Source organism: Macrobrachium rosenbergii, chromosome 8, assembly GCF_040412425.1.
Source record: "Macrobrachium rosenbergii isolate ZJJX-2024 chromosome 8, ASM4041242v1, whole genome shotgun sequence".
Classification (NCBI taxonomy): Eukaryota; Metazoa; Arthropoda; class Malacostraca; order Decapoda; family Palaemonidae; genus Macrobrachium; species Macrobrachium rosenbergii.
Genome location: NC_089748.1, coordinates 32,242,346 through 32,359,845, shown reverse-complemented (window position 1 = coordinate 32,359,845; position 117,500 = coordinate 32,242,346). Strand labels below are relative to the sequence as shown.

The 117,500-nt window shown below is 38.4% G+C and overlaps 3 protein-coding genes and 1 long non-coding RNA gene across 4 annotated transcripts in view; 2 read left to right on the top strand and 2 right to left on the bottom strand.

Moving 5' to 3' along the window:
* Positions 1-26,655: 26,655 nt before the first annotated feature.
* On the bottom strand, positions 26,656-28,249 carry LOC136840668 (uncharacterized). The gene is made up of 2 exons (XR_010853703.1): positions 28,133-28,249; positions 26,656-26,867 (listed from the first exon to the last, which is right to left on the bottom strand). It is a non-coding gene; the product is annotated as an uncharacterized lncRNA (long non-coding RNA).
* Positions 28,250-33,153: 4,904 nt separating this feature from the next.
* LOC136840667 (uncharacterized protein CG1161) lies at positions 33,154-45,248 on the top strand. The gene is given in 5 exon segments (XM_067107377.1): positions 33,154-33,293; positions 35,750-35,859; positions 38,218-38,246; positions 38,249-38,331; positions 41,527-45,248. Coding segments are annotated over 5 exon segments (570 nt in total). The 5' UTR covers positions 33,154-33,233; the 3' UTR covers positions 41,815-45,248.
* Positions 45,249-51,250: 6,002 nt separating this feature from the next.
* LOC136840666 (FAD synthase-like) lies at positions 51,251-96,963 on the bottom strand. Its single transcript, XM_067107376.1, has 12 exons — positions 96,672-96,963; positions 92,562-92,656; positions 91,579-91,702; positions 90,686-90,798; positions 86,418-86,561; positions 85,560-85,705; positions 77,651-77,739; positions 73,918-74,056; positions 68,348-68,521; positions 64,325-64,446; positions 54,656-54,797; positions 51,251-54,494 (listed from the first exon to the last, which is right to left on the bottom strand). The coding sequence occupies exons 1-12, from the start codon at positions 96,883-96,885 to the stop codon at positions 54,347-54,349; spliced, it is 1,650 nt and encodes a 549-aa protein (XP_066963477.1). The 5' UTR covers positions 96,886-96,963; the 3' UTR covers positions 51,251-54,346.
* A 5,965-nt stretch (positions 96,964-102,928) lies between these two features.
* LOC136840665 (carbohydrate sulfotransferase 11-like) overlaps positions 102,929-117,500 on the top strand; it is a 29,524-nt gene continuing 14,952 nt past the window's right edge. The window contains exon 1 of the mRNA XM_067107375.1: positions 102,929-103,673. Coding sequence (XP_066963476.1) covers positions 103,654-103,673 — 20 coding nt within the window. The 5' untranslated portion in view covers positions 102,929-103,653. The remainder of the gene's footprint in view (positions 103,674-117,500) is intronic.

Genomic DNA, 117,500 nt, shown 5'->3' with positions numbered 1-117,500 from the left:
GTTATTTTAATGACGTTCGTTGATTCATTTTTACTCGATTCTTGTCAGTTTCTATAGCAATGGATAGAAATATCAGATAGCAATGAATCCTCTTATTTGAACGATTAAATAAATACAAATAGTTTAGGAAAACAAGTAAGGTTCCTGAGGATTGAATGTAGGTCTAATGTTTGACATGACAAACTGGTGTTTCAATTTGCCTCTTTTTTTCGCATACTGCGTCTGCGCATTGTCATTCATCATACGACAACACTACACATCCAAATGAAGAGCACTACTTGTTTTTATTCCTATAAAATTCCTTTTGACAATATTACAATAATGAAGGCCAGGAGTCATAAATATTAAAGCAGGCTATAGTGTAATATGTTCTCTCTCTCTCTCTCTCTCTCTCTCTCTCTCTCTCTCTCTCTCTCTTTTGACAATCTTTTTTAAACTCAGACTTTCACTAAAATTTGAATCTCTCCCTTTCACTTTGCAGTTAAACTCAAACTTTCCTTTGACAATTTCACTAAAATTTGAATTTATAGCTCAGACTTTCACTGACAATTGCATTTAAAGCTCAGACTTTCACAGACAACTGCAATGAAAGCTCAGACTTTCACAGACAACTGCACTTGAAAGCTCAGACTTTCACACACAACCGCATTGAAATCTCAGACTTTCACTGACAATCGCATTTAAAGCTCAGACTTTCACTGACAATCGTATTTAAAGCTCAGACTTTCACTGACAATCACATTTAGAGCTCAGACTTTCACTGACAATCGCATTTAAAGCTGAGACTTTCACGGACAATTGCATTTAAAGCTCAGACTTTCACGGACAATTGCATTTAAGGTTCAGACTTTCACTGACAATCGCATTTAAAGCTCAAATTGTTCGTGACAATTGCATTTAAGGCTCATATTTTCACTGAGATTTCCATTTAAAGCTCACACTTTCACGGACAATTGCATTTAAGGTTCAGACTTTCACTGACAATCGCATTTAAAGCTCAAATTGTTCGTGACAATTGCATTCAAGGCTCATATTTTCACTGAGATTTCCATTTAAAGCTCAGACTTTCACTGACAATTGCATTTAAAGCTCAGACGCTCACTGTCAATTCCGTTTAAAGCTCAGTCTTTCACTGACAATTGCATTTAAAGCCCAGACTTTCACGGAAAATTGCATTTGGAGTTCAGATTTTCACTGACAGTTTGACCTTTATTGTCAACCTGATTTCTCAATATCTTTATTACCACCTGCATTTTTTATTTATTTTTATTTCGTTAATTTTCCGACATTCCCATTTTTAAATGGGTTTATTATCCTGTGCGGAAATTTCAAGTATTTATCGACTGATTTTTTTTTTTTTTGTTTCTCCGTATTAATTTTATACAGAAAAAGTTAATGCCTTTGAATTCACATCCAAGACGCAAGTTTGCATACAAACACAATATTGGAAAAGGATGCCAGATGTGTGTGTGTATATATATATATATATATATATATATATATATATATATATATATATATATATATATATATATATATATATATATATATATATATATATATATATAGCCGAGCTGAAATTAAAATTAAATTTACACACGTGCACAAAATGACAAACAACCAAACGAGAGTGCGAGCTTATGCGCATCGCCGTAACAAATGCTAATTGCAAACAGCCATCAGAATGCAAAGTCCACTTTTTTGCATAAAGAACGTATTTAGCGAGGAGCGCGAAAACGTCCTCCTCCCCCGGGCGCCGGCGAGTGCATGTTCCAGCTTATAGGAGCGCCTCGGGGGACCATGCGAAGACCATACTCCCTAAATTGCTTACGAGCGGGGCCAAGTGTAGACCCTGCGGAACCCCCTTGTTTACAAACTGGTCACCGGTGACCTGCGTCGTCGCCTGTATGACCGCAGGAATCTGACGAAGGAGGAGGAGGAGGAGGAGGAGGAATGTTCCACCTTTATATATGCTAAGTAGTACGGCACAACACGCCCCGTCATCAGCATTAATAAGCCGTTAAGAACGAAATGGACACTGCGGTTTGACTCCGGTCTCTTGTTAAATGGGCATGAGTGGATATTACACACACACACACCTGGAAAGATAAATAATGCTCCGCTCTTCAGGGGCGGCGAGCTATGGGCCCTCGCAGGCCATAAATGTATCGGGCACTTGGGGGTTTCTCTTCTTGATGCCCGTCTTAATCTTTTTTTTTTTATTTTTTTCCCGTCTTCATCTGGATTTTGCTTTGCAATTTCTGGTGTCGTCCATCTTTCTCCGAATGTCCAAGACTCGTAATCCGGTCAAAGTGAGGATTCGCTTCGCAGTTTTCTTGCTGCATGCGTTTGCATACGCTTCCCTACGCAGGTGAGGAGAATTAATCTCCCCTGATACCTGCGAGGTTGCCGTTTGATGCCTGTAGGTGAAGACTTTCACCCTTTGTCGGCTGTAAAACTTGTTATGCAAAAATAGGCGGTGCTCCCATCAAACTGTTCTTTGAGGGTCTAACACTGGCCATGCTATATTACACCACGTGTTTTTATGAGCGCATATCAACATTTAACCTCGTTTCTCTCTCTCTCTCTCTCTCTCTCTCTCTCTCTCTCTCTCTCTCTCTCTCTCTCTCTCTTTATATGAGTACTTGTGTATGTGTCGAAAATTATGCATTAAGCATTATGTTTTTAAATTTGAATAAATTATTTCACTTTCAAAATATGAAACAGGCACTTATTCGCCTCTCTCTCTCTCTCTCTCTCTCTCTCTCTCTCTCTCTCTCTCTCTCTCTCTCTCTCTCTCTCTTTAAATAAGTACGATCGAAAAGTAAGCATTAAGACGTGATTTAAAAGTGAATGCATTATATTACTCTCAGAATTTGAAACAGGCTCTCTCTCTCTCTCTCTCTCTCTCTCTCTCTCTCTCTCTCTCTCTCTCTCTCTCTCTCTCTCTGGGTTGCAGTTTTCCTTACAGTGCTCTTTAGAAGCCAAATATTTGCGAGATAAACATATACAAAGTCACTGACGGCCGCTGGTACGTTTTGTCGGCGTAAAGTTTCCTAATACGAAGTTATCCGAACAGCATATTCTACATATCATAATTAACCTTTCCAGCTTTCATATTCATTTTTATAATTCCCTGTCTCGCATGATCTTCGCACACAAGTTGCTATCCTAGTCCACTTTGAAAAGCGTCTATGCACAATGTTTTTCCGTGTAAGCATCTATTTAGTTATTAATTTGCTCATTAATTTTTTTCTTTCCTAATAATTGATCTCACCTTTCTGAATTTCCTGTCATTACCTTTTGTTACTTCTTCCAAATGAACGCCAAATTCTTTGGAAGCCTGAATTTCTAGTCTAGGCTTATTTCGTATGAATGGGGTTTATCTCCTGAATATAATAATAATAATAATAATAATAATAATATAATAACCGATCTCCTCTTTCTGTATTTCCCATTACCTTTTGTTACTTCTTTCAAATGAACGCCATATTCGTTAGAAGCTTGGATATCAAGTCAGTGGCCCCCACCCCCAAATGGAAGGCTTTTCCATATGAATAGGGTTCTTCATATTCTGAATAATAATAATAATAATAATAATAATAATAATAATAATAATAATAATAATAATAATGATAACAATAATAATTTTTGCAACGTTTTCGCCAATGATTTTAAGGGGACACTCATTCTGTGGTCTTACAACAAAAAGATCTTTTATTTCCTATCATCCGCTCTAGAGTAAATTTTTGACAAAGAGATTGCCCTCTCTTGCCAATATTGCTGGCAGCTGTAAGAAATAATGATTCCAATTTGTTTTGATTCTTAATGAAAGTATAGATCAGATGCTAAGACTTTACTGCGCAGGGGTGTACAGACTTGAAGTTTATTCCTCTCTCTCTCTCTCTCTCTCTCTCTCTCTCTCTCTCTCTCTCTCTCTCTCTCTCTCTCTCTCTCTCTCCGCCATTGTTTTTATTCTCCCCTGTGTCCTTCTGACATTGACCTGTGCGGATCATAACACAATCTCAGGTTCATCTCTTACTTCTGTCGTTGCTCTCTCTCTCTCTCTCTCTCTCTCTCTCTCTCTCTCTCTCTCTCTCTTTCTAGAACTGTGACCGCAGCCCTACGCGTGCGTTCTTCGAAATGCGCCTGCTTCTATTGTTTTAGCCTGGTTAGGTTTCATTCATACGGGATGTGTGATAATGTATGTATGTGTATATTTATGGGTGTATATATATATATATATATATATATATATATATATATATATATATATATATATATATATATATATATATATATACAGTATATATATATATATATATATATATATATATATATATATATATATATTTATGTATAAATGTACAGTATATATGTTATATATATGTATATAAAAGTTATATATATTATATATATATATATATGTAATGTATATATAAATACATATACATATATATATATATATATATATATATATATATATATATATATATATATATATATATATATATATATATATGGGAGCCTCGATGACTCGGTCGGTAGAGTTCCCCCAGCAGACTCGGACTTCATAAGAAGTCTGTGTCATGGTTCAAATCCGCAGCCGGCCGGTCATGGGGCGACACTTTGCTATCCGTGTAGACACCCGGGATTATGTATGTAATCAACGGATAGGTTTGCTGAAAGCAAATGGGTGTTACAGACAAATACACACACAAACAAAGCCACCCCAACATCTTCTAAAAACATAACAGACGCCATACACGTCTCGAACTGTCGGCCTAACCACTCGCGTCTCCTCGCTGCTGGGAGAAAGGGAGCTGGGGATTTGGCACGATACATACACATGTGCTGCTACCGGGGTCTACCGATGTCAGGCAGGGCAGCCGATCGAGGCTACGGCCTACCCCAACGCCAAATCAAAGCCCTTCAAAGAAGGCATCGTGCTTACCCCATATGAAAAATGGGAAAATAGCACGTTAAACGAAGAAGAAGAAGATATATATATATATATATATATATATATATATATATATATATATATATATATATATATATATATATATATATATATATATAAGGCAAAATCACGAAGGAAAGAGAAGCAATGCAGCACTCCATTGTTTCTCTTTCCTTCGTGATTTTGTCTTCATTTATATATCCATCACGTTCCATATTTTCGTGATTCAGTTATACACACACACGATATATATATATATATATATATATATATATATATATATATATATATATATATATATATATATATATATATATATATATATATATACATGTATATATATACATGCACTAATCATGTGATAAACACACATCGACAGCTTATCACATACATATCAAAAACGAGTTGACAACAAGTCAACGATCCCAGAGATGGAAAAGGAATCTTTGGCCAATCCCGGATAATTGTATAAAGAATGTATTTATTTGGTGCCTTTAATTACCGGTAGAACACTAGGCTCGCATGCACCAGGTCCGTCGTCTAATCCAAGCTAAAATTGCCAGTCGCCAACAAATCGTCGACTTGTACTTAACGTGTTTTAGTGCAGCAGATTGCTGTAAAAATCGTTCAGATAGTGAAACAAGCATGAAATTTGGCACAAACATTCCTAAGACTACGCTCTCTTAGAAAAGGGCGCTGGCCACCTGAAAATCCAAGATGGCGGCTATTTTTTTCAAAATGGCCGCCATCTATGTTGAGATTCACTGGTTTGGGAGCATCTATTGGATGGAATATGCCAGTTTTTTTTTTTTAAACCTCGACTTTTAGGTTATAAAATGTTCCATACCACACATTTTATTGAAAACCCTTACTAAATGAATTGTAACCAAGATGGCGTACAAAATGGTTGCCATAAAAGTTTTTTTTATCCACAGCGCTAGCAGACATAGAGACCAACTGTTTTTATTTAATGGTATATTCATGTGATCAGACAGTTTAACTAATATGCTATTTTCAACTGAAATAGTAATGGTATGGTCACATACAACATTGTGTCTAAGACTGTAACCATAAAAGAAAAGAAGAGAAATACGGACTAAACGCAACCAATCTATGTATAGGTCTCTCAACCTACACCTTTGAAAAATTCGAGGATAAGAAGGTAGGCATAGCATGACACGTTCGATGCTCAAGCTAGATTATCTACTGAAGAGAGGGCAATATTTATCTAGACTTCACATTTGCAAGTGCACAGAGCTGTGCAGGGAAGACCCAGCTTGTAGCACTTGCACCTTTCCCGACAGCCTGCTTTGCATCCACATTTGGTAAGCTGTTGGCAACTCTTGGCTAAGGGCGAGTTGGTTGTCCAGAGGACTTGCCATGCTTCACCAGACTTTTGCCATCCCCACTCAGCAGGGTTCTCTGGCTGTGGCTGACACTGGGTGGCCTGCCCCCACACACAACCAGCCTGGTACGCAGCACGCTTGGTGTGTTGGAGGAGAGCTCCCTGGTTGGTGGAATGGCCTCATATGCCCTTTGTTTTCTGGCAAACATATCAAGTCTAGCCTCATCCACAGTGCCAGCAGTGCTGGATCTTTCATACATAAGTATGACAAACCTCTCCAGGACCTTTCAGGTCACTCTCTTCCACTCTGAGAGGGTAGTGACTCAGTTTGGAGAACACAGTGGAGGCCTCTGGAAAGATGTTCCATGTCTGCCAGGCGGTCTTCTTGCCCTTGCTCCGAAGGCTGACACTGTATCACAGCCTGTGAACGCATGGAAGAAGAGCATGCCATTCACCTTCTCCTGGCCCAGAGAGTTGCACAGGTCATGCACAGCAATCCAGCGCAGGCTCTGGCCTTGGCCAAATGCCACCCATAGCTTCTCTAGCCCTAGATTGTGGAGAGTGGAGAAAGCACTGACTGCAACGACAAGAACATCTGTGTCATTTGCTTTAACCGTGATGGTCTTGGCTCCATGTTCTGTGGCATATTTGGCATGGAGAAAGATGCAGGTGTCAGCTTCCTCATGAGAGCACTTTTCCAGTCCCTGAAGACTAGCCTCATGAGTGCTGAGGACAGCAGACCCTTTCGTGGCAATGACAACATTTGTGGCAGACATCTGGGCAACTTTGTCTGCCAGGAACTGGAACAACTCTGTCTTGTTGGCATCGTGTCTTAGGAAATTGCGCCAGTTGGATGGAATTGTGTTCTTGTCTGTCACCTTGCGCCTTCCTCCTTGACCACGTTGGAGCCTGGTCTCAGCTTTGAGGCTGGATGTATTGTATACATCAAATACAAGATGTGATGATGTGTACTTGCTGCTATAGGATTGTATCACAGGCAAGAAGTCGCAAAGTGCATAGCCCTCAAAGGTCTTTCCTTTCTTTGGTGGCAAGGCATGGACCAAAGCTGATCCATCTACAATGAGGACATCAGTCTTTGGTTCTTTGTCTTCTAGTGTAACATGACTCTCCAGGACCGAGGTCAGCTGAGACTTCTGACATGTGTACAGCCTACCACCCTCACTAAGGGAAGCTGGGAATGTTTGATTCTCGTGCTGGAAGAATTCCTGCAGATCACATTCACGGCTCTGACAGGATATAAATAGCTTTGAGAAAAGCTGGCAATCCTCCTTCAGAAGTTTCTGCTTTGACTGTTCTACAGGAGCAGCTTCTTGCCTGAAGAAGTCAGTTCTGTTCTTCTTTATCGGCTCATAGAAGGAGACTGCATTGTTTGCCAAAGAGTCTGAAAACTTCTGAAATTTAGTGCGGCCTCTGTCAAGGTGTGTCTGTAGAAGTTCTGCTGAGCTGGGGTGGGCAATGTCTTTGTTGTCAATGGAATACAGATCCTGGCTCTCTTCCTGAAAAGGACTTCCCAAGTGTTGCAAAGCCAATGACAGCTTGCTGACTCTCTCCAAGAATGTCTTCTGCATGAGGTGTTTGTTCATGGTGTGTTGTCTGCTCATTAGACTCCTTACTTTGAACCTCTGTTTCGTATGCAGACACCAAGCGGATGATCTCTGGGCCAGCCACCATCCATCTTCTGAGTGCTGACGGATCTTCAGTCGGCCCAATGGCTCCGCCATCAGCCTTTATAAAGGCATCGGTCTGCTCATGAGCTTGGTCAAGAGCCATTGCTGAGAACTGGCGACTGGTCTTGTGCACAACAAAGTTGCCAGCCTTGAACTCCTTGTACAACTCTGGGTGTGAACTCTCTAGGGTAAGCATGTCCCTGAGGTGAATAGGCAGCCAACGAGCATAGTTTGTATTATTGTTGGAAAAGAAGTAGGGTATCAGCTCATGCAATGCCTGGCAGTAGAGGACAAAATTGGCCTCACGGAAGGACCTGATCAGTAGGAATATCACAAGTTCCATAGACAACACCATGTGCCAGAAGTGGAACTGTGGACTCTGCTGTCTTCGAAGGTCACACCACCTCAAACTCTAATGCCTGCTCATTGTTGTTTGCTTTCTCAGCACAGTAGTCAGTGTATGCTGTCCTCAGGAGTTTGTACAAACTAGAGGCTGTAACCTGGTGCATCTGCCGTGTCCTGGTTACACTTGCAGCTGACAGGAAGGATTCTGCAGTTCCAGATGAAGCAACTCCTGCCTCCACCAGAGCTCCTGTCCAACCACTGCCATGAAGAAGAGTACCAAGAGATGTCATTGCTGCCATCTCAATGTGCAGACCACCAAACATTACCAGATACTTGTCTTCGCCATACTGATCAGGCCACTGCCACTGCACCTGCTTTGCTACGGCATAGATTGGCTGATCAGCTGTGATTATGGGTATCTGGCCAGGGTTCAGAAAATCAGTGACATCCTGCACTTTCTGCATCACGTGTTTGATCGTAGCAACAGAATGAGCCTGATCACGCAGGAGAGGAAGCAATGAAGTTATGGTTACTTCAAATTCTGGGCTTCTCTTCATTGAAGCGTGATGAGCTGACCACGTCAGATTCACTGCATCATCTATTTCCTGGGTGACTATGACCTTGTCTAGCCACTGATACTCCAGTGCAAGCTGTGGCCCCAAGATATCTGTGGGTGGCTTTGGTATTGCAGTGTTTGGTGGCACAGGGTTCTTTGTTTGAAAGGAAGCTGGTGAGATGTTTGTGAATGTGTCCGGCAATTCAGGCACCGACCTCACTTTCTCAGGTGCAAACTTTAGTTGCTGTCTTTCCTGTCCAGTGTTCTCCTTGGTGGGGTGCTGAAATATGGAGATGCTAGTTCCATGGAAGGAGGTAGTGGCAGTAGTTGCAGATGGGTTGTGGTCGATGTTGTCCATCACTGCAGTGGTGAACAACCCTTTTCGCAGTACTGGGGGACAGACCACACCCTCCTCCACATATTTGCTAACTGTGGCATCTCCTAACTGTGCAGAGACCTCCAGTACTCTGTCATAAGAGATACTGAGGCCATACTGATGTAGCATTTCAACCAGGTTTCTCTTCCTGGTTTTGGCATAGACTGAGAGTCCCATGTAGACTGGGAATGGTGTTTCTCTGTCTTTGGAGTGTCTATGAGTTGTTGCTCCCTCTTTGTATCGGGAGTAGCAGTTGAACTGCATGAGCTGTGCAATGGCCTGGTCTGACTTTGATGCTCCAAATCGTAACTGTGACTTGATGTCAGCCCCATGCTCAACCATCCCTACAAACTGGAGCAGGAGAGGAGGCACAGAATTTCGTACACAAGCCCTCAGAAAATGTGCCATCAAACCGTGACTGATGATCAAGTATAGACTTTCTGAGAATATTTGCTGCTTTAGCAATGATAACTGCCTCTGAAAGATCAGATGATTGAGCAAGTGCTTTTCCCACATCCTTTTGAAATGCAAGTAATACATCTCTGCCAGATTTATGAGCCTCAAGTTCTGGAATTTCTGCCAGAAGTTTGTCTTTGAGTCTCGTGGAATTTACACTTGGTGACTCTACACCTAATTGTTCCAGACGTTGTTGGTAGAGGTGGCAAATGTCTGCCAGCCGAAATGTGACTGGATCATCTGAACAAAGGTTGTTTTCAACAATGTATGTCATCAGTTCTGACAGAACTAGTGGATACACATCTGATTCTGACTCAGTGCTACCTTGGTCTTTCTCAAGGCTCCTCAGGTAGGACCTTTTCTGTTGTAGAGGCACAAAGACAGGCATGGTGATACTTAAAACTCCTGTGCAATGACATCCCCACCAGTCAACTTAGCAAGGAGCTTGCCATCACTAAGTATCTCTGCACATTCACGCAATTTCAAGTCAAGGCCCTTAGTACTAGCCTGTCTGAGATCAGATGCAGGTGCCACTTTCTCACAGAAAATGCAAACTTCATTGTCATGACTGGTTCGGCGCAGTTTTGCGACTAGTCTCAGTGTTGCTGGTCTGGTCATTGGATTGTCGCTTTCTTGCACGGTCCAGTTTAGTGTTGTTAAACAACAAGCGACAGTTCACATGGTATTTTGCTGCATTTTTCCTGAGAGTGGCCTCTATGCCATCACCTTCATCCAGCCTTGCTGGATCCATTATCAGTGGCATTTCATTAATTTCACTGAACATGGGAATGTTCCTTGCCAGCATTGTGTACCCATCATGGTCTAGGACATGATGACTTGGAGGTGATGTCAAGTGCTCACCTCTTTTGTCCTTCTGACAAAGACAACACAAACTCCAGTTTGCTTTTCTACTGCTCAATATTGGATTGGCATCACATTCTGCCATGATTTCACTTTTGATTAAGGCCGAGGGGTATCCTTTTACCACCTTAAACAAAGCACACATTCCTGTATGGGATTCAACTAGGTTCGGTCTCCTACACCTAGCCCGATCATTCATCCAGTGCCATTTAAGTCCCGTGTGATCTGTACACCATCCGGGTAAGTACATGAACCATCATGTACAGCCCCATACCCTTGGCTCGGCTCTCCCGCGCTGGCACATCCTGTCTATTCAGGTGCGGCTATCTAACTATAGCTGGTCTGGGGCTGTTAGAAAGCATTTGGGACACTAAACTAAACTATACTACAACTACTAGTCTAAGACTACAGGATTAGTAAAGCTGGATTAGCTGGCACTGAACCCCATGCTGAGTTACACAGCAGTGATGTCACCAGTGTGCCCTGGTTGTGTGCAGACATACACTCTTTTACATTTATTAATTTTCCTTCAAAATTGATGAGTTATTCGAAAGAGATGGCCTCATTAGGATCTAAAACCACAGAAACCAAGATCCATGCTTAAAACGATAATTGTTGAACGGGCATTATTTCTCATTATAATTATTGTTTCTACCTTTTTCTTGGCAGCTATATAGCCCCATATTTAAAGGTAAACTGTACTGGGAAGCTACAGAAACATAATATTCACAAGAAATAGTATGGAAGAGCTTTACCATATTGCTAGAAGCAAATACATGCCATTCTAGTGAAAAATTAGCCAAAATCTGTCGATACTGGCCGCCATCTTGGAATTTGGCCGCCATATTAAATTTTTTGCGTGGCCAGCGCCCTTTTCTGATAGAGGAACTTTAAAGAGCACTTGTGCAAAATTTCATGCTTGTTTCACTATCTGAACGATTCTTATGAAATATGCAATTATCTGCTGCACTATTTCTGATGTGTGTGATAAGCTGCTGACACGTTTACGATATTGTTTTTACTGAAAAAACGCCATTTGTATTTGATGTCCTTTGAAATGTTCTTATTTTGATCTTCTTTTGCGCAATTGGGATACAAAAGTTCAAGCGAAGATGCAATGCATTACTACCCTAAAGCAATTCTCCTTGTATTTTATAATTTACTTACATTTTTATCTATTTACATATTAATTTGTTGATTTTGTTTTTCTCTTCTCATAACTGATCTCTTCTTTCTGCATTGCCTAATACTTTCTGTAACTTCTTTTGCAAATGAACATCATATATTTTTAGAAGCTTTTCAAGTGGGTTGGTCCTAATGAATAGGGTTCATCTTAATAATAATAATAATAATAATAATAATAATAATAATAATAATAATAATAATAATAATAACTGATCTCTTCTTTCTGTATTTCCTTTTACCTTGTTACTTCTTTCAAACGAACACCACTCTCTTTGGAAGCTTGAATTTCAAGTCAACGGTCCCTGTGTTAGGCTCGTTCCATATGAATAGGGTTCATCTTCATCTTCTGAACAATAATAGTAATTATTCGTTAATATTGATTCCTCATTTCAATTTAGCTGCCTGTCCTTTCATTATAAACACACGCTCAGTTTGACTTGTATCTCTATCATCATCTGTAGAAAATTCTCAAGACCGTTTTTGAAAGCGGGTCCATCCAAGGGGTGACGAAATGCCAAAAAAAAGGGTCTAGCATACCAGAGAATTGTAAAAGCTAAATTCATCATATCTGGCGGAGGTCTAAAGACAGCTCATAAACCCCTGCAAGGGGGAAAAAAAAGAAAGGGGACCATTAATACGCTCTCTCTCTCTCTCTCTCTCTCTCTCTCTCTCTCTCAGAAATAAGATACCTGTATTTTTTTTCTTAATCTCTCTTGTTGCGAAGATGGAAAAGTTCCCAGACATACACTGATAGCCATACAGCCTCCTCTGTAGGGCTACGCATTTTCCCACCGCCTCTCTCTCTCTCTCTCTCTCTCTCTCTCTCTCTCTCTCTCTCTTTTCCAGCCACCTGTACATGTGCGCTTCGCTGCCAATGGAGAAGAAGAAGAAGAAGAAGAAGAAGAAGAAGAAGAAGAAGAATGAGACAAACTATGGATGCTGGGGTAGGGGACGGAATGGGAGATGGATGGTGTACCTATATAATGGATGCTGAGGGAGGAGCTGGGGAGGGGAGGGAAGGGGTAGGGGTGGGGGAAGGGTTGGAAGGATGGGAGGGGAGGGAGAGATGGTCTTTTCATCGTGGCGGTCTCAATATTTGTAGAGATTAAAGAGTAATCGGGCGGAGTGTACGGATGTGCGATTCTCCAAGTAGAACCTGAAGTTCGCAGAGAGAGAGAGAGAGAGAGAGAGAGAGAGAGAGAGAGAGAGAGAGAGATCACTACAAGCTGAAGTATCGTTCTTATTTCTACACAGAACGTTCGAAATGGGAAGAGGAAATTCTTTTTCCGTGTACTGTGCGGTGGACTATTGGCTGAACTTTGCTTATTGTTGAACAAAGATATATGTGTATATATGTGTATATATATATATATATATATATATATATATATATATATATATATATATATATATATATATATATACACACACACACAAATACATAAATATATGCACACATGGTATCTACAACTTTCTGCCAACGCATCCAGTATTTTCAGCGCTTTATCCAATCCTTAAGATTCAAGTCTTTCAGGGAAAAACAAAAAGGTGCTATTATGTTGCTCAGTTTATTCCTACGGCCATCTTCAGGACTACAATAAGTTTATAATGGAACAGACTTTAATGCATAGGTGAGTAATACCAAAAGCTGACAGAAAATAAAGGAATATAAGATGAAATTTAGAAATGAATTTCAATCTAGAAATATTAAAATTAATAGTAATTTTCACAGGCTGGGACGCTTCTTCATTGATCCTTCTGCTCAAGAGAGAGACCCCAGAATTCTGCAGAAACCCTGTGTCTGACACAACTTATAATAAAAGGCTTTTATACCTCCTCCAAATTTAAATCGGCAAACCGCCCTGGTCCCAGGCTTCCTGGTCCCCCCAAAAGGATGACAAGCTCCCAATAACCAAGGCAGACAAGTGTCCAGCCCAGTTAGTGAGTACCCTGGGCTGTTTCTCATCACAAGGGTGGGTATCAGGTTGGAGCCGCTGAAGACTTTCAGGTGTCCTCTCTTGCAGCTTTGGTCTCGGTGTCTCTTGAGGTGAAGCTGCCTTTAATCGTCCGTCCAGGACGTCATTGCTGCCTTTTCAGGTGCAGGTTGAAATTTCCTAAGCGCAGTCCACTTTGACTTTCGTTGAATGCTAGTGCAAACATGGCATCTACAACCTTCTGGTATCATTTCTGATATTTATATATCTTCCACTCCTCAAGGTTGAAATCTGTAAGAGTAAATAAAAACTGCTGCTAAATTGACCAGTTTGTTCATTCCGAAGGCTAAACAAGACACCAGCGACTGCACCTCGTAAGCACACTGTACGTAGATGGTACTATAACTACATAGGCCTATAGCCTGCAATTTGTTAACAGCCAACCCCAAAATACAGAAACCCATGAAGATAATTTTACCCTTGTTTTAAAATCATGCTAAATAAAGTTTCCTAAAAAAATAAAGAAAAAAAAAAGTGCCAAGTGAAAGAAACAATATATTGAGTTTTTTAAATGTAATTATGGTATTTGTTAAGGCTCCTGGAAACATAATGTGTAATGGGTCTAGAAGAAAGTTTGAAAACATTAAAAAAATGACTAAGTATAAAGAGGAGAGGATCATCTATTATAATGGAACATTTACTCACCGGTGGAGGACAGAATTACATAAAATAAAAATTATTCGCTTCACTGAAGAAAAAATCACTTCAGTTGTATGCAAAATCGTCAGGTAAGGAAAAAGGATTCTCCAACGAAATTACCTTGTCACCTGTGAGATTCCTCTATCAGCTGACAGAGGGCGGAATCCAATCCTGATCCCTTATCAGCTGGCGGAAGGAGGAATCATCCTTAACCCTTATCAGCTGATAGAAGAGAGAATCATCCTGATCCCTTATCAGGTGATGGAGGGCAGAATAATCCTGATCCCTTATCAGCTGACGGAAGAAAGAATCATCCTGATCCCTTATCAGCTGATGGAAGGTGGAATAATCCTGATCTTATCAGCTGATGGAAGAAAGACATAATCCTTATAAGCTGATGGAGAGCAGATCATCCTGATCCCTTATCAGCAGTTGGAAGGTGGAACCATCCTGATCCCGTATCAGCTGATGGAAGTTCATCCTGATCCTTGTCAGCTGATGGAAGTAAGAATCATCCTGATCCCTTATCAGCTGACGGAAGAAAGAATCATCCTGATCCCTTATCAGCTGATGGAAGGTGGAATAATCCTGATCTTATCAGCTGATGGAAGAAAGACATATCCTGATCCCTTATAAGCTGATGGAGAGCAGATCATCCTGATCCCTTATCAGCAGTTGGAAGGTGGAACCATCCTGATCCCGTATCAGCTGATGGAATAGAGAATCATCCTGATCCCTTGTCAGCTGATGGAAGTAAGAATCATCCTGATCCCTTATCAGCTGATGGAAGGTGGAATCATCCCGATCCCTTATCAGCCAATGGGAGGCAGAATCATCCCGATCCCTTATCAGCTGATGGAAGAAGGAATCCAATCCTGTAGGGGATTAGAATCCATTACAAAATAGCTTGACAAAGAACAATCAACACAAGGGATTTACAACCACCAGGTCAAAGGTTAGGGATGGAATCTCATGACGGGAGACAGAATCGACCTTTCGGAAGACAGAATCCCTTAACAAAAAAGAACAGAATCTTCAAGATGGCGTTCCTTTTCCCTGTCATATTAGATCAATAATAGACAGGGAATGTTTTCATGTTTTATATTATCATTATTACATGTAATTGTGCTGCTATCATCATTATTATAGATATAATATTTGTTATAATATTATATTCAGGTAATGATTGACATTTAAATGTAAAAGGTATGATCGGCCTTATCATTCTGGGTACGGACATGGGGATGGTCGGTAACAGAGAGAGAGAGAGAGAGAGAGAGAGAGAGAGAGAGAGAGAGAGAGAGAGAGAGAGAGAGAGAGAAGACATCTAGAGTGAGGGAGAGAAAGCAAAAGAAAGTGAGATAGAGACAGACAGACAGACAGACATACAGGGAAAAAAGCGAGAGAGAGAGAGAGAGAGAGAGAGAGAGAGAGAGAGAGAGAGAGAGAGAGAGAGAGAGAGAGAAGAAAAGACAGCTAGAGTGAGGGAGAGAAAGCAAAAGACAGTGAGATAGAGACAGACAGACAGACATACAGGGAAAAGAAAAGAAGAGAGAGAGAGAGAGAGAGAGAGAGAGAGAGAGAGAGAGAGAGAGAGAGAGAGAGACAGGAAATATTCAACGTGGAGGTTCCTCCTCCGTTTCCCAGTGAACCTCCCCTCCTCCCTCCCTCCCTCCCTCCCCCTACTACCCCTTCCCCTCCCCCTCCCCCTCCCTTAGGCTCTCACGCGAAGGCTCGCAAAGGGAAGGAAGTGCCTGGGTCCCTTTCCAGGGAAAATATGAATTAGTGTTGATTTACTGTTAGGATTAACAGTAACTGAACTGTAATCAATTCTCTGATTTCTGTGACGCAAAAATTCACCCCCTTCTCTCTCTCTCTCTCTCTCTCTCTCTCTCTCTGTAAATGCCACGAAAAATAAATATCTGTGACAGTAAAATAAATAAAACCTGATAACTACAACTGTCAAAAAAGTAACAAGGACAGAACGGCAACCAAATATAACACTATAAAAAAACAGTATCGAGATAATAAAAAAATAACAAAGCCAAAAGATAAAAGAGTATAAAGCCAAGAAATAAAAAGAAAATAAAGTCGAGAGATCAAGAAAATAAAGCAGAGAACATGATAAACATTGGCTATGAAAAGCCAAAAGAAATCTGTTCATTTGTTTTTCGACGAGCGACAGACTAGCCTGTTCTCATGGAGGAGACTTTCCAGCCTTTGGGGTCAGGGGTGAGGGGGGAAGGAGAAGGGGGAAGGGAAGGAGGGGGAATGGAAGGGGAGGGGGAAGAATGAGAAAGGAGGGGGATAAGGGAGGGTAGGAACAATATATGGGTAGGGAGTAGGAGAGGCTTTATGTATGGGAAAACGTGTAACATCTGCGCACTGCATAATCAGATGCAAGACTTTAGAGAGAGAGAGAGAGAGAGAGAGTAAATTCTGTATATATATGTATACATACATATATGTACACATGTGTATACATATATATTTATATAATGCTGATATATAAATAAATTGTGAATATTAAACTCACGTGTACACTTTATCTTGGACGCAAAATAACGAATGCATTCACTTTTAAAAACACAAGTTTTAATATATACTTTTAAATAGTATCTACATATGTATATGTAGAGAGAGAGAGAGAGAGAGAGAGAGAGAGAGAGAGAGAGAGAGAGAGAGAGAGAGAGAGATGAATAAGTTCCTGTTCCATATTTTGAAATTTAAGTAGTGCATTCACTTTTAAAAACACAAGGTTTAGTGTATATATACTTTTAAATAATATCTACACATGTATATGTAAAGAGAGAAGAGAGAGAGAGAGAGAGAGAGAGAGAGAGAGAGAGAGAGAGAGAGAGAGAGAGAGAGAGAAATGAATAAGTTCCTGTTCCATATTTTGAAATTTAAGTAGTGCATTCACTTCTAAAGACACAAGGTTTATTGTATATATACTTTTGAATAATATCTGCACATGTATATGTAAAGAGAGAGAGAGAGAGAGAGAGAGAGAGAGAGAGAGAGAGAGAGAATGTCTAAGTACCTGCACCATATTTTGAAAGCAAAGTGATTCATTCACTTTTAAAAACACAAGGTTTATTATATACTTTTAAATAATACCTACACACATTCATATACTGTATATAAAGAGAGAGAGAGAGAGATAACTTTCGGAACCTATTAATAAAAAAATTAACGGTAATTCAGATGTATTAACAGACTGTTTATAACCACCGGTCGCCTGTTACCTGACCTGTCTATCCTTCTGTTTACCTAAGACAACTTCCGGTTTGTTCTTGTTTGTGTGTCACTGTCAACCTTATCAGGGTCAGTTTTATTCTTTTTTTTTTACTGTACCAAGTGATCTTGTTCCTTAATAAGGACTGCTCCGTGATCCTAAGATGCGATCTGCTTATTTTTTTAAAACTGTATCAAGTGATCCTGTTTCTGCAAGGACTGCTCTTATGATCCTATGACAGAACCACCTTTTTTTTTGTAAACTGTACCAAGTGATCCTGTTTCTGTAAGGACTGCTCTCTGATCCTGCGACTGGAAATGTTTTGGTGTGCAAAGAACAAAAAGAATGTAGCGTTTTTTCTCTCTCTCTCTCAAGGACATGAAAAAAAGAGTGTCCTTTCATCCACTGACTATAATGACGAGGCAAAACCGCCAACTTATAGAATCTCAAAGCAAATTGCAGCTCGCTGAAACAGTCATTCCATCAGTCATTCCTCCAAGTCCCACCCAGGGTTTAACGAAAAACCCACGTGGCTGTGGTCAGTTCTACGTCTGCGTCGGAGAAGACGACGTCGACGCGTGTTTCCGGTCCTGGCAGTCGTCAGAAAGAAGATAATATCCATTGCCGGAAACTAGACACCCTTAATGTTTCACAAGTATAAGCATTAGAGCGGTCAGGAACTGCGTAACGCGTGTTTCAGCCACTTATAAATCACCGGCGTTTGACAGCGTAAACATGCCTCTTCGCTGTCGGGCTCGGCGGGGACGGCACGAAGTCTCCACGAAGTCCAGCTCTAGGTGGGAGATCCCGACGAAGTCCTAGAACAGCAGCAGAGTTCCCCATCAAAGAATGACGCCGCAAAAGAAGAAGAAGCAGATCTCGCCGTTTTCTGAGAAGCGGCTGCTCGAAGTGGCCCGTCCGCCTTGTATGTGTGTGAGAGAGAGAGAGAGAGAGGTGGAGCTCTCTCTCTCTCTCTCTCTCTCTCTCTCTTTTGGAGGTCAAAGCAAGCTCCACGCATTGCCTCATCGAAGACAGCATTCTGACTTCCGAGGCGGAAACACCTGCGAATTCTGAAGCTCCTCGCCGACATACCGTCGATTTTTACGAAGCTCGCTGTGTGTCTGTCTGTCTGTCTGTCTGCCTGTGCGTGTGTGTGTGTGTGTGTGTGTCTGTATGTGCCTGTGTGTCTGCGCGCGAGGATAATCGCTTCCCACAGACGATAAAAGTTGTTACTTCCGATTGCCAGAGACGAAAATATCCTGAAAAAAATCCCGAATCCTTCGAAGGAATTGGTCAACGAAGGCTTCTATTTCTGATGCAGGATCTGCCACGTGACTGGACATTCCTAGCACTTGAGATTTTACGACGAAGTAAACGATTAATAAGTCTGAAGAACCCGGGTTTAAGTTCGAATAAAGACTGTGTTGTCTCGACCCGATGTCCATTCATAGCCCTTACAACATAAAGTTCAGTATTATATTCTGTTACTCTGTACTGACCAGTGCATTGCTACTCTGAAGCAATCCTCCTTGTATTTTAATAATTTACTCACATTTTTATCTATTTATATATTAGTTTGTTAATCTATTTTTTTCTTTTCTAATAACTGATTTCTTCTTTCTGCATTTCCTATTACCATCTGTTACTTCTTTCAAATGAACACTGCAATATTCTTTAGGAGCTTTAGAATTTCAAGTCAGTGGACCCTGTGGTGGGCTTGTTCCATATGAATAGGGTTCATCTCCTGAATAATAATAATAATAATAATAATAATAATAATAATAATAATAATAATAATAATGCGACTTGTACTTAAGACTGTATTCATGGCGGTAATATATACATGAGTGAAATAGGTATATATAGATATTCATTGTATGTATAGGATGTTGCAAATAGACGCTTCTGGCCCAGTCCAGTATTTTACTCTTACAAATCTGAACCTCAGACTAAACGCGGTCTGATAATAGTTTGTTTTCATAATAATCTGGATCCATTTGTAACGACTGATGTATTTTATCCAATCAAAACTTTTTATTTTACCTTCTCCCAGCGGAAATAACTGACTCCAGTCACACAGGATTTTTTTTAGCCTCAAAGAGTATTTTTCATTGTTGCAAAAACTTGTCAGCTATTCAGGGCGATTCAAACCACTTTTTTTTTTTTTTAGCGAATTTAGCAAAATTCTGTTCGCGAGTTTGCGCGAAATCCCGCGAAATAAAACGCGCGAATAACCTTTGAGCAGTGGTCTTTAGGATGCAACAATATGAGGTCACTCACCTGATCTATGGCCACGTAAGTAATTTTAATGCTCAGGCCAGGAGTCGAATCTAGGGGTCCCTCCTCATTCGGTAGGTAAGAAGAGTACTTACACCACAAAGGCAACCCCACTCTCTCTCTCTCTCTCTCTCTCTCTCTCTCTCTCTCTCTCAACGGCACGTTCTTTAATACACAGTTAGGAGACCTTTCAACAGGACGAGACAAGATTTAGATTTTTTTTAAGTCAAAAGGGGTTTTTACCAAGTCTGCAGGGTTAGGTAGCAACAGACGAACCCAAACAAACCGATTCAAACCCACGCAAACCCACACGAGTTAACTGAAATAGAGGAACAGTACAGAAGAACTGGAGAGAAACATTACACTTTTTTCACAGGCAGTCTTTTGCCTGTGATACGATATCACACTGAGAGACACTTTGAAAACAAGGTATCTTGCTCAGTTCTGACACTTCCATAGGCCATCAGAAAGTCTCGTGGAGCAATGGAGGAAAGTGACAAAGATTCCTGTAGCGAGAAAGAGATAAATCTGTGACTTGAGAGCGAAATAAAAGCTCCGAACGGAAAGAGAAGCGAGCGAACAAAAGAGAATTTTCAAAATGTGTCACACTATAGCGACTGTTACCGAGTCTTTTGGCGTCTTGTCGTCAAACTTGGTATCAAGAAACGAATGTCGGTTTTCGTACCTGAGTGCAAACGAAGCTTTGCTTGTGCGTTGTGTCCCAGTGATGACACGCGCGGGAACTTGATATCCAAGACCTTGTTGATAACTGTATCTGTCTGTCACCAGTTTAGTCTGATCTGAGACGCCATCTTGATAATTGTATCTATCTGTCACCAGTTGAGGCTAATCTGAGACGTATAGTTACGTTGGGGAATGAATCAGTCGATTCTTATTTAGCAAACTTAGTCTTCAAAACCTCGAAGCCAAGTGCTAAAAGAAGACGGAAAAAGTGTCATTCTGTGCACTGGAAGGTTCAAATGGGGCCTGAATGCTAAAAAAGACAAAATTAAAAACAAAACTGAATCCTACGAGAAGGGTACTCTGAATGGGATGGAACAGTCACGAGGAAATTTCAGTAATTATCCTAAAGGATCCTACGACCAGGCCCAGGATGTATTTTATCCTGGGTGTATTTTAGTCACCGAAAAGGCCCTTAACGGGACTGCAAGGCTTAAACTGCTATTCAGACAGTCTGCCGCGGAATTACAGTCAAAACTGGGATTACGGGTTAAGCCTGTGGCGAGGTTTTATCAATAATAATTTCGTACATTTGCCGAGGAAGCTGAATGGATTTTTAAGCATAGTTATTCCCACAGAGCGATCACCCCCCATTCCACCCTCCACCCCTCTCTCTCTCTCATACATACATACATATACACACACATATCTATCTATCTATCTATCTATCTATCTATCTATCTATCTATATATATATATATATATATATATATATATATATATATATATATATATATATATATATAAAATATTAAAATTCATAATTCTCCGAAATTCAGATATCTTAGGCGCACAACCCACCAGTCAAATTTCATACGGAAATTTTAAATTTCTCTCTCTCTCTCTCTCTCTCTCTCTCTCTCTCTCTCTCTCTCTCTCTCTGCTCAAAGCAACGGCAAGCAACAATGTGGCCGCAAGAGCGAACATAGTTCTTTTTCTTAAGTTAGAAAGCTGTAGCTTTCTCTGATCGCCAAATTCAACCTACCTCCCCTCCCCCACTTCCTTTCTTCTTCTTCTTCTTCTTCTCCTTCTTCTTTGTTCCCAGAAAGGACAACTGACCCAGACGCCGATCTTTATCTCCCCTGGCATTCATAACGGTACTGATAAGCAGTCGTGTAGACTACCCCAAGGAGGTTAGATTTACCCCTGTCTGTTTCTCGCTCAACTAAGCTTCTGAGCAGTCGAAGTGTGTTGACGAAATTACTGAGTCTCTCTCTCTCTCTCTCTCTCTCTCTCTGTGGTGATTTTGTAATTGTCCAAACCATCCGCTCTTGAAGTTCGTGTAAAAATGGTATATTATCGTTGTTGTAAAGACACGTTCTTATGGAACACACACAAACACGCGCACGTGCGCGCACGCATACAATTTTTTACGCTAATCGTACGGCGCTATCAAGGAACTACTCTCGCGTTTGGCCAGTATCTTGTCAAGACATTTCCTTCATTCAACGCCGGAGTGAGACTAGTGTTAATTGCTTTAAACCTGACGTTCGCTCAATCGTTATCGGCTGTTTTGGACGCTACGTAAACAGCTGATTCGTAATTCGCGTTGCAGAGTTCACAGGTAGTTAATGTGTTGCCCCTGCAATCAACGCATACTCATCAAGGGCGGTTTGCAACAATACGGGGGAAAACCACAGTGCTCTGTGCAACATCTCTCTCTCTCTCTCTCTCTCTCTCTCTCTCCATGGCTCTCTCTCTCTCAATTCCTCTCTCTCCATGATTAGAAGCCTCTCAGATCGACGTCATAGATAAACGGAGGATGAAATGCAATTCAGGATAAAATGAAATTATGAAAGCATTCTCTCTCTCTCTCTCTCTCTCTCTCTCTCTCTCTCTCTCTCTCTCTCTCTCTCTCTCAGGAAAACATGAAATTATAAAGTGTCGCAAGCAGACCTCTGGGGCCCACGAGGGACAGAGACGTAAGACAGATTACGCAGGTGGAAAATATGCATGGCCAGGAAAAGGGAGACCACCAGAGAGAGAGAGAGAGAGAGAGAGAGAGAGAGAGAGAGAGAGAGAGAGAGAGAGAGAGAGAGAGAGAGAGAGAGAGTGAAATTGAAAATTTCCGGAAGAAAATTGACTGGTGGGCTGTGCACCTATTATCTCTGAAATTTGGAGAATTATGAATTTTTATTTATACGAGAGAGAGAGAGATTGAAAATTTCCTTAAGAAAATTGACTGGTGGGCTGTGCACCTATTATTTTTGAACTTCGGAGAATTATGAATTTTAATGCGAGAGAGAGAGAATTTTAATGCGAGAGAGAGAGAGGGATTTTAGGGGAAGGGTTATTTGGCTCTGATAATTTTCAGGCAGCTATCGTAACGACATGACTTGATCAACAATGTCAGTATTAACGGCAAAAAAAAATAAATAACCGCAAATCTATTACTGCAAAAGCAGTGTTTTTTTTTTTGTCTTGGCCTGAAGCACTCCGATATTAAACAAAAACTCTTTCACTCTACAATGTAAATAGACTCTGCCCCCAGTGTTCTGAAATATGTGATCTAAAATGATTTCTAAAATGTTTAACCCTTAAGTAAAAAAATGTTAAAACACAGTAGGTACTTGCACGTAGCCCTGTTGAACACCAGTCGTTTCTGAGCTTCCAATCTAGCAGTTGTACAAAAGCAGTATATATAAGGTCCTGAGGCATAATGTCCTCTGTCCAACAATGTAATAAGCTTTAACTGTGGTCCGTCCCCAAAGACCTATGAGCCTTCAGCAGCCATTTTAGGTAGGTGCATAGAAAATGATTGTCCCATTCTTGGATCTAGATGGAAGCCTCGTTCGTGAATAAACAGCTATTTAGGTTGAGTGTTATACATTAGAAGGAAATACATTCTGAAATAAATCATGCCGAGGTACAAAAATATTTTAACTGGGAGGACATATTTGATATCCCCCTGACATTACCGGGAGGTACCAGTCAAGAACGTGTCTAGTAACAGTAACTACTGTGCATTTCAGGGACGTGTCTAATTGATCTTCGTCGATAAAATCTTACCAAAGCATCGGACATGGATCGTATTTTGTAAATAACTATTTGAAGCCACAGCCTAATTGGCAAAAATGTGCAGTGATGTCTAATGTTGATAATTAAGGCACTTATAAGAGTAAATCAAAGAGATTTATAGGAAACTTAGCTAAATCTAGCAGGCTCGTAGATAGAGGCTAGTAAAACGTCGTTACTGAAGGCCCTTCCACTCATTGATACTGTGGTACGACGTACTTTGCTAGACACCTCGCCCATATACTTTATTAATGAAGACTCAGATGTTGGTGAAAGTAATAACAGTATGGTTTACGGAATTCTTACATTGTTTCACACAAAAACCTACCCTACATTCTCTCTCTCTCTCTCTCTTTCTTTTTTGATTCTCTCTCCCCCAGCTTTTTGACGAGTCATGTCTCAAGTAGAGTACAATAAGGGAATGTGCATCAAATGAGTATTAATTGTGCAATACAGTTCCACGACGCAATTCACGTTTCCTTTAACTTATATATGCACCAAGTCTAATTACCCTATGAAAACAACCTTGCTGCTTCATATTGTCTCCTCAAAAGTTCCGGTTCACGTGTACCTGCTTAGTCCTGCTAAATGAATGTAACAATGCAAGTGTTCTAACCTTAATTTCCTTAATGCGTGATCAATCCCAAAATAAATCCACAGTGCTTGGTATAACACACTACTCCCCCTTCATTGCTTTGTGCGCCTCTATCAGTTTTGTTGTTTCTACACACTCGACCCATTTACTTGGAACTGGCACTTAGGTTTGGTGTAGGGTTGTTGAGTGGTTATCAATGAGTCTCTATATTCCGGTTTTTTGAAGTTCTTTCAATTTTCGGTTTTCAGTTACTTTGATTATTTCATTTAATCTTAACTACATTGTAGAGCCGAATGTAAATTCTTAACTCAGTCCAAGGGCTTGGGCTATGCCCTAAATTTTATAGTCCAGTAATCCATTGATTTGGGCTATGCCCTAAATTTTATAGTCCAGTAATCCATTGATTATACTGAACTTTGAAATTGAAGGGAATGAAATAAAATTGTAATATTAAAACTATGTAAAAGGATATGCTGTTGTTTAAGGTTAAGCCAGCCTGTGTGAATTTCGATAATGATCGCATATCCTACTCAAGGTATTGCTTATTGTACAAGATGGTCAAATATTTGTTTCTACAATCATTTAACATACTACTGGGAACCCTGCTATTACGTCTGATGTCATAGTTTACGTCACAACTAGCCTCTCTCTGGATGCTTACTAAATTTAGCTAAGTTCCCGTTTAAATTTCCTTGATTTACTCTGGTGCTTTAATTATTCGCATTAGACATCACTGCCTATTTTTGCCAATTAGGCTGTGGCCTTAAATAGCTGTTTCCAAAATACGGTCCATAACAGATTCCTTGGCAAGATTTTATCGACGAAAAACTATTAGACGACCCTGAAATGCAGTAGCTTCAGAATTACTACTACTACATTATGTCCCTGATTGACACAGTTAATTTAGAAGGCATATGAAATTGAGCTACCAAAGCCTAGCATTAATTTCAATTCTATTTCCTTTCATCTTATGTCCTTTAAATGTATAATGCTCCAAATGCTCCATCTAACTAAATATTTACTCATGAACAAGGCTTCCATCAAGAGCCAACAAACACGAGTTAATTTATGGACAATTTTCTTTTACTCCATCGTACACTTCCCTGACATTACCACATCCAGCCATTTTCAGCATAACTTTAATCTGAAGTTTTCATTCCAGAACTGAATTTATCTGGCAGTCAAAAAATGCACAGCAAAACAGCACATTCGGATCCTCTTAATGCAACCTACTATAAGTAGTTTTCACCTTGGCACCACTAAAGGAGTTAATCGTTATCTTAGTCAAGGGTTCTCTTGCCTGCCAGCAAGGCCAAGTCCCACAATTCAATATATGGAATTCTTAAAAAGCTGTCCCACGGTTTATCTTGTTGAATCTCTCAGGCACTGTATAGCCCTCAAGTCAACTTTAATTACTTGTGTGTACACCAAAAGCCTTAGTTTCCAAAAGAAACAAATAACCCATCTAGGAACAGTTAATACTCAAGGTGGACAAGTTAAGGTTTACAACTTAATTTTTCATCTATAGGACAGTTATCCAACTGATTAACTAATGTCAGTCTACCCAGAAAGGGTTATAGGCATTTACGTTTACCATAAGATTAATAGAACTTAGATACCCTCCACTATCAATGTTCACCATACGACGAATAAACAGTCACCACCTTTCAAAACTAAGAGCAGCTTTTGCTTGTAAACCAGACATGTCAATTTAACAGGTTAGGGTCTGCAGACTAAACTCAATGCCCACCTTGGTATAAAAGCTCAGACTAGTATGATATGCATGCCTCTGTTAAAATTTACCAGTTACTCTTTAGCAGTTAACTTAAAGCATGAAAAGGTACTCTTAAACTTCACCCATTAATGAGCAAAGGGTAATGCTTAAATTCTTGCAGTAATCAGGACAAAGGGCTGCCGTTTTCCCGAGTCTAGTGGTCAACTTTCCTGGTAAGTAGTGGTTATTAAACCACTCAGTTTGTCTGCACTCTGGACAAACAGGTAAACCCCTACCCTGCATTCACTGTTCACGTAAATGTCACTAGGGCAAGAATACTATTGTCATCCACCCATAGTAGTACTCAAATCAGGGAACTAACCTCAATGGGACTGAACCAAACTGGTCATATATACCAAACCAGTTTCGAAAGTATAAAAACCATAGCTTTATACTAGCTACAAATTCGAGATTATACTTGGAAAACAGATTATACCTGGAAAATATTTAAGATACATCCAGGGCATTGCCTAATTACCCAAGTCATTACCACCAAATTAAAATAAAGTTATCCAGTGTTTAAACTATAGTGATCAGATTAACTTAACTGCTAATTAAGATTTTTATTAAGATCAGTAAATCTCATCAGGAGAAGTAAATTAAAAGAATAGCTTGCACATATATTAAATAACCAGCATGAGCGTTCCCACTCCATATAGATCAGGTTCTACTGAGCCATGAAGTAGCCAACCCAACTACCTATGATTATAGAGGCACCTGGGCTACAGTATTTCAGCTCGCTTGAGAAACTTCAGTTTAAGGTAGTAGTAGTAGTAGTTCTGGTTTAGGCTATGGAAATCTTCCGTTGGGCAGCAGAACCTGGAAAATTAAGACAAGTTGTCAAATTTGCTCAGTTTGGTAATTAAGACATGTAAACCTATCCACAACTAATCTGATAAAACTTTAAAGATTTAAGAACAATAAGCACGAAAAAGTTTAAGTTAAAAAGCCAATGAGTAAAATAATATTCCTTGGGAATAATTTGTCAAAGCAGTTTACTATAATAAGGCATTAAAAACAGTTTTACTTCTCTGACTTAATACTTCGTTAAGTTTAGTAAATACCATATGACCTGATGACCTACCACTAAATACTGGTTACTTTTAAACCTATAATAGAAAAAAATTACCGTATGAAATTCAGATTAGCCCCAATTTGGCATTTTATTAACCTGTCGGTGAAGGGACGAAGTTTATACAGGATGTAAAATTGTTTTAAACTTTAGATTAAACCCACAAACAATTGTTCAAGAACCCACAAGGATTAAACCCAAACCAAATACTAGTTTTTTTAACACATGGATAAACCCACAAACCAAACAAGTTCTAGACCCCAAAAATAACCCACAAGGATTAAACCCACAAACCAAACAAGTTCTAGACCCCACAAGAGAAGGCTTAAACCCACAAACCATATACTAGTTTTTGAACAAGGATAAACCCATAAACCAAAAGTCCTAGCCCCCACAAGAGAAGGCTTAAAACCGACAAACCAAATACTAGTCTTAGAAACCACAAGAAAACTGCCAACACAAATTGATAAGGCGACGTTAAATAGGTAATTATTTATGAAAATTAAGCAAAGACTGACTAAACTTTCTTTCAGGCTAGCCCGCCTTTACAAAGCCACTGATCCTACACTTAGTTCCCCTACAGGCCTTTGCTCTCTCATCTGGTAACTTACTAATTAATATTTTAAAGGAACTTGACACTAATCCTCGTATACATGAAGGCACTGCAACCTAGGACTGAAGGCTCCAATTAGGCAAAACATTACGAGCTTTACTTTGAGGATGCTTGTTTGATGTTCTGATCTACGATTATTTTAACTTCCGGTTTAGTTATAGGTTTAAAAGCAACACGTCTATTACTAGTACTACCAATTCTGACACTTGCGATTACACCTAAGCTTCATTTACACCAGCAACTTAACCTAAGTTTTATGCAAGCCCCCCTATCGACTCGCGATAGACTAGGTCTATCGCGAATCCAAGGAGATTCTCCCCCCGTCAGGGGCCTCTGCCCCCGAAGGGGGGAGAGTAGCTTGCATAGTTTTAAAATTAGAAAATAAAGAAACCACCTTACCTTGAAGTTCTGAAGGAAAAATATTTACCATCGAGTTCTGGAACACCAGCAGGTTGAGGGACTATCGTAGGCCGTCGGGCTGAGGGACTATCGTAGGCCGTCGGGCTGAGGACTATCGGGGCCGCCGGGCTGACTATCGTAGGCCGTCGTGAGGCCGTCGGGCTGAGGACTATCGGGACTGAGGGACTCGTAGGCCGTCGGGCTGAGGGACTATCGTAGGGCCGCCGGGCTGAGGGACTATCGTAGGCGGGGCTGAGGGACTATCGTGGGCCGTCGGGCTGAGGCCGTCGGGGCTGAGGGACTATCGTAGGCCGTCGGGCTGAGGGACTATCGTAGGCCGTCGGGCTGAGGGACTATCGTAGGCCGTCGGGCTGAGGGACTATCGTAGGCCGTCGGGCTGAGGGACTATCGTAGGCCGTCGGGCTGAGGGACTATCGTCCGTCGGGCTGAGGGACTATCGTGAGGCCGTCGGGCTGAGGGACTATCGTAGGCCGTCGGGCTGAGGGACTATCGTAGAGTTTAGCTCTAACGTAGACCATGGGTTTAGTACTAACGTTGTAGGAATTAAGCTAACAACTATACTCCAGGAACCTGAAAAAGGATTCCGACATTGTTACATTGTATCCAAAAATATAAAAGTAAATTAAACTGAACTGAACAAAAATAACACATCCAACACGTACAATAAAACTACAGATTTAATGATTAAGCTTTCAACGGAAAAATTGAGGTACTTACCACAGTCTATATACAACTGCACAGACAGCAGTTCACACTTCACACAGAATGGCCACTGGCTACACCCGAAAGCTTCACACTTAAGAAAACACAAAATACGTTATAACACTTGACGAAATATGCTACTACACTCCGCGACGACTCGTTACTGAAACAACATATTCCCTACGACGTTCCTGACGAAAGAGTAACTCTTATCGCCAAGGATAATGGAAGTGCGAAAGTATCTTTCCGACGCAAAGAAGTTCTAACCATTTGTCGAACGAACGGTAGATGGCAGTAATCTTGACAGTCTGTGTTATAAGAAAATAATACTTAACGATACTTCTGTGTATTTGCTAAATATTTTCCGTTATATTATTTTAAGACATTAGGCTGAATTGCAAATCTATGAAAGTCTCAGCTGACAGTCTGCTGACGTACTTTTGTTGTTATTAATATTACTATTTTTATTGGTAGCAGCATTATTCGACAGAGCATCCATGAAAGACTTCCAAAATGAATGGAATGCAGTATATGTATATGTATGTATATATATATATATATATATATATATATATATATATATAAACTACTTTAAACTCCTTTAAATTTACAATGTAACAAAGTTCAAGTGGATTATTTTCATTCAGCCATAAATGTTTCAACATTTATGAATATTTAGGTCATTTGTCCTTCCTTTACTAGAATGCTGTTCTCCGGTGTGGACGTCTGCTTCTGCCGGAGATTTATCTCTTTTGGATAAAGTGGTTCGTGGTGGTAGGTTTCCGTTTCCTAATATTACCAGTTATGGCTTGGACCATCGAAGAATGGTCTTGTTTTTCAGTTTTTCGTAGAGATCAGTCACATTCACAATTGATGCCTAATCCCCTTTTCCTGCCCAGAGCGGCCACATTTGCTGAACAGCAGCACAAATGCGCAGCAAATGTGCCTCGCTGTAGAATTTCTCAGTTCCAGAGGACCTTTATTCCCCACACTGTTGGACTGCGGAACAGTCTCCCTGAGTATGTTGTGCAATTAAAACTTCAAAAGTTCAAGCGAAGATGCAGTGCATTACTACCCTAATACTATTCTCCTTCATGTTAATACATTTTTATCTATTTATTAATTTATTAACATATTGTTTATTTTTAAATAAGTGAGATCTCTTCTTTCTGTGTGTCCCTTTGCCTCTTCTTACTTCTTCGTAATGAACACCTTAATAGGCCTATTCTTTGGAAGCTTGAACTCCAAGTCAGTGGCCCGTGTGGGCTTGTTCCATATGAATAGTTTTCAGCCTCGGTCTCGTATCTAGAAACCAAGAAGTTCCCATTATCTCGGCATTTTCTGGGTCCCTGTTACTTTAAAGAGGTAAATATGAATATTTTGATAATTAACGAAAACTGTTGTTATCTTAAATGGGCTTCCTTACTTTAAGAGACCTGATATTTACACCGAACTAAGCAACATAGGTGTAGTGAGTTTTTTTTATAACAAACTACTGGTACACATAATATAGCTTTAGCACCTTCCTTACGAAAGTGGAAAATGATATCGTTGCCTTGTCTGAAATAGAATTAAAAGATCATAAAGTCTCTTAAGTGAAATAACCAGAAGAGCCAACGGCTATAATATTATATTCTCTCAAAGTACTTAGCCTGTTGAGCATTTTACATCGGCCTAGCTACGAGAAGCCAGTCTCATAGGCCCAGTGATGGCCTCACGTTTTTCTATAACTTTAATTCTATGGTCGCCCATACTGTGATAACTATAAGCTATTGACTCAGTTTTTATTTGACATTTCTAGTATTAGGGCATTTCATCCTTATCCTCTTCTGGAACAAGTAGAGTTAAGCACTCCCGACAGTGCTGAAATGTTGTTTTCAATCTTAAACGCATTATATTGTTTGAAAATTTTATTATTGATTCAAATCTACGAAACCTGTAGTTTTGGTTTCTTTCTTCCCACATAAATTCATGCCAGTAAGAGTTTAAAACCTCTCTTTTACATCCGATCGTCCATTTTATTCGTAATTTGTGTTTATTCCAGTAAATCTCAGCTGTTTGTGTATGAACACCAGTAATTCTGTCAACAAAATTTAAGTAGTTCTGTCAACAAAATTTAAGGAGTGGTTAACAGTACAGTGAGCAAATCTTAGGTCCCTACCGTCCCTTTGAAAAATATAAGAGCCTACCATAAAAATTATCATAGAAAACTAGAAATAACAGAAAACGGATGTATCTTTCGCCCAAACTTAATTTCTACTGGATTTGATAAATATCTTTATGCTGTTACACCATGCTATGTAAAATCAATGCCAATTAACTTGCTGGTTGACAATACTAAAGTTTTACATGTTTTCAGAATTGCTTAGGATATACGGTACTTCCAACTTACCGTCACATAACGCGAGGAGTTAAATGAGGCCTTCAATTCTCATGTCTGCCTGTGATTTTCTTTACTGACTTAAAGGGAATTTGTTCAAGCCTTATCATATCTATTTAGTTCACAATTTCCGTTAAATACTGAGGTAAAACTGAAAACTACTACCGCGCTCCTCTGGCTCGGTAGCTACCAGTTTACATGCAAAATGGGAATGAATGTAAAAAACATAAACAAGAGAGTAAATATCATAAACATAAGCAAAAGATTCATACATAAACAAAAACAAAGAAAAGGCAGTATATATCCCGGTAGGAGACTGGCGGTAAACACTTCAGTTTTACCCTTAAGGTGAATAAACTTAATAAAAATTAATAAAATATCATCAAAAGTAACTTTAAAATGTACTTTTCTGATAATAGTAGCAGGTGATAACAAATCGCCGAGACAGAGAAATTATGATAAATACATAAATGAAGTGATTCATGGATCAAATAATATATATATATATATATATATATATATATATATATATATATATATATATATATATATATAAATATTGTGGCATCAACTGATAAATTTTAGACTGAAACATAGTTTACGAGTGCATACCCAGATGAATAAAAATAAAGCATTGTCTTTTGACAAATGTTTCCTAAGAACACTTGGGCAAGTCTTGAGGAAAACATACGCACGCACGCACGCACACACACACACACAAATACTCGTACACTTCGGGCAAACTATGACGTACGCTTTTACGAAATTGGGCTAAGATATTAAATCTCTCTCTCTCTCTCTCTCTCTCTCTCTCTCTCTCTCTCTCTCTCTCTCTCTCTCTCTCTCTCTCCATAAATCCAGGGGCTTCTAGTTGTTCCTAATATTATTAAGTCACCTGGATGCATCAGGCGACACGGTTAGCAATAGCCTCATTTGCATACCAATAGTAAGAGCGTGCTTGTACAATCTTCCGCAGGATTGGTGTAACTAGAATTGGATTGGCGACCAAACAATACAACACAACTCCAATAAAATAACTCAGACAAAGATTGGAATCTGAAAATATTTACACCAGATCATAGGAATTATAAAATTATGGCCATAAAAAACGTTGGTCTATTCCTCGGGCAAAATACGTTATTTCCAGTTATTTATCATATACATTGCCTTGTGTCAACTTCTACATTCTTCAATGTTACAGCTAATTTAGTAATGTAGGCCTACTGCCATATATGACAGTACCTAAACAAATAGTTCTCGTTGGTGTAGATAATGCCAAAAACAAACTAAAAGTAGCAGGGATGTTATTGAATGTGAATACAAAAAAGAAAGGAATATATGCTTTCGAAGTAAAGCGATTACATCTTATTTTTCCGTCTCCTGTCAAAATAAACAACATTAGCAATGCTGCCAAAGTTACTATAGTAAAACTACTCTTAACATTTCCCATTATATGTCGAGAGTTGTAAAAAGTTTAATGGTATATAATTAAGAAAGTATTAAGAAAATTAAATATAAATATATAAAAAGAAAAGAATCCGTGTTCGAATTAAAAAAGATTTATAAATATTTTCGTCTCCTGTCAAAATAAACAACATTAGCAATGATATCAAGGTTACTACAGTACAACTATTCCTATTACATTTCTCATTTATGCGTCAATAGATATAAGAAAATGAATCCTATTTATCTAAGTATGGAGTAAACATTAAAATAAATCTATTTACATTGAGATATCGGTCATTTTGACGTTTTCATCCCGTTGATTACGGTGTGCCATTTAAATATTTATGGAAATATTCCTTACACATTTCTCATTGATGTGTCAACGGATATGGTAAAATTACTGGTATTTATTTAAGGAAGCATTAAGCCCCATAAATAAATCTTTTTACCGTGAAATACTGGAAATTTAGACATATTTAGCACGCTGATGACGGTGCGCCACTTTAAATATTTACCGTCAACATTTCGCTGCCAACCTGAATAACCTGAGATATGGCGAAGTTAGACGTCATAATTATAGTTTTCTTCTCTTTTTGCGCTGTAGCACACTCGGTAATTATACATTCACTGTAATTTTGCATCCTTCGGTCAGTTATTTACAGGTCTAATTAACTGTGAAATAGGTCATACATTGTCTCATAGGCCTATCCTTGGCTAAGCTAACCAAGGTCGACAAAGATGGACCTAGGCCTATCGAGACCTCGGCCAATATACATAATTATTTTGTTTTCTTAGGATATAGTTATCGATTAGCCATAGTTACTCTATTTTATTAAGTCTAATAAGCTTTAGAATAGGTTAATGCTTCTTTTTTCCATCTTATAGGCCTAGGCTTAGCTGAGTTAACCGAAGTCGACGATGGGCCGAACTTAGCCTAGGCCTATCCCACGACGTCGGCTAATAAATAAGAATATTCTATGTTTTATTTAGGGTAGTCTGTATTACTAGGCCATTTCAAGGCTACTTGTTCCTACCACATACTTGACACCACAAGAAGTAGGCAACATTACTGTAGGCCTACTGTCATTTGGACAGTAGGTTTAGGCCTAGCTTAGCTTGTCGACAGTAATCTGAAGTTAAAGTTACTCAGAATTTTTTTTTGTGGTTTGGGAAATTGAAAATTAATGTACCCTACCTAACCAAAGCTAGTCGGCCGTCATACTTAGCTGGGGGCTCTGCCCCCCACACCCCCCAGTGAAGGAAACTCCACTTTTTACCCAAAGTTCCCCCATAACACTGCCCATGAAAATGTAATCAGTTCTGAGGTTAATTAAAGGTTAATTGCAGTCGAGGGACAAAAAATAACAATTCTTGAAAAGCAACGAAAATACTATGGAAAAAGCCAATTTCTAAGTAATACCTGACACAGAGCTAGTACTTAGTTCTACCGTATTGGTTTTTATTAAGCAAATAAAGGAGACTTACGAGCACAGCATGAAGAGCCCAGTATTGAGTTATGGTATAAAATTATTATATTATTTTACACTGTTACTAGACAGAGTTTTATGCAGCGATCGTAAGTCTCCTTAAGACGATTAGCAGGAAAGTCGTGTTCAGATCTATTGCAAATTTACTGTTAGAGAAATATTTACCGTTTTTTTAATTTTTTACCTTTCATTCCAGTGGGGCTTCTGGGAATGCTGCTAGTATTAAAGTAAAACCTCATAGCAAAAGAGAAAAATATCAGAAACATTAAAATCATATGTTAAAATATAGGAAAATTATATTTTCTAGTCCAAAATATGATAATGGTCAAGAGTCAAAATAATGACCCTATTTCTAACATAATGGGAGATCACATTGGGCAGCTTTGACTTTAGGTTGTTGGGAAGGGGGGTTGGTTAGACCTAAATAAATAATCCAATGGAACCCAGGGTTCCACATCCTACCTGAAGGGGGCAAGACTCGACTGTGTTGCCCACCTGTGCTCCTAACCTAACCTGACCCAAGACACCTTAGACTATAGATAGAAGTAGCTTACAGGGATGCATTCTAACCTAACCTAGTGTAACCTACTCAATGATACCACATCCTGCCTGACCAGAATGCTATTCTGTCTACCCTACCTTATGTTCTTGAACCCCAAACCTAATCTGCTATAAGTGGCCATAAATCTGGAACAGTATTTGGTTACGTACCATGTTTGTCGTCATCTTCATCAGTATCCATAAAGGGAACGCACAGCCCCAGCCACCCTTAACTCTACATGACCTTGAGACATAGTTAATCTGCCAGATAAAAAAGGGGTTGTAATGAATTAGCCAGAAACTTGGCTAAATGTCACAGTTAAAACTGCTTACCTCTCAATTTATGTTAATCATTGTTTTGAATATCTTTACACCTCCAAATATGAAATTATGTAGAAAACAGTTTTTCAGCAGTCAACTTAGTACTTAACTGTAGTAAAGCAAAACTTGAAATCATTCTAAGAAGGTAACAAACTTCTTATTCATAAAAAGTTTAACAATATCACCTACCAATGCATGATTAGGCATAAAGTTGAAGGGCTTGGGTCTCTCCACGTCAGTCAAGTTATCCATCCTCATGACGAACTCTGAACAGTCTTGTTCTCTTCGGGAGCTTCATCCCTCCAAGTGGGGTGTGCTGTTGATCTTTGCAGCCTAATTTGACCATCTTACGATTCCTTGAGGGAAGTCTTGGATTTAGCGCACACACAAGACTATCTTTTTGCTAGCTTTGGACTCGACAAAGTGTATTGGGGAGTTACATGGCCTTTTCCATTGGAGAGATGGGTTTTTCTCTCTTTCCACCTTGTTCCTGAGTTCAAGGCAAAAATAACTTATAATATATTTTTATCAAAACAAATCCTGTGTCAGTTAAGAATGTTAACTTAAGTGCTATTGAACTATATTTTAACAATGATAATTTAGCAATATAATTATAGTTATAACTTTATTTTTTAACAATGATAATTTAGCAATATAGTAATAGTTATAACTTTATTTCTTTATCATTTGTCTATTGCTGTGATTATTTTCCTCCCATAGGCCCAGAGTGAAGACAAACGATGTATATGTGTCTGCCCTAATCCTTCAAATGTCAATGGTACCAAGAGCACATGTGTCAGCTACACAAAGCATGTAGCACCAAGCAAATGGTAAGTTGTACATTTTTTTTTTTAAGTGAAAGCTTGCCTTATTTTATTGGGTGTTTCTGATCTGTTATATGTTTTACTGTGTTTAGAATGTTAAAATCTGTATTATCCAATATATTCTTGTGCAAATTCAAATTGTGGTATGACAAAAGTTTTGTTGATGTTGAGGCAGTGGTAGTTTAGTTACTGCTATAGGCTTGAGATAATGACACTGCATTAGTATAGCCTGCTTATAATCCTCTTGATATATCACATTCTCTCTCAGGATTTAGATGTTTATCTAAATGGCCACCATAATTTCATCTTTTATGTCTTTCCTATGAATACATTATTTTGACTAATTTTAAATTTTACACTGGAAATCTTAGGTCAATAAAACCCATAAAATATAAAGAAAAAAAGCACCATTTAACACTAACATGAAATGAAGCCAGTTAACTTATTTTTCTATGTAAATATTTCCATACAGTACTGAAATGCCTAAGTATGGATAGTCTTTATGATAAGCAAAGTTATCAGTTGACAGTGGGCAGCATTACAGCACACAGTCACATCTCACATAGCAATGCCAATGAGACCTTCAACCCTGAGAGGTCAGCTCTACCTTTTTCCCTTGTAAGGGATGGAGATCTAACCCCAAGTTGCCTTAGCCTATGCCATCTGTAGAAGACTAGAATGTCACATCTACCCCTAGACTTGTCTTTATTCCATGGGGCTTGTCCCCAAAGTTTTTTTTTTTTTTTTCTTGAATTGTAGGTCCAAGCCTCAGGAGGATGAGAGGCATCATTGATGTCAGCCCATTGAACTTGTAGTGTAATTTATCACTATTCATAAAGAGGGCTTGATCATCTGTGAAACTGAAGGATGTGTATTGTCAGGTCTTCACTAATGGATCATCCAGGAAGTTTCTGTAGGCCTTATGGCAGGGGAATATCTTTCAGCTCTGAGCTTGGCCTCAAGTTTTAATCTGCCTTTTGGCTCCAGTTGATTTTTGGACTTACAGGTAGGGATTGCTGGTGATAAGATTCTCCAAAGTCTCTTCAGTCTGGTGATGTCTGCACCAAAGTCTCAGTCTGTGTAAGCACTAAGGTGTAGTCAAAGTCTCTTCAGTCTGTGTAAGCACTAAGGTGTAGTCAAAGTCTCTTCAGTCTGTTCAGATGTCTCAAAGTCTCTTCAGTCTGTGTAAGTCTCTTCAGTCTGTGTAGTCAAAGTCTCTTCAGCACTAAGGTGTAGTCAAAGTCTCTTCAGTCTGTGTCAACACTAAGGTGTAGTCATCTGCTAGGGCAAGTGTGATCTAAACTCATCAAAAAGGGGTTTGATTTAGGCACACCAGCCATAGTCCCACAATAGACAGAATGCAGAGGCTACAGTTATGTTTGAAGGAGTTCAACACGCTCCAGCTTCCCCTGGCAAGTTATGAAAAAAGGCAAATAGGACACCTAATATCTGGAAAAGCTGGTGCCCCACAAACACATGTGGACAAGATCTCCAGCTCCAGATTAAGAGGTTTGGGCCACTTTTACTCAAGCAGGTAGTTTTCCCATTCCAACCACTCAAGGATTTTGTGGTAGGCTTCAGATAATAGGAAAATACTGAAAACTTTCGTGTGGGAATTCCTCTTCTGCCACCAGTTCCAGAGCTGTAACTATTCACAGATACCTCAGGAAAGGGACGGAATGCCCAGTTTTGACTTGGCATCAGAAGTGAGGTCCTTAGAAAACAGGAGCCTGCACAGTTCAGCCATGGTGACTGTAACTTACAAAGACCAAGACTGTAAAAAAGGGAGTTTTTGCTTGTTCTTATGTACTGGACCTGTTAAGAAGAAATACTGTACTCTAATATCACAGTCTCCTTCTGGGTGAGACTTACTGTAATTAAAGTGATACTGCAGAAGACCTAACATCTGAAGGTTAAGTTAGGGGTGGTAATGTATGAATGGCTTCACTGTACAACATTGCTCATGGTGTGGTCATAACAGGGATGCCCGAGATGCAAACTCATTTTATTTTACTATGAATGACTTCCAACCCCACCAGCTGGATTTATTATGTACCATCCTTTCTCCAAGGCTCTGGAATGACATGTTACAAAAGCCAGGTACCCACTTGGGAGAAAGATGTTAACTCCTCTTTCCATGATAATTTCACTTTTCAGCCAAATTCTGAAGCTGTTAAAGTGATATACATAAGTAAAATGAGAGTTTCATTTGTAGAATATATATATTTTGTACTGTATACTATTCTGTTGCAGTATTGTAGTGGGAATGTTCCTCTTTAGTGTTGAAGCCCTTTTGATATACATCTTAATCCCTGCTTATTTTTTGTTCTTAAAGTGATGATAATCTTTTTATTGACATTTCAGTGACTGCGAGAATGTAGTGCTCCCAAAATTCCGAAAAACATCGAGCCTAATGGTCAAGAGTTTTGTGCCCAATGCGAGTGCAAGTATGAGAGTCGTAACAGCACCACTATCAAGGTAAAATGTTTGTACCTTTAAATTTATTAATGTCTCTTTGTATCATGAGTTATTTTGATGGTAATTATGTGTTCGCATCTTTTGAATGGCCAACCCACCGACCTTATCTGGCCCAAGGAAACAAGAAAAATAAGTGGAAGGGAAAAGGTTAAGTTTAGATTTGCAACCTGAACGGTAGAAGATCATAAGGCATTAGAAATAAAAGTAGAGTGGGTGGTTTCCATAGAGTAAATATGTGTGAAGAGTAGCCCTACAGGAGGTAAGGCAGAATCACTCATCAGGTGAATAGCTTTGATCCAGTCTTATTAGAGATGTACTGTACAAAGGATAAACCCTGGGAATAGCATTTTTACAAGGACATACAAGACCAACAAAAGGCATATTTAACAAGAGTGAAGAAAGAAATCATGAAACAGTCAATTTTTGGGAAGCAGATATAGAAGTTAGAAGTAACCTAACACCCAAAGTGTCGGCAGGAGTGAAGGGAAGTTTCCAGTAAATATTGACCAAAACAAGTCTTTCAACACCAAAAAAGGTGTCTGTTTGTCTAAAACTTGAAAGATATTTCAGATCTAAATTGACAGAGAAGGCAAGGAAATTGTTTGTATAGAATACTCAGTGAAACAGTGGGGTTTTTCATCTCCCATTTCATGTGGAATGGGTTATCCCACAAAGGATAAAATTGAACTTAAACTTCCAAAGAACGTAAATTCTCCACATATGCTCTCTACTTTTACTTGATCTGTATTTGATGGTAATCACATCCTAAAAACACTACAAGATGTTCAAACCCGTTTTACCTTTACATTATTTTCAGTAGATTGCATCACAGCTGTCAAGTCTTAACCAGTAATAATAGTTTGTGAGCACTCCATTACAACATACAGAAAGTTTCATATGAGTGAATGTATTTCAGAAGTTTTGTGGTGAAAGCAGCCTCTCATATATTTCTGGAATATGCTAAGGAATGCCCATAGTTATTATATAAAATATAAAATGCTGCCACAAATATCTTGTGAAATTTTGTATTCCAAAAGCTAGTTTCATAAGTCCTCCTTAATACTATCACAGTATCTTAGTTCACTACTATACAAGAATGTACTTTTAGGTGAATGTCCTTTTAGGTGATTACAGCCAACAGTATGCCTTGCATAACACACTGTAGACAGTACAGCATCTGAGCACCAGCTGCATCACTTTCAAACTTTGTTTACATTCATTCCCTTTGGTTTTAAATTACTTTGGTCTGTTGAGAAAGGCTTATAGTCAAGAAATGTGATTTATTGATCTAATTAAATAATATATAATAATACATAAAAGTCCAGTAGTTTTGAGATCTGCAGGGCTGATTTGGTGCTGGACTGGCAGAAAGGACAGACTAACAAGTGGCTCTTAAACATACTTGTTAAAACTAGAATCAGCCTTAATTACCACAGACTACAGTTATCATTGGTTTTCTAATAACCACAATATAGTGAAGTCTTGTAATATGAGTAGCTTTATAGATGAAACTAGTAATGGATGAATACCTCTTGAGGTTATGAATATAAATTTTAAGCCAGATCCTATGAGGCCATTCAGCGGTGAGAAAGGAAAATTGCATGTAGAAAGGTCTTAAAAGTTATAACAGGAGGAAAACAACAGTTGCACTATGAAACAATTGTTATCAGAGTGTGGAAAGTAAAATGGAAGAAAGCGTATATGAACAGAGGTACAGTAAAACGAATGAAAGGGGTTGCAGCTAGGGGTCAAGTGACGCTGCAAAGAACCTTAAAAATTCCTACAGTGCACCTTGTGAGGTACACTGTCAGCACTACTACCTTATGGGGCTCTCAAGGTTATACAATATAAATGTCATATCAGTTATCTTTTCATGATTTATGATGCAGCAGAGGTCTTTGATGGTAAATGAAGGCCAGAATCTCATTGATGGTAAAAATAAAGGCCAGAATCTCATTGATGGTGAATAAATAAAGGCCAGAATCTCGTTGATGGTAAATAAATAAAGGTCAGACTCTCATTGATGGTAAATAAAAGGCCAGAATCTCATTGATGGTAAATAAATAAAGGCCAGAAATGTTTTTCTCGAGATTTGACTTAATGTTTTCTGCCAAAAATGATATTCACTTCTGCGTGATGTTCTATCAAGTTTTGTGTCTAAAATAACATTTTACTCCCTATGCAGTTTTTAATGCAACATTCATAATGGTACTTAAATCAATCAAAGAATCATTTTTATTTTATATCCTTTTGATGTATTTTAGTCAATAAAACGATTGTGAAATTGGGGATTTTAATATATTGGAAAACCTGAAGAACTGTTATTGGGGATTTTAATATTTGGAAAAGCTGAAGAAGTGTTATTGGCAATTTTAACATATTGGAAAAGCTGAAGAACTGTTGGCTGATTTATGTGATAAGTAATACAAAAAACAAAATCAAAATTATTGTTATCTATATTTGACATGTCCCTTCAGCCCCTAGCTGCACCCACTCTTTATACTTAACCTCTGTTCCAACTTCCTTTCCATCTTGTAGTCCAACCTCTCCAACTCTCATTAATCACTGTATAAGTGCTGAATGGCTGACAGTGCTTCATGTTGGCTTTATAACCAAAATTTTCAGAAATCAAAACAATTATCAAAATTTAAAAGGTCATTTAATAGATAAAATCTTAGCTTCACCAATATAAACAAAGCCTTTGTGCAAGCCCTGCAAGAGCTAAATATATTAGCTCAGTGGTCTGGACAAACTAATAATAATAATATGGAGCCATTCAAATATGCACGAACCTACAGTGACAAAGATCTTACTTCTTTTATACCAGTGAGTGGCTGTGGATTTCACAATGTGCACAACATGCTGTATTGAAGTAATGGATTTCTATTGAAAAAGTTCATTTTTGTTGTTAAAAATGACATTTAATGAACCACACAGTTTACACAATGTAAAGTCCCGACTTGCCTGTTTCAGTTTTGGACTGATGCAGAAACATAATTCAGTCGTGAGCTCACCTCTGGAAGTACATTATTGCATGTATATATCATATTGGACTAGTTGTCAAAATTTGAAATAATTTATATAAGGTGCTCTACTTTTTTCTGTTAACCCAAGCCCTTGACTGTACTGTTTTGTGTATGTAATGAGTCACAGGGATTTAAACGTAAGTCATCATATAATTGCATTGTTTTTCAGGTTGTCGTCATTTTGGTACTCTGGATAATCTCCCTGTTGGTGGTTTACATGTTGTTCCTCCTCTGTCTTGATCCACTGCTGAACAAGAGGCGTTCACAGCCATCTTACCAAGAGCACACCAATGAAGAAGAGGAAGCTGGAGCCATAGAAGGGGCCCCCGGAATGGCGCAGCCTTTACGCGTAAGACCTAACGTCCTCGGCAGAGTCGGCCACCAGCAAGACAAGTGGAAACGGCAGGTGCAAGAGCAGCGTCGCAACATTTACGACAGGCACACCATGCTCAACTAGTGTAGAGGAATTGATGGTAACGTACCATAGGTCTTTGTGTTCAGTGAAATGCAGATACAGGCAGTGGTTATTCTATGCTAGCTTGTGTTGCCTTCTGTTATGGAGGAAATTATTGCAGACTATCCATTGCTTGGGATATTGTAAAAGCACGGAGTCTGTGGTTTGTTAATATGAAAGTATACTCCCTGTGTTGAAATGTACTGGATTAGTTTCACAATAATTTCACAAAATATGATTTTGCCTTATGAGGAACATTATTTATTAATAAATGCTTTGCTGTATATGTGAATGGATGTTGATTATGAATATCATAACTGTATAATATATACATATATATATATATCATATGTGTGTATAGATGCATGTGCTCAAGAGTACACTGCATTCGTACTACTTATTAATGGTCTTCATGATGTGAAGGATTTTTATTGCAGACTTATAACACTACTTTTGCGTGAGTGATTAGGTCTTTCATTATAATAACAGATTGGCATCTTGTTGGCGATATGAAAGTTCGGGGATAGAAGTATAGTTTCAGATTTTTTTTTGTACAGAAAATCATAGATTTTCTCCCATGTGCTCTTGAAAAGACGTAAGGTAGTTATGTTTGTGTGGTAATCATCTAGTTAATCATATGTTTTTGTGCATAGAGCATCTTAGATTTAGAATGTTTCTATCACAATACTCTGATTATAATTTTTTTTTTTTGTCAAGTTTTAGATCAAGGACATTTGGAAAATATGATTTTTTTTTTACTGCTTATTTTCCAAGAGAGAAACCTTCAGGTCACTTGTGTGTGAGTTTAGAATCTCGACCTAGTGGTCTGGCTAAACTACTCGTGATAATAATGGTAATTAAAACTTTTCGGTGTCATTTGACAATGAGCATACAAAAATTTTATACAAAAAACTAAATTGCTTTGTATTGCACATTATTACATATAAGTTTTATAAGAGAAAAGGCCCAAATTATCATCTTGCAAATTTCCCAGAAAGTAAGTATTGTGCTGAATCTAAGATGCTTTGCAATTTTTATCAAGTCATTTTTATAGTTGAAACATTTTTTTGTACACTTGTAAACAGGGCAGAAATAGTATCCTATAGTGTAGTGTTGCTTAAAGCACCCAACTGTATTTTTATTTTATTATGTACTCTTCTGATTATAATATCATAATTCCAAAGAATTTTCGGAGTTATGATGTAAAAGATTCATCTAAATATTTTTTAAATACTGCATTGTACAGTTGTGGTACAGATTTTTTAACTACTGTATAAGCAGAAAATTTTGTATTGACAGAGTCAGCCATCGTACATCCTAAATAGCCTACACCTAAGAGCCATTAGCGAGATGCATCAATGTGCATTGTGGTTGATTTAATACACCTTTGAAATTATAGGTTTCATGAGTGGGTGCCATTTATGAAATAGTTCTTATTCATACAGCGCTGCTAACTCAACTCTCATTCCATATGCAAGAGACTTAAGAACTTAAATCATTTTTCATTTTCTCACCAGTATGGTTCAAAATCTCACACACAGAAAAATGTTGAAGTACTGTATTATTTTCAGATTGGCATTGGTGTATAGACACAGCAGAATTGACTTCCCCATATGTGAATGAAGTACAAAGTACTGAAGTCTGAATTTTTATGTTAAGGCATTTCTGTTTGTGTTCAGAAAACTTTTAATGTATGCAAGAAAATTTCACCCGGTTTGACAGCTCCACACTTCCCTCTGCATTTACAAATCTGTTTCTTAATGACTAGACATTTTAATCGAAATAAACATATCACTTTTTGGATAACCTGCGTTATTTTTTCCCTAGAGGTAAGTTGTTTTGCCAACGAATATTGGAAAGTTACTTGTCAGTCCATTGAAATTTTTAATTTTACAGCATCCACTGTCCAAGTCTACCAGAACATTGCCATGATGTGTGCAAGGCTATCCAAGATAAACCATCTGATGAGAAAGAGAGAGAAACGCATACACATTCAGAAGACAGATTCTTAGAACAGGAAAACGAGCAGTAACGATTTCAGTTTCTCATTTTGTATGAGTGATAAGTTGGCAGCCCTGTTATATAACTATTCATTAATATTGGAAAACAAACCTTTCATACCAGCCCCGTGAGAGTCGAAGATTTTTTACCTTGGTGGTAAGGTTAAACTGTTTAATGTTTGTATAAAATGTACCTGTATTTGGCAAAGCCTTTATGAAGTATTTATCAGGTACATAGCTTTAGACTGAGTGCATAGCTGCTCTTAGTTAGGTTATTTAGTGTTTGTTAAGGTGAAAGTAACGTCCCCAACGGTGGACAAATAGTTGTGCCATTTTAATTGATAAATTGTGGAATTTTACTGCAATCATATTATGAACTAAAGTTATTACCTACTGGGAATAATTACTCCAAGTAGAATTTTATTATTCGCGATATAAAAAGATTGTAGTCATGGTATCAGGGCAAGGTAACAATTGGTAATAATTATTGTTGAACATCTCATTAATTATGTTTTATAAAGTTTTTTATGCCTAGTCAGGAGGGAGAAACTTTAAGGATGAGTATCAGGATGAATAAAGAATACAGTAATGATCTAATTCAAGATTGGAGTGTTTTTAAATATGGTGATCATTTTAAAGGTTTTGTACTGTAAATGAAAGTTTACCCATTATTCATTATTGACAACTACTGTATTATACTCGGTTTCATTGTTGGTGGTCAACAGAAAAAAACCAGCAAGTACAACTGCATGTGTCATGAAAACAGTCTTGAATAAATTGAAAATATTGTAAATTGAAAGACACAGTGTGCTAACTGACTTAAAAAATACCCTGCCTGAAAAGTGATTGTAATTGCAGAGGATGGCCCATTATCATCAGTCCTTTGAGTCTCCATTTCATTTTGTGTTTGTCTCTGAAAACAAATCCAAGCACATGACTTCTATGTACAGTAATGTATCTATATCTGTGATGGACTGTTCTTCTGTTTGTTTATGTTTATTTAATTAACAAGTGTTTTTATTACTTAAAGAAAGCATGAATCATTCCATTTGGCAGTAAAACTGTTTAGAATGTCCTAATGATTTACTATCCACAGATAGGCAGTGTTGTTTTGCATTACTGTAATTGAAAGTAACTTATCATTTTGTAACATGAAAATGCAAGGCAGATGATTGAAATTTGCATAGGTTTTGTTGTTTAAAAGTGCTTGTAACACTTTCATTAATCATACTGTATATCAGAAGTTGTCTAGCTAATAATCAGTACATAAAGCAAGTACTATATTTTACTAGCATTTTCATTGTACATTGTTCAAATATTTTACCATGCTCTGTCTTGCACAATGTATGTAAGAAACCAGGTACCATTGTCGAAACTTCTTTTTATATAAGTAGGCACAGCTGTGGAATTTCATTAATAAAGATATATGTAATCTTAGCCGTATGGAATTTCTTAATCCTAGCATGTTGCTGTGTTCCCATGGGCCAAGGTGCTGTTGATCAGAATTTTATGAAATTTACACCAGGAATTTGGTGATTTGAGGTGGAAGGATGATGAAAATTGGGATAGTGGTTCAAGGTGTAGTCTGCATATTCAGAGTTTTTCATCAAATTTTGTGTTTAATTTTTCTCCCAGACTCCTAGCTTTTTGGAACAAAATGGAATATAAAGTGTAGGCCAAAGGCCAAGTGCTGGGACCTATAAGGTCATTCAGCACTGAAAGGGAAATTGGGAGTAAAAAGGTCAGAAAATCTTCTAGTTGCACTATGATACAATTGTTAGGAGAGGGTGGAAAGTAAGATGGAAGAAAGAGTATATGAATGGAGGTACAATAAAAGGAATGAAAGGGGTTGTAACTTTGGGCCAAAGGGATGCTGCAAAGAACCATAAGTAATGCCTAAGTGCACTGACGGCACTATCCCTGCAGGATCCCGGCTTGTTATTGGGCAAGAGGCCTCAAAGAGCAACTATCTTGAAGTGGTTTATAATGCAGGATCCTCTAAGTTAACGGGTTTCTTACCTTTTAACTTGGGCAAGAGGCCCGTTCAAAGAGCAAAAATCGTCAAAAATCATAAGAAAACCTCTTGAAGTGGTTTATAATTGGTTTTACAAAAAAACCTTCAAATTATGATTATTCTGCCGTTTTGGGGCCAATTTCTGCTCTAAACTAACATGCGTTAAGCGAAATTTTCTGATGAATATATTTGAAAAGCGTCCCTTTTAACTAACTCAAACCGGGGACTTTTCCATCCCAGTACTACCATGATTGACTTTTGGAGGATTATCCTGCACAGCTTTACATAAATTTTGATCTTCAAAAACTTGGAGGCCGAGGTTCAACAGCATGCCTCCTTACCCTTAGAGTTCAAGTAGCTGGCGTGATCAAGCAGTTAAAATAAAGAAACCACCTTAAAAGTAACAAAAACAGTATTTGAAGTACAAGAGTCATTGGAAATTAAAATTTTGTCACGAGGCAAGTGATACATGTATCTAAACCTTATAATGCAAAAACTGCAGGCCATAGAAACAATAAAATTTTACCAACAAAAATTTTAAAAAATACTTCAATTTAACAGCCAGAAGACTACTTACTAGTATCATAGGTGCAAAACATGAAAATGAGTTACATGAAAGAGTAATTCTACCTAAATAAGATGACAAACCAATCGGCAAGATACAGTACTTGATTCCCTATTACAGAAGTATCAGAATGCACAAGACTTGGAAATAAATATCCCCTACTAGAAAAATGGGTGAACATTAAGCTGGTGAAAACGAAGTTTAATGGACAACATTGTCATTAAAAATTCAAATTTTGGACAAAACAGAAATCTGATCCTATATACCAGTGTCCAGTTAACTACGTGAAGTTGAAACACCACCCTGTGCACATCTGAAGGTCTGTTGACCTTATGAGTGTAATACAGAACTAAAAATGCTGCAAGAAAAGATAGAAATTACTGACAAAGAAGCAAACTTTAAACTAGCGTTTTTCAATGATCCAGCCTTAACTAGACGGTGTTTGTAGCATCCCTTCAAACCCTAGCTGCATCCACTTTTTAAAAAACCTTTTACTTTTACCTCCATTCCCATTTCCTTTCTTCATTCTTACTGTCCAACATCTTCTTCAACTGCTACTTCTTAATGCAACTGTGGGGTTTTCTCCCAGCTCAACCTTTAGATCCTTGTACTTCCTTTTCTGGACTGCTTTATCTTGCTGTTCAATAACTCCATCTCCCTCTTTCCACTGTCTCAAGTACTGAATGGCTGAAAAAGTCCAGTACTTGGCTGGACAACCAAATTTCATAAATAAAATCAATGATTGAGCAAAGAAACCAACAAACAACCATGACACGAGATCAGAACCATAAGCACGAGACAAAAAATGGTAAAACTGAATAGTCAAGAGGCAAAGTCTCCAGGCAAAGTTTTTGTTACCTTGCAATAAAAAACAAGTAAAAAATGTGCCAAAGTTTCTTCAGTACAATCGAGTTTTCCTTACAGCATATATGAAACTTTCAGCCATGGCCCGTGAAACTTATAGCCGTAGCCCATGAAACTTTAGCCAAGGCCCGGTGGTGGCCTGTGTTATTGGTACCTATAGCAGTGCCAGATGTACAATTATGGCTAAATTTAACCTTAAATAAAATAAAACTAACCAAAGCTTGAGAGCTGCAATTTGGTATGTTGATGACTGGAGAGTGGATGATCAACATACCAATTTGCAGCCCTTTAGCCTCAGTAGTTTTTAACATCTGAGGGCAGACAGAAAAAGTGCCGACAGACAGAAAAAGCCATCTCAATAGTCTTCTTTTACAGAAAACTAAAACTGGGGAGCAGAACACAAGAGAAAGCAATAATAAAAATTATCTGGAAGAGAAAGCAAAATTATCTGGAGGAGTCCCACACACACACACTGATTGGACATTGATAATGAAAAGATGGAAGAAAATGTAAAAAAAACAGCATAAATGCATCCACTCCTAAAAGCACAGAAATGAAATATAACACACCACCATACAAATAATTTTTACATAAAACCCTAAAAATAATTAGTAGCTCATTCCAAAAACATTGGAAGAAATATGTCTCATAAGAGAATGCAAAAAAAATATCCTTTACATGGGGCAATCTAAGGAATTTAAAATTCAACTATGAAATATGAAAAATACAACAAAAATTACGGTTTTACTAATCATGTAATACTTTGCAAGCACGTTCACCAACTAACACTAAAAAAACTAGTAACTAAAATGAAAAAACTGAATAATTCAAAACTAATGAAAGAAAATGTACAATATTAAAATATCCAAGTACAATTAACTTGCAAATTTCACAGCACTAATTTAATATATTCAACCTACATTCTTCAATGAAATGTTAATGGGCTTAAGATCCAAATAAATCTACAAGAAAAGAGAATACTGTACGATGCTTCTGGAATATACCCACATTACTAGCAATGCTCCCTCAAATGGCAATTACTTCCTACCTTTACCTTCAATTCCTAAAAACACAATTAAATGGGCAGTTGTTTATATAAATAAAATGACATAATCAGCAATAATTGTCCTGTTCTTCAATTTCACCATTTAAATTAAACTACAGCTTTCAAGATGGTGTACCTTCTTCATCTGATCTGTTGGAAACTCATGGACGACTCACAGTCTTAACATTCTAAAGCTCTCTCAATCCCAAAATTCTGCAGGACAACTGGTCTCTTCCCTCGCTATATGAGAGGCATTTTTAGGGACATTCCATATAACACAACCCTAATAGGTCTGCCTCAGGGATTGTTGACCTCACAGGGTAGGGAGATGTGAAGTAGGCAGTCCCTGGGTTACGGCAGGTAAAATGCCAAAACTCAGAACATCGTAATAAAAACTTATAAAAACAGAGAGAGAGAGAGAGAGAGAGAGAGAGAGAGAGAGAGAGAGAGAGAGAGAGAGAGAGAGAGAGAGAGAGAGAGAGAGAGAGTTATGTAAGCCTGGGGAAAGAAACAGATTTTTAAGCTCTGCCCTAGTAATAAACCAGTTTTCAACCCTCCTGGTGGCTACATCTCCCTAAACCAGTTTTCTCACCTTGTTATAGCGTCTACAGCTATGCTGCTCAGAATCCTAGTTACTGCGCCATAAGCACCGTAATCCAGAACATCAGCCATAACCCAGAACCGATTTTTTTATGAATATATTTGAAAAAGCACAGTAAGTTTGGAATGCCGTAAGTTGGAGCCGCCGTAACCCAGGGACTGCCTATCCCATTTGGAGGTGCACAGTTAGCCAATGAAGCAGTGCAGGGCCCTCTTGCTTCCTTGCAGAGTGAGGATCCCAGTCTGGTTATTGAGATTTATGGGACTTGGTCTAAACAATGGTGTATAGGTGTTTGTGATCATGCAGCATGTTCTCAGTAGCATCTTATCGGTCGGTCTTCCTCTGTTTGGACAGTTTCAAACCTTGTCAACGAATTATGTGCTCACTGCTGCAACTCTTAAAACTTGAATAGCTGAGTTGATGGTATGGATACAAATCCAAATAGCCATACCAAATTTGGCATCTTCCACCTTTTAGATATGAAAAGGCGGATCTCCAATATGCTTTTCTCATCAATAATACATTTCCAAGCAACTGTCCACTATTTTCTAATCTACATGTCTCAAGAATTGTTACAATGGGAAGTATCTTTAACAGGGCTCAGTACTGAAAAACTGAACTTGTTCATGTACAATCAGAAATTAGTGTATTATGACCCCGCAATTTTGAACACCTTACTTTTATATACCTTCATAGAATTTCAGCCTTGCAACACCCCAAACTCAATCCCATGGACTACATGTTGGAATCATGGTTCCTATCAGCTCATTCTAGTGATTTTCTTATCTGTTCCTTCCATATAGATTCTTATTCAGGCTAATGTAAATGACAGGTTTGTTGTAAAAAAGTAGCTTTTTAAAATCAAAACACTTTTCAATGCAAACCCATAATTTGCATCAAACGTCTTGCCTCCCTACTCCACTGATTACTTGAAGCTATAGCCTAGGCAACAGAAGAACAATGTTTCCACCCACCTACATGGAAACCACACTCCATGGAGTGCACATGCTGTGAGGCTATCCAGCAAGCAAACAATCTTCTTTAAAACTTGGAATGAAAAGTCTTGGATTCGTTAGACATAAATGTCAGCTAATGTAATTGATAGGATTGTACTACCTTTTTGTCAAAAGTTTACTCTTATTCAAAGATCCATGTGCTCACTAAATGGACCTCCATCTCTCTGTCAGTATTTACATCCTTGAAGTATAAATTCTCCCTAGAGTACTTCACCATGATCACCCCCTTTAAATATTCAAGGACTTCTTTTTTATTTTTCACTTTCTCCATGAATTCTTCATTCATCCTCCTACAATACTGTATGAACTGTCTTGCCACAGCACAACCTCACTTTCTCACTCAATCTGTTATCTCAAAACAAACATCTTTTACTTCTTTCTCTGAACCTATACTTGCAAACCCTCCTTACCACTGTGGCAGCTCCATCCTTGATTTTTGCCTAAACTCCCTCTATTCTGGTATCTTCAAATCCAGTCATTTTCATTTCGGGTATAACTTCAACAACTGTCCACCATACCACCCTTTCAATTACTATCTTGTATACTCAATACATACATTTTATTAACTTTTTCAAGTGTACTAACCAATATTCTTCTCCAGGAAATATAAGCATAAGAAATCACAACAATCAAACCACTTTGGGAATATGTTCCAGTCTCCCCATTCTCATTCACTTTCTACAGTATGCATTCTCTGTCTCATACATACATCTTGACATCCAGATCATCAAATACTATTGCACTATTTCTCCTAACCAAATCAAGCACAGATTCCAACTACCTGGACACTTTCTTCCCTACTTGTCAATTTCTGAATCAGGTACAATGCCATAACTTTTTTCATGTTTCCATTCTTGGATCACATAAAACTATTAAAACTTTTTCTCCTCATGCACTTGATTTCACCTACAAAATCCCTTAGACTACCATTAACTACCACATTTGCACTCTTTCACACATTCAGAGCCTTGATAACAAATCAGCTCTCGCCCTTTGCTTACAGTCATCTGCCTTACTAAACATTTACCAATGTCTTTTCATCCCCTGAACAAATTTCCTTTTCATTTATACAAAAAGCAATAGCTTCTAGACTTTTCTACCTAAAACACATACAGTATATCCATCACCTCTTTCATATATCATCCATGCAAAACAGAAACCCCAAGACTACTTTTTTTAAGACTAAATGGTACGTGGCAGCAAACTTTACTGCCCTTAAACATTTGGTGATTCTTTATGGCTTCACATCCTACAGCCTTTGAATCTACCATGTAAACATATAAACAATAAACAACCTGCTGATTTCGCAAGGATACCTCATTAATATGTCAGTACAATGTATGAAACTGTATTTACACATGATGCTGTAAAAAATTCCTTAAATTCTTTTTACATAATTACCTAAAAAGTAAAATGGAACTATACAACTTTAACACTACCAAATAAAAAACATGCACATATTTAAATATTACAGAATTATACTAAGCATAATTCGCTGTCTCACAAAAAATTTATCAATTCACTTAAAAGGGGCTACAGTACTGACCAAGAATTTTTTATGAGAGAGACTGTCATTTCAGAGCATGTGAGACATCCCTCAAGTGAGGCACAGTACTGTATATTTCACACAGTATCTTAACCACAACTTTAATGTACGGTTTTTGTCTCATAATCATAATCATTTGATAGTTTTTTTTTTTACTTATTCCTCTTTGCTTTCCTTCTCTTCTCAGTGACAAACTGTACTTAAAACAGATTCTTGTAGCCATTCATCTTGTGTGCTGCTATGCTCACATATCTGCCTTACAATGTTTGTCAAGGAGGTGGCCCTCCTCACCCAGTACTAGTGAGTAGGTACTTTTCCATTAACTGCTGTAATGAAAACCTGAAAAAATCTCCAATAACTTGAAATTTATAACTCAGCAGTGTATTTTGATCATGTAATAAAATTTTTTATAATGATCTTGATAATTAGAGAGCTGAATAAATAAATCCTATAATTTTGGTATAGTATAAATTTCACTTACTTGTTCGAAAGTCTGTCCAAGATCAGTGCTGCATACACTGTATTAGAGCGATTGTGCAGAAGTTCTACATTAATAATGTCTCCACCTGCTGTTTATCTGATACAATAAATTATATACTATGCTACGCTGATTATTAATACCCATATTAAATATTAGATTTAATTAATTATAAATCTCGTTGCAACAATTATCAATAAGTTACAGTTCCTAATATTTATGATACCGTAATCTAAAATTCTTTGGACGTTAGCAAGAGAAACAGACACAAATCATTTGTGCAAGCAACATGCAATGAAGTTATAAAGTACAGTTTTTGCACCATTACTGTTAACATACTCATGTAATTTTCTATCCCTTTTAGACCTAAGAAATCATAACGCTGTCAACTTCTCAAAGTGAGGCTTGAGTCGTGAAGACTAAGTCCAAGTATTTTGGGCATTTCACCCTTAGCTTTGTAATGCATCAAAACACCCTGGGCTGAATTTTGTTTTCACCGTGTAAAATGCTATGATAGGCTATGGCATGACATAACTACACAATCAAAAATCAATTTGAAATAAAAGAACTAGAAGAGTACTGGTAAACAACACAATGGAGCCCTGCCTATTCACGGTTCAAGGTTCACGACTTCACCGACTCGCAGATTTTTCTGTGAAGCATGTATCTATATTATTCGCGGAAAAATTTGCCTATTCGCGGAATTTTTCACACAGAAATATTGACTAATTACTGTATGTTCATATTTTCGTGACTAAATACATTTTCTATGATAAAAATATTAAAATAGGCAGTTGTAAGAGTTTTTAGAGGGGGTTTTCAGTGACTGAACCATTGAAATAGGCAGTTATAAGTGTTTTTAGAGGTGTGTCAAGTATTGGCAGATTTTAGCTATTCACGGGGGATTGTGGTTCCTATCCCCGCAAATCCTGTGGGTCGACTGTAAATGTTTGAGAAAGTATACTGTATAGTACTTGTAAACACTGACCTACTGAAATCCAGTACATAATGACTTTCAGTTAATAATGTTTTATACATTATCTTATTTTTATTACAGTATTACCATATTGTATGGCTTTGTGTAAAGGCCAACTTTTTGGATCTTTTTTTTACCTCAATACATGATTTTCACCTATTACACAGGGCATGCTTATGGAATAACAAAAATATTTTGCATTGTATCTCTTCTAAAAAATAGCCAATCTTTGAGTTTTCTTCTTCACTATGTATACTATTTTGTTTTCTTCTTCACTTTATATACTATTTTGCTGTTATGTTCAAAAGTTTAATCTTAATCACAGATGTATAAAATGTCCAAAACCATATACTATAAAGTCACCAAATTACAGCTAGAGTTCTTACATTTTTGAGCGTGAACAGAATTTTCCTTGTGACTAAGCATTGACAATGGTTACATCAGAGTTCCTTTCTTCCTACTCATGCTATTGTTGAATACTTCCACTCTAAGAAAAGTTTAGCATTAATCCATTAGTTTTTAAATATGATGTAAGCTTCCACTAAAGACCTCCCCCAAAGTTACAATGGGAATATATTCCAATAAACCTATTGCAAGGTGAAAATATCATAAGGCAAAAATATTGTAAGTGAAAAATGCATTTTAATGCATCTATCCTTATAAACATCTTACCTGAGCCTTGCCCACCATAAACATGCTTGGAACACATTAGCCTACAATTTGGCAAAATCATTAACACAAGGCCCATTTCATTACAAAGTTCTGAATATCCCAAGTGTACAGAAAGTGAAAAGCAGAATGGTTGTGTGGGCACCCACATGCATGAAAGCACAATATGCCTGAAGAATGTTTAAAGAACTAAATGGTAAAATAACAAAAGTGATGGAGATGCTACAGTGATATGGTTATCAGTTTCTCTCTCTTCTGAAGAAGCTCTTGAATAGCTGATGGAAATCACAAGGGCGTCAGCTCTTGTTGAATGCTCTGGGGCATCGACAGGTTTCTTTAGGAGATTTCAAGTCTAGACTGCACATTTAGTTTCTTCCTTCCATCATAAATACCTGGCAACTCTTGTGAATCTCTCATAGCAATTTTAGAAGTTTACTGATAAATTAGTGAAAGACAGAGGGGCAGCCATTACCCTGGGGCATCTCTAACACCCTGGAAAAACAAAACCCTCAAGAAAATTCTTAGTCATCCCTTCTCATAAAAGTAACAAGCTCTAGAAGTGCAATATTATGCTAAAACAGAATCTAAAAATTTTGTTGCAAACAGCTTAAAATAACTGAGTGTCTTTGTACATAGAACAGCAATAATATAAGATATATATATATCAATCCTCTCAAGATACCTGTGCAACTGGTCAAAACTCTAGATAAAAATTAATTACTATACCTTAAAATAGAAACATATCTACATAATTACAAATATCAATGCTTGGATGAAATACGGCCTTTGCGTTCTTGGTCATGCTGGCCGAGTTCGTATGCAGGAAGGTACATCACTTGTCCAATTGGATTTTTCGTTTCAAGCAACGGATTCGGTAAAGTGTCTGATTGATTCCCAAGGGATGTGTAGCTGAAACATCAAGACGAGTATAAAGTAGGCTGTTTCAACTTTTCAAGATGTGACTGAAATATCTTGCAAAGAAAACCGTATCTTACAAAGAAAACCATATCTTACAGAGAAAATAACAATTCTGACATCAGACTTAAAAACATTTCTGTAATGGCACTTACCCCCGGTCGTATAGAGTACAATAAGGTAGGTATAACCCACGAATGAAATCCCAAACATGATTGTATTCCCAGTTGATTATTGGATTCACACGCATCATCGATGGCCAGTCCTTATCGGTGGGTGCAAAATACTCAAGGTTATCTGAAATAAAAACAAGCCATCAGAAATGAGAATTTTCATGATAAAATTCTTTATATTTGGATACTTACCTACTGTTAAAGTTACCTTCTATCTTCACACCATTAGGTGCGATCGGCAATCAAAATAAAAAAATAGTGCTTAGCTAACCCACTAGGATTGTCTCTGTAATCACCTGTTTCCCACCAGGTGGTGCTGGAATGTCTACGTTCTTGTCAGAATTCTTCATGACCACCCACTAAGATGTGGGGAGGCTGGGTGGGTTTCCACTTTAACAGTAGGTAAGTATACAAATAACTGATTTTATCATGAAAATTCTCATTACAGTATTTGGAATGAATCTTACATGCAGTTAAAGTTACCAGACTACCACACTGCATGAGGATGGTGGGTTAGTGCGGCCAGTGAAACAATGTTCAGCCAAGCGAACTAAAAGCTTTTTAATGAGGGGGAAGAAAAGGCTTCTCAGCAGTCATGCCTGTTGTGTGATCCTTACTGGCAAGTACTGTCGCCAGACGGAACCACAACAGGGTGTAAGGCCCTCACAGCGAGACTTGTCAAAGGATTCTTACAGGGAAAAAAGGATTCTATCTCGTAGAGTACTAGTGACTCCTGTGCCCGAGCTGAAAGCCCATAACCAACAGTCCAAAACTAAAGACAACTACCACCTTCATATATGAAGGCGCACTCCTATACACCAATGAGTACCTTCATGCTCCCAAAATTCAATAGCGGATTTCCTAACAACTAACAGTAAGATAGAAAGCAAGGTTACTATCATATTTGGTTCAGGAGAAAGTGTCCTTGCTGCAACAATAGGACTAAGGGCTTTACACATGCTAAATTTGAAAATTTCGCAAAATAATATGAGTCAACAAGTTACATCTCCTCTGAGGTGCATGACAACCTTCTCTAGCATAAGGTTTTACAGGAAATAAAGATATGCTTGTACAGAAGCCATGAGGATTACTTTAAAAAATAGTACAAGCTCAGGAATCAACTCTGTGTGCATTAACTTGAGCATTCTTGTACAGAGGAATGTTTGGTCTCCTAAAACCATTAGATAATTACTTAACTCCTCCTCTTAAAGGTTTATATCTGTCCAGGTAAACCCTCAAGAGTTCTAAATGGACATAAGACAGCTACTTCTTCTGTGCCTTACCAAAGCAGTTAAATTAAGTACTGTTACAAAACTGGGAAGGGCTTTCACTTCTAATCCTTTCTCTAAGCAAAGAAAGAAAAGAGAGAGTTGCCACTAGAACAAAGCCCACATACAAGAAAGGGCTTGCAGCTCACTAATATAAACCGTTAAGAGGTCTAACTGAACATAAGACAGCCACTTCAGCATTGCCTAGCAAAGCTGTAAAATTAGGCAATGTCACAAATCTGAGAAGGGTTTTCACTTCTCTATCCTTTCTCTAAGTAATGAAAGAAATGAACAGGTTGCCACTATACTAGAACAAAGCCCACATACAAGAAAGGGCTTGAAGCTCACCAAAACACTTTACTGCAGAAAGAGCTAAAAGAAAGGTGTTTTTAAAGTTCTTAACTGATGCCTTATCAAAAGGCTCATACTGAGGTTATATTAAAAACTGGACGACTACGTCTACATTTCATTGTAAACCATGATAGGAAGATTGAACTCTCCAGCACAAAGACAGAAAAACGCTTCAAACTTTAAATCATGTGAGATATTCCAGTTAGCATGATGAAGAGCTGAATGCAATGTGAAGAGGTATCCTTTGACCACTGTGACAGAAAACTGTTTTGCATACCTGAGATATTGGCAGAACTTAAACCAGGCTATCTAGTGAACAGGTGCTGGATATCACTCTGGACAAGCACCAAGATCAATAAACTGACCACCGTTATTGATACACTAGTCAAGCAGTGGAGGGCCTTCTAGACTTAATGACTGCTTTCTTGGCCATTCTAGAAATGCCCTTAGCTCACAACAAACAAAGACAATCCCCTCGCAGTCAGATGAAGTATGTGGAGGTTAGATGGAATCTTCTCAAATAATACTGTCTGAAAAGATCTTTCCTGAGCGGAAGACGATGAGGAATATCCACAACCAGCGAGCTATCAAAATCATCCTTGTGTTCTGCAAAGTTCACAACTTGTTGAGTATTTCCTCAAAACAGCAAACAGAGGACAAGCATAAAGGTCTAGATTCAACTATCCTGAGGGAAGGCATCAACTGCCCATGCCTGAGGATCCTGGCATGGAGGGCAGTAAACTGGGAGGGTAGTGTTCTGGGCAGTCATGAACAGACTGTTGTTTGGGTCTCCCCAGAGGTTCCACAACATCTGGCAAACCTGAGGAAGAGGAGACTATTAGATAGAAGACCTTGCCCTTTTCTGCTGAGTTGGTCTTCAATAACAATGTTTTTCCCTAAGACAAAACGAGGTAAAGGAATGATGTTGCTAGGCTCTGTCCAGAGGAGAAGGAAGTTTCTTTGCTAGCTAGCCTGAACAAATCTCTTGATCTGTGTCTTCTTGTTGTCCTATGTAAGAATCGAGAGGTTGCACTGCCGGAAAAGACTGTGATTGTATTGTCTCTAGCTAGATGTTCTACTTGCATAAGACCATTCCAAACTGGCAAAAAACTGTAGATTGTTTACCTTCCAACTCCCTGACATCAATTGTTTCTCAGAATGGCCTCCAATCTGCCTCCAAGATATCTGAGGACAGTGTAAAGGTTCTTGAGATCTACAAGCCAAGCCATTAAAGTTCTCAAAAGTGGTAGAAACTTGTCTATCTCTCTGTTGGAAAAAAAAACCAAAAAGAGAGAGTTAACCTTCATCCCCAGATAAACAATTTACTGGATCAGAAAGGTAAAGAATAGTCAATATTAAATAAAAGGCCCAGCTCTGAGGTTATGCATAAGAAAATAATTCTTCACCCTCTAGGTCATCAGAAACAAATTGGTGAGAACAAACCAGTCGTCCAAAAATGAGAGAACTACTCTAATACCAAGCAGATGAATCCATCCTGCTAAAAACTCCAACAAACAGAATACTTTTCTTTGACTGAAGGTGTATCGGGATGTGGAAGTACGTGTCCTACATCTCGACAAAAAAACATCCTTTGCCCTTCTGAAAGGCCACCAGGACCACACTGAATGACTCATCGAAAAGGAAGTACAGTAATATGAATAAACTTGTTGAGACTTGAAATACCCATGGCCTGACATCCTCACTGCATAACAACTGTCCAACCTACCCCTCCCAACTCTGAATTTCTCCATGTGAAGAGTGTGGAGAGAAGGATACCAGGAAGTTAAGGGTAAAAATATAACAACAGTTACAAAGATACAAAGTATCCTTCACTGAGGAACAACACTCCAAAGGTTCTTCCTGATGCTTTGCCAGACACATCTGAAACTCTGTACACAGCTTTCTGGGGATTCACACAGCCTACTTGAACTGGGAGTTCAAAACATCAGTTATGGTTACATGTGTAATTTATCCACTTAGAAAGTGGGCCAGACCACTATTGAAGCAGGACGTGAGAGTGGTTTGGGACATTTTACATGGAACTTACATGCAAAAAAGGCTGTAGGGGCAAGACCCTAAAGGGAAGACTTCAAAGGTAGTGCTAAGAATTTTCTAATCTCCTGAATTGAGACATCTTAGGTGATGGCCTTAAACACATAGGGGTAAAAGAGACAATGATGGGACACTGTCAAAAACAACTACTAATGGTTGAGCAGGGGTACTTTATATGGTTTGTACACAGCTGTTTCCATTACTTTACATCCGAGTTGTAAAAGGAATGACATTCTTCCCATTAGCCTCGGATGAAGGTCTATCAAGGAGGCATCATCAAGAAACTCTGCCTCTTCAGGACTGATATTTATAACTATTATCAGCACCATTACCTCTTATATGTATCTATGTATGTACATACATATACAGTACAGTACATACATATATACAGAACATATGCATACATTAACATTACATACGAGGGTAAGTCAAAAAGTTCCAGGAAAAATTCAATATACTCTTTATTTAAGGAAATTCAAACATCATTTTTCTACATATCTACCATCTAACTCTATACACTTTTCAAGGCGCTGTTTCCACCTCTGTAACCCTTCTTTGTAGAAATTTGGGGCCTTTCTATTAAACCATGTTGAAACTGCATGTTTAGCAGCATCCAAAGATTCAAACTCCTCTTAAGTGTTCCTTGAGTTTTGTGAACAGGAAAAAATCCGAAGGAGCAAGATCAGGACTAAAGGAGGATGTGGAAGAGTTTCCTACCTAAATTTCCATAGGACTTCTCTTGCAACCCTTGATGAATGTGCTGGAGCGTTATCATGATGGAACAAAATTCTGCGGTGCAACTTTCCTCGACGTTTTTAGCCAATGCAGTCTTCAGTTTTGCAAAACACCTTTGTAGTAGTTCCCGGTGATTGTTTTTGTCCTTCAAGGAAATCAATCAAAATCACTCCTTTGGAGTCCCAAAACACTGTTGTCATAACCTTCTGGGCAGATCTCGCCAAACTTCACTGGTGCAGCTGAACCTCTTGGTAACCATTGCTTTGATTGAATTTTACTTTCTGGGTCATATTGATGGATCCAAGTTTCATCTCCAGTAACAATCCGGTCAAAAAACTCTGATTCATTTGATTCAATCTTCGTTAAAACTGCAAGAAAAGTTCAGCTCTTTGACTTGGTCTTCGCAAGGACCCAACGTGCTGAAAGTTTACTCAAACCAAGATTTTCATTTAAAATTGAAAATGCGGAACCATGGGAGATCCCAGTTTCATTAGCTATCATATCGATAGTAATCCGACGATCTTCATCCACTAGATTCTGCACCAAAGCCACAATTCTTTCATTTTTGCAGTCAATGGTCTTCCCTCTCTTGGGTTGTCTTTGAGGTCCTCCCGACCATCCTTAAATCGCTTTATCAATCATAAACAACTGATTTAGATGGAGAAGAATCTCCATAAACTTGTTGCAAAGCTTCAATAATTTTTTCCTGGTTTCCAATCAAGCTTGGTCAGGAACTTGATGTTAGCTCTCATCTCAAAATTTTTATTTTCCATGGGTTCAAGTTACTTTTCTGAAGCAGATGTTAACACCACGGTAGCAAGAGGATGACTGAGGTAACAAGTCTATAAGATCACTACATCACAGATAATTGTTTACCAAGTATTTGGGTTGTTTCATTCCTGTGTAAATACATCATTCAACAATTTTTCCTGGAACTTTTTGACTTACCCTCGTATATACAATATATATATATATGTAAATATGTACTCCCATATATGTATTACTCTTGCAGTAATCGAGCTTTAGTGCTAAGAATGAAATACCAAATTCAAAGGTACTTCCTCTTCACAATTAGGCCAAAGTACCTTACCAATTACAGGGGTCTTCACTTCCCTGGTCCAAGAACTCGAAACTTGGAAGTTGAACTGAGGAAGGTAAAAAAAACTCATATCGTATGTAAGTCCTAACCTAGCTCTATGCAGCTTCAAAAACTGGAAATAGATGCAATAGCATCTGAGAACCAGGATTAAAGGATATACTCCCGAGATTGCCTCTGAGTTTAGATGCCAGCACATCGCCTAGGTTGGTTGATTCCTAAGAGCTCACTCTACAAACACAACTGTGAGTACAATACACTGTTTGTGTTAGGTGCAGAGCTATTCAACACTAAACAGTTTCCTTGCTTTCTCTTTCAACTGTTCATCCATTTCCAAAAACTCTACTTCCATGATAATGCACCTTATCATAATCGGTGTTAGCTTCTTACTCGTTTAACAGGAGCCAAGGTAGACGTAAACTAAAGGGCACTGGTCAATGGATTCATCTTCCGCAAAATGAAGTGCAAACTGAACAGCGCAATCTATGCACAGCTTAAATACTAAGGGAGAATCAACCAAATTATGGTTGAAACCCCTAAAACTTAAACAGGAGAACTGAGACACAGAAAACGGCAATCTACAGACAACAGTGAAGCGAAAAAGCGCTAGAGGTGACATACCAAGGAACATCAGCAATGATGTCACAGAATAACGGTAGTAAGTACCGGACGGCTAGGAGACAGATGGCTGGGTGGGGAAGGTAGGGGGTTCTTGCATGGCATCACCACATAACAGTGACGACAGTCGGAGCCATCTGCACAACACTTAAGAGGAGATTGCCGGGAAGCAAGAGCCTTTCTATCACCAGGCAAACTCACTCTAAATATGTAAGTGGCAGAAGAGGAAGAGCCACTATTATGAAAAGGAATAATTGTCACAAGGTGACGAATACAAGGCGATAGACAGGAAAACTGAGCAGGGGAGGGGGGCTATCGTCCACTCGGAGGACAACACCGGGCAAGCAAATGAAAACAGAACTGATGAGAGACTCAGAACTAATGAGGCAAACGTCATATGTCTGTATCCTTAAATAACTCTACCAGTTCACACACATCACTATCACTCTCCCCAAAACGGACAACACGTGAGCCGGCGAACGCGAGTGCCAAACTACCAAATAACTCATCCAGAAAACGCGTTGAACCCAAACCAGAGAGGCAGCTTTGAGCTGGCGAAGGGCACAGACCTTGGTCCTGAGATAAGCCATGGTTCCCTGTCCGCAGAAAAGACCAACAGACCCAGGGCAGTCCAGAGGGTGGGCTACAGACAAACACCAAGGCTCCAACACCTTCTCTCTTGCGGGGAAAGCCAAAAAAGGTTGATCACTATGGGGGGGTGCCATCTTTGCCCTAATATATATGGTAAGATTTCTAACCATACTAAAAGAATATATCTCAATTACCTATTTTTTTCTCCTGGACCACACAGGGAGCAAAAGAAGCCGGAGCAGGAGTGAGAGAGGAATTAACCTAGGTTACCAGGTACTGTAGGCTAATGGAGGCAACACCAGAAGACAAAAGCAAACGACTGAGTAGGCTCATGGGGTGCCCTAACGAACTGTCTATGTAATCTGTTGGCCTCTAGCACCTTCCGATACATCACAAAATTTTCATCCTCTTATCAGATCACTCATTATCATCTTCATGTCAAGAAAACCACACTTGTGCTTAACAGCTAAGTTAACACAGGCTACGTGGGCATCATGCACAACCGAAACATTCGATTTCCACAAACTCCTTTCCTATCAACCTATTGCTTTCATCTCTGCTTGTTGTAGATGACATAATGCAAAAACAGAAAACAAGCACAATACTGTACAGCGGAAAATCAATCAGAAATCACCAAAATTATTACTAACGCTGATTCACACTGTCTTCATAAGGACACTGTATGAAGATTTCTTACAAGAACGTAAACATTCCAGCACCACCTGGTGGGAAACAGGTGATTGCAAAGACTTTCCTAGTCAGTTAGCAAAGTGTCATTTTGTTTTATTTTGACTGCCAATTGCACCTCATGGCACAAAGATATATGCTAACTTTAACAGTAGTTAAGATTCACTCCAAATAATATTTATTCTGAGCAATCAAATATATAAAAAACTAACACACCTCTATATGTACATACATACTTGACAATCAACCTATACAATGAGCAGGAATCCAGAGATCTGATTCCGGCTGGCCATAAAATGTATCAAGACTCAGAGATTAATTTAGAAATCTGCACATCAAATGATCGGAAGGCGTTCAATAGCTCTCATCTCCTCATCAAAACCTAACCTCTACTGTACCAAAGAAATTGTTATACTATATGAAGGGCAGAATGTAACTGCTATACACACACATAAAGTCTTCCATATTATATCCCCTTGGGTCATCTTTTATAAATTCTTCCCTAAGGAAAATTCCACAATCATCTATAGTGCCTCCATCTCCAGTGCTTTTTATTTGCTTTGCAGAGTGTCATCATCTCTTAATCTGCTGAATACTGCAAAGTCAGGCTGCTCAGCATCAGAATTCTTTCCTTTACTACAAATCAAGTAAAGTGAACACATTACACAGTTGTGCAAAAATGAATTTTGCAACAGAAAATTTTAGATTTTCCATGAAAATAGTCAAGGCCATCACCGACATGAAATATTTTTCCAATAATGTATTTGCAATTATACTGTAATATTTTCAATAGTGTAAAAGAATACTAAGGGATGCCAAGTGGAATTTTTTCTTCAGCTGTTGTGTGCTGTTTTGCAGTCTTTTTGACCCCATCCTGGAATATCATAAGAACTGCTGGCCTTCATTACAGGACTTAGTTCTGTTCTTCCTCAAATTGAAGGTCTGTATGGGCTTAATGTATGTTAAAACTTCTTTACAGTCTGCAAGAAGGATATTCTGCATAAGGAATAGACCCCTTAATGGAATCTTTTGTCAGTAACAATTCTTGCTAACATTCTTTAAACTCTTGATACAAAATTGTCACTGGATCTTATCCTGAGGACAGCCTTCCTCTGAGGTCTACACCTTTTGAACAGGTCAACAAATCTATGTATTTCATTTTGTAACTCATGCTAAAGAGTATAAAAAGTAAGCCTGCCCTTTATAGCTGAGGTACTAGTAAAGACATGCCTCAAAGAAGCCTTGATAATCCATTTCTTCCTACCCTTTCTGAGAAAAGGGCCTTCTGCACCCAGTGAGGACTATGTCTCTCTATCTTTGAAAAACCGTGAACTATATACTACAACATCACCGAACTTGTTATTTTTAAAAATGTCCTGGGAAGCAGGAACAGAAGACAATTTCTCATATCGCATATATTAAGGTAAAGGATGGAAGTACTGTTAGTAGCTTGTGCAACTAATCTGGTCTCGTTCTACTTCTGTTCTTTTAGCATGGTCTACATGACAACTCTCTGGCAGGCACAAGGTTTCAGACAACTGAACCTTACTTGGAAATGTGATACTCATTTAACCTGGTCTCTAAAACTGCCCATTTAGGAAAGGCAACAACAAAAACAACCAAGTATCTATACTATGATTAACTTTTAATAATAATCTGCCTACACAACTCTTGCTATTGCAACAATTTGAGTTTTACTAGACTGCACCTGCAACAAGCAAAAACTGCCCCTCTCAGACACTAATAAAAGATGTCTTCACCAAATGTCAGTGAAAAACACTCAACATCCCATCAAAAGCTCAACAGTAAACTTTCAATAAATATAATAAACTATCAAGTTAGAGGACCTAAGTACAGTATAAAGGGGGGTTTTCTTGAAGTTTTAAGGCTTTTCATCCTCTCTCTCTAGTACGGATATCATGCTGAACTGTACGAATCTTGAGGTAATTCTTGAAAAGAGCATAAAATGAAATTTGAGTATATACAGTCTTTTCTGTAAATCAGAATGACAAAATACCATGGAAAGTAATATAAAATTCAGGCTAAAGGCCAAGTGTGGCGACTTATGAGGTCATTCAGCACCGAAAGGGAAATTGAGTGCTAAAAGGTTTTAAAGGTGGAACAGGAGGAAAACCTCAGTTACACAACACAACAACTGTTAGGAGAGGGTGGAAAGTAAGATGGACAAAAAAGAATATGAAGAGAGTGACATATACGAGACATGATTCAATATACAAACTTCAATTAATTTACCTGCAAAAGGGTCAGTTCTACGAGTTCCCATAACCATTGCCTTAAGTGCTGGTCTCTTCTCTAACAGGGTGGTTAAAGCAGATTTCATAGGTCCTGGTAAAACTTCGCAGTCAAGATCATACCTGTAACGATATAAAATAATCAACATACTTTCTTATTGACTAAACATTTGTAGTGGCAGTTTAAGTTCTGAAAATACGATAGAAACCATCACTTACAGCCTGATGCTTCGGTTCAAAATTGGCAAGCACATCCACATTAGTGAAGAAAACGTTTTGTTATCCTAGGATGAGAAAAATTTACCTGAAGTGGAGTGGTTGAGTAAGGCTCTTACAACCTTCATCCTTCTTACTTAACTTGAAGAATTTATCACAAACTGATGCATCAACACACAATGAGCAATTTGTTCTGTGAGTCTTTGCTTTACCTTTCACTTGCGTTGTTATATTATTAGTACCACTATATGTATATACCGTACTGTTCACTGGTGTAAGGATATGCATTCAGTTCTTTTCCAAACATTTATGAGGGAAGGAGTCTTCAGAATAATCCATTTCCATTCAGTGGTCTGCAACAATGGTGTCAACCTTTCCTATCATGGGCCATGAGTTACCAACATTCAGAGTTACTAACATTCATCCAAGTTATATCCTAAACAGTACTTGCAATGAAGCTAAGTTTAAAATATGGATAAATCCCTCTTCAATGGTCTGTCCTCAGGCTTTACCTACATTTACACAAGATTCCTAGTGCCTCGAGGACCCCCAGTCCATAAGACGAGACCCAGCATTATTAGCAATTTGTAGAACACCACCTTGGCTATTCAAATTCTACAGGTGAGGACATATGCCATTCAACCAAACCCTCCTTCAAAATTAGGTCACTATTCTATGAAATCCACCAAAAAAGAATTCCAGTGATGCTAAACAATCACTTAAAATTAAATGCGACATCTGATCTAGTTATAAAAGATGCAAGAGCCCAGGACAGCAGAGAGATGGAAGACCCATAATTACTTGAACGAGAAGGGTGGAGAACAGTGGAGATTTGCACATGGCTGAGTCTCAGAGGCCCTTTGCATAGCATGACATTGGAAGCAATGATGATGATGATGATCAATAAAACTTTTGCTCTTTTATCAGTACAGGCAGTCCTCGGTTAACGACGGGCTCGGTTAACAGCGATTCGGTTTCATGGCACTTCTCTAGCGACGAAAATCGCTGATTTCCACTTATCGGCGCCGATGATCGGGTACTGGCGCCAATACATATGTAACAGAGGCACCGATAACCAAAAATCGGCGCTTTTCGGCGCCAATAACCCCCGAAAATCGCCAAAAAAGCGCCGAAATCACAGCTTTTCGGTTATCATCACACCTTCAGAAAAGGAACCCCACCAATAACTGGGAAATGCCTGTATCTTTTATATCCTTCAATACCTACATGAACTGGGATTCTATATTAATTCAAGACCTTCACAATCTTAATACAATTTATCACTTCATAAATAATTCCTTTAAGCAAAAGGTCTTTTATTGTAATGGCTGTTGTAAATTCAATAGCACTCCTGTTCACCGAAAATTACAGTTTACATTTTTGTAAGAGCAATCTTTCATAATTTTAATTCGGGAAAATACTGAGGGTTTGGTTTATTAGTGTTTTAAATAAATAGCTTAGCCAGACCACTAAGTTAATATTCTCAGTCCTCCTAGGGTTGACCTAAAGGATGTGTTGCTGGTGAACTATGCCAAATCTTATTTAATTTGAAGTTCTCAATTCCATAGATCCTTTATTCCTCATACCACTGGTCTATGGAACAGTCTCCCTAAGGAAGTTGTGCAATTGGTACCTCAAAATTTCCAGTGAAGATGCAATGCATTACTACCCTAAAGCAATTCTCCTTGTATTTTAAAACTGACTTACATTAACTATTTATTTAATAATTTAATTCATTTTTTCTCTTTCTGTATTTCCTATTACCTTCTCTAACTTCTCTCAAATGAACACCAAATTCTTTGGAAGTTTGAATTTCAAGTCAACGGCCCCTGTGGGGTTGTTCCATATGAATAGGGTTCATCTTTTGAATAATAAGATTTTTTAGAAATCCACAGAAATATAAAAGTTGTTTAAAATGAATATGTTGACGAAACTGAAAAAATCTCTTTCCAAGATTTGTATCCAATACTTGATATACATTGTTAGTTGGAAGTTTGATAATCACTAATGATATGTTTGATGTTAAGTGTTGTTCTGTATTCTCTGCATTCAAGGACTGTGTCATATGGGTTATTCATCAGATGCCCAAGAGTTAGATGGGTGTGACCAATTCAAAGAATGGGTAATATTTTTTCAATGTGGCATTCCATTTAGACAGAACAAAATCCGTCAGTTGGGTTAATGTTTTGGTGTGTTGTTGTGAAATTCCTTATTCCACAACTCCTGCCATTTTCTAAAGATAGTGGGTTTCAGAGACAGTAACAAATCTTATTGGAACTCATCAGAACAGGTTCGTTTAGGATGAAAACTTAATTTGTGGAACAATAGCATTTTTAGGACAATTCTTTGAAGAGCTTGCAAAGCATTTCGTCACCGAAAACTAAATATATCTGCAGTAGTATATTTTCACTAATCCTCCTGGCTGACATTGCAGACAACTATGTTGTGAATACAGATGCATTTTTAGGTAAATAAACTGGCTACTTTCATCTGACAATATTTCAGCCAACCCCACACCTGACGAAGATTGGATTCGTCTGTATAAATCATGTAATTTGGAACTTTAATTCTTACAAGTTCCACTGTAAGTTGTTCATGATTTCAGGAGTACTCTGCAGTTTATACATATTTTTTTTTTTTTTAAATAGTACAAGTGTGTACAGACATATTTTATGCACAGTCCAAGCATGGGAAAATTCTAGTACTGGAGGAAGCTTATGTTTATATTTACTGCATACTCAAAAATTCCGTTGGCTCTAGTTGATGAGTCACTTGCCTGAATCTTCACTGCACTTTGCAGGAAAAGCTAAAAAGAAGGTTCACTCTTACAAATATGTCAGGAGAGAACTTGAACACCCCAGTGCAGATTCTGAATCTTTCATTGTGAAATAGACAAACTTTTTAATGCTGAATCTGATCATGAGCCACACATCTGGCCTCCTCAGTCTCAAACCAGTAAGACAGTTGCATCTGTCAAATGCCAAGGTGAATGTGAATGGTTTCTTTCCAGATTTAACACACATTTGCAACAAAAATAAACATTGTCACATATCCTTCAAAGGCTTGAGATCACAGTACCAGAAACTGTTTGATTAAGAGGAGGGAAAAATATTCTTTAAACTACCCAGAAAGACATTCACATGATTATATTTATTCCTATTGTATGACTAATAACTCAAGTTCCTTTGAGATATCTTTATGCTCTAGAGATAAATCTCTCATATGCCATACCGCCTTATAATGATGTAATATTACCTCTAAAAGGCCTAAATTACAGTATCGTATATGAACACTACGAAAGAATACAAGAAATGACAGCCTAGGCTTATGCCAGTCACCGTGTTAGGCAAATGCCTAATAACTGTTCTACATTTCTTCTCACCTACCATAATATTTGAATACAGAAAGGTGAGAAGCTTCAAAATAACCTATACAATTCAGTGGGAAGGACTAAGAAAATTAGGAACAAGAGGGGTATATCAATAATGTAAAGAAAGGAGTAACCAATGATTAGTCACTAAGCCTATTAATACACAGGTCTGCATTAAACACAAAATTTTCAGTACTACATTATCAAGGTGTAGATATTCTAAAATGCCACAAAAGGCAATGCTTTTTGAAATTTATGAACTCCAAATCTTTCATATGTAGAACATTTGTACAGTTATAAAGTTCTTTCAACCCTGAACACAAAATATTCTACTGCCCTGAAGTATAATCTCTGCATGTTAATCACTTATAAACTTGAACATTTCTAAGAATTAAAATACAACAAAAGTAAATAAAATACTGACATTAAAACACTTACCTATTAATGGAATGCTGAACAAACTCTGTAACCTGAGGAAATGCATTTACTTCAGTGATGTACACAGCCTGTAGCTTGGAATTCGGATGTTGCATGTGCATGACAGCATACACCAGGTGAAGCACAGCTAAGCAGTCTTTTCCTCCGTTGTAACACACACACACCTCCTCTGGTCTGCACGTGGAAGATGAAACAAAAATAGAGAAAACGAAAACATATTAAGGTCTGAATCCAGGATTGAAATAAATGAACCTTGATTAATAAATGTGCCTCGCTTTCGAACTTCTCAGTTCCAGAGGCACTTTATTCCTCGCACAGTTGGATTGTGCAACAGTCTCCCTGAGGTTGCTGTGCAATTGGAATCTCAAAAGGTCAAGTGAAGATGCAAGGCATTGTTACCCTCAAGACTCCTCCTTGTATTGTAATATTCTACTCATGTTTCTATCTATTTATTTAATAATTTGTTCATTTTTTTTCTTTTCTAATAACTAATCTCTTCCTGAATTTCCTATTACCTTCTGTTACTTCATTTAAATGAATGCCATATGCTTTGGATGCTTAAATTTCAAATCAATGGCCCCTGTGGTGGGCTTGTTCCATATGAATAGGATTCATCTTTTGAATAATAATAATAATAATAATAATTTGGCAGCAGACCCTCTTTTAAACAGATTCTATTGAATTTTATTGCTGCTTCAGCTGCATTTATTTTGTAGAAGACTTTTTCTAGTTTCCTTATTAACTTCTCTTCAGTGGAGGTGCGTGCTAACAGCGCCGCTATCTGTCATTTCATGGGGGAACAGTCAAAATCTGGAATCTGCTTCTTTATATATTCTATACAGTTGGTTCTATACAATTGTTGCAATTTCGACAGACTCTTCTGTCATTCTCCAGCGGGAGCTAGTAGAGGACTGGCAGATTGCATTCCTTCTGAATTTATACACGGGCTTCAGCGGGGTCATGGATGGCGAATTCTGATTGGTTGCAGTCAACGAACTTCAAGCCAAATTTCTGCGGCGAAGCTCGATCCTGACAGATCTTAAACCTGGGAATGTCATTCATTCCAGCGCCCCATTGCCCTCCGCTTGCGTGATGTCATGCTGGCTGACATCATCGGTAGTTTGGCTGCTATTGGGCTGCGGATGAATGATGTCATTATCTACTCTTTCTGTCGTATTTGTCTCGATTCATCAGGGGCATCTCCATTCTCAGGGTTGTTGTTTTCAGGTATTCGTTGGATTTGGTGGGTGTTCTGCATTATTCTTCTTAAATTCGTGGGTAGGAGCGATGCCTCCTTATTCATTGTTGGTTTTCTCGGCAATGAGGAGCGCCTCTAGCAGGCGCAGAAGGGTCAGCGGCTCTCCCAATTATACTTATATTTTGTATAATACTGTCGCGGAGATGGAAATATTGTGAGTAGCACGGGCGTGGTTCATGATGGCACCCTCCTGGGCGTGGCAGGAGATCCTTTTGACAGACGCATCGTGGTCATTCCAATATAAGCGCCGGGCATCCTCGGACAGGACATACAAATTGGTAGACCACGTTCTTCTGCTTGAGGGGTTCTCTTGTTGGCGGAGAGGGTTATTTTTCATCACCAGATCACGGGTGCGGCGGTTCTTATAATAAATTATAAGATTTATTCTCTTACTGTCTTCGGGTCGGGTGACGTTTTCCATGACGATTTTCTTCATGGAGTTCTTCACGGTACTGGGGATGCATCCGGCCTTATAATAGATCTTTATGTCATCTTGGGGGCAGGTTGTGTGTTCTCACCGTTGTACCATTTTCCAGGCCAGTTTGAATTTCTTTGTTGATGAGTTTGTTGGTGAAACCATTGTTCACCAACATTTGTGCAGCACGTTTCCTTATTGGTGTCCTGCCAGGTGGAGCAGTGGGAGAGGGCCCTTTTAATGAAGGTCCTGACTGTCATGTTCTTAAACCTAGCAGGGCACTCGCTATCCCCATTCAAGCAAAGTCCCAAATCGGTGGATCTAGAGTAGACTGATGTCTTCAAGTTCCACTCCGTCTTTGTGACCATAACGCTGAGGAAGGGGAGCCAGTCGTCTGTGCTGAACTCGACAGTGTAGTTCAACACACTACATTGTTGGAAGGTCAGACGACTTCAACCTCCTCCTCGTTGTCTGCTTGAACGAAGACGTCGTTATATCGGGCATATTTCTTCGCCGCTGGATTCTCTCAAGACATGCTCTTCTACGGTGCCCATGTAAAAATTTGCAAAGAGGACACCCAATGGAGAGCCCATCGCAACGCCATCCTTCTGTCTATACATGTGCCCTCTGTGCCCGTGTATAAATTCAGAAGGACCTATGCAATCTGCCAGTCCTCTACTAGCTCCCCGCTGGAGAATGACAGAAGAGTCTGTCAAACGCAGCAACAATTGTATAGAACCAACTGTATAGAATATATAAAGAAGCAGAATCCAGATTTTGACTTTTCCCCATGAAATGACAGATATAGGCGAGCTGTTAGCACGCACCTCCACTGCAGAGAAGTCCGCATAAGGAAAATAGAAAAGTCTTCTACAAAATAAATGCAGCTGAAGCAGCAATAATATTCAATACAACCAATAATAATAATAATAATAATAATAATAATAATAATAATAATAATAATAATAATAATAATAATGTCATCTGTACAATAATGTTTATTTATTTTTTATTTTTACAAAACAGCAAAAACACTCACTCAAAAGTTTAAAATACAGGTTCTACACAAGATGAAAATAATGTCATCCTTTATTTGGAATTTGCAAGAACGTTTACATATTCTTTTGAGTCTTAAGCCCCCCTTATTATGGATATTTCATGAAATATCAATATCATCACTTTTCAAATTTATCTAGGCTCTCATAAATAAATGTCAATGAACAATTAAAACAGTTTTAATATGAAAATTTTTTTAACAATCACACATATACTGTATGCCTATATTTAATGTCTTTGAATGTTCCTAGGACCAACAATCTGTTCTCTGACAGACAGAAGAGGAATTACATAGTCTTACTAGGCATGCATCCTCTGAACCTTAAAGTAAATATTGTACACAAAGCACAAATCATTATTTAGATGGAAAGCAGAAATACCGAACGTCTCAAGATGTTGTGTAGGCCTGTGGGGTAAAGCAGAGCACTTGCAGACTGAAAGGAGTCAGAACCAAGTTTCTAGTAGCTTACAGATTTCAACAAGGTATAGTCTAAAACCTATAGAATATAAAGAAAGGTGCTTGTAGCAGGTAAGCCTGAACATTAGATATAGCAGCCAAAATCTATGAGGAGAGCAACTCATGACTGCGCCACATGTGACTGGCAAAGAAAATAATCACGCAGGACAGCCAACCAAAAAATTAACAGTGGCCGCCATAACACCAACAGATGTCAACCCCACCAGATTATGAGTAGCAAACAGTATCTCCAGTAAGAAGTTCCTGGTGGACACGGGTGCCTTCAGGTCCATATTATACGCATCTAAAGATGACCCCGTGCTGCACAAAGTGGCCACCAACAGCAGCCCCATATCATTATGGCTATCAGAACCTCATGCTCTAACTAACAGAAAGAAAATACAGGTAAGAGTTTATTATAGCTGACATCCAGGTATCCCTACTAGAAACCGGCTTACTCAGACATTATGGGTTGCCAGTGGAAGTCACTCAATGCATCTCCTGGACCTGTCCCACTTCCAACATCCACTCTTTCCACAGGCCCCAAGCAGCCACCCATCTCTTTGGTAGGACCCTTGGTCCTACACCACCTACATACTAAGGAGTTTCCTGATGTCTTCTGACTGGTACTATGTCAGCCTACCAAAGTGCCCACAAAACACAGCATCCCAATCCACTCCAAGTTCCGCCAACTGACATCTGAAAAACTACTCACTACAAAGGCCTTTGCCAGAAGGCCTTCGTCACCTGGGCATCATGACTACACAATATCAAGATGCAATATGGATTGTGCACCCTTATAAAGACAAAAGGTGCCTCAACCTCCATAAACAGCCAAATCACTATCCCCTGCCCAACGTGGCAGACATCACCCCCACCCTACATGGGGCATGAATCATCTCCAAGCTCAACCTAATAAGGTTGCTTCCAAGTCTCAGTCCACAGCAAAAATATCCAGAATACAGCAATCATCACACCTTCTACTACTCCACATTCAACCTCCAGAATTCACGAGCTACATTCCAGAGGCTGATGACATCCTGCCAAAACCACATCAGAGCCATAATGTCCCTTATACAAGAAAAATGCATCATCAAGGTCTCCTCCATCGAGTTACTGGGTCATCACTGCCTTTTTTAGTCTTTCACTAAATTCCAACTTAAGAGAACCTATACAAGATAAGCCGTTGAAAAAACCTTTCTGATGCCGATTCATTTACAATTATCCAAACTCTTATATTTAGTTAGAGATTACTATGGTCATACTAAGTTTCTTTATCACATACTTATAATAATAGTACTGTACATTTTAATAAATTACACAAAATTTAGGCAGAATACTGTCAGACCTCATTTCCATTAGCACAATATAAAGTTTGCCAAGTACAGGTGCATAAAGACAGTAAAAGATTGCACATTTTCTTTCAGAGCAAACAGCTAACAAACTCAGTCAAGAAAACAGTTACTGCTGCATATCCACAAGTAATTTTTTAAGACCTAGTTTAGGCAAAAGAATGAAAAACAAGCTCACTGTATACATATATAAATTATTTGCCATTTGGTTTTTCATAAAAGTAATAAATGTACAATTAAAAATTTAGGATTAAATTTGACTAAATTCCCTAAAAGGATATTCAAGCTGCGATGTTATAATGATGTGGCATTCTTGACTTATAGATGTCACCTCTCTCGCTTGTTATACATCAACAAGTGTTTCACTGAGCTTTGCCAAAACGCTCCTTATTCTCTCAATAAAAATACAGTGAACCCCTCATATTCGCGGGGGATGCGTCCCACACACCCCCGTGAATAGCTCAAATCCACGAATGCTTAAAACCCCTCTAAAAACACTTAGAACTGCCCATTTTGATAGCTTAAACCAAGCTTTTTACCTGAGTATTTTAATAGTTTTATCACAAAAAGTGCATTTATTTATGAAAATTATATGAAAATACAGTAATTAGTGAATATTTCTCAGTGAAAAATACCGCGAATGGGCGAATTTTCCGCAAATAATGGCTAGATATGTTCCACAGAGAAACCCGCGAATGCGTGAGTCCACGAACCATGAGAACGCGAATACAGGGGTTTACTGTAAGTACAAAGTCAATATAAGGACTTCATCCAGAGTAAAGATCAAATCAGCAATGAGCTGCAATAAATATACACGATGACCAAGGCTACAATGACGTTTGTGACGAATGGAGCAAAAGTTATTCTTTTAGTGCTTGATCCTAACCCAGAGGGGCTTAACAGTTCTCTTAGCTACTGAATACACAATCAAGAAGTTCAGCATGGGTAAAATACAGTCTGTATAACATGTGGACCCATCAGTCACAACTGGAAGGGTACCTTAAAACTTGCACATGCAAATACAGTACTTACTTGTATTTTGTAAAACACTCTGTAATGACTTTAATTGCTTCTTGAATTGTACTTCTTAAGGGCACGGAAGATTCCATCAATTTATTGATAAATTCCCATGGAGAGGTAATGGTATCCTCGCTGTAGTCAATCACCATACCTAAACATTGGAAAAAAAGAGTAATGTAAATAAATGTCTTTAAAGTAAACACAATTAACTGCATATATCCAAATCAAAAATACACTTCCAGACCTTTAAAAACTGGAGAAATCTGAACATTATATACAGATACTACCCTTCTTATGAATGAGTCACGTTCCAAAAAGGTCGTTCATATCTTGAATTGTACGTAAGTTGGTCTTCAGCCTATTTAAGTACAGTACGATATAAAGTCAATACAGTACTATATGTTTTTCATCCTAAAACAATACAGCACTGTACACTGTACATACAGTACTGTATTTTATAGTGTACAGTACTTTAATTGTAACTAAGCAGAATAGGTGCACAGAACAAAGTTTGAACTTATGGGTGGCGAAGGGGAGTGCTCCAAACATAATTCTAATTTATGATCACCTTCATTCATATCTCTGAATGTTCATAAGTAGGGTAGTGTCTGTACAAGATTCTCGGATATCTACACTGACGACAAACATCAAAAGACAACATAAGAAACTTCACAAATATCAACAAAATTGATCAAAAGTTATCAACCATTTTATTAAATGAAAGAAAATGAGGTTTGTAACTATTACAAAGCCCCTTCGTTAGCTTTTAGACACAGAGAAGAAGCAAAAGAAGAAAAACCTATGTAGGTACATTCAAGCACATTTGAATCTCCCAACTTTTCTCAGAGTCTTGTAAACAACTAAAGCTGCAGGAAAAAATGGGAATATATTTGGCTATTAAGATTAAATGGGCTTTTATGAGTGCAAGCTGATTTTGACTTTCATAAATATTTTGCTCCATACCAATAAACAGAGAAAATTATAAACCAGACTACACTAATGGGAGTCTTCTTAAAAGCTAGCCCAAGGACCCCTACCCCTAATAGTCCTTCAAAGTTAAGTATACCTTAGTTTTACCAGACCACTGAGCTGATTAACAGCTCTCCTAGGGCTGGCCCGAAGGATTAGACTTATTTTACGTGGCTAAGAACCAATTGGTTACTTAGCAACGGGACCTACAGCTTATTGTGGATTCCGAACCACATAATAGCGAGAAATGAATTTCTATCACCAGAAATAAATTCCTCTAACTCTTCATCAGCCGGCCGGGGGATTTGAACTCCGGCCCATCGAGTGACAGCCCGAAGCTCTACCAGCTCAGCCAATGAAGGGCTTAATGGTCCTTCAATTTCCTCATTGTCATCTCCCTTAACTGGGCCCTCTGCAGCTCATGATAACCCTGCTGATAACTCTGTTGATGACGCTGATGACCCTGAAGCACTACCACACACTTTGAAGGATCAGTGACTGCAATATTAATCTGAATCCCTTATGGTTTCTCCTTTCATTTTCCTTGTGCATCAGTTCTCGTACATAATTTCTGCCGATTTGCATTTCCGTGCTATGTAATATTTAAGATCTATCCAAATTACAACAATGTTAAAAAGTTAAGAATTCCCTTTAGACCATTCCTCTATTCATAATAAATAAAAATGATTATCCATATTTCCAGCATGCAACCCTAAGAAATGTATATTTAATCTGATTTCCTCTATCCCGTTTATTACCATATACAGTGCACTTCCTTCTAAATATGTAAAAGTAAATAATAATGTTATAAATGGTGAAATGGTAAGAGTATGCATGAAATACTGGTAAAGGGCAGAGCCTCACCTTTCACCCAATTTGCTAAACAACCTATTCATAGGAACAGAACTCGGTCATTTTGGTTTTGAGTGTCTACATTACAGATGACAAAGGAGAAATTCAAATTGAAAATAAGGATACGGATTGGAATATAAATTTTTGGCCATAGGCCAAGTGCTGGGAACTATGAGGTCATTCAGTGCTGACGGGGGAAACTAGTAACAAGGTTTAAAGGTGTAATAGGAGGAAACCTTTGCAATTTCATTATGAAACAATAATTATTAAGAGACGGTGGAAAGTAAGATGGAAGAGAGAAAATATAAACAAAGGCACAGCAAAAAGAATGAATGGGGTTGTGGCTAGGGCCCGGAGGGACACTGCGAAGAACCTTAAGTAATGCCTACAGTGTAATGCATGAGGTGCACTGATGGCATTAGAACCTGTGGAGAAAAAATAAGGATATGGGATATGGGAATGATCGAGACAGTTTCTTAATTTTTCTTAAATGAAGAAATCGACTATGAACAGGAGGATGTTGACATGACAGTGTGACCAACAACACATACCACAGGCTCTTAAGAAAAATTCAAGAGCTTACCAGAATACTGTATGTGATATGACAGAGGAAGATATAAAACCAGAAGGGTTGGAAAGAGCTTTATAATAGTGACATAAAATGAAAATGCAATGTGCTATATTGTGGAAATTATAGAGGAATGAGATTACTTGAGTTTTTTGCCCATGGGTACATTTTATTTATAAAACACATTTGGTATACTGGTCCATTTTATCTAAAGGTACATTCTGTACTTTTGTACATTTAGCATGGCTTTCCCAAATATAAATTTTATCCATTTGGTCTACTAGTTTAATGCTGAGCTGGATATGTTTCCATAATTGGGTACATTTGGTATATCTAATTATTTGGCTATATTTGGTACATGAAGCACATTTACACCACTGAGTACAATGTCTCCACTGGCTATGTTATCTGTTATGCATATTTAGTCAATTTTCTGACAGGTTTGATTGATTGATTGATAGATTTTAGGCATACATGCCAAGCACTGGGGCAACTAAGGTCATTCAGCACTGAAATGGAAATTGACAGTAAAAGGTTTGAAAGGTGTAACAGGAGGAAAACCTCGTAGTTGCATTATGCATCAATTATTAGGAGAGGGTGGTCAGTTAGATGGAAGAAAAAAAATATAAACGGAGGTACAGTAAAAGGAATGAAAGCAGTTGCAGCTAAGGGCCAAAGGAACGCTGCAAAGACCCTTAAGTAATGCCTACATTGCACCGTATGAGGTGCACTGTACGGGGCATTTTCTGGCAGGGACAAATGACTAGAAAAACAGAGAGACCAAAACCTTAGCACGCAACTTCAACAGGTTCAGAAAAATATACAGATTCATGCAACTCAGTGGGTTTCAACTCAGTTTCCAATAAAACAGCAGATATGATCATTTTCTCTATAGCAAGTACTGCTTCCTGCTTTTTCTTTTTAAACATCATAGACTAATGTCACACTTAAAAAATGACACTTCAGTGTACTTCTGCAACAACCCCTGACCCTTCCCCCTTTTTTTGTGTTTTTTACATTTATAATTCCAATTTAAAGTAGAAGATCTAATAAAATCAGATTTCTCTTTCAGTGGATCCCAATTTCTTTGATATTTTTCCATATGTTTCAGATTACATTTTCATAAAAATTATGTACTTTTTATTACAGATGAGCTTTATAGAGAATATATCCCTTTTTAGGAGCACAGCAACTTGAATAATGTTATGATAGTGATGTAGAAACCTCATTTTATTGACATAATTTTTTATATTTTATTGACATAATTTTTCTATATCCTAGATATTCATTTACTTGACATAATTTTTCTATATTCTAGATATTTATTTTCTCAAGTACAAGCTGTCGTAAATTTACCTTCTTCCAACTGGCTTTTAAAATGTTGCGAAGCTTGAGCAATATCCTCGGCATTTAAAGATTCCAAGGTTATTTTTGTCCTGTAGTAGCTGTGAAGAAATAGTATTGTGATTAGCAGTTTTCCACAACTTTATTGGTCTCAAAACTGTTTCATATTTAACTTACTAAACTTGTAACTGAACAGATTGTTACAGAGATATCACTGACACTTCAGTCATTTAATTATCTGTTACTGTACGGTACAAGAGTCAAGGAATTTTAAGGTGATTTAACCAGACTGCTGGGTTAAATTCTATTTGCTATTAGACAACAAAAAAGATAATGATATCCTGTTCAAAATATAAGAGGATTAAACTTCTTAAAAACCTAATTACTGATTAAGCAAGAAGTACTGAATACTTCATTGTCTCCATTTCTACCTTCCTCCACACATTCTTTTATCTATTGTGATTAACAATATGACTTTAATATCAAATTTTTTGTCTAAATAAATTCAAAGTTTTAATTCCATGTTTTCTACATGAAAACCTTTGCCTTAGAGACCCTTACACTTCTGTCTGAAATTGTCAAGCCCATTGTACTGTTATCCCGATAATGATGGTGGCTTCATATGGTAGTTTGAGACAACCCCATATAATTGTTAATAACTCTTCTTTATTGTCTACCCCCATCATTATTCATGGAAGAAATGGAAAGGAACCAAAACATAAATATGAAGTTTTCTTAATAAAACTAATATTGTAATACTTACCTGAACACCTGAATTAGCCTTTAATCCTACTAGCCCGAACAACTCTCAATTACCCATCCCACGATAGTGGGAATTTTAACAGCCAGCGTTACCAATGCTGCAGGTAAAATCTTGTCACTTGAGCTACCATAACAAACGGTTGGCAATGCTGACACAGGTGTGCGCCGACACGCCCCATTTTCGTCAATTGCTTTATTCAAGGTCAAAATTGATGTGGGGAAAGGAGGGTGGGAATCATTCAGGTGTTCAGGTAAGTATTACAATATTAGTTTTATTATGAAAACTTCATATTGCAATACACTCCCTGAACACCTGAATTAGCCCGATTAACAACATTTAGAGGGGGAGGGATCAATTCTATTGCACGCCCCTTTGACAACCGCAGAGATGGTAGCTCACCAATCTGCTCTGGATAAGATATCCGTTTAGCCATACACTCACCATATCAAGCAATGGTTTTAGTGAAGACATATTGGAGAGTACTTTGATCGACAGTCAGGTCGGTACTCTCAGGCCATCGACCTCCCATGTGGCTCCTCAGAACCTCTCATGTATGGAGGAGAATGAGGCAGAGTGCAAAGCCGCTGTCCCTCCAGGAGAACCATCTATGTTTGTGGCCCACCCCCTTTCACAACTGCAGAGATGGCAGCTCACCAATCTGAGCTGTTAATCAGCTCAGTGGTCTGGTAAAACTAAGGTATACTTAACTTTTGCTCTCCATAGGATACCTATCTAGTTATGCACTCACCTTATCAATCGTTGCTTTTGGTTATGAGACATGCTGGAGAGTACTTTGATCGCCTGTCAGGTCCATACTGTCTCAGTCTGTCAACCTCCCATGTGGTTCTTCAGAACCTCTCATGTATGGAGGAGTACGGTGACCTCCCATGTGGCTATTCATAGCCTCTCATGTATGAAGGGAAAATGCTGTGTGTCGAGCCGCTGATCCTCCGGATAAGGCCCGATGATCGACGAGCGAAGAAGTATCTCGGTGCCGACAAAATAGCCTAGCCTACTAGAGTTCCCCCTTTGACTCTCGTAGGGAAACTATCAAAGACTAAGATACTTAAAACGTACTGAACCTAAGTTCATGTGATTATACTATCACTGTTGCCTAAGAATTCTACAAACTAAAAGGAATTCCTCTATCTGGTTAACCTAAGAATCTCCTCACTAAGCGAATACCGCATCAGCTAAATAAACGCCCCTAGATAATAGACTTCACTGCTAACGTGGACTAAGAGAATAACCCTCCGAACCTGCGCACAAAGCGAATACCACCTCAGCTAAATGAGCGCACCCTAGAAAATAGACTTTGCCGCTACATGTGGACTACGAGAATAACCCTCTGAACCTCCGCATTAAGCGGATACTACCTCAGCTAAATGAACGCACCCTAGATAATAGACTTCGCCACTAAACGCTGTGAGGCAAATCGAACGTCTCTAAGTAAAGTAAGCAAACACTGAGACAGACTTCCAAGTAGCTGCTTCCAGAATAGACGGCAGTAAATAATTCCTGGGAAAGGAAGATGAATTGGACATACTCCGAATACTCTGCGGTCGGGAAAATACAGAGCTGAAGACGATGAAGAAGAACCCTGAGAAGCCTGGGAAATCTCCTCCCTCCGAAAGTAACTAATCGCATTCTCTGACAGCGGCAGGGAAGGATTCACGGAGACAAGTGTGTGCAGAAGCAGACAGAGTTCTGCAACCTTTGATAAATAGACTTTAATGCTCGCACCGGACATAAAGATATCTCCGCTGGATCGCCGGTAATGAACACTTGCAGATAAAGAACTTTAAACGAAGGAGGCAGAGTTTTAACCTCCAACTCTGTCTTCACCACAAATTCCAGAAGATAGACAAATATGTATCATTTCTCACATAGGAACCCAACCTAGAAACTGCCTGAAACTCGCCCAACCCTTTAGCTGAAGCTAAAACCGTAAGAAAAGGCAACTTCTTAGTCAGTGTCTTAATGTTATAGCTTCAATAGGTTTAAAGGCAGGGGAAAGCAAGAAAATATTGAAGTACTTCCAATAAGTCAGACAAAGGGGGCCCGAGTCGGCAAAACAGGACGTTCAATCTTAAAAGAACTTAATCATCGATTATCTTACTACTTGAAACTTTCGGAATGTGGAAACTAAATGTACCGCTAATCGTTGAGCGGCAGTCAGCAATAGCCTAATACGAAAGACTCTTTGCTTTCCGGAGGAATAAAAGAAAATCCGCTATTTTGGCTATGGAAGGTCTAGAGGTAGAATGACCTTCCTTACAACACTAACTTCTATACCATTTCTTGCTGAACCTGGTAAGGCTTACTGGTTGACTTACTCAATCTAAAAGAAAACTATTTAGACACAGCTTTAGGGAGTCTGGACTGTCTAGCGGCAATCTCTACAGTCACCCTGCAACTAGGTCCAGCACGCGAGGGTTTGGATAATAATAGTAAGAATACGGTCGTCTGAGAAGAAGTTTTGCATGGGTAGGGACCTTGGAACTTCTGTAGGGAGCTCTAGGAGTTCCGGAAACCAAGTGTGTTATGGCGAGCAGGGAGCTATTAGAGTCAAGGTCGTCCTGACACTCTCCCGCAACCTCCCTATTACCTGATGAATGAGACTGGATGGAGGAAAGGCGTACACCTGCATGTGATTTCAACCTCAGTGAATATCAACATGGGGACCACCATTAGAGAGAAATAATCCGGAAGACGATGGTTTAATCAAGTCGCGAATAAGTCGACAGTTGCTGGCCACTTCCGGAGAACCTGACATATTACTTCCCGAGTCAAAGTCCACTCTCCCCAAATACCTGACCCCCCAATACCTGATGGGAGCGACTTAGCGAATCTGCCCGTACTTTGAGACTCCAGATATAAACTGGGGAAGAAGAGATACTTTTTGTTCTTCGCACCCTCTCAGGGCTCTCTGTGCTATAGAATCGAGTTCTGTTGAGCCTGTTCCCCCTCCAAGTTCTTCAGATACGGCACTGCAATTACGCTGTTGCTAAACATAGCCACTACTCTGTTGTGCACTAAGATTGAAAACAACTGAGAGCTTCCTTTACAGCATTGATTTTCCCGAAGATTTATTGATTCCTCTTGTTTCCGAGGCCTGGATTCCTCCAAGGCTGTTTCCCAACCTTGATCTGAGGCATCTGTGTACAGATGAACGTCAGGAAGAAGGGAGTCGATAGACCTTTCCCCTGTCAGATACACTTCTGACTACCATAAACAATCCAACAGGCAAGAATTGCTCCCGACTATAACTGAGTTTTCGTTGTGGAAGTCCCAGCGATTCCTGAGACATACCTGAAGAGAGAGAGCATCCGGACACGAGACCCTGGAGTTACAAGAGAGAGAGAGAGAGAGACATTCTCCCTAAGAGGCTTCTCCAAGCTGGTACTGGCCATTCCCTGCTGGACAGGAACCCTTCTATCTGTTAAAGGACCGACTGGATTCTCTCTAGGGTTGTGAAAACCCTCAGAGGAAGAGAGAGAATCCTCTTACCTGAATATGTTAAGAATTCCATAGAATTCCCTCGCTCTTACTAGCTCCTCTAGAGAGGAGGCAAGGATCAAACAATCGTCTAGATACCTCAACACTCTGTATCCTCGACGATGCATAATTGCCGACACCGGAGACATGAGTTAGAAGCAACCATGTTCATCATACTGGCTACGTCATCATCCTTGAACAAGAATTAGCTAAGGCTAATGGTGTTCTAAGCAATCCCTCTTATGAACGTCCGGATACTGAAATTTCAACTTTCCTGGTCCAAATTTCGTAGACGAAGCCAAAGCTTTTGCCTGGTGAGCCAGACCCCTCAAGATAAATTTATTAGGCTGCCAACAGCCACGGATCCGAAGGGACATAGCCGTCACTCTTTAGAGCCCACATTACAATAATTCAACCGCATCCAGAAAGAATACGCAAGAGCCTCAGTCTGATTGCGCAACACATACTCCAAGCACCTGTTTCCCTAAGAGAAGTCCCTACAAGCCGAGATGATGCCGGAGACTTAAACAGGATTGCCTCAACAGATTCGTTGAGGGGCAACCTGAAACCTGCTGAAGGATTACCTCGAACTGCATAAATCGTCCTACTTGGAGAGAGAAGAGGAGAGTGCTGTCTATTAGGTCTATTAGAAGCCACTACTGATGCTAAGTGAATGTCCGGCTCCTCCAAAGCCTGGCTAACCCGATCAAACCAACCAGCCAACACGAAAAAGAGGCAGGAGCTGGCATAGTGTTATAAAAAAAACCTCAAAAAAAAAAAAAAACTGAATTGACTAAATCGTGAGGACCAGAGCTCTTGTTTGAGGGTACAAAGAAATAACATACTCGAGCATGTGTCCGTAATTGTTACTGCTGGCAAGAGGACATCCTAAGTCCGCCAGAATCTCCTGCACCTACGGATAAGAATCCTGTTCCACAATGTCCGAACGGTCTAAGACCGACAAAGGAGGAGGCACTGAACGAAGCCCTAGACAACGATGAAGAGTCCACAAGTGGACCAACCTAACCAGAGTGCTGCACACCCACACCTAATCGGGTACCCAGAGCTGAATCCGCATAGCTGGACCTGCTGGGAAGAGAAGGTTGAACCGATAAAAACCCAGAGCCGATTCCCCATTATTACCGAGGGGAAGACAAGTGAGAGTAGCCAAACCCACATTTGTTAAATCTTGGGGGAGGATGCGCAAACGAAACCGCTTACGGAGGGACGGAAGAAGATGAAGAAGGAGGGAGAATGAAAGAGGTAGAAGCTACCCTGAGTTACCACCACGGAAAATGCAGGCGATGAAAGTCGCCGACCACTCAAAGAAGGTACCACACGCCCTGCCAAAACCGCGGAGCGCAAACCCGAACTGGATCAACATGAAAACCCTGTGAAATACCAGATACTTCCGGAACAGCCGCATGAAGCGGAAGCAAGGGGTTGCACATACCCGAAGGGATGGAACATGAGACCCCTGAGGCCAAGATCTGCCGAAACTAGGTTTTCGCCTGTCCGGAAGCTCCTCCTACTGGAGAAGACTGTACTGAGGAAGGAAAGGCAGTAGGCAGAGGAATAGCAGACGCATAAAAAGAAGTTACCTGAGGAGGAAAACCAAAATCGAAGAAGGAGGGAAAACGGAAGGTGTGGAAGCCACAAGAAAGACCGGAGCATAAGAAGAAAAGGCCAAAGAAGACACTGAAAGGGAGTAACAGAATGTGGGAGCAGGAGATGAAGCAACAGTTAACCCAGAAGAAAACTACAGAACAAAAAGGAAAGAAGGTACACCGAATCTGCCCCCTCAATAACCCTGAAAACATATCCGACATGAATTCTGGACACTACTGTGTCACATACTCTCTAATGTTAGAGAAAACATTTGGAAAAAAAAAACAACCTCTCGCAATAAGTCTGTACCCATCGAAAAACCCAGCAATCCGTCTTATATTTGGCCACATCCAATTGCAGGTCCCGCAAATTACTTTACAAGCCGAAAGGACGCACCAGAATCCACCTTACTAGATGGAGGAGTAGAAAACACAGGGAAGGGGGAAACTACATTAGGAGATTTAGAAACAGTATTAAGTGAGTTAGGAGCAAAAGCAGAAGGATTCTGCCCCACCGTAACTGAAACACTGACTTGAGAATGAGCCAGATCGAAAAGAAGAGATGAAGGAGAAACTCTTGCCAGAGCACAAAAACCACTCAAACCCAAAACCGGAACCCGTTCAGACAACGACTCTGCACCATTGATACCTTCTCACTACCAAACCCAAACCTATCCTCCTTTATCCCATCTAGATCTTGATCCTAACATTATCAACATTAAATTTATCAATACTACAAGGGGGTTGGGGGGGGGAATCCTTCACTGCCTGCTCCGCGCCGAGGGGGCCGGCAGACCCTACCCACTCGGAGGCTTGCGGTTCTCCCATTACCCTCAGCACCCATTAGGGCTGGTTCTGGAACAGGCAGGGGAGCTGAAAAGGAAGAAGGATTAGATATCTTAACACTACTACTATCGCTATCTGAGAAATGTTGAAGAAGACTAGCTATTGAATTTTGTTCACTAATTGCAATCCTATCCTCTATCTGTTTGACTACCTTTGAACCCGCTAATTCCATCAACTGATCTGTAGCAGAAGCCTGAGACACTTGAGGCAACGAGAATCTGACCAACATCTGCCACCCTTACTAGCCAAAGACTTGCGATGACGAATGTAATCATCCCTCTCTTGTGCCTTCCAACAGGAACATTCATCGCAATGAGTCTGGACGTCACATTTAACCTTCCTACATACCTGACAGAATGTCTATCATGTCTCAAGGTACTCATCTGTCTTTGCAGGAAGAAGCCGCGATGAGCGCCAGCATCTACTGTCATAGGGGCAGTCAAGGCTGACGTCAAAGCCGATGGTGCGGTAGTAGAAGGTGAAAAAGTCCGTGACAAACAATCGAGACTAAAACCAGCGAGTCCAAATCCAAAAGACATTCCACATCGAAGATATCCAGAAAATCCAGGAGAAAAACCGTTAAATACAATCCAGGTCTTCACCAGAAGTCCAAAATACAAAGAGAAGTCAGGCAATAGGATTAAAACCTTGCACTGCAGAAGGAAACAACCTTCCAGCAGCACGAACAAAAAGCAATTGACGAAAATGGGGCTTGTCGGCGCACACCTGTGTCAGCGTTGCCAACCGTTTGTTATGGTAGCTCAAGTGACAAAATTTCACCTGCAGCGTTGGTGACACTGGCTGTTAAAATTCCCACTATAGTGGGATGGGTAACTGAGAGTTGTTCGGGCTAGTGGGATTAAAGGCTAATTCAGGTGTTCAGGGAGTGCATTGCAATACACATTTTACAAAGAGCAAATTTGTCTAAGCCTATAAAGGAAGTTTATGAGTGAAAAACAATTACGATTAAAGTGTCTAAAGAGCCAAAATTCTCTGAAATCATGACTTTATGCTGTGTGCAAGGCAACAGACACAAAGAATGACTTTTTCCCACATAGGCATTATGGAACTTTTATACATAACCTGCTGCCTGGAGCTTGAAGAACTGTTAGTGTGGGGCTCTGAAAGAGATTGATGGATGGAAAATAAGGTTAGTGTCAAGTATACAACAGATTTATGATGAAAAAAGCATGACTGTAGTACATACCTGTGAAAGAGCTTTGGGTAAGAACCAATAGCCACTGATGGAAAGGTTTTAACAGTTTTATTCAGCATGGAGGCTATAGAAACTTCGTCAGTCGTCAAATATATTGATCCTACATGGAACCCTGTACCAGGCTTGTGGAAAAGCTTCTGTAAATGGAATTCAATATTTGTAAATGCAAAATTTATCATCCCATCACAAAAAACCACAAACTCACTGACAGTTTCTCTCAGGCAAAACAGAGACATCAAAGAACATGCACACAATACAAGTTACCAATATATATATATAAATAAAATAACATTGTAATAATTTATTTTCAATAAAATCAAACCTCTTACTTTACTTATGCTATGCTGACCAATATACAATGGCATCAGCGAAAACATTAGTCCTCACAAAGCATCAGAAAACAGAAAGGGCAGCATCCAAGTCTGAAGGTGGAGGGTCTCTCTCTACATTTTCCATTTACATGATGTTGAAATATCACTTTAAAGCACCATTGACCTTTATTTTCTTCTAACATTATTGTTTATGAAGGTACAGTATTCTGTATGTAAGGCAACTGTTTGTTTCATAAGAATGCCCCTGTTATGTTACGTGACTGCTGTACTTGAATAAATTTGAGGCATTTTAATTTTTGATTTTTATATAATTTGGTATCCAACAATAAACCTATGAATTTTGTAATTAGGCTCATGGGCATTAGGAGGTTTCCAGTCCTTAATTCAATTTTCATGATCTTTCTTTTACCTGAAACCTCTACGAATATTTGCGGTGCATTAATTTCAAACATTTGCCTTAGATAACTGAACAAACAAATAACACAATTATACCTGTATTTCAGTCAAACCAACTTACCTTTCCTAACAAGCCAAATGCTCTTTCTAATAAGTGAGGGATTCCAGGGAAAACTGTGACATTTCTCACGCTGATGATTGGGTACTGGGATTTCAATCCTTTTTTTTTGTCCTCACCAAAATGCAGAACAGAGGATTCTGGAATCTATTGTACAAGAAAGTAATTATTATTATTATTATCATTATTATTATTATTATTATTATTCAGAAAATGAACCCTATTCATATGGAACAAGCCCACCACAGGGGCCATTGACCTGAAATTCAAGCCTCTAAAGAATATTATGGTGTTTATCTGAAAAAAGCAACAGAAGGTACAGTCCGACCTCTTAAATCCTGCACTCTGTGGATTGGATTACAAAATTTAGGCCAAAGGCCAAGCACTGGGACCTGTGGGGTCATTCAGTGCTGAGACGGAAATTGACAGTAAGAAGGTTTGAAAAGTGTAGCAGCAGGAAAACCTTGCTCCTGCACTGTGAAACAAGTGTTAGAGAGGGTGGAAAGTCAGAGGGAAGAAGGAATATGAACAGGGGCACAGAAAAAGGATGGAAAGGGGTTGCAGCTAGGGTCCGAAGGGACACCGCAAAGAACCTCAAGTAATGCCTATGGTGCACCACGTGAGGTGCACCGATGGCACTAACCCCTAACCCCCCAACTGGCCTGCACTTTGTGGTCTGGCAACTCCCATGATCCGGGACTTTTTTGAATTGGCCACCATTAGTTCCCGAGCGGCTACAAGGGCAGTACCGCATGTTTCCTCAGCTTTTGGATTTTTTCGGATTTCAGAACTGAAGCTCACTTCATAAATACACAAGCACAATTTATTTTCAACAAAAACATTCTGTGAAACTCAAAAAATATACAGCATACAAAAGACTGTAATTTGCACATATACTCATGTATCATGCAATCACTGAAGTTTCGTCCAAAATCATTATCTCATCATATACATTATGTGTTGTGCAAGATGTATTTTCAGTAGATTACATTAGCCTAAGCTTTCTATGCCTGTCTCAGTTTTGGTAGATATCACTGATAATGTACATTATCTGAGTTATCATTTAACTAATAAATAAGCTTAGACGCAAAAGTTCATTAGGTTAAATATGAATCTTCATACATTAAATCAGGCTTACCAACCTTGCGACTTGTCTGAGAATTCATTACTATTTCTTATAATTAACAACACTTATTAATGCATGCAAAACATTGGCATAAACAACAGCAAATCGTGACATAAACAAACGAATCAAGAAACAGCCATTTGCCGATGACAGTTACCGTAACTAACACGTTTATTAAGTAAGGGTTACGTTACAGCTGTCGACCTGATAAAAATTTGCTAATTTTCCATTGTGACTTCCATATATAAATACAAACTAAATCTTTATTCATCCTTCATGCAATGGAGAGGAAAGTATTATGAAAGAATGTCGCTAAATTTACAGTTGTAGCTGTGACAGAAGCAACAAATAATGTGCAGGCCACAAAACGTTTTGGAGGAGGCAAAAGCAACGTCCGATATTGGCGAAATCACACTTTTAGTTCATTTAATTTACCGCATTTATAAATAGAGTAAGTTGCATTTTTAACCCCAGCTCTGATAATTTACAAAAAAAAATCAACCTCCAAAATGCATTTCATTTAGCAACTAACGGTTGTGATGATGTCAGTAAAATGCAATCAGCTGGTGATTTCAAGAATGTAAACTTTACTAGAATGCAAATGGTGCCTGATCGCTATGTTCAAAAATTATAATACAATATGATAATAATTTGTGAAACATAATTGCATACTGTAAGTACAACAACAGTTTTAATGAAATCATCATTATTCTTAATACAACTATACAGTATTATTTGACTTTTGCAAATGGATATCTGTCAGTGTAACACCCTAACTGGGGCCAATAGTTTATCTCTCTCTCTCTCTCTCTCTCTCTCTCTCTCTCTCTCTCTCTCTCTCTCTCTCTCTCTCTCTCTCTCTCTCTCTCTCACAATATGCAAGTTTAAAGAAACAAAAGCAGCAAATTTTCAGGCTTTTGCTGAAAATGAAAGCCAGAAAAGTTTGAAGTGCCAGGAGATCAGAATTCGACAGTGCGCTTATAAAGTGGTTTAAGTTCCAACGCAGCTAAGGTGTAAGCATTTCCAAAGAGATGCATATGGAGCAGGCCAGCATTTGCCTAAGGAAGTAAACCTAATGAATTGACGGTGATTATTCATAAGCTTTGTTCTACTTTTGATAACACAGCACTATATATGAGGAATGAGCTGGCAAGACTTTGTTTACACGGGTTTTTTAAGGGGTGATTTCTGTCATCTGGGATTTTCTGTGGTCCGGCAGTGGCCTGGTCCCAAGGGTGTCAGTTTTAAGAGGTCAGACTGTAATAGGAAATACACAAAGAAGGGATTGGTTATAAGAAAAGAAACAAAATTAAAAAATCAATGAATAAATAGATAAAACTGTAAGTGTAAAAAACTACATGAAATGGAGAAATAAAACCAAAAATTACCAAAAGCTATTAAGAACCTCATGATTTTAATAATCCCATCTTGTTATATCAGCCAACTGCTCCATAAAGCTGAATCTTAAATTATAGTTCTAATGGTTGTAAATCTGGTTACTGAATATTCAAGATTACATTCTGCTTGGGCCAATTATTTCCATATAAAGCAAAGTGAAAAACATAGCCGAGTGAAACACATTTATATAATTTTTCAAAAACAAAATTAATCTTTTTATACAATACTTATATAATTTTTGTGAATCAAAATAAATTTTTTCAAACAAACGTATAAGTTTACAGAGCCCATTTTTCTTGCCAAGGTAATGCTCCAGACAAAACTTCTACAAACAAAACATAAATACTACTGTAGGCCTGATCTGTGCCCACTTGGTCAGAATCATCTGTCCTTGGCTGTAAAGCTAGTTCATCCTTCATGTGGTAACACCTTTGATGGCTGGAATGTTGGACACAGAAACCTATTTAAAAAATATAGGAAACCTGACTAGGGTAGTATAGCCACATTACATCTTGGACATTCCCAAAATCATACCATAACCCTGGACAACCAATGAATTATACACCAACCTAAACGACTGTTCAGAATTCAAAGAAATACGAATTATTCATGGTGTATTTTTTTTTATAATAAGCATTAGTCAAAGACAAAAAATACCCTTAAAAATGTGACAATAACAAGAAAAATATGTCACTCTAATTTCATCATATCAGCCTAGCCATCCGGAACAATGTATTTATGATCAGGCAGCTACCATGGAATGGAACACAAAATTTAGGCCCAAGACCAAGCGCTAGGACCTATGAGGACATTCAGCACTGAAAGAGATGGAAGACAGAGAATATCAGCAGATGCAAAGAAAAAGGAATGAAAGGGGTTGCAGTAAGGGGCCAAAGGGATGCCTAGAGAGCACTGAATGAGGTGCACTAATGACATTACTCCCCTGCAGGAAGGTAACTATCATAACGTTGAAAGGTATTGCACTGTATGCCATGTGCATGTATGTGTACAATATCTCTACTGAATTCTGTGTAACAAGAAAATTAAAACACAGCCACAAGATTACCAGTAGTACTGAATACTGTCGTAGTGAATATTTTTTAAATTAAATGCCACTACATTTCACATTTGCAAGATTTTCTATTGCATACTCTCTCTCTCTCTCTCTCTCTCTCTCTCTCTCTCTCTCTCTCTCTCTCTCTCTCTCTCTCTCTCTCTCTCTCTCTCTCTCTCTCATGCAGAGCTGATAACACACCATAGAGCACATGCAATCCGCAGAACTGAGGCCAATTTTGTTTGTGAATTTATTACCACTAAACCTAATACATTTGACTACCACTTTCTTCGCCACCCCTCCTCACCATTAAGCCCATTGGCACATGACATTCTCATTATAATAATCAGTGATCATACATTACTCAATTAGTCTGCCTGGCTAAATGGGAATGTTATTAGGAAACTCACTTGTAAATATTTAAGGAAAAGATAAATTATACAAAACCATTACCAAGGACTGTATAAGAAACTCAACTGGTAGAATATGAATAAAAAAAAAACCGTGAAGATACAAGAGAGTAAAAACTATTAACTATAATGGCAATGAGTGTACCAGATGCAAAACTAGTTTGTTGGTGTTACTGTGAGTTGCTGACTACAGGACAGGCAACTATAAAGTTAATGGGTTGTGTCAAAGCCATTTTGTGTATATCAAGACATTAGCATCACAAGTCCGCAAGAAAAAACTTACATGTGCCATTTTCATTGTTGGTGAGGATAAGTCATCTGTTTTGAAATATGTTTTTAAAAAACCAACTAACATTGGGTGAGGATAAACTTTCTCCCCAAACGCTGCTGCCACACCTGGAAAAAGATATGTTACAGTGAAAAAAAAGGCACTGCCATCTAACGTCAGGTGGACAAAGACACCGCAGACATTCCTCTTTCTTCTAAATAGAATAGACAGTTCCAATGCATGTACATAAGAGTGGAAAAAGACAATTGAAACTTGAAGGCAAACAGAATTCATCGATTTTTTTACTGGGTTTTTGCCTTTTATAAGAGTAATGTATTACTTACAATGCTGCTCACTGTTTTTCATTCAAGCTCCAAGGTCATACATTTTCACATTACAAAAAACTTAAATGAATGATTTTGAGAAAAAATTATTAAAATCAGCACGGCTCTTCCCATTAAGTAAACAACCAGTCTCCTTGTCAGAAGAATAACACTGGTTCGGCTGGGTGCCTTATGTACATTATATACAACATTTTACAATAAACCTACGGCTCATTCATGACTAAAATGAAGTTATGGTACTCAATTTTATAGAGTACTGCAATTAATTACAAGGACAGTTTTTGGCACCAGCTATTTTCTGGTTGACTTACAGCTGACCCTTGTCTAGTGATGGCATATGCTAGTGACTATCATTTTCCCATTATCCAAAGGAATTAAACATGTCTCAGCCGACAAGGCTATAGTTAAATTTCAATCAGGTTACCAATAACCAACAAAGACTGTCTATTAAAATTATGAAATTACTGTTCTAGTTTTAGTCTTCACACCAAGTAAAAGATACTGTATATTCACAACCAGCTCCATTTGAGACTATCACCTGGACTACATGCAAAGAAAACTAACCTTCGAAGGTGATATCATCGTGAGTAGGGCCAATGCCACCGGACGTGAGAACAAAAGTATACTTTTCAGAAAACTGGTTAACTTCCTTGGCAATAATTTGAAGATCATCAGGAATCACTGATATCTGCAATGCAAAAAAAATTATTGTAGTTGCAAAAATGTGATAACATTATGATATAATTATTTTGATTACACTCATTTTATTAAGAAAATAATAACTTGAAAGTTAACGATAACCATCTCTAAATGCAGAAGTGCTAAAGATTCATATGGCATATATAATTAATACCAGTACAGGCAGTCCCCGGTTTAATAACTTGTTCGAGGTTATATTCATCAGAAATTATTTCCCGCTTACGATGCATGTTCGAGGGTTCTGACCTTTCCATCCGATCGGAAGAAATATGGCCCCAAAACGGCAGAATAACCATAATTTGAAGGTTTTTTTTTGTAAAACTCAATAATAATGCAGTTTACGTCGTTTACAATGCACCCAGAGCATTAAAAGTAAGGTTTTCTTATGATTTTTGACGATTTTCGACGATTTTCCGGCTTACGATGATTTTCGGGTTACAACGCGGCGCAAGAACGGAACCCCCGTCGTAAACCGGGGACCACCTGTACTTAAATTTTCTGACCTTTCCCTCCTACTTCTGCAATTTAAAAGATTACGAAAGCTTAATATGTATGAAATAAGATTCTTACATTAACTACTGTATTATATTTAAACAGAAAAATAAAACATGGGTGATGAGGATTTGTTTTACTGAAAAGCCACAAACAGGTTTAAATACTACACCTTATACTTAGAATACATACAAAAAAAAACTGGACCCTGACTTTCCTTTCCTTATTAAAACTTATACAATACAGTACAGGAATGTACAGTACAGTGCAGTATATGCAAATGAGTCAATCCAAATTCATGCAATTAGCATTTGTTTACTGGTACTGCTAATCTAACTAACTCCATTTAAACTTACCCTCTCTACTCTGACACCAAGACTGTAGAGCTGCTTTGTCAGGAAGTGGGAGTTCGTATCTAGCGTCTGCCCTTTCAGGATTTCATCCCCGATGACTGAAATAAAAATGAAACTAAAAACCCACACCTCTAAAATCAAGAGTTCATAAAAAACCACTATGGGAAATCAACCTGTAAAGAGAAACGAGCTATCAGAGAAGGTGATAAATAATTAAACATGAAAGAATAGAAAATAAACTCGACACACACGAATTCAGGAGAAATCAGCAGAAAGCAGGAATGAATTTGCTCCCAACTTAAAATAAGTATTTTCGTAATTGTTCACCTTATAAGACATGGAACTATAAACTTTGAAGTTTACCAGAATGGTATCAGTATGTAACATGTTTTCCTGCCGTGCCAAAACTATGAATTTGATAACTACAATATGTCTGTAAGAGGTATACAATTCCAAATCAAGTATGAAAACCTGCTAGGGTATGAAAATGTTTACCTCTGTTATAAGGAGTAACAGCATATATGCTATTATAAAATGAGCTAAAGCTACCAGTGGGCATTCATACAAAAACTGCTCACAAGTTTGGTAAGAGAAATGGGGGGTTGATGATAAATTCACTGCTACACAAATCAAAATTCTTGACCGCTTTGCAAAATCAATAAGTTAAAGTCCTAAACAGTGCCATCAGACTAAAAATAAAAAAAAATAAAAAAAACAGAAAATTAAAGAAAATTGGTTTAAGCACATGAAAACAATTGCTCAGCTACACGAAGAAAGGAAATGCCGTATCACTGGATATGCATATGAACAAAAACGAAAGACAGTCAGGACAATGTCTAACTCAAAGCAAACCACAGTGCTTAGTAAATGCCAATAGATACTGTCAGAAAGGTGTTAAAAAGGTCTACTCATCCATGAATACTGCATGCATAACACTCACACACACACACAAGCACAGTTTAAACAAAAATTTTAGGTGGAAATGAAGAACTATAAATAAAAACAAGAATTCTTATACAGTTGTATTCAAAGTTTTAAAAGACATGTTACAATGCATGATAAACCTCAGCCTTATTTCGCAAGAACCAACATATCAGGTTATCAATTTGCAAATACAGGCAGTCCCCAGTTCACAACGGGTCCGGCTTATGATGTTCCGAGGTTACAACGCTTTTCAAATATATTCATCAGAAATTATTTCCCGGTTTACAACGCATGTCCAGGGTTATGACGTGTCGTACGCTGATCCGATGGAAGAAATATCGCCAAAAAATGGCAGAATAATAAAAATTTGGAGGCTTTTTTGATGAAAAACTCAATAAAAATGCAGTTTACATCGTTTTTAATACAGCCAAAGCATTAAAGTAAGGTTTTCTTAGGATTTTTGACAATTTTCAACGATTTTTCGGTTTACGACGATTTTCGGTTTACGACACGACGTAAAAACGGAACCCCCATCGTAAACCGGGGACTGCCTGTATTGTCAAAATGCATATCCAGCACCCTAACTGTGCTTTCTAAAAACAAAGTGGTATCACAAAATTAATGTATGCAAATTTAGCTAATAACTGATGTTACAATAAAAAGCAATTAGTTTAAAATGGGTACAATTTATGGCTCTCTGCATCAGGTCCACTTGGGATGTTCAGATGGGGCAAATCAAACACACAGCATGCGCCCATTCCCTGGAACAGGTAAGACCCTGCACGTTAGGTTGGGTTCCACTCCCTGTATTTTACTCTATAAATATAAATTACTACCATTAAGATCAGATCAGGTTGGTGGAGCAGCACAAAGGCAAAGCCACCAGTCAGGTAAGACCCTGCACACAAGGTCAGGTGGTAAATGTAAAGGAGATGGCAGTATGAAGATATTGTTTATTAATATAATTATCTGACTGAAGACAAGAAAAGGATGTACGTATATAATGCAGTATACGTAAGATAGCCTAATATGAGAAATTTATCATCTTTTGTTGCTATTTTTACTTTCATCCCCAAGGGGCTGGTGCTAAATATGGCACCCTGCAGAACTTGCACCATGTTTAGTACCAGTCCCTGGGGAATTTTCTATATTGTTTCATAAAAAAATTAGGTAGAACTAAGCAAGAGCTCTGCATCACGTATTACTTTGGAAACTGATTTTTCCTATAGTATTTTGGTTGTTTATTAAGAATTTACTGTTATTTTTTGTCAGCCACTGCAATTAACCTGTAATTAACCTCAGAAGTTGTGCGTTGACCATCCTAGAATGCTGTCGTGCACGCGCAGTGTTATAGGGGAGCTTTTGGTAAAAAGTGGAGTTTCCTTTACCGGGGGGCCGCCCCAACTAAGTAACATGGCCTGCTAGGTTGGGTTAGGTTAGGGTATATTAGGTTAGTATAGTTCATTTTATAATAGGTTTCCTTACCCAGTCCCTTCTTAAACATATGGCTCCCTGATGACTTGCGCATGCGCAGAACCATTCCATAACAACATGGCAGTCCAGTCTTTCTCCCAACATTTCCAAAATCCTGCATTCCCAAAGGGTCCCAAACCATGATGGGTAGATATGAGGTTAATAATAATTGACTGACAATAAACACCACCACCTCCTTCATCAGCAACACTAAAAGTATGGGAAAAATCAATTTCCAAGGTAATAGATCATGAGAACTCTTGCTTAGAAATACCAGAAATTCTATCAATAAACAATATGCTTGCCCAGCTGTCCCCTTTACATTTGTCACTAATCTTAAGGTAGGATTTATCCTTGCAAATTGCTGACGCTCCACGTTTGTGCTTCACAACTATTTAATGATCTTTACTAACCACACACAAACACACATGGTCTTGGTTATAAATTCTTTTAAACTGCTTAATGTGTAATTTATGATAGGCTATGCTTCTCATTTTTTTTTATTCCCCTATCCAAAACTCTAGTTTCTTAAAAATATACCACAAAACCGCTATGCTTCTCATTTTTTTTTATTCCCTTATCCAAAACTCTAGTTTCTTAAAAACATACCACAAAACCATTAATTGTGTACTATGGTATGCTGGAATACAAAAAAAAAACTTGTTTGCACCAATAACACTGGCCATCAATGCATAAAACATACAACAGACTAAACATTAGAAAACTAGTAAAAAATGCGCTGAAGGAACTTCAGCGCAATCAAGTTTTCTGTACAGCGTGTAATCAAGGCCACCGAAAATAGATCTACCTTTCAGTGGGCTCAGTATAATGCTGTATGAGCTGCTGCCCATGAAACTTCAACCACGGAACGGTGGTGACCTATCCTATATCGTTGCCAGAAGCACAATTATGGCTAACTTTAACCTTAAATAAAATAAAAACTACTGAGGCTAAAGGGCTGCAATTTGGTATGTTTGATGATTGGGGAGTGGATGATCAACATACCAATTTGCAGCCCTCTAGCCTCAGTGGTTTTTAAGATCTGAGGGCAGACAGAAAAAGTGCGGACAGAAAAAAAGTGTGGACGGACAGACAAAGCTGGCACAATGGTTTTCTTTTACAGAAAACTAAAAGTAGGAAGTCACGACTTACTTTGGGGAGCTTTCATCCCCCTGCCAGGTTAGGATATAGTGCCTTAGGTTAGGTTAGGTGAAGGTAACTCTGATTAGGTCATAATCATTCTGAACTGCCTACTAGGTTTATTGTAGCCCTGGCCCCTCATTCTGCATTCACTCCAAAAAAAATTAGGGTATCAGAGGCCTTCATATGCCCCGTCGTCAACGCTACCGCCCATTTACCTCGATGTCAAAATAAGCAAGGTCTGAATTCTCGAAAATGATAACAACCACTTTCTTATTTATAATGCCAGCTGTTAATCATGATCTAAACTTTCACGAAGGAAAACCAGGAATTCTTATGACAAATAACAACCACATTCTTACTTATAACACCAGCTATTGGCACTTGCTTCGGTAAAGTCTAAGTTGACCACCTAAATGCATCATACATAAAATAGTGCAAGCAGTCGAAAAAATAAGACGTATCAGGTGCCTGCATATGCCCAGTCGCCTGCGGTAATGCGGTAATGCCTATTAACCTGGACGTCGGAATAACCGTGGCCTAAACTTTCGCAAAAGATAACCACCACATCCTTACTTATGATCCCAGCCGTCGGCACTTGGCTCGGTGAAATATGTGAAGAGGAGGAAGAAGGCTCAGCATCTCGCGAGGAGGCCATTCTCGAAAAGGTTGTACTAAGTTCCTCGAAGAGGATGACATGCGGTTTCAGAGGTCGCAACCTTCGTAAGCACTTAATTGCCACGGAACACCTGACGATCCCTCCACGTAAACCCTGACATATCAATTGCATTCCTTTGCGAAAAAATACCCTCTTCCTATTGGCCCGGTTGCCCGAAATACCCCTTCGAGGCCAAAGTTCTCAGAACTGACCTACCTCTATTATGTAAATCATCGTTGGCCTTTAGAGTTATTTTTGACCCTTGACCTCTTGCATATGCATAATAAAGGGTGACTTACGTCGTTTTATCACATAAATAAAACAGTTTTTAAGCGGGAAGTCTGGATATTATATAGGTTCTGAGGAAGACCGATTTGTTTTGTAACCCCGTTCGAAAAACACAAACAGAAGGAGTTGCGTCATCGTTATGTAATTTATCATGCTTGCGCATCTCATAGTAAAGATAACAAGGTCTGTAGATTACAGACCTTGATAGATAAATACGCTTAATAACAAGCATAACTTTGATTGGACACTGTAAAACATTATGTAACATAACGTAATCTCTCTCTCTCTCTCTCTCTCTCTCTCTCTCTCTCTCTCTCTCTCTCTCTCTCTCTCTCTTAACACACCATCGCACAGCCTTCAATATGAGTCACTGTTTTTGCTATTTTATATATATATTTATAATTTTTTGTTGTGTGTGCTTTGTAAATTCTCAGAAGATTAAAAAAACTATTCTACTGCCTTGTCGGTCATCCGCGTCATTGTAAAATAAAGAATAGCTTGTGGTTTGTATAACAATAGAATTAAACTCCGTTGTAACTGGCGATTTTTCAGCAATATGTGTTACTGGGGCGTAACAACTGACTGATTTGTGGCTATTAAAACTGGCGTTACAACATCTAGGTTATTAACGCCGGGAGGGGGCGGGGTGATATAAGGAAGAGTTCGTTATAGGCCTGATTTAGCTATATAAAAATTTGTTGTGTGCTAAAATTTCAGTTTGTTTGTTGAGTTTGGGACTGGGGGATTACGCTTATATTCATTACAAGCCTGGTTTCGATACAGGACTATGTTATAAACGGACTGTACTGTATGTGTACTATATATATATATATATATATATATATATATATATATATATATATATATATATATATATATATATATATATATATATATATATAACACTTTATCACATACACAACTGTTTTGTGCATTAATACAATTACTAATAGGACCCCTCATTGTCAAGTATCGGTAAAAATCGGACACTTGACAATGAGGACTGTTTGTCCTAAAAAGCTTGTAACTTTTTTGAATAAATAACTCCACTAGACACCATCTAGTTTAAATGAGGTCCTGTTAGTAATATATATATATATATATATATATATATATATATATATATATATATATATATATATATATATATATATATATATATATATAAACATATATGTATATATATATACATATATATATAATGTATAACTGAATCACGAAAATATGGAACGTGATGAATATAAATAAATAAAGACAAAATCCACGAAGGAAAGAGAAACAATGGTGCACTGTACTGCAAGGTCTATCAACTTCTTGCTAAGTAAAGGACAAGAAGTCGAAAGGCCTTGCAGTACTCCATCGTTTTTCTTTCCTTTGTGATTTTGTATATATATATATATATATATATATATATATATATTTCTTCTTCTTCGTTTTAACGTGCTTTTATACCCATTTTTATATGGGGTAAGCATGGTGCCTTCTTTGAAGGACTTTGATTTGGCGGTGGGGTAGGCCGTAACCTCGACCGGCTGCCCTGCCTGACATCGCTTAGACCCCGGTAACGAATGTGTACATGTATTACCGAAACCCCCGCTCCCTTTCTCCCAGCAGCACGAGGAGAACTGGGCGGGTAGTCCAACAGTTCGAGACGTGTGAGGTGTCTGTTATGTTTTTTTTTTTTTAGAAGATGTTGGAGTGGCTTTGTTTATGTGTGTATTAGTCTGTAACATCCATTTGTTTTCAGCAAACCTATCTGTTGATTACATACGTAATCCCGGGATGCCTACACGGATAGCAAAGTTTCCGCCTCTGACTGGTCGGCTGCGGGATTGAACCCTCGCCACAGGCTTCTATGAAGTCTGTGGTTGCCACTCTACCAACCAAGCCATCGAGGCTTCATATATATATATATATATATATATATATATATATATATATATATATATATATATATATATATATATATATATATATATATATATATATAAATGTCTGTCTCTTATACACGCACGACTTTTTTTCTTAAATATTAAGCCACAAATATCGTTTAATATACAATTCACTGCTTCGGGAATAACTTACACCTAAGGGGAATTATAATTGTTAAGTGCTTCAGTCATTCAGCTTAGCCTCTTCAAATTCAGACACGAGCTTAAATAAAGGTGATTGTTTTTTCTCTTGTTATAGAAATGCGATGAATGTAGCTTGTAGATTTGTCGCTTGTACAATGACAGTTGTTGTCGCTTGTTCTTGGTTGCAACTTATGCGTGTTCTGAAGCCAGTTTTATAAACCTTCGTTTGATCCATTCGTAACCAAGGCCTTTTTTTTTTTATACAGCTTTCGCATGTCTAAACTTATCCTTTTCTTATCAAGGCCTAATTTTGAAGAGCCTCTTCCCACTTGGGGATTTTATGTCATCTTGTGCCAAGGATTAAGATTTTCTGTGAATCTGCCAAAAAAAACCGTCTTGTTTATTTTTACAAATATGCGTCACGGGCGTTAGCCGGATTTTGCGGCTACCTGGGCAGTATAAAATCTCTTATTGTGTACAAGTGCGTCTAAAACACCTGAGCAATGCACAAAACACATGTGTCTGGTATCAACGCCAACACCTGTTTTTTTTCTTTGTCATTGACACCTCTTTCATTCTTTATTGGTCAACAGTGTTTGGCGACAGCAACAGAAACGTGATGAGATTAACTACACGGCACCAATGGAGGAAGTACCGGTGAATTAGCATTCGGATCATTTCACTTTTAATTACTAGGCTGCTTAGCTCACAGAAACATAAAGAGATTAGCCATTCAGTATCAGAGGAAGATCATTTTATTTGCAATCATTAGGCAGTTTAGCTCACAGAAACACAAAGAGATTAGCCATTCAGTATCAGAGGAAGATCATTTTATCTGAAATCACTGGGAAGCTTAGCTCACAGAGACATAAAAGAGATTAGCCATTCAGTATCAGAGGAAGATCATTTTATCAGCAATCACTGGGAAGCTTAGCTCACAGAAACATAAAGAGATTAGCCATTCAGTATCAAAGGAAGATAATTTCATCTGCAATCATTAGGCAGCTTAGCTCACAGAAACTTAAAGAAATTAGCCATTCAGTATCAAAGGAAGATTATTTTATTTTCAGTCACTAGGGTGGCTCACACAAACACTTCTTAGATAAAATCTCAAAGAGATGACTGCAGAGTGGACACCCCCCGCTTTTGTCAAAAGCAATATTTCTCAAACTTTTTTTTTTTCTTTTAACCTCAGGGCGTACCTATGAAACAGCCAAAACTTGGGGGTGTATCTTTGATTTTAATATGGAAAAATTAGTCATGAAATCTGAAAGTAGGAAAATGATGAAGTACCTGAAACAACCACAAGTGGCCTAATATGAAACACGTGTTTGATAAGATTTCGCAGCTTTCTGAATGTTTGGCCTTATATGTGCTAGACATACTCTCATCTCTTCATCAGTGCATTTAATACTTGATCAATGCATTTAGTATTTGATCTATTTTAATGTTAGTTAGTACAAAAATCCTTGTTTACAGAGATATGATGTGGAAACCTGCAATAAAACAGTCAAAGCTTTCCTAGCTATTGAAGGATATTCTTCTTTGAGTGAAATCCAAAACTGATCGGTGAGCACCTCCTTATGCTTTTATCTTGAAGCCACGATCAGTGGATACTGTAGCCAGCTCCTCCTTTTCTGTTTAACGAAAAGCCAACGTCATCAGTTCAAATGTCGATGAAAGGTTGCGAATCCAATGAAAGGGTTGCGAATCCAATCGTATCGCTCGGCGTTTATTGAGGATCTTTCCTAGATAGTGACCCCGAGGGGTTTTAACCCGGTATGTATCCACCTTTGCGGCGTGTTTCAGTACAAGCCCGTTGGGGATGACCGTAAAAACATAAACAAGAGACTGTAAATATCATAAAGATAATGACCTCTAGGAATATTAGTCCTATATAACGACCCCAGGAAATATTAGTCCTAGATAACGACCCCCGAACTTTGCTGGGGGTCACTATCTAGGAAAGATCCTTATGATGGAAAGTAATGGTTCAGATTAACTTCCAGAACTGCTAAATGATCCACTATTAAGGGAATTAAATTGTCTGAATGTCCTTCTCTAACCAAAGGAAACATTTCCAAAATCCTAAACCAGCTTTTCTTTCCCAAACTGCTAGTTTTTCTCTGGAATGCTTTCAATTTTTTTCAGTAGATGAGAGAAGGTTTTCACTGCCATTTTACATGGACACCTTCAGACTATTCAGGTGTTGAAACATGTCGCTCAGATGTCTCAGTTTTGAAATCCAAAACACACATTTCACTAGTTCACAAAATTGACTTTTATTTTCTCTCTCGAAAAATGCCAATAGTTCTTGACGGACTTCAAGCACACGGCAGATAATAACCATCTCACTTCTGCGTGCAAAAGTGAGCGTGTGTCGTGGACCCATGTTTTCACAAAGTGGCTCAAATATACGAGCTTTTACTGGTCTAGTCTTCATAAAACTGACCATTTCGGCGACTTGATCTTGATCAAAAGCTTCTTTCAATTTAGTACCGAGTGTTTTTGCCATCAGAGCCTCTCAATACAAGAAATAATGAGTTGTAATGTTGGGCTAGTGCTGCTTCACAAACGATGCAAGACTTTTAATAGAACCAGTCATTGATGGAGATAGAGAGAATATACAATTCAGACCGAAGACCAAGCACTGGGACTTACGAGGTCATTCAGCGCTGAAAGGAAAACTGAGAGTAAGAGGTTTGCAAGGTGTAACAGGAGGCAAACCTCGCAGCTGCACTATGAAACATTGTTAGAAGAGGGTGGAAAGTAAGATGAAGAAAGATATGAAAGGAGGTACAGTAAAAGGAATGAAAGGGGTTGCAGCTAGGGGTCGAAGGGACGCTGCAACGAAGCTTAAGTAATGCCTACTGTGTAAAAGAAAACTATTGTTCAAGCTTTGTCTGTCCGTCCGCCCTCAGATCTTAAAAACCACTGAGGCTAGAGAGCTGCAAATTGGTATGTTGGTCATCCACCCTCCAATCATCAAACATACCAAATTGCAGCCCTCTAGCCTCAGTAGTTCTTATTTTATTTAAGGTTAAAGTTAGCCATAATCGCGTATCTGGCAACGATATAGGACAGGCCACCACCGGCCCGCGGTTAAAGTTTCACGGGCCGCGGATCCTACAGCATTATAGCGAGACCACCCAAAGATAGATCTATTTTCGGTGGCCTTGATTATACGATGTACAGAAAACTCGATTGCGCTGAAGAAACTTCGGCGCATTTTTTACTTGTTTTCTACTGGTGCTGTTAAAGCGGTTACGTTTTCACATACTACTAAAAACTCTGTCCCTGGTGACTGATCTTGCAATTCATTCCAACATGTACATCAACCATATATATATATATATATATATATATATATATATATATATATATATATATATATATATATATATATATATATATATATATATATATATATAGTGTATATATATGCATATATATGTATAAATGTATGTATATGTATATATATGTATACATATAGTGTCTTTATAGTCCTATAAACAGTAGGCCTTGCTTATAGAAAGAGTAATTGTATAGTAGAAGCTTTAAGCTCTATATCGTTGAAACGAACACACTGACATATTATTATTATTATTATTATTATTATTATTATTATTATTATTATTTCATTTGCCGTGATGGTAAAACTTGTAATTCCTATGTGGCACACGCAACGTGGATGGTCTACAAAAAAATTTTTTCCCGGTCAAGCGGAATTCCCACAAGTGGGTAGCTTTAATTTTTTACAAAGTGCATTTCGGATCGCGTTTTGTCGTTCAAATACATTCACATGGGTGACGCTTCATAGGTTTTGCGCCGCAGCTCACTTATTATGAATATTTTCATCCATATCTTTGTAGTAAGCTCTCATAAAGTGCAATTTAATATACACTTCGAAATTAGTCTCACAGTAGGCCAGACTTGTGGGACGGGAGATCGGAAAGAATAAAACGGGATAATAAAAACTACACATACGAACAGATAACAAAAAGATAAAGAAGAATTTTACAATCTCTCAGTTCTAGTCCATCTGGCGAAGAGAGACTGCCAACTGCCCAACAACATTCCATTAATTTTGTCAATAACATCCTGCAGGCGAAACAACAATTTTATCGGAAACACCGCGAAACCTGTCATTCTACGCACCTGTTTCGGGGGCTAAGTAGGCTGATCTGCAGGGGATTATCGTACACGTAGCCCTTACGGTCACCACATAAACTGCGGCCACTGGAATAAGCTAGAAGCTAGGTAGAAAGCTATTCGTCACTTTAAGACGAAGAGAAGTTAAAGACAATTAAAAAAACCGAGCTCGACTTCACATGTCATAAATTTACATATAAAAAAATCGCACAAGTGTGTGTGAGTGTGTGTTGATTATCCTCGAGACCGTACGTGATTAAATGGCCAGTATGAAACACACTTGACTCCTCAGTCGAGTTCTGGCCGTGACCGATCCGTGACGAGGGTCCCTCTGTTCTGGTTTCTAGCTGAAGAAGAAGAATAATAAGAGAAACGCACGAAAAACATGGTACCTTTCAGCATAAGGTTGGTATTCGTTGTTCGCATCTACGTCATTGTGTCTACATTACGGCTGAGAGACGAGAATTATATAAAAAAAAAAAAAAATTCGCTATAAAATTCGTACGACAATCACACACTTGCAAATGGTTGCTGTTCCAATGTTGACTTTTTTGGCTGGACGAATTGCGTAGAAACGCGGTTACTTAACACAGTCCCCAAATAACTCGGATTTTTCAAAAAATTCATCGCTAAAATATTGCAGAAACCCGTAATAGACACAAAACCCGCATTTAACACTGAAAATAAGTCAGCGTGTCAAATTACTGTCTTCAAGAGACTAGAGAAAAGTGGCTGCCAGCTCTTAAAAGACCAAGAGCCTACAAATGCGCGTTTATCATTAGTACTTTTAGCGCCGAAGAGCTCAGGACTAGGGAAGCAATCCTTAAGACCTGAGAGGGAGGGTTTGTCGTTAAATTCGGCCTTGTTTCTCCCCTAATCCCGTATGTAATCCGTCCCACCCCGAGCGTTTTAAAATCTGACCTTGAACCAGATAGCAGGGTTCTGCTGGAAACATACTATGCCAAGAGACTCTACCTTCTCTTGATATGCTATGCCAACGCTCCCTACCGGAGCATTGGCCTAACGCAGATGAAGCCGTTAAGTGAAGGCGTGGAAACGTCTGATGCTACGGGAGCAATTCTGCATGCAATAAAGAGTAGAAACCTCTGTACATGCGACAATTTTCTTAGTCCGAGTTAACACACCTGCGTCTAAGAGCCACAAAGCGTCAGATGCACATAAAATGCATATGTTACTGCCATTTTTTTTTAATCTCGTCATTATGCATTACATGACTAGAAAAATATGAGTTGAGTTGAGCCTAGTGTTTCATGTTCCACTTCGGATGAATTCGTTCGTGGCTATTCTTATGATGAACTGAATCTTGGTGGACGAGGTCTGCAGTGATGAATATATATACATATATATATATATATATATATATATATATATATATATATATATATATATATATATGTATATATATATATATATATATATATATATATATTGCATATATGCATACTAGCAAGAATGCAACCTCCTCAAAATACTCAAGGAGGACCAAAGGCTAACTGCTTTTGAAGAACACACGCATACTCACGAAGGTGTGTGTGTGTATGTATATATATATATATATATATATATATATATATATATATATATATATATATATATATATATATATATATATATATATATATATATATATATATATATATATATATATATATATATATATATATATATATATATAGCACATTCATCACTGCAGACCTCGTCCACCAAGATTCAGTTTATCATAAGGAAAACCACGAATTCATCCGAAGTTGGACATGCAACACTAGACCCAAATCACATTTTCCTAGACCCATGATGAAATACGTAATGACTAGATAAAAAAAATAGAGCAGAGCATGTGCATTGTATGTGCAACTGACGCTTTGAGGCTCTTAGACACAGGTGTGTTAACACGTACGAAAACAATTGTTGCTGCTCGTATTCCACAGGGAGTGGTATGACCCCCAAGAAATGGTGGAGGGTGGGGTGTTTGGCTCTGAAGCGTCTATTAGGTACACTTGTAAAGTCACCAAATCGGCGCCAGCGTAGTGTTTCGGCGGCGCCATTAATTAAGTCTCCGCTGAGCATGTTTTCTTTGGTGACTTCCCATTTTCTTCAAACTCAATTAGCCACGCCTAAAACGTGCCAGGTCACGCATTTTTAACCATTTTTACTTTATGCGTATTTATACAAATGTCACACATTGTGTATCACATGTTTCTTCATTCACAGGCATCAAGACTGTATCCATATTGTAGTTCTGTATGTTTTGTATTGTAATTTGTACTCGTTCACTGCATATTATTGTCTATTGTTTCGACCTCAGGTCACAGTCAATTCCATTGTCTCTCGCGGGCCGGCGTCAGTCGGCCGCTATAGAAACTGCCTGGATCTGTAATAAAGTAGCAGTAACTTTTACCTGCTCGTTTCTTTGACACCTTACACACCCAGCAAGGAAAGTGAGGATACAGTTTTCATTAGATTTCGTTCATCGAGTTTTAATTTTTTTTCTTACAGAAAACACATAATCTCGGTAAATTTACTCTAGAATATGAAAATACAATGCAAATTATATCATATGTGTAAAATCTGCAAAACGAAAACGTTCAGATACTTAAAAACACCATGCAGTTTCTTTAATTTTGACACATTCATATTTGTATTTCACGGTGTTAAAAGTCAGCTGGAATTGATGGCAGTAAATGTTGTTGTGACAGACAGCTAGGGTAGGTTGACCAAATCTATTCAAATCTGCAAGAGCGTTCTCTATGATGTGAGGAGCAGCGCGAGAACTTCAGCGGGAAAACGCAAGTACCTGGATGTTTCTTGACATTGCCATAGATTCTCTCTCTTTCTCTCTCTCCCTCTCTCCATTGCTAAAACATACTATACAGATATAATATCACTCAATCTCTAAAAGAAAAAAAATAATGAAATGAGTAGCTCTACATATAGGCCTAGGCTTACACAACAGCAGACTCTCTCTCTCTCTCTCTCTCTCTCTCTCTCTCTCTCTCTCTCTCTCTCTCTCTCTCTCTCTCTCATCATAACATTGCATTCATTCATTTATTGTTCCCCACGTTTTTCGTTGGACATTGCTAAAATTTAACTCTTGATTTCAGTATGGAAGATCGCGTTTCTAATTATGCAAGCATTCCGTTCATTGTGGTGTCATAATAAATTTATTTGTGTAAGGTTACTTGGTAGGTTATGTCGAAAAATGTTTATTTTGCTCAGAACTGTCGCTGCAAATTACAACTTGAATGAATACTGTAATGCTTACTACTGCATTTAAGTATCAATGATTTCAGAACCGTAGAATATGATTGGAAGTTATAGGAGGTAAAGCAAAAAACAAACACAATTAGACTGAAGCTCCTCCCCTTTCTAAAGTTGCCAGACGTTGCTGTATTGAGATTAAATGTCCGAAGGTTTAAAAAAACTGTATCCTAACTTTCCTTGCTGAGTGTACCTATGGGATTCCCTGAACAGGACACGTACAGAAGCAACATAGGACGATTAGTCTGTAGGCCTAATATTTTTGGTCATACTTAATATACATACTCATACTTTATACATACAGTATATATATATATATATATATATATATATATATATATATATATATATTATATATATATATACATATATATGATGTCAAGTAAGTTCTTATTTGCTCAGCAATATAAAAAATAATTACACATCAGATAAACCACTGCCTGTAATCATGACCAATTTTGAGGCCGACAGGTGTAGCTAAGAACTTTAATAGGGGGAACACTGAAAATAAAACGAATTACGGAGTCATACATTTTATATATATATATATATATATATATATATATATATATATATATATATATATATATATACATATATATAATGTCAAGTAAATTCTTATTTGCTCCAGGAATATAAAAAATAATTACACATCAGATAAACCACTGCCTGTAATCATGACCAATTTTGAGGCCGACAGGTGTAGCTAAGAACTTTAATAGGGGGGAGCACTGAAAATAAAACGAATTACGGAGTCATGCATTTTTTTTTATAAGAGCGGCAATATGAGATCGTCTGTTTGTGTATTCTAAAATTATGTGTTGAAGAGAGTGCAGGTCTGATGGTTCTCGCAAACGCACAGAAGCAACATAGGACGATTAGTCTGTAGGCCTAAAATATTTTTGGTCATACTTATATACATACTCGGAATTTAATATTATATATATATATATATATATATATATATATATATATATATACATATATATATACAGTATATACATATATATACATAAGGTTTGTTGTGTATAAATCCATTCTAGTCAACTAACTATCTAGAACCAGTAATACGGCCTCCGATTATGTATATAACTATGACCCAAAATATTAGGCCTATAGATTAATCGTCCTATATGGCTTCTGAGCATGTACTGTTCAGCCAACCATCCACCCCATTCTTGGGTTATCATACCACCCTAACCTCCATGCATACACTCTCTAGGAATAAATGTGGAATGACGACGGCAGAAATCAGGCCCCTCATTAATGCCATAGTGACGTCAAGCCACGAAAACCATACCTCAGTTTGATCGACGTCATCTGGAAACTTATTTAAGTTTCGAATTCGCCTTCACCGGTGTTCTTATTTGTTTTAGTTGTAACGTAGCTACTAACTGAATTGAATGGAATACAGAGTTTAGGCCAAAGGCCAAGCACTGGGACCTATGAGGTCATTCAGCGCTGAAACGGAAACTGACACTAATGAAAGGTGTAACAGGAGGAAAACCTCAAAGCAGTTGCACTATGAATTGTTAGGAGAGGGTGGAAAGTAAGATGGAAGAAAGAGAATATGAAAGGAGGTAGGGTAGAAGGAACGAAAGGGGTTGCAGCTAGGGGCCGAAGGCACGCTGCAAAGAACCTTTAGTAATGCCTACAGTGCACCGCATGATGTTGGAAATCGACTCTACCGAAGCAACATTACGAGTTTTAAGGCGCATGCGTTAGGATGCGCATTCTTCACAGTTAAATGGAACATAATGATTCCTACACTCATTTTTTTTTTTCATTTCTATTAGGCCAGATCTATTTCTACATTTTAGTGTTCTGTAAAAGAAAACTGCTGAGATGGCTTCGTCTGTCCGTCCGCACTTTTTCTGTCCGCCCTCAGAGCTTAAAAACTACTGAGGCTAGAGGGCTGCAAATTGGTAGGTTGATCATCCATCCTCCAATCATCAAACATACCAAATTGCAGCCCTCTAGACTCAGTAGTTTTTATTTTGTTGAAGATTAAATTTAGCCCATAACCGTGTCTCTAGCAACAATATAGGATAAACCACCACCGGGCCGTGGTTAAAGTTCAAGGGCCGCGGCTCATACAGTATTATAGCGGGACCACCGAAAGATAGATCCCTCTCCGGTGGCGTTGATTATACGCTGTACAGAAAACTCGATTGCTCCGAAGAAACTTCGGCGCATTTTTTACTTTTTTTTTTATTTCTAAAATCGAGCAAATTTTTATTTGTTCGTAATACTGTCGTATTGAATCTTACCCACTCACCAAACAGGGCTAGACCTACTTCAAAAAAACACGCCCCGCTACCATAAAAAAATTAAATATTCTATCTATTTTGTAAAATATTCTTTCTAATCATACCGCCAACCGCCCCCCCAAACCCCTCCCCTAGCTAATCCTTGTACCACCCTAACTTAAAAGTTCAGCAACGCCGTTTAATTATTCTCGCGACATCTCCATACCTTACACTTGGCATAGGATTTGGGAACATGGCCCTGATGAGGAGTACTTAACATAACGTTGTATATTTAAAGTGTGGTTCTTGAGGTCTCTGGAACTATTAGTGCGCATTTATCGAGGCGTAAAGTATGTAAGTATTCACTTTTTCTGGACATAAATAACTGAGACGTAAAGAGTATAATAATATACATTCCACTTTACATGACATAACAAACTTTTATCGAGGTGTAGGGGGTATAATTTTTTTTTTCATCCGCGTATGAAGGTTAAATGATGATAATCCATTCTCGTAACGGGCATAATTATATGCCTTTATCCAGGCAATAAGAGATGTCATTACTGAGTAATTCATCGAAGTATAAGCAATATAACTAATTTATTATATTTTTTTTTTATTGACATAATCTATATTTCGTTTATGTACACAAGAACATTTTCATCCATTACTTTTATTGATATGAATAGAGTCTAATATTTTTATAACGGTCAATGGTCTAATGTTTTTTTAACGGGCAATGGTCTAATATCTTTTAATGGGCAATAGCATAATGGCTTTTAACGGCAATAGTCTTATGTCTTTTAACGGGCATTAGCCTAATGACTTTTAACGGGTAATAGCCTAATGTTTTTAACGAGCAACAGTCTAATGTTTTTAACGGGCAATAGTCTGATGTCTTTTAACGGGCAATAGCCTAATGTTTTTTAACGGGCAATAGCCTAATGTTTTTAACGGGCAATAGCCTAATGTTTTTAACGAGCAACAGTCTAATGTCTTTTAACGGGCAATAGTCTGACGTCATTTAACGGGCAATAGCCTAATGTTTTTAACGGGCAACAGTCTAATGTTTTTTTAACGGGCAATATCCTAATGTTTTTAACGGGCAATAGCCTAATGTTTTAATGGGCAATAGCCTAATGTTTTAACGAGCAACAGTCTAATGTCTTTTAACGGCAATAGTCTGACGTCATTTAACGAGGAACTAGAGAAAACAAGTAAAGAACGCGCCAAAGTTTCTTCGGCGCAATCGAGTTTTCTGCACAGCCGCTACAGCGTTTAATCAAGGCCACCGAAAATAGATCTATCTTTCAGTGGTCTCAGTATAGTGCTGTATGAGCAGCGGCCCATGAAGCTTTACCCACGGCCCGGTGGTGGCCTGCCCTATATTGTTGCCAGACGCAACATTATGGCTAACTTTAACCTTAAATAAAATAAAAACTACTGAGGGCAGAGGGCTGCAACTTGCTATGCTCAATGTTTGGAGGGTGGATGATCAACATACCAATTTGCAGCCCTCTAGCCTCAGTGGTTTTTAAGATCTGAGGACGGACAGACAAAGCCAGCACAATAGTTTTCTTTTAAAGAAAACTAAAAAGCAATGTATATAATTGCAAAAAAAACATTACAGCATAACTGAGTTTAACCTACAGAGAGAGAGAGAGAGAGAGAGAGAGAGAGAGAGAGAGAGAGAGAGAGAGAGATGAATTTCTTCTTTTCTTACATATTTGTTGGAGATCACAAGATTCCACAACTGGGTGTAGCCGAAAGATACAATTCCCGGAAAACTGCCAGTTACCAATGATTTACAGATTGCAACCTGGCGGGCAGGTATTTTTAAAATCCGATCGGAAATTGCGAACGAGAGAGAAGAACTGCCTTACAGAACACTAGACTGAGTAATCATATAATCGTATATCATAGTTACCACTTGAGCACAGTTTCCTGGCCTAATGAGATAACTGTCTGCCTTTTGATCTAATTTGTGTTTGGCTATTCGTTCTTTCTGCACATACAATGACTCACGTGCATCGTAAAACATCCGCCCTGCTTTGCGAACGTCATGGAAACTTGCTTCTTCGGTTTACAAAAACCGCAGAGCCGTAGGCCTATACCGACGAAAGGTTGCTACAACTTTATTCTGTGCATTTGATTACGGGGAAATTATGGTCGTTTGACCTTTCTTGGCTCAAGTTTATTCATTTCTTAGAGTAAGTTGTTTCTGTCTATTCATTTGTTAGAATTTTTCATTGCGAATCATGGCCGTTCTAGTGGTTTTGTTTACGCTTTGGGAGAAAACCTAGCCTGCGCCTTCACTTTACTGTCTGTTAAACTCCTGCGTGATTTTAGCTTCTTAAAGACTTTCCAGTTTGGATTCCTCCACCCAGATGTCATTCAGAAAAGCATATATCTGAATATATAGTAAAGGGAACAGGTTATATTCTCGGCGGGCGCGCGCTCTTTTAAAATAATACTCATCGATTTTCCATTTCGCCAGACTCAGCCCAGGTGTTTAATGGCTGAACACGCGATGTTGATTCTCCATGGCCAGCACTTACCTCTTTTCACCTCCAGGGGTCTTCTATTCTGCTTTGCTTGGCAGTTAAAAAGCTTCGGGTTGAAAACTCCTCCTTTAAATGTATTCATTGACATTTTATGCAAGGTTTCGTAACGCAGCCAAACTACATCGCTTGAATTTCCAGTCATTGGCCCTCGTGGGCTTGTTCCATATGAATAGGGTTCATCTTCTGAATAATAATAATAATAATAATAATAATAATAATAATAATAATAATAATAATAATTAAAAACTAACAAAAAGGAAAGATATAATGGTTGGTTCAAGTTCAGTAACCTACTTTGGTTGAGAGGTGAAATGGCAATTCTGTATATATAAAAATAGGCCGATAACACGCACAAGTAGATAGTAGATAAGCGTTGAAAAATCAGGGGTCGACCACAGGGAAGAAAGTCATAAAGGTTACGGGGACCGTGTAAGTAAAAGGGGGAGGGAAGGGATGGGAAGGGGCAAGGGGAAGGGGTATCTAAGGGAGGTTAACTTTCCGATCTTGTCCATCGGAGCCACAGTAGCCATTGGAACAGTGTCAGTGGTATATTGACATTCCTCCGTCAAGCTGGTATAGATGATCATCATCTGCCATTTCAACTTACATGAAATCTGAACAGATCAACATGTAATTAATAACCAAACTTGCTGACTTGTCAGAAAGCAGGTGATTAGCTAAAAGAAGTTGAAGAGGGCATATGGTTATTAAAATCACATTGATAATCAAGTTTGTCGCACTGGAGGCAAGGAACAGGTGCTCTCTCTCTCTCTCTCTCTCTCTCTCTCTCTCTCTCTCTCTCTCTCTCTCTCTCTTCTCTTCAGAGAGAGAAGTAGAGAGAGATAGAGAAAGAGCAGACATTGCAGAAAAGGGTAATTTATGTATATTAACACCTGTGTGCGTTTACAGAAACTGCCCGTAAAACCAACTGACAGACCAACGAGCTGAATTTGTAAGTGATCTTATGCTCAAGATCTGCTTCTCTGCTTACTGAAAACATATAAGATCTCCTGTAATTTAATTTTACTTAAATCATAACAAACAACAAGGCATTGGTTTTCTTTTGTTTTTCTTTTATTTATAGTTCTTGAAAAAAATTCAAAAGTGTTCGGAAACTTTAAAGGGATTCCCCCAAGATTCCGTTGTTGGTTTATCGTAAAGGGTGATCTTGGCTATAGACCCATGTCGGGCTTCTAATCTATAGACCTATGTCCAGTTGCTAATCTATTTACCTATGTCCAGCTGCTAATCTATAGACCTATGTTCTGATGCTAATCTATAGTCCTTTGTCCAGCTCCTAATCTATAGACTTATGTCCTGATGCTAATCTATAGATCTATGTCCAGCTCCTGCACTATAGGCTTACTGTATGTCCAGCTCCTAATCTATAGACTTATGTCCTGATGCTAATCTATAGATCTATGTCCAGCTCCTGCACTATAGGCTTACTGTATGTCCTGCTGCTAATCTATAGACTTATGTCCTGCTGCTAATCTATAGACCTATGTCCAGCTGCTAATCTATAGACCTATGATCAGCTGCTAAAGATTTCGCAAAGATGTCTAACATTTCATAACCGTCAGCAGAGTATGACGCAAATCAGTTTCGCTTCAATGTAAACATCGCCATTGTATAAAAGGTTTCGTATCGTTGACAGGTTTACAAACTAACAAGGAGTTCAATATCGATCAAGCTTCGGTAGACATTTTTATTCGCAATTTTAATATAATTGAAAACGTCTACAGTAAATCTCTTAACAGGATAACTACTAGGTGTAAGAACAATTCGCTCCATCATTACAAGACTGTCGTAACTCAAAAATTTGAAGTTTTGAGTTACATAGCTCATAAGATTGCCCATTTAATTCTGCGTCTTTTGGTAATAAAGTCGTAAGCCTAAGTGCATTTTTGGCCGAGAGATGGCGCTGGGAAGATTTTAAGTCTAAATCAAAATCTCGGTGCAGTTATAGGACTTTGAAACTTTAAAACGCTTCTCCTGAAAAATCAAGATTTTGGAGTTACGACAGTCTTGCATTGATGGAGCGATTTTATTTTTCCCATTACAGTAAATTGACATCGTTAAGTGTTCCAATTAAAGGTTAGGATTTGTGGTTACGATTTTACGGTAAACGCTTTCCACTGACATCTGCTTCTTTCAGTGAGTCAGAGTGATTTTGAAAAATCTCCAATTTACCTCCGCTAAATATATCGCTTGGACTGGTGTAATCGCCAACATTTATACCAAGACTCTACAACATAGGCTGAATGTTAGTACAACATAGGCTGAAAGTTAGTACAACATAGGATGAATGTTAGTACAACATACTATCCTACCATTACAACGAAGAAATCAACACGGTCTAATCGCAAACATTTATAGCATGAACTCTACAACATAGGAATGTTATGAATGTTAGTATTACCATTACTAGTACTATCCTACCATTACAACGAAGCACCGGGTTACGATACATCAACACGGTCTAATCGCAAACATTTATAGCATGAACTCTACAACATAGGATGAATGTTAGTACAATATAGGAGGAATGTTAGTACAATGTAGGATGAACATTGGTACTACCACTGTTAGTACTATCCTACCATTACAACGAAGCACCGGGTTACGATACATCAACACGGTCTAATCGCAAACATTAGCAGATCTGCAACATAGGGTGAATGTTAGTACAATATAGGAGGAATGTTAGTACAATGTAGGACGAATTCTGGTACTACCATTGTTAGTACTATCCTACCATTACAACGAAGCCCCGGGTTACGATACATCAACATGGTCTAACCGCCAACATTAGCAGATCTGCAACATAGGATGAATGTTAGTACAACATAGGACAAATGTTAGTACTGCCGTTACTAGTACTATGCTCATACAACGAAGCACCGGGTTGCAAATCAACACAGCCATACACTTTCAAACCTCGCACATGAATTTACCTTCATCATTTTGAGATTCTAATGAGCTTTCGTTATTAATTATGGTACAAAATATATCAAATTTATCAACACCATATAGCAGCCATCCAATTTACATCGGCCTCGTCGTTGCCATCACGTTTCCACCACATAGACCGATTATTTTATGAGACTCCATCACCATTCCCTGTATATTCCGCTGTATTCAATGTTTTCCTGTAGTGGTTGTAACGCGAAAAGGCTTAATTTAAACATTGGAGATTTCAGTCAATTGTTCATTAATAATTCATATATATATACGTGGATGTAAGGGATGGGTAGGGGAAGGGGGCTGGGTGGACTTTACTGATCGAGGAGATATGGGGAGCAACTCTTAAGGCGAACTTGATCGTTTGTCGTGATATTGTGGATCGTTATTTAGGAGAGAGAGAGAGAGAGAGAGAGAGAGAGAGAGAGAGAGAGAGAGAGAGAGAGAGAGAGACTGTTCAATAAAATGGTGCTTCGTTGGAATAAGGATTACGGAAAGGCGTATGATATGACAATGAGAAAGAAAAATGTTTGTGATTTGGCCTAGCAGTAGTAGTGGCTCTCTCTTTCTCTCGTTCAAGAGACCTTTTTAGGAATAACTGTAGGTAAAACATTAAATACAGTATATGCTTTTCTTCCACACCACCGTTGTACTCTCTCCCTCTCTCTCTCTCCTCTACGTTTACTTAGCAGACAAATCACCTAAGCGTCTTTCACTCCCTCTAGTTTATTTATTTTGTCCGTGCACAACTTCAACATATCACTTCACTAAAGGAGAGTGAGCTCAACAAAACGGTTTTATATTCCTAGATTTTTTCTCGGTACAAACTTCTTTTTTCCCTGCTTTTTTCCAGCGACGTTTATTGGCGCCCCCACCTGCCCCCATAACGTTACTCACGGTAACAATTCACTCTCTCTCTCTCTCTCTCTTCTCTCTCTCTCTCTCTCTCTCTCTCTCTCTCTCTCTCAAACACTTGAGTTCTTTCACTTTCCTTAGTAGCTTTTCACTGAATCGCCAATTTTTCTCATCTGAAGAAAAACTGGGTGGACACCTGCTTAATCTTTTAACACATGTTCTTAATTACATTTGTTCTTCTATCAGCCTAACAAAGTATCTCTTACAGTATATACTGAAAGGATTAATTATTATTATTATTATTATTATTATTATTATTATTATTATTATTATTATTATTATTATTATTATTATTATTATTCAGAAGATGAAGAACCTTATTTATACGGAACAAGCCCACCACAAGTGCCAATGACTTGAAATTCTAAAGCATCCAAAAAATATTAGTGTTCATCAGAAAGAAATCAAATCACCGTCTACAGTCATTTATCTACAACATTCTTCTGCATTACTGTCATATTTCATCTGCTTATTTTTTGACGTTACACAAGCCACTTACAGTGGAGTTTATCTTCCACGCACCTGCTTCAGGATAAACATTTGTCTCACGTAGCATGCGAGGGAAGCCTTCCATGTCAAATCAGCGTAGTCTGAAGGGAACAGACTCTGGAGGCAACAAACTCTGAAGGGAACAGAACAACAGGTACAAAGTTTCATGTCGAGACACCATTCTCGCCTTGCCTTGCCTTGCCACGTCTGAACCAGAATCATCACTTGATTGTGTTCCATATACTGAGGAAGGAGACCGTTGATGTGGTCGTAGGCAGAACAGATCAACACAGATCTGATTCCGTGCTCATGAGACCAACGAAAAATAGACCGATGTTTAAGGGAAATGTGGCGTATATTTGTATATCTTAAGTAGGGCCATGGCATTATTTACGGGACATTCTTACCAAACTTGACGCCTGAATTTGTCATCTGTTGTTCAAGGAGAGCATATGGTAGGACTTTTGAGCGAGAAAATAACAGATATCAGAATGATTGGTATGGGCAATATAGAGTGCATTTAGACACACACCAGGAGGTAGTCTTCCTATCTGGTGATTCCTAGGCCTACTCAGTGGTCCTTACATCAACAATGACGTAATTTAGTCCTCTTCCCTTTGGGATTTTGTGAAAATTACGAGCAATAATTGTTCTGTCTTGGTTTAAGGCTACGGTGGTCTCTGCAGGTCTTGTTATTTATTGCTGTGTTCTCGGATGAGTGAGCCTTTGCTCTGTGCATATGTCAAGAGCTCAAGTTTCAAGCCCACGTAGTGTTGATCGTTTGTAGCTCTTAAGTAAATCATTCTTCTCTACCTTATTGGAGAAAAAAGGAAGATAGCGCCTATTTACAGTAGTAATTCTAGTGTGTATTTTTCATTTACATCTCAAAGGGCTTCTCAAATATCTAGATATTTCAAAAAAAAAATCTATTTTAGATATTTTCACTACCCGACTGTTTCTTGGTTTACCTCCGAGAGTTTGTTTTGCCAGGCTCGTCCTGTTAGGCCTATGTCATCTACATAGCCAAAGGTTTTGCATTTTCTGTACTTAGCCGGAACTTCTTCGATGCTGTGATTCGTTTGTTTTCTAAAAGAATTATATTGTTCAGTTCGTAGTCTTGTCTTTTAGATTTTCTGTCCACACCTAAGCACTCTGTCGTGTTTCTTCCAACCTGAACACAACTCTCGTCCTTGGTTCTTTTGCACAGCCTAGCAAATATGTACTGGTTCTTTTGCACAGCCTGGCAAATATGTACTGGTTCTTTTGCACAGCCTGGCAAATATGTACTGGTTCTTTTGCACAGCCTAGCAAATATGTACTGGTTCTTTTGCAGATCCTAGCAAATAAATACTGGTTCTTTTCCACATCCTAGGAAATATTTACTAGTTCTTTTGCACAGCCTAGCAAATATGTACTGGTTCTTTTGCACAGCCTAGCAAATATGTACTGGTTCTTTTGCACAGCCTAGCAAATATGTACTGGTTCTTTTGCACAGCCTAGCAAATATGTACTGGTTCTTTTGCACAGCCTAGCAAATACGTACTGTTCTTTTGCACAGCCTAGCAAATATGTACTATTCTTTTGCACAGCCTAGCATATATGCACTGGTTAATTTGCATATCCTAGCAGATATATCCTGGTTCTTTTGCACAGCCTAGCAAATATGTACTGGTTCTTTTGCACAGCCTAGTATATATGTACTGGTTAATTTGCATTTCCTGGCAAATATGAACTGGTTCTTTTGCACATCCTAGCAAATATGTACTGGTTCT

Coding starts and splice junctions, on each gene's coding strand:
- LOC136840666 (XM_067107376.1), bottom strand. CDS start 96,885: ATGCAATTGATATGTCAGGGTTTACGTGGAGGGATCGTCAGGTGTTCC. Junction 85,706..86,417: donor CATTTGGCTTGTTAGGAAAG/GTAAGTTGGTTT, acceptor TTCCATTTACAG/AAGCTTTTCCACAAGCCTGG. Junction 54,798..64,324: donor TAGAACTGACCCTTTTGCAG/GTAAATTAATTG, acceptor TTTTTATTTCAG/ATAACCTTGAGTATTTTGCA.